Genomic DNA, 144,179 nt, shown 5'->3' with positions numbered 1-144,179 from the left:
ATTTGATATTTTTATCATTAATATTTAACTGCTGAAAGAGATTATTTAGTCCCTCCAATGAGCCATCCCAGAAAAAAAGTACATATCAATATACCTCATCCAATTGTGGACATTGTCCATTTCTTGGATGAGGTCATTCTGAAATATCTCTCTCTCCCATGCACTGAGAAACAAATTCGCATACGAGGGGGCACAAGATGCCCCAATCGCAGTACCCTGTATTTGCAGGTAACATTGGCTATCAAAAATGAATACATTGTGGGTTAACACAAATTCCAATAGGACCATGATAAGCTCAATCAAATTGGCACATATCAAGCTGCTTTTTAAAAAGAATTCTACAGCTTTTAACCCATCTTGATGACGAATAGATGTATATAGGGACTCCACATCAGCTGTGACAATAACCATGTTGTCCTCTATATACAATTGATCAAGTCTTTGCAAAGTCAACGTGGTGTCCCTAATATACGATGGTAACTCCGCCACCAGTGGTTTAAGGAAATAATCAATGATTTTTCCAATAAGCTCACAAAATCCATTGTTACCCGAAACAATAGGACGTCCCGGGGGGTCCAGTGGATTCTTATGTATTTTTGGTATTAGGTATAGGGTCGGAAGTCTGGGTTTATTACCTCGAATTTCATCCAATAATTTTTTAGAGATAATACCTTGTGAAAAGGCTTTATCCAAGATATTTACCAAAACATTTTGAAAAGAGGACAAAGGATTATATGTCAATCTCTGATAACATCTTTTATCATTTAGTTGACTATTGGCTTGTCTTATATACTGTAGTGTTGGCCAAATCATTATATTCCCCCCTTTGTCAGAGGGTTTAAACACTACATCCTTCCAAGACTCCATTTCTTTGATAGCCTCTACCTCACTTATAGTCAAATTAGATCTCCCTCCCTGCTTTTGTAATAGTAACTCAATATCTCTGGTAACCAATTTTGTAAATATTTCAACTGCTGGACATAATCCTATTGCAGGAAAATTTTTTGACTTAATAAATTGATTTATAGGGATCATACTCACCTCGGTTACACCTATATTTTCTTCTTCAAGAGAAGTCAAAGCTTCCATAGCTTCTTTTTCCTTATCCGATTGTTGAAGATCATCATTCTGAAGCTTAGTTGCATGTAGTTTTTTCAATACCAACTTTCTTGCAAACAAATGTGTGTCTTTTATCGATGTGAACGAGTCTAATTTATTGGAAGGAGAAAAGGTTAACCCACGTTGTAAAACAGCTATCTGAGTGGCCGTTAGAACATGACTAGACAAGTTAATTACCTGATATTGATCTCTTATTCTTTGTCCTCTTTGTGCCTTATGAAAAATTTCCGGGAACTTCCTAATTTTGTCATTCTTTTTATGAGGGAAGTCTCGTGATGATTCCATCTCAGTTGTAGAGGTATTACTTTCCACTTCTAATGCACTTGATATATCCGATTGTTTTCTTTTTTTACTACTCCTTTTGCCTGCTTCCCCTCCTTTATTAAATTGCCATTGATAAATTCTATTTGAATCAAAATCTTCCACATCACGTTGATATTTTTTAAGTTTCTCCTGACACACCTTCTCTTCCCATTTAGATACATTCATTTCAAGATCTTTGGACCATTTAACAAACTGATCACTAGCCATATCTTTAGAAATAGATTTAGATGATATCCAATTCCTTATCCATTTCAGTCAAAGATGACTTATTGCTATTAAAATTTGCATAAATTCAAATGAACATTTTGATGCCACTATTGTCCATCTTTTTGTCAATTCTTGTTCACCAAGCTCATATGTAGGGTCAAGCTGGATTCTCAATCCCCTGGGTATTATCCTTTTTCCAAATAGTTCTCCAAAGAGGACCTATTCCACCATAATTTAATTTTTCTCTGTAACATATTTCTATATTTTTGCATAAGGTCCTTAATTTCATAAGAAGTATTATGCGAAACAATGGGGGTATTGCGTGAGAATAAATCAGTGGCCTTAGAACGCCAGGCTTTTAAATCCATACTTAGGACCACCTGTTATGAAAAACAGTATATTAACCAATTATATCCAAAAATGTCCAATAATCACTTAATGGCACTTCCAAACACATTCATAGTACATAGCATGGTCATATATACCAAAACTAATAGAAGAGAACCATTTATAAAATACCTATTTTTTATTTATTTCTTTTAAAAATTGACAATAAAAAATGCCACATTAATATGCTCAATACAATTATACCCCAAAATAAGGGGACACAAACCACAGATGTATAGTATCAAAAATTATTCATGTATGCAAACACAATTCCTATTATATAGATAGCATATCATTAAATATAATTTTATGAGGATAGAGGGTATTTCATATCAATAAATAGTGCCAGAGGCATCTCATAAAATATCATGAATCTTCCCTATATCATCTCATATCATAATTATTTCAATGCACAAAAGCCCAATTATAATGTTTATGCGCCTATAAGATTCCCCACAAAATAATCCATGTGTTTTGCTAATTATATTACTTACAAGTCAATCTCTGACAAGATGTAAACGGTGGCAGTGCTCCCCTGCGCCCCAACGCGCGTTTCGCCAGCTAGCTTCTTCCGGGGGCGTGACTAGAGGGGTCCGAGAGGTGTTTATATATCACCCCAAACCAATAGGATAAGTGCATCGTCATTTCTCTGAAGTGCGCCTGGACTCCATGGCGCATGCGCCGGTAGAGCCCTTCCGGGTTATCAAAAACTACTTCCAGGCATACGCTCTGTTTACTGCAGGAGAGGACGCCTGCCAGTAACCATGGTAGCACTGCCGGAAGTAGACCCAGAGCCGACCATAACGCGCGCTCTACCAGGCACCGCTACAGAGAATGATCATCTATTATTAAAACATGAATAAAGTGAACAAAATGTGTATCCAGGGAAATAATTAAACATAATAATGTGAAAAAAGAATAAGTGCACAGTGCAAAAAAATATATTTTATAAATTATAGTGATATTAGCAAGTTAAAATTATATGATATATAAATTATTATATAAACAGGTGAGAGTGAATTAGCAATGATAAATTAAAAAATCCCATAATAAAAGTGCAAAAATAAATTTTTATTAATATAAATAAGTGCAGGTGCAGATATATTAATAATTATATTTTGCCCATATATGGAGCATAAATATAAGATATAAAATAAAATCTATACATTATCTTAAATGCACATATTCTACATATTTAATACAGCCAATCTAATACGAGGCAATTAACATCAGTATATACAACCTCTAATCACCAACATCCCCGTATCTATCTATGTACCCTATGACCTAATCCGACCACCCCATAAATAACCCAAAACAATGTATAATAAGATACTAAGAAATAGAGATATTCTTCTTCTTTTTTTCTTTCTTTATTTTCTTTTTTTTCTCTTCATCTCTGCACATAATCTTCTCTCAATATTCTTATACATCTTCTTCATGGGTAACCACTCGCTGGGACCTTGACGCCAGTGGTCATCATAGGTCACCTCCTACAAAAGGCTCCGAATTTGTTCCCATCAGATGACAACAATGATTCAGCTCTACATGAATATACATTAAAATAAATTAAAATGAAATAAAAATATTAATTATATTAATGTAAATAACCCAATCCTAAACCCAAACCCCATAAAAGATATCTATTATGTAACTATTATAAAAAGGCTGAAAACCCTAAAGTTTTCTTGCCCAATGTGAAAGCAGGTGGATTTATCGCCTGGGTACTTTAAGTCCAAATGGTTTAAATGAAACTTTAGGGTTTTCAGCCTTTTTATAATAGTTGCATAATAGGTATCTTTTATTGGGTTTGGGTTTAGGATTGGGTTATTTACATTAATAGAATTAATATTTTTATTTCATTTTAATTTATTTTAATGTATATTCATGTAGAGCTGAATCATTGTTGTCATCTGATGGGAACAAATTCGGAGCCTTTTGTAGGAGGTGACCTATGATGACCACAGGCGTCAAGGTCCCAGCGAGTGGTTACCCATGAAGAAGATGTATAGGAATATTGAGAGAAGATTATGTGCAGAGATGAAGAGAAAAAAAAGAAAATAAAGAAAGAAAAAAAAAAAGAAAAAAGAAGAAGAATATGTCTATTTCTTAGTATCTTATTATACATTGTTTTGGGTTATTTATGGGGTGGTCAGATTAGGTCATAGGGTACATAGATTGATACGGGGATATTGGTGATTAGAGGTTGTATATACTGATGTTAATTGCCTCGTATTAGATTGGCTGTATTAAATATGTAGAATATGTGCATTTAAGATAATGTATAGATTTTATTTTATATCTTATATTTATGCTCCATATATGGGCAAAATATAATTATTAATATATCTGCACCTGCACTTATTTATATTAATAAAAATTTATTTTTGCACTTTTATTATGGGCTTTGTTAATTTATCATTGCTAATTCACTCTCACCTGTTTATATAATAATTTATATATCATATAATTTTAACTTGCTAATATCACTATAATTTATAAAATATATTTTTTTGCACTGTGCACTTATTCTTTTTTCACATTATTATGTTTAATTATTTCCCTGGATACACATTTTGTTCACTTTATTCATGTTTTAATAATAGATGATCATTCTCTGTAGCGGTGCCTGGAAGAGCGTGCGTTATGGTCGGCTCTGGGTCTACTTCCGGCAGTGCTACCATGGTTACTGGCAGGCGTCCTCTCCTGCAGTAAACAGAGCGGATGCCTGGAAGTAGTTTTTGATAACCCGGAAGGGCTCTACCGGCGCATGCGCCATGGAGTCCAGGCGCACTTCAGAGAAATGACGATGCACTTATTCTATTGGTTTGGGGTGATATATAAACACCTCTCAGACCCCTCTAGTCATGCCCCCCGGAAGAAGCTAGAGGGCAAAATGCGCGTCGGGGCGCAGGGGAGCACTGCCACCGTTTACATCTAGCCAGAGATTGACTTGTAAGTAATATAATTAGCAAAACACATGGATTTTTTTGTGGGGAATCTTATAGGCACATAAACATTATAATTGGGCTTTTGTGCATTGAAATAATTATGATATGAGATGATATAGGGAAGATTCATGATATTTTATGAGATGCCTCTGGCACTATTTATTGATATGAAATACCCTCTATCCTCATAAAATTATATTTAATTATATGCTATCTATATGATAGAATTGTGTTTGCATACATGAATAATTTTTGATACTATACATCTGTGGTTTGTGTCCCCTTATTTGGGGGTATAATTGTATTGAGCATATTAATGTGGCATTTTTTATTGTCAATTTTTAAAAGAAATAAAAAAAAGATAGGTATTTTATAAATGGTTCTCTTCTATTAGTTTTGGTATATATGACCATGCTATGTACTATGAATGTGTTTGGAAGTGCCATTAAGTGATCATTGGACATTTTTGGATATAATTCTCTAAGGTGTAGGTCTGGAAAAATGGAAAATCTCCTTGTCTTGTTTTTCCAGTGTCACACACAGATAGCTTCTATTTGTCCGTGATACCAGCCGTTACACGGTGTGACATCGGCGGCTATGCCCGCCGATGTCCCTTCTAGAGCGGCGCGCACCGCAGCGATTCCCTACCTGCGCGCTCCCGTCCGGCCTCGCGCCCATCGTCCACACTCCCTCACGGCGGCTCCTGGCTTCCGCTCTCTGTCACGCGCTCGCCCCCTCCCGTCCTCTCTCTCCAGCTGTGGGCGGCGCTGAGGGGCTGGCCTGGCGCACGCACTTCCTGGGGCTGGTATATTTCAGGCGTCCTCGCTGTTAGGAGGACGCCTGATGATTGTGTAGCAATCTGGCCCCTACAGTTCGCCTGTACTTAGTCCTATCTCTGCCTTATCCTTCCTGCCTTCCTCAGTGTCGTTCTCCCCGCTCTCCTCAGTCTGTCCTGGCTCTCCTTTTCTTCCATTCCATGTGCCGTCCCCTGTCTCCAGTTCGCCTTGATTCCTCCTCTTGCCATTTCGTATTGAGTCCTTCCCTGAGCCACCTGTCCCTGCTAGTATATCCGTCCACTGCCTCCCCAGGCCTTTTGTTCGTGGAGCCATCCCTCTTGGTTCCGGCTGTCGCGCCTCCGTCCTCTGTGGTCCTGCCCCAAACGGTCCCTGTATAGGGGTCGGTCTTCACCTGGCGTGCTCGACCCAGGGGCTCCGGATCCGCGATCCAGAGGGTCCACTCTCTGACATAGTTTTTCTCAGCACTACAGTATCATCAGGCCATGGACCCCGCCGGTGCCGCGGCGGCCACTCAAAAAGAACTGCTTTTCCTAAGGGAAAATCAGACCCGTATCATGTCATTCATGAAGTCCATGGACACCCGGCTCTCCGCCTTGCAAACCGCTGACCCAGCGCATGCACCTCTCTTAGTCAGTCTCCAGCAGGAGCTCGCACAGCAGCGCGATGCGCAATCTCACATTTTGGGGTATATGGCGTCCGTGGATGATCGGCTGCTTTCTTTGCAGTCCTCTGCGGCCGCTTCTAACCAAGCCCGGGACGCTGTCTCTTTCCCTCCTCCCCGTCTTGGTAAGCCGCCTAGGTACTGTGGGGACCCAAAGTTGTGTAGGGGATTTTTAAATCAGTGCAGATTGCACTTTGATCTTCTGCCCCAACAATACCCCACGGACCGTGCTAAGGTGGCCTTTATAATCTCCCATCTGGAGGGGGAGGCGCTGGCTTGGGTGAATCCGTTGTGGGAGAGGGATGACCCGGTGGTGACTAACATCCAGAGTTTTTTGGAAACATTCCGTAAGGTTTTCGATGAACCTGGACGCCTTGCTTCCTCTACAGAGGCCCTTTTTAACCTCTGCCAGGGGTCCCTTACTGTAGGGCAATACGCCATCCGTTTCCGGACCTTGTCCTCGGAGCTGGGGTGGAATAACGAAGCCCTGGTTGGTGCTTTTTGGAGAGGCCTTTCTTGTAAAATCAAAGACGAGTTGGCCGGGCGTGACCTTCCTACCACTCTGGAGGATCTCATCTCCCTGGCTACCCGTATTGACCTGCATTTTCAGGAACGCGCTAGAGAGTCAGCCAGGGAGAGGAGGTCCTTTAGGTTATACCAAGCTCCCATTCCGCGCACCGTTGCCCTTCCTAGTAACACTGTCCCCGAGCCTATGCAGGTGGATCGCATCAAGCTGTCCGAACAACGGCGTAAGGAGAGGATGACTAAGGGACTCTGCCTATATTGTGGAGGGGCCAATCACTTCGTGCGCACTTGTCCTGAGAGACCGGGAAACGCATCCGCCTAGGCCAGGTAGGAGAGGGCCCCCTAGGTGATCTTACCCCCTCTCTCCCACTTACTCTTTCAGCTCTACTTATTACAGGTCGGGGGCGTGGCTCTGTGGAGGCGTATTTGGACTCGGGCGCAGCAGGCAACTTCATTCGCCAGGAGGAGGTCGACAAACTCCAGATTCCCGTGGTCGTCTTAAGTAACCCTCGAGCAATCACCTCCGTCAATGGCAAACCTCTTCCTGGGCTCATCACCACGGTTACCATTGAAGTAAAGCTACAAATTGGCGCACTTCATTCTGAGAAGATTGCCTTCTATGTCCTGCCTCAATTATCCCATGCCATTCTCTTAGGACTTCCTTGGCTTAGGCGGCATGAGCCAGTCATCGACTGGCGCTCCGGAGAGATCCTACGCTGGGGGCACACCTGCCATGCTAGCTGTTTACGTACCCTGGTTCGTTCCCATCCTCAGCTTAGGCCAACGGACCTCCCTGGCCTTCCTGCTCCATACCACGCCTACGCTGATGTTTTCTGCAAAAAGGAGGCGGATTCCCTGCCTCCGCACCGGTCCTATGACTGCCCCATCGACCTGATTCCTGGAGCGGTTCCTCCCAGAGGTAGAACTTACCCTCTTTCTCCTGCCGAAACCTCTGCCATGACGGAATATATCCAAGAAAACCTGTCCAAGGGGTTTATCCGGAAATCCTCCTCTCCTGCGGGCGCAGGTTTCTTCTTCGTCCGGAAGAAAGACGGATCACTGCGGCCTTGCATTGATTACCGGGGTCTAAACAATATCACCGTTAAAAATCGTTACCCCCTTCCGTTGATTCCGGAGCTCTTTGACCGTCTGAGAGGAGCCCGGATCTTCACGAAGTTGGATCTGCGGGGAGCTTACAATTTGGTCCGGATCCGTGCAGGGGATGAGTGGAAAACGGCCTTCAATACCCGTGACGGGCATTATGAATACCTGGTTATGCCCTTCGGCCTCTGCAACGCTCCCGCTGTATTTCAAGAATTTATCAACGAGGTATTCCGGGATCTACTCTATTCCTGTGTGGTCATCTATCTTGACGACATTCTCGTTTTCTCGCCCGACTTGTCCTCCCATCGCAAAAGCGTACGCTTGGTCTTGCACCGCCTTCGAGAGAACCAACTCTACGCCAAGATTGAGAAATGCCTTTTTGAGCAGTCGTCACCGATTCCGGCCTAAAGATGGATCCCGAAAAACTCAGTGCGGTACTCAAGTGGCCCCGTCCAGTGGGAATTAAGGCCATCCAGCGGTTTCTTGGGTTCGCAAATTATTACCGTCAGTTTGTGCCTCATTTTTCTACGGTTACCAAACCCATCACGGCCTTGACCCGCAAGGGAATGAAGCCCAACAGCTGGTCCCCTGAAGCTGAAAACGCTTTCCAAGCCCTGAAACGCTCCTTTGCGTCAGCACCCATTTTGCATCGGCCTGTGACCAGCAGGCCCTTCGTCCTGGAAGTGGATGCCTCCTCCACTGGAGCTGGAGCGGTCCTGTCCCAGCAGGCTTCATCCGGACGGTTGGTTCCTTGCGGCTTCTTTTCTAAAGTCTTCTCACCTGCGGAGTGCAACTACTCCATTGGAGACCGAGAATTACTGGCCATTAAGATGGCCTTGGCTGAATGGCGGTATTTACTCGAGGGGGCTGTACATCCCTTTACCATCCTCACTGACCACAAGAACCTGGCTTACCTGCAGTCTGCCCAAAGACTCAATGCCCGGCAGGCCAGGTGGGCCCTGTACTTCTCCCGCTTTGACTTCCAACTTCATTTCCGTCCTGGTAATAGGAACATCAAGGCCGATGCCCTTTCCAGGTCATTACAGTCATCGGAGAAGGATGAAGTCCCATCCCATATTATCGAGCCTACCAAAATGATCACCGTGGCCCCTGTGAATTTTGCTATTCCTCCGCCCGGTAAGACTTTCGTCCCTCAAAACAGACGTACAGAGGTGTTGGGCTGGGGGCATTCCTCCAAAATTGCAGGACACGTTGGGACTAAAAAGACTCTCCTACTGCTGTCTCGGTATTACTGGTGGCCCACGCTTCGCCAGGATGTGATGGACTATGTTGCCTCGTGCACAATCTGTGCCCAGAACAAGGTGGCTAGGACATTGCCCGCCGGTCTTCTTCACCCATTGCCAGTTCCTGTGGCCCCCTGGCAGCAGATCGCCATGGATTTTGTAACTGATTTACCCCGCTCAGCCGGATGTACCACCATCTTAGTCGTAGCAGATCGTTTTTCCAAAATGGCCCACTTCATTCCTTTACCGGGACTACCATCCGCCCCGAAGTTGGCCGAGATCTTCATCCACCAGGTCTTCAGGCTGCATGGTCTTCCTCAGCGGATTCTGTCTGATCGGGGGGTCCAGTTCACCTCCCGCTTCTGGAGGGCTCTCTGCCGGCTTATGGGTACATCTCTCGACTTCTCCTCCGCATACCATCCTCAGACCAACGGGCAAGTGGAGCGAATTAATCAGGTGTTAACCACCTATCTACGTCATTTCGCCAACGCCCATCAGGACAATTGGGTCGCGCTCTTACCTTGGGCTGAATTCTCGCACAACAATCATCCCAGCGAATCTACCACCAAGTCACCTTTTTTTGTGGTAACCGGTCAAAACCCAGGTATTCCGTTACCCTTCTCCACGTCTACAGGAGTACCCGCAGCCGATTCTCTTGCTAAAGAATTCTCGCAGATTTGGAGAGAGACCAGGGACGCGCTCAAGGGTGCCAACAACCGAATCAAGAAGCATGCAGACAAAAGACGGAAGGACGTGCCTCCGTACCATCCAGGTGACAAAGTCTGGCTTTCAACTCGACATATCCGTCTGAGAGTTCCCTCTTATAAGCTGAGCCCTCGGTACATTGGGCCGTTTGAAGTAATTGGACGCATTAATGAAGTGGCTTACAAACTGAGGTTGCCTGCTTCGCTCCGGGTTCCCAACGCTTTCCATGTCTCGCTCTTGAAACCCGTAGTCCTGAATCGGTTCCAACCAGTTTCCATCGTCCCTCCTTCACCTGTTATCTCGGACAACGTCTTCGAGATCAAAGACATCTTGGCAATGAAAAGAGTCTGGGGTAAGACCCTTTTTCTTATCGATTGGGAGGGTTTTGGTCCCGAGGAACGGTCCTGGGAACCCCGGGAGAATGTCAATGCTCCCCGGATTCTGAAAAAGTTTTTTGCCAATCTCAGTAAGGGAGGACGTAAGGAGAGGGGTACTGTGACATCGGCGGCTATGCCCGCCGATGTCCCTTCTAGAGCGGCGCGCACCGCAGCGATTCCCTTCCTGCGCGCTCCCGTCCGGCCTCGCGCCCGTCGTCCACACTCCCTCACGGCGGCTCCTGGCTTCCGCTCTCTGTCACACGCTCGCCCCCTCCCATCCTCTCTCTCCAGCTGTGGGCGGCGCTGAGGGGCTGGCCTGGCGCACGCACTTCCGGGGGCTGGTATATTTCAGGCGTCCTCGCTGTTAGGAGGACGCCTGATGATTGTGTAGCAATCTGGCCCCTACAGTTCGCCTGTACTTAGTCCTATCTCTGCCTTATACTTCCTGCCTTCCTCAGTGTCGTTCTCCCCGCTCTCCTCAGTCTGTCCTGGCTCTCCTTTTCTTCCATTCCATGTGCCGTCCCCTGTCTCCAGTTCGCCTTGATTCCTCCTCTTGCCATTTCGTATTGAGTCCTTCCCTGAGCCACCTGTCCCTGCTAGTATATCTGTCCGCTGCCTCCCCAGGCCTTTTGTTCGTGGAGCCGTCCCTCTTGGTTCTGGCTGTCGCGCCTCCGTCCTCTGTGGTCCTGCCCCAAACGGTCCCTGTATAGGGGTCGGTCTTCACCTGGCGTGCTCGACCCAGGGGCTCCCGATCCGCGATCCAGAGGGTCCACTCTCTGACATAGTTTTTCTCAGCACTACACACGGTAGTGTGTGAGGAGCATACACCGCTATACGGTGTCTGTATGGAAAATTTTATGTCTCCGTCTATTTTTATACAGAGTGACACACGCTATCTCTGTATAGTTTTGACCGTATCAAACAGCATATATACGAAACTGTTTGAAAAGCGGACAGCTCTATACGGTGTAGGTCTGGAAAAATGTAAAATCTTCTTGGTTTGTTTTTCCAGAGTCACACACAGATAGCTTGTATTTGTCCGTGATACCAGCCGGTACACGGTAGTGTGTGAGGAGCGTACTCCGCTATACGTTGTTTGTATGGAAAATTTTAAATCTCCGTCTATTTTTATATGAAGTGACACACGCTGTCTCTGTATAGTTTTGACCGTATCAAACAGCAGATATACAAAACTGTTTGAAAAGCGGACAGATCCATACGGTGTAGGTCTGAAAAAATGGAAAGTCTCCTCTGCTTGCTTTTCCAGAGTCACACACAGATAGCTTGTTTTTGTCCTTGATACCAGCCGGTAAACGGTAGTGTGTGAGGAGCGTACACCGCTATACGGTGTGTGAAAAAATAAACGCTCGTAACTGACCAGAACAAAATAATAAAAGTTGGAGTGTTTTGAAAAAAGCAGTTTGAACAGCAGTGTGCACACAGCAATGCAGCTATCAGGTAGCCTTAAAAGGCAGCCTAATCACTACCAGCACTGCTGCACACAACAAAAATCCTCCCCTTTCACTGTACACTAACTGTACAGTGAAAAGCGAAAGCTATTTTTTTTCTTCTTCCCTGCCTAATGCTCTCCCTACTCAGAATCAGCAGCAGCACCTCTCCCTATTCTAAGATCGGCAGAAGTTAGATGGCGGTCGGCGGTCACGGCCTTTTATAGCCACTGTGACGCCACACAAAGCCAGCCAATCACTTCAATGCCCTTCTCTAAGATGGTGGTGGCCACTGCCCATGTCATCGCATTGCCCACAGTGGGCGTCCTCTATCATTGGCTGAGAAAAGGTGCTGGAAGCTTTATTTGAAATGTAACTTTTGCGCGCGAGTCGGCTACCTCATGGCCGACCTCACGCCATGGTCGGGTTTCGATCGGCAAAACCCGACTTTAGCTAAAGTTGGCGACTTTTGAATTTGACCAACCCGTTTCGCTCAACTCTAGTCGCCACCTGAGGATCGGTAAAGTATCCACTTTTTTCACATTTAATTTGGAGTGCTGCCTATTTTTCTTGATTTATTAACTCGGTTGTTTGGACACTGCTGAATAGGTTTTGCACCAATTTTATAATTTTGGTAGTGCTGCCCTTTTTTTTATATTTTTTATATAGATAGATAGATAGAAAGATAGATAATACGAATCCTGATGTTTATTAACCCATTAACCCCCGGAGCTTTTTTCAGCTTTGCTTTTCAGTTTTTCACCCCCTTCCTTCCCAGAGCCATAACTTTTTTCTTTTTCCATGAATATGGCTATTTGGGGCTTATATTTTGCGGGACAGTTTGTAATTTTCAATGACATCAATTGTTTTACCATGTCATGGACCAGAAAATGGGAAAAAAAATTCCAAGTACGGTGAAATTGCAAAAAAAGTGCAATCCCACACTTGTTTTTTGCTTGGCTTTTTTGCTAGGTTCACTAAATGCTAAAACTGACCTGCCAATAAGATCCTCCAGTAAATTACGAGTTCATAGACACCAAACATGTCTAGGTTCTTTTCTATCTAAGTGGTGAAAAAAAATTCCAATCTTTGCTTAAAAAAAAAAAAAGTTGCACCATTTTCCAATATCCGTAGTGTCATAGCAATTCACTCATAGCATTTCGGCACTGACAACTGTAGAGGTCTCCAGGAGACCTCCAGTTGTCATGCCGACACATCGGTGACCCGCAATCACGTGACGCGGGTCACCGGTGACCGTATTTCCGGCCAAATGGACAGAAGTGCTTGTTAAATGCCACTGTCAGCATTTGACAGTGGCATATTACCCCGTTTTGATGTGGGGTCCGATGGCAATATCCCCGGCTTTGATGTGGGCTCCGTCGGTGAGCCCACCTCAAATCCGGGACATGTCAGCTGTTTTGTACAGCTGACAAGTACCCGCAATAGCCGTGGGCAGAATCGTGATCCACCCATGGCTATTAACTAGGTAAATGCCGCTGTCAAATGTGACAGTGGCATTTAACAAGCACTTCTGGCCATCCGGCCGGAAATATGCTCACTGTTGGCATGACAAACAGAGGTCTCCTTGAGACCTCTATGGTTGTTGATGCCGGATTGCTATGAGCACGACCCAGTGATCGGCGCTCATAGCACATCTGTGATTCTGCTACATAGAGGCAATCTGTGCATCGCCTCTATGTAGCAGAGCCGATTGGCCTATGGCAGCTTCTCGCTATCCATGGAGGCTAATGAAACATGTCAAAAGAAAAAATAGTTTTAAAAATATAAAAAAATTAAAAAATGTAAAAGTTTAAATAACGCGCCTTTCGCCCCATTCAAAATTAAACAATAAAAAATATCAAACATGTACATATTTGGAATAGCAGAGTTCAGAATCACCCGATCTATCAATAAAAAAAGGATTAACCTGATTGCTAAACGACGTAGCGGGAAAAAAACCGAAACTCCATTATGTTTTTGTGGTCGCCACGACATTGCATTAAAATGCAATAACGGGCAATCAAAAGAACATATCTGCACCAAAATGGTATCATTAAAAACATCAGCTTGGCACACAAAAAATAAGCCCTCACCCAATCCGATATCATGAAAAATGGAGACGCTAAGGGTCTCGGAAAATGCGCAATTTTTTTTTTAGCAAAGTTTGGAATTTTTTTCACCACTTAGATAAAAAAGTATCTAGACATGTTTGGTGGGATTGCATTTGTTTTGCAATTTCACCTCACTTAGAATTTTTTTCACAGTTTTCTAGTCCAAGACATGGTAAAACCAATGGTGTCATTCAAAAGTACAACTCGTCTCACAAAAAATAAGGCCTCAATGCCCATATTGACAGAAAAATAAAAAAGATATGACTCTGGGAAGGGGAGTGAAAACTGAAAACGCAAAAGCGAAAAAAGCTCTGGTCATGAAGGGGTTAATAGCCGCGGGTGAATCGCGATTCCACCTGCAGCTATGGCAGGAACATATCAGCTGTTCAAACAGCTGACATGTCCCGGGAAAGATGTGGGCTCAGCGCCGGAGCCCACATCAAAGCGGGGGATACTGACATCGGCATAATAGTACGTCTGATGTTGGTAAGGGGTTGATGAACATAATTAAACTGGTACATAAAGAGTTAAATAAAGACACACACACAAAATATGCATCAAACACAATATCTGTTTAATTTTCAAAAAAAATTTTGTATAAAAAAATTGTGTGGGCGCCCATGTAATTTTCTTAACCAGCAGAAGGAAAGCTGATGACTGGGGACAGATGTTTATAGCCTGGAAAGGGGGTAATACCCATGCATTTTCACATGCTATTAATATCAGCTATCAGCTGTTTACTTAGTCTTTACTGGCTATTAAAATAGGGGAGCCCCCCAAAAAATGAAGTGGGGTCCCCCTAAAATTAATAACCATCAAAGGCTATGCAGACAGCTGCGGGCTGATATTAATAGCCTAGGAAGGGGCCAAGGATACTGGTCCCCCTGGCTAAAAACATCAGTTCTCAGCCACTCCAGAAATGGCACATCTTATAGAAGTGCCAATTCTGGCACTTAGCCTTGCTCTTCCCACTTGCCTTGTAGCTGTGGCAAGTGGGGTAATAGTTGGGGGGTTGATGTTACCTTTGTGACATCAAGCCCCAAGGTTAGTAATGGATAGGCATCAATAAGACGTCCCTATTACTAACCCCATAGTCAAATTGTAAATAAAACACAGGCACCTAGTAAAAAATCCTTTAATTGAAATAAAGACACAGACTCCTTTAATATTCTTAATTAACCATACTTTCTGCAATTCCCCGATGCCCTCGATCTCCTGCAACAAAAATAAAATAATAACCCAACACAAATACTCCCTGGTCCGACGTAGTCCTAAATAACGAGGGTCCCACGATGATCTCATGTGTAGAATAGTCACATCAGATGTGACTGCTTTACAGGGCCCTTTACAGGGCCTCCAGTGATACAGTGACAGGAGTTAATCCTCCAGCAATGTATCACTCCTCTACTGTGAGTTCACCGGCGTTCATGCTATCACTTGCTGCACCGCAGTGTGAGAAAATTCTCGCCCAGCGGTAGTGCCGTAAAGTGAGAGCTTGAACTCCGATGAACTCTTATACACTGCATGAGCGTTTATCTCCTGTCAGTGTATTACTGGAGGCCCTGTAGAGCAGTCACCTCTCCTGATGAGACTGTTCTTCATGGGAGATCGTCATGGGACACTCGTTATTTAGGACTACATCAGACCAGGGCTTATTTCTGTTGGTTTATTATTTTAGTTTTGCTGCAGGAGATCGAGGGCATAAGCTGTTTGTTGAGTTTGAATGTGCTTTTTTTCTAGTATTCAACATAGTCACAGGATGATGGGACTACTATCCCATCATCGGCTCATGCTGTCACTGTATATGTGACAGCAGATATAGCCGGATGGGAGTTGAAGTCCCATCAGACGATGTCTGCCTACACACATACACTCGCACAAAGATCTGCACACACCCTCCGACCCCCGCAGACACACGCAGACACACACAGATACACACAGACACCCTCAGACAGATATTCTCTGCTCACACATAGTCTCCGCCCACACACATAGTCTCCACCCAGACACTCTTCCTCCTGCCCTTCTGCAGCATTTTTCACACCCACATCTGCAGCATATCAACAGACATTTTTACACCTGCTGTTTTTCTGCGGATTTGACTGACTCAATGGAAGTCAATGGGTGCAGAAACGTTGCAGATCCGCAAAAGGAATTAACATGCTGCAGAAAATAAAACACTGCGAATCCACGTGGATTTTTCCGCAACAACATGTGCACACCAATTCTGGATTCCCATTCATTAACATTGGTTGGGCACTATATTGCGAATTTGGTGCAAATCCGTGAGTCAAAAACGCTGTGGATCCACAACAAAATCCGCAGCATGTGCACTTAGCCTAACAGTGCTACTCACTGAGCTACCGTGCTACCCAAATGAATAAAATTAATACATAAAGATAAGACAATAGTTTACAGCGCAGCATTTCATCTCTTATGGTTATGATCTTGCCGTCTATTGAAAAGGTCCATTATCTGTCATTGTGATTGTCACGGCAATTTGTATATTCGGTAGATCCTACAGCACAATAAAACATTCAAAGCAAATGGCTATCATAAAAGTCTTCCTTCTTATCTTTGGAAAACAACTACAGAAACTTCCTCGCAGCAAAGTCTGACATTGCAAAGGGGAATTCTTTTATCAATGAGTATCCACAGTTCTAAAAGTAAAGTACTGGAATTTGTTAGTTTTGTTTCCTAATATAACAGAACCTTTTCCTTTGCTGACATTCATTGGTTGTGTGTCACAAAACTCCAATACTTCATATTATTTTAGATTTTTTTTTGCTTTCATTTACTTTTTACATTAACCAATAATTTGTGATTAGAAAAAAAATGCATTTCTTCAAATCTATATGCATATTGTCACAGTTCCACCCTTCAGTGTGTCTGGGATGCAATTAACGGAAACTCAGTTGTCCAATCTGGTACAGGGGTGTGCTGAGCTGTCAGTGTGTTGATTGACTATCTGAGACTGGGAGGTGTCAGCTCTCTCCAAGTGTTCACTATCCCAGGTGATTACCATGCTACTTAACTGAGTTTCTTCTTCCAGATGTCTGCCAGACATACATTCAGCTAGTGTGATTTATTTCCTCTGTGCCTCAAGTTCTGTATGTTGATCTTTCATTGCCTGACCTTGGACCTCGCTCTGGCCATCTGTTTGTTTAACCCCTTCTGCTCTGATCAGCTATCCTCCCGGTATTCTGAACTAGGAATGTTACCTGACTACGCTTTTGTCTTTTCCTTCTGTTTATGACATATCCTCCTGGCTTCTGACCTTGGAATGCTTGACTATCCTTACTCACAGCTTGACCATGAAAAGAGACTAGCGTCATACATAACCTTGGGTTCAAAACACTGAAATAAAAGGAAATTAACATCAGAAAATTATCTATTATTTATATTGAAGTTTTGCAATTTTCACAATGGCCATGAGTGCTATTTTATACTCAAAAACCATAATTCATCAAAGCAATTTTGCCAGAATTCTTTGAAACGTTACAAAAATTTGGCCTAGTTGAGCAAAAAATGTTGCGACTTTTGTTGTTTTCTGGTTCTCCCAACTCCACCAGGGACTGTAGTAAGATTTTTGATGTGGAACAAGGAGTCACACACAACTTGTCAGATGCTCCTAAATCATAAACATGTGCCTCTCTTAATGAATCGAAATCATCTAACTCCTTAAACACCCTCCATCAAGACTGGTGAGAAAATAGCTTATCTGGAAACCCGAGCAACGAGCATACTCGCTCATCCCTAAGATTCTTCATGAATCAGGGCCATAGTTTTTATTTTATTGGAAGACATTTCAGCAGGGTCATTATCATCAAGGACAGGATTACAATGACAGGTACTATATCTGACAACTGATAACACCGGATCCACAAATCACAATAGTTAATGTAACATCTCACTCTGCTCACAACCTTTTCACAATCACCTTTGCATTTGCTCATTACATGCTTCAATACAAAAGGATAGGGGACAATTGATTATTGCATTTGTGCCTTCTTTTGTCTAGAGTTTGGCGTTTTTCACATATGCCTTATTTTTCTTTTCATTTGCACTTTTTTAGAGTCTGTTTTATATTTGTTTGTCTGCTTTTTTATGTCCATTTTTACAGGTTTGGCTTGGGGTTTCCAGATGTTTTCAGCTGATTTATCAATTGAGACTTTTTAAAAAGTTTCACAATTCTTGCACAAATGTACTACAGTCCCCCCCAGTAGTGATTTTATATACATTTTATTTTTTATCACACACATTTTGCAACATTTTAGTAGAACAAATGACCTCTGTGCTGAAAAGTCACAAACAGGTTTAAAAAAAGTAAAGAACATTCTTTAATTTGTACAAAACTCATAAACAACATGCGCAATTTACAAGAATTTGACTCAAAAAAACATAGATGAATACCACAAGGCAAAAAAAGAAAAGTGACTTCATAAAAACTGAAAATCAATTGGGCTAAGGGTCTGAGTTTGTTAAAAATATCCCCAGTGGCCAGTGGGAAAATTGCAAGCTTCCAAATTAGATTATATTTTTTAAAAACAGATTGTGTTAAGAAAAATAAAATATATATATTTAATGTAAAAACTTGATTTAAAAATTAAGTCATTTATTTTCCCTTTAAGCTATGAGACAACCAAAAAAGGCTATAATTTTGTTTCTATGTGTAATTATGGATATGGGTTGTAAAGCTGTTCATGCATATTAGACGCGTATTAGGGCCCCGTCACACATAGCGACGCACCAGCCATCCCGACAACGATATGACCTTGTCAGGATCGCTGGTGAGCTGCCAAACAGGCAGCTTCACCAGTGATCAGCACCAGCGACACATGGGTAACAAGCAGCGTGCGGCACTTAGAAACCTGATGTGTACCTTGGTTACCAGCTCCCTGCACCAGCGCGCTGATAACTAAGGTACACATCGGGTTTCTAAATGCAGCACGGCGCTTAGAAACCCGATGTTTACCTTGATCACCAGCTCCAGCTCACTGATCGCTGATCTCCCGCCTGCCACACGCAGCGATGCGTGCTGGCCAGCGGGAGACCGGCGATCAAAAAAATGTCCTGGACATTCCAGGACGATCAGCGATTCCCAGTAGGGGGGCCTGTCGCTGGTAAGTGTCACACATAGCAACCTCGCTGGTGAGATCGCTGTTGCGTCACAAAACTTGTGACTCGGGGCTTTAGACTAATTCAGGAAGATCCCTCCCGATGACATTCCAAAGGTTTCTTCAAAGGATTTTCTCCCTCTCTAAATAAAAATACAGCTCTGATAAGTGACCACCTTTATGGGGAGACGCTGACCACTTGAGTGTTCAACCTCCAGCTCTCCTGCTGTGGCTCTGTGTATGACCAGGGAAAGTCTGTGTTCTCCAGATAATAGAGTAGTCAAAGCTATTATCAGGTTATCAGGCGTAAAACAATCCATGCACACATGGCCGATTAGGTATACTTGTCAGCTTGTACATGTCATCCTGTCCTGTGAAAAACACGATATAAAGAAAGTGACATTATGAAGCCTTTTTTTGCGTTATAACTGTGCACAATGCACACCCGCAAACGGAATCTTTGTATCAGACTCATGAATGGATATAGAGAAGCTTGAAAAGATCCAAATCGTTATTGCATTTGTGCCTTTTTTCTACTTTTATTTGGTTTAGCCTGTTTGTGCCAAATTCTTTTTAAGTTAGTTTTCTTGTTTTTTTTCATGTTTTTTTTAAGTTCACCATTGTGGGCACGGATTGGGGTTTCCAGATATTTTCAGGTGATTTATCAATTGTATCTTTTAGCAAGACTCAATATTTTTAATGCAGATTTACTCCATTGCACTTCAGGAGTAATTTTATGTATGCAATTAAATTTTTAGCTCAAATTATCTTACAGTTAAGAGAGCTTGCAACGTTTTATTTTTAAGATAAAAGACAAAAGATAAAAAGCAGCTTCGATTTTGCACACAATTCATGAAACGCATGCGCCAATTGGACGAATTTGGTGCAAAAATTTGAATGAATACCACAATACAAAAAAAAGTAACTTAAAAAATGCAAATGATGAGTCAGGTCCAAAGTTGCTAATTGGAGAGGGATACAGAACTTTTCTGGTTAATGGACTTACAGTGTGCAAGTATTTTCAGCTTTAGGACGCGTTCAGATGAGTGTATGAAAACTTGTCTGATTTTCATCCAGAAAACTCAATTTTCATCTGTATGGTCATCTCTGTGCTAGTCATGATTTTACTTAAAATTGACATTTTGACTTATGCATTTTAAAATGTACAAGATCAAGATCCAAGATAATATAATGGAAATTAATGTAACTTTATAATATGCTTTGTTTTTGTTTCTCACTATTTTTAGGATGTATGTTTGTTGTCAGTGAATGAAAACATTCCTCATTACATCCAGAGGCATTAACCCCTTCATGACCCAGCCTATTTTCACCTTAATGATCTGGCCATTTTTTGCAATTCTGAAAATTTTTTTTGTTAGGAAGTTATAAGGGTTAAAAGTTGACCAGCGATTTCTCATTTTTACAACAAAATTTAAAAACCATTTTTTTAGGGACCATCTCACATTTGAAGTCACTTTGAGCTGTCTATATAGCAGAAAAAAAACAAAAGTGACACCATTCTAAAAACTGCACCCCTCAAGCGACTCAAAACTACATTCAAGAAGATTATTAACCCTTCAGGTGCTTCACAGGGACTAAAGCAACAATTAAGGAAAAAATGGACATTTTAATTTTCCCAACAAAAATTTTCTTTTAGCATCAATTTTTTCATTTTCACATGGGTAACAGGATAAAATGGATCTTAAAATTTGTTGGGCAATTTCTCGTGAGTACACTGATACCTCATACGTGGTCATAAACTACTGTTTGGGCACATGGCATGGCTCAGAAGGGAAGGAGCGCCATTTGACTTTTTGAATGGAAAACATGCTGGAATATTTATTGGACACCATGTCGTGTTTGGAGAGCCCCTGTGTGCCTAAACATTGGAGCTCCCCCACAAGTGACCCCATTTTGGAAACTAGACCCTCCAAGGAACTTACCTAGATGCATAGTGAGCACTTTGAACCCCCAGGTGCTTCACAAATTGATCCGTAAAAAAAAAGTACCTTTTTTTCACAAAATTTTTTTTTTAGCCTCAGGGTAAAATGGATCCTAAAATTTGTTGGGCAATTTCTCCTGAGTACACCGATATCTCATATGTGGTCATAAACCACTATTTGGGCTCACGGCAGGGCTCAGAAGGGAAGGAGCACCATTTGACTTTTTGAATAGAAAATTAGCTCCAATCGCTAGTGGGCACCATGTTGCATTTGGAGAGTCCCTGTATGCTTAAACATTGGAGCTCCCCCACAACTGACCCCATTTTGGAAACTAGACCCCCAAAGGAACTTATCTAGATGTGTGGTTAGCACTTTGAATCCCCAAGTGCTTCACAGAAGATTATAACGCAGAGCAGAGAAAATAAAAAATAATTTTTTTCCTTAAAAATGATTTTTAGCCCGCTATTTTTTATTTTCAAGAGGGTAACAGGAGAAATTGGACCCCAAAAGTTGTTGTCCAGTTTGTCCTGAGTACGCTGGTACCCCATATGTGAGGGGGAACCACTGTTTGGGCGCACGGCAGGGCTCAGAAGGGAAGGTGCGCCATTTGACTTTTTGAATGGAAAATTTGCTCCAATCGTTAGCGGACACCATGTCGTGTTTGGAGAGCCCCTGTGTGCCTAAAATTTGGATCTCCCCTACAAATGACCCCATTTTGGAAACTAGACCCCCTAAGGAACTTATCTAGATGCATAGTGAGCACATTGGACCCCCAGGTGCATCACAGAAGTTTATAATGCAGAGCCGTGAAAATAAAAATAATTTTTTTTCCTCAAAAATGATTTCTTAGCCCGCTAATTTTTATTTTCACAATGGTAACAGGAGAAATTGGACCCCTAAAGTTGTTGTCCAGTTTGTCCTGAGTATGCTGGTACCCCATATGTGGGGGGTAACCACTGTTTGGGCACACGTCGGGGCTCGGAAGGGAAGTAGTGACGTTTTGAAATGCCGACTTGATGGAATGGTCTGCGGGCGTCATGTTACGTTTGCAGAGCACCTGATGCACCTAACAGTGGAAATTCCCCACAAGTGACCCCATTTTGGAAACTAGACCACCCAAGTAACTAATCTAGATGTGTAGTGAGCACTTTGAACCCCCAAGTTCTTCACAGAAGTTTATAACGCAGAGCCGTGAAAATAAAAAATAATTTGTTTTCCTCAAAAAATGATTTTTTACCCCACAATTTTTTATTTTCACAAGGCTAACAGGAGAAATTGGACCCCAAAAGTTGTTGTCCAGTTTGTCCTGAGTACGCTGGTACCCCATATGTGGGGGTAAACCACTGTTTGGGCACACGTTGGGGCTCAGAATGGAGGGACCACTGCTTGACTTTTTGAACGCAAAATTGGCTGAAATAAATGGTGGCGCCATGTCGCGTTTGGAGACCCCCTGATGTGCCTAAACAGTGGAAACCCCTCAATTCTATCTCCAACCCTAACCCCAACACACCCCTAACCCTAATCCCAACCCTAATCATAATCCTAACCACAACCCTAACCCCAACTCACCCCTAACTCTAATCCCAACTCTAACCCTAACCACAAGCCTAACCCTAATTCCAACCCCAACCCACCCCTAACCTTAATTCCAACCCTAACCCTAATTCCAACCATAACCCTAATTCCAACCCTAATCCTAATTCCAACCCTAATTCTAACCCTAACCCTATTTCTAACCCTAACCCTAATTCCAACGCTAACCCTAATTCTAACCCTAATGGAAAAAATAAAATTATTTTCTTTATTTTATTATTTGTCCCTACCTATGGGTGTGATAAATGGGGGGTTTATTTACTTTTTTTTATTTTGATCACTGTGAGAGTTTATCACAGTGATCAAAATAAGTGATTGAATCTGCAGCCGGCAGATTCCAGCGGGCGCACTGCGCATGCGCCCGCCATTTTCCAAGATGGCAGCACCCATGATGCGGGACACCGGGACGGCCAGAGGGACAGGAGGTACCGGGGAGGGTGAGAGGGGGATCGGAAGGCTGGGGGGAGCGGAGGGAAGGGGGAGGGGAGCTGATGATGACTGCGGCGACCGATCGCTGCCGTCAGTCGGTGGCTGCGGCCGATCGGTGCCGTCAGTCAGTGGGGGGTCTCATCGGTGTCTGCAGCCATGGCCGATGCTATTGCAGCATTGGCCATGGCTTGATTGTAATATTTCACCAAATTTCATTGGTGAAATATTACAATCGCACTGCGCATGTGCCCGCCATTTTCCAAGATGGCGGCGCCCATGAGCCAGAACGACAGGACACCAGGAGCCAGAGCGGGACTCGGAGGCACCATGGAGGGTGAGGGAGGGGTTATCGGACTGTGGAGGGGAGGGGACGGAAGGGGAGGGGGAACAGATTGTGACAGCGGCGGCCGATCGTTGCCGTCAGTCCGTGGCGGGGGCCGATCGCCCCCGCCAGCCGGTGTGGGGGGGGCAGATTAGTGTCTCCAGCCATGTCTGATGCTACTGCAGCATTGGCCATGGCTGGATTGTAATATTTCATCAAATTTCGTTGATGAAATATTACTATCGCTCTGATTGACTGTTTCACTTTCAACACCCAATCAGAGCGATCGTAGCCACGTGGGGGCTAAGCAACCCCCCCTGTGGTGAAGTATAAAGGGTAATGTGTGTGCGCATGCAGGTCGGGTGACCTTTCATTGACCCCGGTCACCCGACCCGCAGGAGGCTGATTTATACCATGATGCCTTCGTAGGCGTCATGGGTCGGGAAGGGGTTTAGACATAAAAACGGGAGTTTGCTGTCACCTAAGGTTAAGTTCTCACAATGACTTTTTGATGCTGCGCATTTTTGCAGAGCGAAAAATGCAGCTTTTTAAAATTCTAGCAAAGTGAATGGGATTTATAGAAATCTCAAGCGCACTGTGTTCCTTTTTTCCTCAGTGCTTCACATCGACAGAATGTTAATTTTTCTGGCGCTAAGTTTTCTGTGAAGATTTTCCCCATAAACTTGCATTAGATGCTGAAAATCCTCAGGCAAAAGACATATACTGTATGTGTTTTTAGCGAGTTACAGAAATGCAATGAAGACGCATATATTCTGTATAAGACTATATCAATAAACTTTTGTCAAAGCCAAACACCAGGAAGTATCAAAAACAAGGCAGCTTTATTTCAAACATGATATATCAACTCATGACAAAAAAATGCAGCATCAAAAACGTGATAAAAATGCATATAAAAAACTCCACAAGTAACATAATTTACATATCAGATGCAGAAATGCTGCAGAAAATCTGCAACATGAAAAATTCACCAAATACTCATCGTGGGTACAATCATAGAATCATAGAATCATAGAATCGTAGAGTTGGAAGGGACCTCCTGGGCCATCTGGTCCAACCCCCTGCTCAAAGCAGGATTCGCTAAATCATCCCAGTCAGATGTTTGTCCAGCCTCTGTTTGAATACTTCCATTGAAGGAGAACTCACAACTTCTCGTGGCAGCATGTTCCACTCATTGATCACTCTAACTGTCAAAAAGTTTTTTATAATATCTAATCTGTGTCTCCTCCCATTCAGTTTCATCCCATTGCTTCTAGTCTTTCCTTGTGCAAATGAGAATAACGTTGATCCTTCTACAATGTGACAGCCCTTTAGATATTTGTAGACAGCTATTAAGTCTCCTCTCAGTCTTCTCTTTTGCAAACTAAACAATCCCAAATCCTGCAACCTTTCCTCATATGACAGGGTTTGCAGTCCGGTCACCATTCTGGTTGCTCTTTTCTGAACTTGCTCCAGTTTGTTGATGTCTTTTTTAAAATGTGGTGCCCAAAACTGCACACAATATTCCAGATGAGGTCTGACCAAAGAGGAGTAGAGGGAAATAATGACTTCACGTGATCTAGACTGTATGCTTCTGTTAATACATCCTAGAATTGCATCTGCCTTTTTTGCTGCTGCATCACACTGTTGACTCATATTCAGTCGGTGATCTATTAGTATACCCAAGTCTTTTTCACATGTGCTGTTGCTTAGGCCTATGCCTCCCATTCTGTATATGCTTTTTTCATTTTTATTGCCCAGATGTAGTACTTTGCATTTTTCCCTGTTAAAAACCATTCTGTTAGTTGCTGCACACTTCTCCAGTTTATTTAAATCTTTTTGTATCCTCTCTCTCTCTTCTCTAGTATTAGCTATCCCTCCTAGCTTTGTGTCTTCAGCAAATTTAATCAGTTTACCCTCAATTCCTTCATCTAAATCATTGATAAAGATGTTGAACAATACAGGGCCCAGGACAGAGCCCTGTGGTACCCCACTTGAGACATTCTTCCAACTGGATGTGCAGCCATTTACGACCACTCTTTGGGTCCGATCACTAAGCCAGTTATGAATCCACCTAACAGTTGCCTTGTCCATTCCATACTTAGTCATTTTTTCAATAAGGATTGTATGAGATACTTTGTCAAATGCTTTGCTGAAGTCAAGATATACTATATCTACAGCATTTCCTTGATCCACCCAATCAGTGATTCCATCATAGAAGGAAATTAAGTTAGTCTGACATGACTTATTAGTTACAAACCCATGCTGACTCTGTTTAATCACTTCATTCTTATCCAGGTACTGACATACATGTTGTTTAATAATTTGTTCAAAGATCTTTCCTGGTATAGAAGTCAGACTCACCGGCCTATAGTTGCCTGGGTCCACCTTCTTCCTCTTTTTGAAGATAGGAACAACATTTGCTCTTCTCCAGTCTTCTGGGACTTCTCCTGTTCTCCAAGAATTTTCAAAGATTATGGAGAGGGGTTCAAAAATTTCTTCTGCTATCTCCTTCAGTACTCTGGGGTGTAATTCATCTGGACCTGGAGACTTGAATTCATTTAAGTTAGCTAAGTTTTTCCTTACTATCTTTCTGTTTATAGATATCCTGGATTCTTCTATTTCCTTAATAGGACAGTGAAGAACAGTTGATGTTACATTTCCTTTCTGAGAGAAAACAGATGCAAAATAGGAATTTAAAAGTTCGGCCTTCTCATCATCCTGTCTTACCATTTCATCATTTTCATCCTGTATAAATCCTATAGCATCTTTGACTTTTCTTTTACTTTTGACATATCCCCAAAATCCTTTATTATTGGTTTTGACATCTCTTGCAAGCCTCAATTCATTGTCAGCTTTAGATAATCTGATTTGTGCCCTGCATGTTCTGCAGACAGCATTATATTCTTCTTTAGATATGCCTCCCTCTTTCCATTTTATAAACATTTTTTTCTTCCATTTTAGCATGTGCTTAAGTTCTGTGTTCATCCATCCTGGCTTCCTTAGATGCTTCCTATTCTTCCCTCTTTTCGGAATTGTTAACAATTGCGCTTTGAGAATTTCATTTTTCACGATTTCCCATCCTTCCTGGACATTTTTGTCTTTAAGGATATCCAGCCATTGGATTCCTCCAATTCTCTTTCTGAATCCCCTAAAATCTGCCTTTCTGAAATCTAAACTTGACGTCTGAGTCTTCACAGGTCTTCCTCCTCTAGTTATCCAAAATTCTAAAATAGCATGGTCGCTACCTCCTAGGGTCCCAGCCACTTTTACCTCCTCAACCATTTCCTCCCTGTTTATAAGGATTAGATCCAAGGTAGCAGTTCCCCTTGTTTTCTCCCCTACCTTTTGGAAGATAAAGTTGTCAGCAAGAGAGGATAAGAATTTCCTTGACCTGTTAGTTTTGCCTGAGAGAGATTCCCAACAAATGTCTGGATAGTTGAAATCTCCCATGACAACTATGTCATATTTTTTGGAGAACTTGGCCATTTGATGCATAAAGAGTTCATCCATATCTTCAGCTTGCACAGGCGGCCTGTAGTAAATGCCTACAATGGTGTCCTTTCCATTGTTCTGTCCTTGTATTCTTACCCAAACAGTTTCCACAGAACTCCCAGTCTCTGAAGCTTCAATCTCTGTGCAGATATATGCGTTTCTAACATACAATGCGACACCTCCTCCTCGTTTATCAAGTCTGTTTCTTGCAAATAAGTTGTATCCTTCCAGTCTTGTATTCCAGTCATGTGTATCATCCCACCAAGTTTCAGTGATTCCAATGACATCATATTTATTTTCCTGTGTTAGTAGTTCCAATTCTCCTTGTTTGTTGCCCATGCTTTGTGCATTAGTATAGAAACATTTTAGTTTGTGATTGGTTTCTCTTTCTCCAATATTTGTATTAATTAGATTCTTTTGTCTTTGTTCTTCCTTTCCACTTCTAATAGCAGAGTTCTCAATAGCATTTGTCAGGTGTATGGCTTTTTCTGGTCTTTTGCTTCCCTTCCCATGTTGTTCTAGTTTAAAGCTCTCCTTACAAGTGTAGCAAGGCGACTTCCAAATACATGTTTTCCAGTCTTCGTAAGGTGCACCCCATCTCTAGCAAGTAGTCCATCGTAGAGGTAATTCACTCCGTGATCCATAAATCCAAACCGTTGCTGACGGCACCATCGACGTAGCCAGTTGTTCACCTGGCTACGTGTAGCCAGTTGTTCACCTGGCTGCCTAAAGGCATATGCATATGTTTAATATTTGCAGCATATTTTTTTGCCTCAAAACTAACAATATTGACAGGAAACATATTGCATAAACCATGTGTTTTTCCTGCATTTTTTCCTGCTTCTTTCCCATTCCCTTGAATGAATGAAAACCACTGAAAAAATGTTGAAAAAATTGACATGCTGAAGATTTGAAAAACACTTAGAAGGTTCAAATCTGTAAGAAAAAGATAGCGTCTCCATGAGATTTCAGAAAGCTCAGTCACTTTGCTGATACTGTAAAATAATGATTTTTTCCGTGCAACAAAGACACAAATTGTGAGCAAGCCCTAAGGATTCACATACAACTGGAGCCAGTCCTATGTGCAAACTAGGCTGATACATTATGCAAAGTTTCAACCAAGGATAGGCATGTTGAAAGGCACCAAAAGGGACAAACTAACTGAGCCAGAGCTGATCAAGGAAAGATGGAAAGAGAACATGGAGTACCTCTACAGGAAGATCCTAAAAGATGAAGCCATTGTTGCCAAAAAGCTTGTATCAAACAACAAAGTGCCTGGATGTGACAATATTCCAAAAGAGATAATAAAGTCTGCCGAAGCAGCAGTTGATGTCACCACATGCCTCTGTCAATGGATATGGATAACTGTCAAAATATGTTTATTCCTATTTCGAAGAAGGGAGATGTTATCGACTGTGGTAACTATTGGATTATTGCACTCATACCTCATACCAGCAGCATACTATTGAAGATCCTAAAAAGACAGCTATAGCCTTATTTTGATAAAACACTGCTAGAGGAACAAACAAGATGCACAAAAGGCAGAGGAACAAAAGATGAAATTGCTAACATTAGATTGATAATGGAAAAGGTCAAACAAGACAAATAAATCTATTTTTGCTTCATCGACTACAGCAAAGCCTTGAATTTTATTGATCTCCAGAAACTTTGGAATACCATGAAAGATATGATTGTACCAAACCATCTGATCAGCCTCATTAGGAACATTAAAAATGACCAAGAAGCAACAGTTTAAATGGAACACGGCATTGTTCAAAGTAGAGCGAGGCATCAGATAAGGCTGCGTCCTGTCACCATTTATCTTCAATTTAAAAGTGGATGCTTTTTTCAAGAAAGCTGGACCTACCAAAATAGAAGAAGGAGTCAAAATTGCTGGACGAATCATCAACAATCTTAAATACATAGATGATAAAACATTGATAGGAACAAGCGTAGATATAATGAAGAACTTATGCTGTAGTGTCAAGATGCAAAGTCTGAGCATGGGACTCCTTCTCAATACAAAGGAAGACAAAGATATTGACTACTGCCAGGTACAACCGGGGCACATTTGATAAGGACGGTGACAAACTCGAACTTGTAAAGGAGTTCATCCTACTTGGATCAATGATCACTCATGATGACATTGGAAGTCAGCAGGAGAATAGCTATGGGTAAATAAACAGTGAAGTTACTGGACAAAGTCTCCAAATTGAGGAACAAGTAATTAGTGATGAAGGCATGGCTCATAGGTAGTCTGTTTTTCTGAGGTAACATGAAGATGCAAAACCTGAATGATAAAAAAAAACAAGACAGAAGAAGATTTGACGCCTTCAAGATGTGGTGCTGGAGAAGGATGTTATCACTACCATGGATGGCAAAAAGAATAAAAGAAATCAATTTTGGCACAAATCAAGTCAGGCATGTAATTCGAAACAAGCTTCACCAAGCTATGGCTTGCCTAGTTTAGACACATCATATGAATAGAGAAATCACTGGAGAAGGACTTCATGATCGGAAGAATAAAAGGAACTAGGCGAAGAGGAAGACAAGAAGACCAGATACCCGAAGGCTTGATGCAATCAAAATAATGATGGAGAAGGTAGACCTATCTAGGCTTGCACAAGGTTGATCTTCCTACAGATCCTTCCTCCATCAAGTCGTCATGGCTCGTGAAAGAACCGAAAGCCAGTTTAAAAAAAAACTGTAACAAGCTCCTGTGAACAGCTACATTATCTGCATCACACATCACATCCCACTGCAGAATTGTTTCTAATGACTATTTTCTTTTGTTCCTATGGTGTCTTTATTTGCTGTGACATGTAGAAGATCTTAGTTGTATGTTTTAATATAAATCCTGTAACATTAGCTAAATGAATACCCGTTTTCAGAAACTTAGATGAACATAGACAGTGTGTGCCACAAATCCTCTATGTGAAAGATTTCCAAATCACAGAGGGGGTTAGCGGGACTTAGAAGTATTTTACTAATGGAAGACACCCGCAGTTCATTTCAAATAAATCTCTTTAGCAGTTCCAGCTTTCAGCTTTTTTTCTCTGTTATCTTTCTCATCATTATTTCAGCCTCCATGTGTAAGACTTGTTTTCCGTATATAAGCTATTCAGAAGATGAAATACGGTTTGTAAAAATAATGTTGTTTTGAAATCTGTATTTTTTTTATGAAAAGATGAAAACATTTACGTAAAGAAAGCCACAAACAAGAGGAAGTCATAGAAGTGGCATGATAAATACTGAAAATGAGAAAGACATTGGATCAGCCCAGAATGGTCTATGCTTCTATTGTTCATATTCAACTCTATCTCCCAGCATCCATTGCCCTATAATTACCACATGCTCATAGTGGAAGCCAAATAGGCAGGTGTTGCATATTTTCCCACAATTCCAAGCTTTTTGCACAGTTCTCGTCTCAGGTGGAATGATTTTCTCATTTCTGGCAATCATCCTTTTTGTTCTTTGGACTAATCATCTAAATCTGCATCATGATCTGCAAAAGTCAGAGAGAAGCAGTATTCTGACTAAAAGCTTTTTCTTGTTAAATAGGCCCTGCCAATATCCTTTTTACTTCACTGACTGTATACCTGACAACAGAGTAATCCAGCAAGACACTGGTTAATAGAAAATGGAGCAAAGCTTAAATGGCAAGCGTAGAACAAAAAAACAATTGAATGCAGCTCTGAGGCTCAATGCTGAAGTGGCTCTCTGCATGACAAAGGTTGATTACTACCATTGTGGTAAAGTGTTTTAGGATACAATTCAATGAAAACAGCCATGGAAAATTGCACAGTAGTCAGGATCTGGATCTTGAAAGTCTCAGGCACTGAGCACATCATCTGGTTAAAAGAAAATAATATATTCCTGCTTTATATGAAAAGTAGAAAAGACAATAATTTGTCATACAACATTTGTATAAAGCTTCAGGTTAAAAATTCCTTTCCGCCATATAGCAGATCTTCACATATATTTACTACTCAAAGGAAGAAACAAGTTTTCAGATTAAAATATTTTTCAGTTCACAGATTCATTGCATTATAAGGGTACGCTCTCACCTGAGATTCTCAGTCAGAAAAGTTGGAGTTTTTACTTGAATCTTAATAAATAAGAAAAGAAGATCAGGGAGTATTTTGTTCAAATAAAGAACTTTTCTATGTCTGTGTTTTTTTACTTAAACGTACAGGGTTAAGGGGGTTTTACACATAGCGATATCGCTAGCAATATTGCAAAAGCATCACCGATTTGGTGACGCAGCAGCGATATCGCTACCGATGTCGCTATGTGTGATACTTACCTCCGACCAGCTCCCCCGCTGTCTGTCGTTGATTGCGTGAGATCATGCAGCTCCATTTCTCGTCAGGTGCTTCCTGCTGGCGCCGACGAGCGACGCGTGGATGCGGACAGGAGGACGTCAGGATCGCCGCGTCTGAAAGGTAAGTAATGACCGCTGTATCGCTGCTACATCGCTGTGAGATTTGCCTGTGTGGCAGCTCACTAGCGACAATTTAGCGATGCACCAGCGATCCTGACCGGGTCGTATCGTTGTCGGGATCGCTGGTGAATCACTAAATGTAAAGGGGCCTTTAGTAATGGGGGTGTCTTATAGAGGCCTCTCCATTACTAACTCCTGGGCTTGATATCAGCTGACATTACAAAGCCGACATCAACCCCCAAACCATTTACCACTTGAAGTGGGAAGAGCAGAGGCTAAGCAGCAGAATTGGCACATCTAATGGATACACCATTTCTAGGGTGGCTGAGGGATTATGTTATTAGTGTGGCCCCTTCCTAAGCAATTAATATCAGCCCACAGCTGTCTGCTTTGCCTTTGCTGTTTATTAAAAGTAGGGGAGATCCCCAAGTCATCGTGAGGAAAAACTCGCGGATGAACACTGATTAATTGAATAACATTGAGGAGAATGCAAGGCGATTTTTTTCTCACGCTGCACTTGCCGATTTTATACACAGATGTTAGCAAACTCTAAAGGCCAGATTCACAAGCAGTCAAGTCGACAAGTGCCTCAACTTCTGTTAATTCAGAAAGTGCTGTAATCCAGTACAGTAGTCTTGAATGAAACTTGTGACCATTTAGAATTTAATAGAAACATGTTGCAGAATTATAAACACAGAGTTTAATTCAGCAAAACTTTCAAGCCAGAATTTTGGTGTAAAAGCTTCGAAAAGCTGCAAATTTACAGTTACAGTTGCACCAAAATTTAGTCATTTTTGGTATTTTCACACTTCTCCCAGCTCCAAAAAAATGGGTGGAGCTGAGCTTGGATGTGTGCGGGGTACCACAGCTCATCTGTCTCATGATGAAATGTGGCATTACCTATGCAGAAATCTCACTTCAATCCCTCACTAAAATGAGATTACCATTATGGTACATTGAGGTGAACCCCACTCGTCAGTCACTCCAATTTCATGAAGAGGTGTGTACCCTTTCATGAATCCAGAGCATCAGACTCCCGCACGCCCCCTCATCATGATTGGTGTGAACAACATCACTCTTGATGAATCAGACCCATAAGTCCTGACTTATCAAAACTTCTGCACCAGAAAAATAGCACAAAATTCATTGAAATATCCCAAATATTTTAGGCAAGTTTCGCAAAAATGTCATCAATTAATGATCCAAAAAGTCCATGTGCTAAATACATAAATATTACATTAATCCGTTTCACTAAATTTCCTGAACCACGGGGAAGTGAACAGAAAAAAGCACATTCCACAGAATATCCTTTAAAAACAATGTCACTTTTATTGTAAATATTATTAAAAAGCACTCAACAATTAAAACACAAATCAAGACCTCAGATGTGAGAGACACTTGGCTACAGAATCCTTTAACCCCTTAACGACCAGGGTTATTTTTGGTTTTGCATTTTCATTTTTACCTCTCCTTCTTCCCAGAGCCATAACTTTATTATTTTTCTGTCAATATGGCCGTGTGAGGGCTTGTTTTTTTGCGGGACGAGTTGTACTTTTGAACAACACCAATGGTTTTACCATGTCATGTACTACAAAACGAGAAAAAAATTCCAAGTGCGATGAAATTGCAAAAAAAAGTGCAATCCCACACTTGTTTTTTGCTTGGCTTTTTTGCTAGGTTCACTAAATGCTAAAAATGACCAGCCATTATGATTCTCCAGGTCATTAGGAGTTCATAGACACCAAACATGTCTAGGTTCTCTTTTATCTAAGTGGTGAAAAAATTTCCAAAGTTTGTTAAAAAAAAAATTGCGCCATCTTCCAAGACCCGTAGTGTCTCCATTTTTCATGATCTCGTATTTGGTGAGGGCTTATTTTTTGCGCACCAAGCTGACGTTTTTAATTATACCATATTTGTGCAGATATGTTCTTTTGATCGCCCGTTATTGCATTTTAATGCAATGTCACAGCAACCAAAACACGTAATTCTGACGTCTTAATTTTTTTTCTCGCTACGCCGTTTAGCGATCGGGTTAATCCTTTTTTTGATAGATCGGGCAATTCTGAACACGGTGATACCAAATATGGGTATGTGTGATTTTTTTTATTATTTTATTTTGAATGGGGCGAAAGGGGGGTGATTTAAACATTTAGTTTTTTTATTTTTTTCATATTTTTTAAAACTTTTTTTTAACTTTTGGCATGCTTCAATAGTCTCCATGGGAGGCTAGGCTAGAAGCTGCCATAGCACGATCGGCTCTGCTACATATAGGCGATGCTCAGATCACCTATATGTAGTAGAAATACAGCATTGTTATGAGCGCCGACCACCGGGTGGCGCTCATAGCAATCCGGCATCAGCAACCATAGAGGTCTCCAGGAGACCTCTGGTTGTTATGCCAATGCATCCGCTGACCCAGGATCACGTGACGAGGTCAGCGATGCGTCAATTTCTGGCCGTGCGGCCAGAAGCTCTAATTAAATGCCCACTGTTAGCGTTTGATAGAGGTAGTTAATAGGTGCAGGTGGATCGCGATTCCACCTGCCGCCTAGTGCGGGCACATGTCCGCTGTTCAAAACAACTTACATGTCCCGGCTCACCACCAGAGCCCTCATCAAAGCGGGGGAGATGTTCAAGGATGGCCTGTGTCCATCATTGGATGCTAAGGGGTTAAACACACCTAATTATATATCAATCTGCATACAGCATTCAAATAAATTAGAGAGGACTATAAATTGATATATATATATATATATATATACACACATAGCACGGTGGCTCAGTGGTTAGCATTGCAGCCCTGGAGTCCTGGGTTCAATAACACAAAGGGCAACATCTACAAGGAGTTTGTATGTTCTCCCCGTATTTGTGTGGGTTTCCTCCAGGTACTTCGGGTTTCCTCCCACATTCCAAAGACATACTGATAGGGAATTTAGATTGTGAGCCCCTTTGGGGACAGTGATGATAATGTGTGGAAACTATAAAGCGCTCTGGAATATGTTAGAGCTATATAAAAATAAAGATTATTATTATATACATCAATTATGGGAAAAGCCAGTTCTGCATTAAATGGTCATGCAACAGAGCCCCAATCAGCCTAGCCAGAATGCTTTCAAATCATCACACAGGGAAACAGGATCTTTTGAACCCCAAGGGACTAATGAACCGCTGAATGCAGTGTCACGTGTGCTGTTTAAAATTGTCAAGGAGACGCGGCGCGCCGAATACCTCAGCCACTCCCCCAGAAAGATGACTCGTCACCTCCGGCAGTTGAACCGCAAGCAGGCAGGCTACCATGGAAATGGCCACTGTGCGTGCCAGCAGGCTCCAATATGCCATAGATAGACAGGTCTTGGAGCAGACAGATAAGACTAGTGCACACTATTCTGTACAAGTCCAAACGATGTGATATTAGCATGGTCATTTTAGATTCATGTTCAGCTATTCTAAAAGTGCCTAGTATTAATAAACAAAAATACAATTATTAAAATACTAATGTGCAAAAAATATATTAATGTGCAAAAAAATAAACAATTATATTATTGTCCCTACTTATCATGTTGTGATAATAATAAATATGTGTGTTAGGGTTGCGGATCGCACTAAATATAAAATATAAGAGAGTGCGATCACAACCCGGGGTCCATCGTGCAGAGATAGTATACTGCTGCTAGGTAATGGCGGAGTTCTATCTGAACACCGGCGGGTAACCACTGACCCGATGCGTATAGGAGTGAACTCCGTTACTTCACAGAGCCGCTGGAAATAAAGCCAGAGCCTGTTAACCTCACAGGACTCGGCTAGGGGAGCGCTGCTATACGGTCACAAGACCCTGCCCCAGAGACAAAGGAAAGGGTCCCTCTAGACCAGCAGCGCTTGGCGCTGCAATTGCAGTGAGACAGAGACGTGCAAGTGTTCATGGCGCCTCACTGGCATGCGCCACTAATCGCCCAAGGTTGCGCTAAACAGCGCACACCTTGTGCATGGCGCTGCACTGGCGGGTGCTGACTTAGCACAATACGGTAGTGCCTTATACAGGATGACACCACCAGATGCTAGTGTGTGAAAATGCTAGGAGCATGGTGGCGGAAACATAGCCACCTGTTAGCCCTGACTCAAATACCCTAACACATGCGTATCAAAGAAAGGGATAGTATAATGAGTCATTCACCAGTTTCATGCATCCATCATCACACATACCAATAACATAATGAGTCTGTACTAGCGCATGGCCTCCAATGAGAGGTCGTCCCACGGGCATGATCAGTGGGCTGCAAAAGGGACTTAGACTCTGGAGCTGCTTGCCGTTGACTAGTGCAGGCTGCTATAGCTGAAGCAGGGAAGGCAGCAGCAGCAACCAACTCAACAGCACTAGCTTGAGCAAGACACCAGGATCGATGCCTTTGCTGAGCAGGCTCCACTGCGCCTGGGATTGGATGGGAGATCGCAGAAGGCAAGGCTCGGGATTCCTCCGGTGCAGAGGCAGGAACCCGATGCCTAACAATGTGTGACCAATGAGATCTTACTTAAAATTAATAACTACTCTATAGCATGTAATATATACCTATAAATAAATGAGTGAAACTTATATAATTCATTACATATATTAAAAAGGACACAAAACAAGTGATCAGAATAAATATGGAATGAATAAGTGAATTAGCACCTTTAACATCCACAACACAAATAAAATGATCAGTATAAAATTATCTATAATAATAAATGCCCTAACCAGCTTCCGGTTGTAACAACTTCCATCCAGTTGTAACCGGTGACGTCACCACACACACACGCACATGTTAACCCTCAACACACCACACCGCCTCAACACACACTCCTCTCACCTTTCACCTCCACTCATGTCCACTCACTCTTTCACTCCACATACGTTCCTTTCTCTCACTCCGTTTCTCATACTCACACCGTCATCGTCGCTGCCCCGACATCTTCCTCCGCCGCCGCGATCCAGGATCCAGACGTTCTCCAGGCCGCCGACATGTTCTTGCGGGACGCCATCTTGGATGTCGTGAAGTCCCGCGAGATTCAAGATGGCGTCGCCGCAACAATATGTCGCTGGCGTGGACGACATCGGGATCCAAAAAGATGGCGTCGGCGAAATCTCGCGAGATTACGCCGACGCCATTTTAGATCCCGATGTCGCCCATGCCAGCGACATGTTGTTGCGGCGACGCCATCTTGAATATCGCAGGACTTCACGACATCCAAGATGGCGTCCCGCAAGAATATGTCGCTGGCGTGGGCGACATCGGGATCCAAAATGGCGTCGGCGTAATCGCGCAATCTTTTTCGCCGACACTATCTTGAATATCGCGGGATTTCACGAAATCCAAGATGGCGTCCCGCAAGAACATGTCGGCGGCCTGGAGAACGTCTGGATCCTGGATCGCGGCGGCGGAGGAAGATGTCGGGGCAGCGACGATGACGGTGTGAGTATGAGAAATGGAGTGAGAGAAAGGAACGTATGTGGAGTGAAAGAGTGAGTGGACATGAGTGGAGGTGAAAGGTGAGAGGAGTGTGTGTTGAGGCGGTGTGGTGTGTTGAGGGTTAACATGGCAAGAGGTGTTAACGACGTCGGCGAAATCTCGCGAGATTTCGCCGACGCCATCTTGCATTCGTGAAATTGCATCATTTACCTCACGCCGACTTGCTGTGCGGACGCTTGGCATTGCCTGTACCACCATAGCTACTGCTGCCTTGGTCCTATGCCTGTTTACTGCCGGTGTCTAATTACTGGACCAATTTGCCTGTACCGCCATAACTACTGCTGCCTTGCTCCTCTGCCGGTGTCTAATTACAGGACCAATTTGCCTATACCGCCATAACTACTGCCTTTGTCCTCTGCCGGTGTCTAATTACAGGGCCAATTTGCCTATACTGCCATAACTACTGCTGCCTTGCTCCTCTGCCGGTGTCTAATTACAGGACCAATTTGCCTATACCGCCATAACTACTGCCTTTGTCCTCTGCCGGTGTCTAATTACAGGGCCAATTTGCCTATACTGCCATAACTAATGCTGCCTTTGTCCTCTGCCAGTGTCTAATTACAGGGCCAATTTGCCTCTATCGCCATAACTACTGCTGCTTTGGTCATCTGCCTGTTTACTGCCGGTGTCTAATTACAAGGCCAATTTGCCTCTACCGCCATAACTACTGCTGCCTTGCTCCTCTGCCGGTGTCTAATTACAGGGCTAATTTGCCTCTACCGCCATAACTACTGCTGCCTTGCTCCTCTGCCGGTGTCTAATTACAGGGCTAATTTGCCTCTACCGCCATAACTACTGCTGCCTTGCTCCTCTGCCGGTGTCTAATTACAGGGCCAATTTGCCTATACCGCCATAACTACTGCTGCCTTGCTCCTCTGCCGCTGTCTAATTACAGGATCAATTTGCCTCTACCGCCATAACTACTGCTACCTTGCTCCTCTGCCGGTGTCTAATTACAGGGCCAATTTGCCTCTACCGCCATAACTACTGCTGCCTTGCTCCTCTGCCGGTGTCTAATTACAGGGCCAATTTGCCTCTACCGCCATAACTACTGCTGCATTGCTCCTCTGCTGGTGTCTAATTACAGGGCCAATTTGCCTGTACCGCCATAACTACTGCTGCCTTGCTCCTCTGCCGGTGTCTAATTACAGGGCCAATTTGCCTCTACCGCCATAAGTACTGCTGCCTTGCTCCTCTGACTGTTCACTGCCTGTGTCTAATTACAGGGCCAATTTGCCTCTACCGCCATAACTACTGCTGCCTTGCTCCTCTGCCGGTGTCTAATTACAGGGCCAATTTGCCTCTACCGCCATAACTACTGCTGCCTTGCTCCTCTGCCGGTGTCTAATTACAGGGCCAATTTGCCTCTACCGCCATAACTACTGCTGCCTTGCTCCTCTGCCGGTGTCTAATTACAGGGCCAATTTGCCTCTACCGCCATAACTACTGCTGCCTTGCTCCTCTGCCGGTGTCTAACTACAGGGCCAATTTGCCACTACCACTTCATAACTACTGCTGGGCAATTACAGGTTCAATTAGTATCTGTTTACTCTACAATACTCCAGGACGCCTTCTTCACTGCCAGATAACTGCCAAATAGACTCCTTTACCTGTGCCAACATGAGTCATAACAAAAAGTATGCCAATGCCAGTGAAAGGAAAGCAGCTTTAGCACTATGACAAAAACAACGCCGTGCTAATGAGACTCCTGAGGAAAAACACCATCGCCTTGAGAAGATTAAGGCTTATAAACGCCGTCGCCTCACACACGAATTCCCTAACTCTAAATCCATAAGATTGGCTGAAGAAGCCTCTGCACGCCGTCACCGCCGACAACAGACGGCCTCTTCCTCATCATTATTATTAGACTCACAACAGGATGCTTCCACATCAGCATGTGGAACAATTTACTGCTACACTTCATCCCATATGCCGTTCACTGACATAACTAATCAGCAATCTGTTTCTGCCCTATCAATACCACCATTCAATACCGATGCACAGTATGCCAATGCCAGTGAAAGGAAAGCAGCTTTAGCACTACGACAAAAACAACGCCGTGCTAATGAGACTCCTGAGGAAAAACAGCATCGACTTGACAAGATTAAGGCTTATAAACGCCGTCATCTCACACACGAATCCCCTAACTCTAAATCTATTACATTGGCTGAAGAAGCCTCTACACGCCATCACCGCCAACAACAGACGGCTTCTTCCTCATCATTATTAGTAGACTCACAACAGGATGCTTCCACATCAGCATGTGGAACAAGTTACTACCACACTTCATCCTATATGCCGTTCACTGACATAACTAATCAGCAATCTGTTTCTGCCCTATCAATACCACCATTCAATACCAACGCACAGTTTCTTCACATACAAGCTGCAGTTAGCCCGCAGAAAGTGCAACCAAGACAAATATACGTTGGTCTCAAAACTAGGCGCACCCCATCGGTTGGACATGCACTTCTACTACAACCTCACATTTTCACTAATGATGAAAATAGTATTACCGAACACAGCTGTGGTGACATGACCCATGTATGTGAGCATTGCGAAGCTTTGCATTTTGTAGCAGAGATACCTTCTGATAACAACTTTACACTCTGCTGTCAGAAGGGTAAAGTCCATGTACCCATACTACAATATCCTGATGTCTTTACACGTTTGCTGAAAGGGCAAAGTGAATTTAGCAAAAATTTCATGGATAATATTCGAAGTATTAACAGTTCCTTTGCTTTTGCCTCCATGGGTGCAAATATTTCACCACCTCCTGGATATGGCCCATACTGTTTCCGCATACATGGCCAGATATATCATAGAACTGGAACACTACATCCCTCAGATGACCAGCAACGCGTATTTGCCCAACTTTACATTCTCGATACCACTACCGCAAACGAACAACGCTTACGATGTAAAGAAAATCAAAAATGTCATCCTACATTGATGAACATTATTGCCCTTCAAATCCAAACTATTAATCCTTTTGTGGAAGCTTATCAAATGTTATGTGATGTGGAAGAACAAGAAAAAATTAAATCTCTACAAAACGGAACTGTCATGCCAAACATCACTATGGCTATTAAACAAGATCGTACTCAAGACCCTCGACGCTACAATAATCCCACTGTCAGTGAAGTAGCAGTCGTGTTTCAAAATGACAATGGTGAGCCACCTTTCAATAGAGACATTAATTCATTTAAAACCTGATCCCCATAACCCTTTAGCTCCAAAAACACAACAAATTAGTATTCTCCATAGCAATTTGGATGCCCTCCTCTATCCAATATTTTTCCCTTATGGAGACCAAGGATGTCATGATGGACTCAAACAACAAGGCAAAAGTTCGAGGAGGATCACTCAACTCCAATACTATTGCTATATGTTATCTGTCAGAAATTACTTTAATCCACTCCTCAATGGTGGTAAGCTAACACAGCAATATTTAGTAGATGCTTATGTCAAAATCGAAGCTAATCGCCTACATTACATCCGCAAACACCAAAAAGATTTAAAAGTGGAGGATTACTGCCTCCTTCAAGAACATCTACTCAAAAAATCGGTTCAAAAGGGCATCCCTATTGGGAAAACCGTCATTTTACCATCTTCTTTTGAAGGCAGTCCAAGAAACATGCAGCAGCGCTACCAGGATGCTATGGCTATTGTTACAAAGTATGGTCGACCAGATCTATTTATCACCATGACATGTAATCCTAAGTGGAATGAGATTACTACACATTTAGAACCGTGGCAGCGTGTTGAACACAGACCAGACTTGGTTGCACGTGTCTTTAAAATTAAACTGGAATCCCTCTTAAAAGACATTAGCAGTGGATTATTTGGAAACGTCACTGCAATGGTCCATGTCATTGAATTTCAGAAGTGTGGTCTCCCTCACGCTCATATTTTAATTATTCTTGACAGCCTGTCTAAATTACGGACTGAGGCGGACACAGACAATATAGTCTGGGCTGAAATACCTGATGAAACAATCTAACCTCAGCTCCATAACATTGTTCTTCAACACATGATTCATGGTCCCTGTGGAGAACACAATCCTAATTCTCCCTGTATGGATCTTGGAAAGTGTAGCAAAGGTTTCCCAAAACAAAACCAACCATATACCATCAAAGAAAAGGATGGCTATCCCACTTACCGCAGACCCATTGGCAAAACATATGAACACCATTCTAAGACGATTGACAATTCATGGGTAGTTCCATATAACCCATTTTTACTCACCAAATGCAAGTGCCATATTAATGTTGAAATATGTGCTTCCATTCAAAGTGTAAAATATTTATTTAAATACGTTTACAAAGGACATGACAAAGCCAACCTAGAAATTTCCCAAAATAACATCCAACATGATGAAACACACCAATTTACGGATACCAGATATGTTAGTGCACCTGAGGCTGCATGGCGGATATTTGCTTTTCCTATGCATAAACAATCTCATGCCATCATTCGCCTAGCCGTACATCTGCCTAATTCTCAACCACTCTATTTTCATGAGAATGACTCTGCAGACAACATCCATCAAAAGCTCAATTCGAATTCTACACTTATGGCGTATTTCAACCTTAATAAGATCGACCACAATGCACATAACTATTTCTACCACGAAATTCCAGAACACTACGTTTGAAAACAAGGCACATGGGAACAAAGAAAACGAGGGGGTCTCACAGTTATTGGAAGAATGTATACTGTTAGTGTGAAAGACCAAGAACGCTATTATTTACGTTTGTTGTTACTGCATGTAAAAGCTGCTACCAGTTTTGACAGCATTAAAACCGTCAATGGAGTTATGCATGAAACCTTTAAGGATGCTGCGTTAGCACTTGGATTATTATTCGATGATAGCATCTGGAGACATACTTTAACAGATGCTTGCATTCTTAACATGCCTTCCCAACTTAGAGACATGTTTGCTTATATCTGTATTTTTGGCCCCCCCAGTAATCCACTTGAATTGTGGAATGAATTTAAGGACCATTTTTTACAAGACTATTGTCATACATACCACAGCAACACTGAAGAGTGTATCAATTGTGAAGGATATGCTATGAAAGATGTCCAAGATGTCCTCATAGTCCATGGAAAAACTTTTGCTGATTATAATTTACCACGCCCAGCAAAAAATATTAAACAACTCCTTAAACAATATGATAAGGATTATGAGTTAAAAAAAGCTGCAGAGATGAAAGAAACTCTTAATCAGGAGCAACTTTTTGCCTATGATGTCATTACTGAAGCTTTCCAAAATAGCAGTTTAATACCAAAGTGCTTTTTTCTCGATGGACCTGGTGGCAGTGGAAAGACCTACCTATACCATCTACTTACACATCATTTAAGAGGACAAGGAGAAATTGTGTCACCTCCAGTAACTACAGGAATAGCATCTAACTTGATACAAGGAGGTCGAACAATCCACTCTCTATATGGCATACCTATTCCGATCAACGAAACATCTGTTTCCAGGATTAAAAACGATACAAATGCAGGAAAACATTTAAAGAGTACAAAACTTTTTATTATTGATGAGTGCACTATGGTCCAAAAACATGCATTGAATGTGATAGATAGACTTCTACGTGACATCATGACAACAAATGTTGCTGAAAAAAATAAAACACCATTTGGAGGTAAAGTTATTGTTCTTGGAGGAGACTTCAGACAATGTCTTCCCGTCATCGCTCATGGAACAAGAATAGACATTGTAGATTCCTGCATTAAATATTCAGAACATTGGCAACATTTTACCAGACTACCGCTAATTAACAACATGCGCTCCACTGATCCTGAATACAGCACTTGGTTGCTTAAACTTGGAAATGGTGAGCTGTCTAATGAACATAACCTTGGAGAGGATGTCATTGAAATTCCTCCAGACATCCTTTGCACTGGCTCTATAGTAACCGAGATCTTTGGAGACCATATTTGCATTGATGTTAATGACCAACAAAGCCTCGACACTGCTGCATCACATGCTATACTATGTCCGAAAAATGATGACGTCGATTTTCTGAACTGTAAAGTAATGGATCGCATTAGTGGTGATTATACTGTATATACAAGTGATGATTCTGTCGATGCTGATGAGGCAGAGGAATGTGAAAACTACCCAGTTGAATTTTTAAACTCTCTGACACCATCAGGAATGCCATCACAACTCTTAAACTTAAAATTGGCACCATTGTGATGCTATTAAGAAACCTAAACACCAAGAAAGGTCTCTGCAATGCCACTCGCCTCATTGTCATTGCCTTACTCCGCAACATCATACAGGCTAAAGTGATTACTGGCTCAGCTGAAGGAGACATTGTGTTTATTCCACGCATCGATTTGTGTCCTTCAGAAACTGGGTTACCTTTTAAATTAAAACGTCGACAGTTTCCTCTAAAACCTGCTTTTGCTATGACCATTAACAAATCCCAAGGACAGACCCTCAATCGAGTTGGAATTTTTTTGCCCGAACCTGTATTTGCCCATGGACAATTGTATGTTGCATTCTCCCGAGTAAAGCAACGCAGCAACGTTAGGGTCAAAGTGGTGGATACACCACTTCAAGGACAATTGCTACCTAATAGCCCAAAAATCTTCACTAGAAATGTCATTTACAAAAATGTCTTACTTTAAACTATTTAAGTTGGTCCTGGAATTGATAGATATATAGATATATAAATAATAGTTACATTCTAAATAGATATAGATAATAGACTTCTAAGACTTCTATACATAGCTTGATATATGTTATATATATAAATATTTTAAGCAGATAGATATATCTTACATTAATTATCTCTTTCACATATATGTCATAGACATATTTAAATCCATAAAAATATACATAGGTATAGGTATATATAGATTTAAAAAAAAAAGGCAAAAACAAAAAAAATTTAGGCAAACATACGTAGATTTCAACTACATAGCTAACACATACCTACATAACTTAGGTAATAATAATTATTTTTTTATTTATTAATAGAGTACTATTATTTCAATAGCACTTTACATACATCAGTAATACTGTCCTTCTTGAGGCTCACTATGTAAATATCTTATCCACATAAAAACATAGGTGTGATACATCTATCTACTATAATAAATGCGCTAAGCAGCTTCCGGGTTGTAACAACTTCCGTCCAGTTGTAACTGGTGATGTCACAGCACACCTCTTGCCATGTTAACCCTCAACACACCACTCCTCCTCAACACACACTCCTGTCACCTTTCACTATCTCCACTAACGTCCAGTCGCAGGATTTTAGAATACTCAAGATGGCGTGGCCGCAAGAACATGTCGCCGGCGTGGACAACGTCGGGATTTAGGATGGCGCCGGTGGAAGAAGATGTCGGGGATCGTGGAGCAGCGATGATGACGGTGTGAGTATGAGAGACGGAGTGAGAGAAAGGGTCGTATGTGGAGTGAAAGAGTGAGTGGAGATGGTGAAAGGTGAGAGGAGTGTGTGTTGAGGCGGTGTGGTGTGTTCAGGAGGAGTGTGTGTTGAGGGTTCACATGGCAAGAGATGTGTCACTATCCTCCCGATGCAATAGCATCGGGCCTTAATCTACTATAATAAATGCGCTAAGCAGCTTCCAGGTTGTATCAACTTCCGTCCAGTTGTAACTGGTGACGTCACAGCACACCTCTTGCCATGTTAACCCTCAACACACCACTCCTCAACACACACTCCTCTCACCTTTCACTATCTCCACTAATGTCCACTCGCAGGATTTGAGAATACTCAAGATGGCGTGGCCGCAAGAACATGTCACCGGCGTGGACAACGTCGGGATCAATGATGGCGCCGGTGGAAGAAGATGTCAGGGAACGTGGAGCAGCGATGATGACGGTGTGAGTATGAGAGGCAGAGTGAGAGAAAGGGTCGTATGTGGAGTGAAAGAGTGAGTGGACGTGAGTGGAGATGGTGAAAGGTGAGAGGAGTGTGTGTTGAGGCGGTGTGGTGTGTTCAGGAGGAGTGTGTGTTGAGGGTTCACATGGCAAGAGGTGTGTCACTATCCTCCCGATGCGATAGCATCGGGCCTTAATCTACTATAATAAATGCGCTAATCAGCTTCCAGGTTGTAACAACTTCCATCCAGTTGTAACTGGTGACGTCACAGCACACCTCTTGCCATGTTAACCCTCAACACACCACTCCTCAACACACACTCCTCTCACCTTTCACTATCTCCACTAATGTCCACTCGCAGGATTTCAGAATACTCAAGATGGCATGGCCGCAAGAACATGTCGCCAGCGTGGACAATGTCGGGATCCAGGATGGCGCCGGCGGAAGAAGATGTTGGGGATCGTGGAGCAGCGACGATGACGGTGTGAGTATGAGAGACGGAGTGAGAGAAAGGGTCGTATGTGGAGTGAAAGAGTGAGTGGACGTGAGTGGAGATGGTGAAAGGTGAGAGGAGTGTATGTTGAGGAGGTGTGTTTGTATTGAGGGTTAACATGGCAAGAGGTGTGTCACTATCCTCTCGATGCGATAGCATCGGGCCTTAATCTAGTATATATTAATTTTGCTGTACATTAGAATTCATTGTATTCTATTATTGAATAAATACATATCATCACTAAAGAATACAAATAAGCCGACCAAGATAAATTGTGCTTGTTCATGGAATTTTACAGTCCCATTATTTCTTGTCCGGAGTCCAAGATACAATCATATCAGCTGGTCCAAGAAGCCAGTCATCATCGGCCATACGGGGACAAAAAAACAGTCCAAGTAAGCACAGAGAACTCAAGGTAACTAAAAACAATAAAATAAAAAATTATAAATAGATATCACTGTTAAAAGAACCCCTATGAAACTAACCCTAATCCCCTAAAATGGTAACAAAAAATGAAACCAATTAAAGAAATTCACTGAAACCAAAATTTTCATTTCGCCCAAAAGGGGCTCTAGTCCCCAACCTGCAGATCCATTTACTTTCCAATTTAGCTACATTTTTGGCAAGATCCTCTTCCCTAGATCCCATCTGGACAACATCAATGCCCTTCACCTTGAGAAGGCTAGAAACACTATTATAATATTGGAAGAAGTGTCTGGGTATTGTTTTAAAAATGAAGGGTCTTCAATGGTTTTTCCTTTCTGTATATCTCTTACATGCTCTCTCGTGCGTATACGGAGTTCCCGTGTTGTAAGCCTAATATAAAGTTTGCCGCATGGGCATTCTGCACAATAATAAATCACCCCTTTAGTTGAACACATAAAAAAGTGCCCGATGCATTGGAAAAAACCTTGCTCTATATCATATTGTCACACCCCTTGGAATATCCACATGGATAAAAACCCATTGTTTCCAACCAAGTACTACTTCTTACTGTTGGTGGTTCGTAATGACTATGTACCAAGATGTCCTTAAGGTTTTTAGATCTTCTCGCCGTGATCAGTAGGGAAGTTGACAGGAAATTGCTAAGAGCTGGATCCGATAATAGAATTGGCCAATATTTTTGAATGACTTCTCGAAATTCTGACCACTGACTATTATATGTGGCTATAAGATGGATGTTATTTTCTGAGTTCTCTAGTTTAGATTTATTCTTGTAGAGAAGCTCATTTCTTGCAGTATGTTTAGCCTTATGATAACTGTCTCTGATCATTTTTCTGCTATAACCCCTTATCACTGAATCTTCTTCTGAGTTCATGGGACTGCTGTTCAAATGCCTGTTCATCCGAGCAGATAGAGCAGATACGTTTGATTCTAAGAAATTGACCCTCCAGTATCCCTCTGATAATAGATGGGGCTGTGGCGACGTGGCATGCAGAAAGGTGTTGGTTGCTGTAAACTTTCTATAGACTTCCTGTCATGCCCTTCTGTCTGTATCTGCTTGTCGGCGTAACAATTCATGTGTCTGCTTTAACCCCTTACTCCTTTCCCCCTAATTGAGCTGGGATACTGCTGGCTGTTCCCTGTATGGAGCCTGCTCAGTTCCCTGCTCTGCTGTGTAGCTGCACATGTGGTGTAAGGTCTTTCCTCTGCTGCTTGACCATTCACATGTGCGGTCCCTGGTCACCGCTGTGGAAGCTGTCCGCGGGTTGTGAGGTCATTTGCAGCTGGTGCATGACTTTCCACGTGTGTCTAGGCTTGCAGAAGATGCCAGGTGCTCTAAGCTGCAGTTCCTGCACTGATTGTGCTGCAATGGTTTCTGTGTGTGCTTAGGGTGTGCGCGGCCACACCTCCCCTGCTTTTATCAGGGTTAGTGTGTGTACTTGAAATGCTGTCCCCAGCCAATTGCTGAGGGGCAGTTCCTTTATAAACTTACCCTATGTGCGGGGCCAGAGCTACTCACAACTCACAAAGCTCCTGAACCTTGCCATGTGTGTCTCGTGTCTGTGTCCCTGGACCTCGCCTGTCTCTGTTTTGGTACCAAATTCCCTGCCTTGATTCCTGCTTTGTCCTGTTCCCTCGCCCTGCCCCGTAGGTGGTATATCCGGGTCTGAATCCCTGATCCTGTACCTGTCCATTACCTGACCCTGTCTAAATTTGCCCTGGCCTGGAGGCGGTGTTTCCAGGCTTGAATCTTTGATCCTGTAACTATCCTGTACCTGACCATGTCTAAACTGTCTGCTGTGTTATGTTCCTGGAATCCCTCTGTGATTGGAGCCCTGCACCCAGTGATCTGAGACTCTTGTAACCAGTGTTCCTGCTGAGTATCTACTATGCTGTGCTCTGACTACCATGCAGTGCTAGCTCCATTCAGGCCCAGCAATCCTGAGGTGTTAGCATCATCACGCTTGAGTTCCTTCCTAGGTCTGATGCCCGAAGCCTGTCTACCGCAGTCTGGGACCTGATGACCGCTGCCTGGAGCTGGATGACTGGAGTGGTGCCTGTAGGTCGTGTTGGATGTCCGGAACCAAACAACTCCCGTCTGATGTCTGCCGGTGACTCTGATGTCCTGTGGGTTACCCTGATGTCCTGATGACCTCGTGTACCCTGATGTCCTGATGACCTCATTTGTCCTGATGTTCTGATGACCTCGTGTGTCCTGATGTCCTGATGACCTCGTGTGTCCTGATGTCCTGATGACCTCGTGTGTCCTGATGACCTCGTGTGTGCTGATGGCCTGACTGTGTCCCGATGTCCCGCTTATGAGTGCCTCGGTGATCCGATGGTGCCTTGGGTCCACTGGGTGGTACCCTTCTGGGAGGTGTGGAATCGGGAGCCTGGTTTAGCCCTGTTTTGTCTATGTACTGTGACTTTACTTTAAGTAAACTTTATTTATACCTGAAGTTGTGCGGTGTCGTCAAGTCCTACGTGTCCTTGTCCACATGCTCAGCTGCCACAGAATCCCGGTCGCTGCCCTTCCCTAGTTCAGGTAGGCCAGGGTCCCCCTCTGTGGTATAGAGGGTCCATATTGCGTCCCCGGGGGATGCTTGCCCCTCGCCGTCGGCATGGAGGCGCCTGCTGGGCCGCGTCTGCGGCTGCAGTCATGACACTTCCGTTGTCAAATTACCGCTAGGTGAGGCTTTAATTTGAAGATCAAGAAAGTCCAATTTTCTGCCAACCTTGTATGTCAATTTAATATTTAGGTTATTCCTATTCAAGTTGGTCATCAAGGAGTCCAAATCTTGTCTAGAGCCCTCCCAGATGAACCACACATCATCGAAGTAGCGCATCCAATGACGTATTTACTCTATGTCCGGGAGAGGATCTCTGGCAAAAATCTTCCTCTCCCATGCACCTAAAAATAAGTTGGCATACGAGGGTGCACAGGAGACCCTAGAGCAGTACCCTGTTTTTGAACATAGATTTTTTTAATTAAAAATAAAACTGTTATGGGTCAAAATAAATTCCAGCAGAACCAACAAAAGATCGACCAATCGTGAATCAAGATTACTGGTTTTAAAAAGCCATGAGGCAGCGGCCAACTCATCTTTATGTCTAATGGACGTATATAAAGACTTCACGTCTGCTGTGACCATCACCATATTATCCGACAAATGCATATTGTCTAACCTTTGCCAAGCAGATGTGGTGTCCCTGATATATGATGGCAAGGCAGCTACAAAAGGTTTCAAAAAATAATCCAGGGTATCACAGATAATCTCACAAAAGCCGTCATTGCCTGCCACAATTGGTCTTCCTGGAGGGTTATTGGGATCATTATGAATTTTGGGAATCAAATAAAAGGTGGGGAGTTTCGGTTCCAGTTTTCGTATAGTTTCTAACATTTGTTTAGGGATAATTCCTTCCAAAACTTCTTCCAGAATGGAAATCAATTCTTCCTGATAAGAATGCAGCGGATTGGATGGCAATGTGCGATAGCAATTAATATCATTCAAAAGTTTGTATGCCTGAATTTCACACATTTCGTTAAGCCATATCATAAGATTGCCATCCTTATCCTCCGCTTTAAACACCATGTCTTTCCATTCCCTAATTTCTGTTAAGGCTTGTTGTTGATCATAGGTTAAATTGAATTTTTTTTATGTTTACTAGTAGCTAGTTTTTCAATATCAGTGGAGACTAAGTTTGTAAAAAAAATCCACTGCAGGACACAAGCCTAAAAAGGGGAACTTTTTAGGCTTATCAAAGAGCCTACTCAAAAACCTGCTTACCTCTGGTGAGTCCTCATTGTGCTCTGCTAGAGACTCCAATATCTCCAGAGCTTCCTGCTCTTCCTTGGTGTTAAAACAGTCTATTGGTGTGGTTTTCGCATGTAGCTTTTTTTAAGACAATTTTACAGGCGAACAAATGTACATCCTTAATGGCTAGAAAAGGATCTATAGAATGGGATAAGGAAAAAGTTAACCCTTTCTCCAGGGCTTCATTTTGAGATTTTGACAGAATATGTGTGGATAGATTACCTTATTCTTGTCCATTTCAAAATTTCTCTCTCTCCTTTAATATGTAGATGGTTGGAATGTATTTTTTCTGCTGGCACATCTTGTAGTAGGTCCAGTTCTTGAATTAACATCAATATCATTCCTTGAACCATGAGCTTCTACCAATGAAGAGAGAATTAATTGATTCGCTATGCCTAGGTAGAGATTTGATATTTCTTTCTGGATTCTGCCAGCGGTAGATCTTATTTGATTCTTTATCTAAGAGATCTCTGGAGAATTTTTTTCTTTTTGCCATCACTGATATTGAGTTCGCTTTTTCCAATTCCTTTTCAATATCTTTTAAATGTCGATCCAGTACTTCAACTTCCATCTCTTTCCAAATAGTTGTCAGAATAGTATTAATTTCATCATCAAGTATTTTCAGGGTTTGTTCTTTATGTTCAACAATAATTTGGATAAATGTCAATGAACATATATTTGCTGCCTCTACCCATCTTTTAATGAGCTCATCATTATCAAGATTAAATGTTGGAAAGAGTTGGATACGTAATCCTCTCGGAATTATTTTACATTCCAAATAATTGTCAAGTGATGTCTTTGTCCACCATGTTTTGGTTTTACGAAGAAGCAGATTTTTATATTGCCTAATAAGATCTTTATGGGCAAAGATGGTATCATTCAAGACACCCAAGATACTAGATTTGAAAATATCAGTAGCTTTTGTAAGCCAGAGAGTTTCTCTGGCCTTCATATCCATTTTATTTATCCTGGATTGTCTGTCTTAAACAGAAAAATATACAATGTCATCAATTAATGATCCAAAAAGTCCATGTGCTAAATACAGTACATAAATATTAAATCAATCCGTTTCACTAAATTTCCTCAACCATGGGGAAGTGAACAGAAAAAAGCACATTTCACAGAATATCCTTTAAAAATAATATCACTTAGTATGTTCTCCCCGTGTTTGCGTGGGTTTCCTCTGGGTACTCCAGTTTCCCCCCACATTTCAAAGACATACTGATAGGGAATTTAGACTGTGAGCCCCATCAGCGATGATAATGTGTGCAAACAGTAAAGCGCTGTGGAATATGTTAGCGCTATATAAAAATAAAGATTATTATTATTATAAATATTATTAAAAAGAACTCAACAATTAAAACACAAATCAAGACCTCAGGTGTGAGAGACACTTAGGTACAGACTCCTTTAAATACACCTAATTATATATCAATTTGCATACAGTATTCAAATAAATTAGAGAGGACTAGAAATTGGCCATTATAAACCCTATATACACCAATAATGGACCATGGTTTTTTATGGATTAGCAGAGGAATAAATTTGGTCAAAAACTTGGTGTCTTTATTTCATTAAAAGAATTTTTAATTAATGTCTGTGTGAGTGTTTTTTTAACCCTTTACTAGTCTAGGGTTAATAATGGATAGGTGTTTTATTGACACCTCTCCATTACTAATCCGGCTTAATGTCACCTTCAAATGGCAAGGTGATATTAACCCATTATTATTAACCCATTAGCCACTGCTACAGGGCAATGGGAATAGAGAGGCTAAGTGCCAGAAAAGGCATCTTATAGATGCGCCTTTTCTGGGGTGTCTAGGGGCTGATTTTTGTAGCCAGGGCAGGGCCAAAAACAATGGTCCCTCTCAAGGCTATTAATATCTGTCCTCACTCACTGGCTTTCCTTCTCTGGTTGAGAATTTACCGTGAGAGCCCACACATTTTTTTCACCGAAATAACCCCTTAATTTAACACCTAGATGTCCCAAATTTTACACACATACCCTAATATAATTATTAGTCAAAGACATATAAAAAAATAAAGGAAATGAAATGGTATATTAATAATAATAATAATAATAATAATAATAATTTTATTTCAATAGCACCAACATATTCCGCAGCACTTTACATTATAGAGGGGATTTCTACAGACAATAGACATTACAGCATAGCATAGCAATAGATACATAGATCAAAACAGATACCAATAGGAATGAGGGCCCTGCTCGAAAGCTTACAATCTGTAAGGGAGAAGGGGAGACACGAAAGGTGGGTGGTAACAATTTCTTTTATTGTTTTTATTGTTTGGACCATCCTTAATGTAAGAATCGGGTGTTCCTGTTGCTGCATGAACCGGTTAACAGTCTAAATATGTAACAGTACAGACACATAGGGCTATTAAATGCAAAAAACATGTGAGAACATGATGCGAGGAACCTGGATATGATAAAAAATTTTGAAATGAGCCACACAGGAATATTTAGGTTAGTGCATTGAGGTGATACGCCAGTCTGAACAATTGCGTTTTTAAGGCACGCTTAAAACTGTGGGGATTGGGGATTAATCGTATTAGCCTGGGTAGTGCATTCCAAAGAATCGGTGCGGCACGTGAAAAGTCTTGGAGACGGGAGTGGGAGGTTCTGATTAATGAGGATGTTAACCTCAGGTCATTAGCAGAACGGAGGGCATGGGTAGGGTGGGAGGCTGACACTAGGGAGGAGTTGTAGGGTGGTACTGAGCCATGGAGTGCTTTGTGGGTGAGGGTAATAAGTTTATACTGAATTCTGGAGTGGATGGGTAGCTAGTGTAAGGACTGGCACAAGGTAGAGGCATCGGTATAGCGTTTGGTGAGGAATATGATCCTGGCTGCAGCATTCAGGAAGGATTGGAGAGGGGAGAGTGTTGTGAGTTCATTCTCCCCTTCACCTTTGATGTCTGATGAACTCCCTCTGCTGGTGAAGAGAAGTAGTGAAATTGATTGGGATGGGAAGAACCTGTCATCTGAACAGGCGGAGTGTGATTGGACATCTGGAATTTCTGAGTGGATATAAGGCAGCCGACGCCCTGCAGGGCTGCTGGTGATCCTTTCTGCTCTGAGCTCTTGCATCCAGCTTAGTTCCTGTCTACTAAAAGCTAAGTTTTTGCCCTGCTATTATTCCATGAGATTTTGTCTGGTTTCCTTAGTGTTTGTATTCAGCCAGTCCTGGTTGGGACTGGCTGAATTCCATTTTTGTCTCTGATCAGTTGATCTCTTTGCTCTGTTTTCAGAATATACCTGAGTGCTGATATAGTGATTTTCAGGGCCTTTTTCCCTATCAGACGGTTGGGACATTTTTGGTAGGGTTTTTTTGCGGATTGCAGCCAGCATCTTTTCTGTCCTGTCCTATCTAGTTAGTTGGGCCCCATCGTTTGCTCAGCCTGTCTTTCTGTCTGTGTTTGTGTTTTCATCTGTTTTTCACCGACAATACATGTTGGGGGCTGTCTATTGCTTTGGGGTCTGCTCTGGGGCAGTTTAAATTTCCCCTTTCCTTCTTTAGGCTTATGTAGTTCTCCGGCTGTGACGAGGGGTCTAGGGCACCGTAGGAACCCCCCACAGCTACTGTTAGTTGTAGTGTACAGGATCAGGGGTCTGCAATCCGATAGCTACCAACCTCTCCGGTTTTCTGGACTTAGCTTGTATTTTTGTTTTCTCCTCCTCCGGTGACTCATTCATAACAGAATCACCAGCCATACCGCAGATTCTAGGGTGCTCAATAGCAGGAAGGAATTGTAAAAAAAAAAAAAAAAGTTTCAGAATTTTTTTTTGGTGTATATTTTTTCCTCTATTTCTCTGAGGCCGTAGGGGGAATTTTTTCTCAATGGAGATTAAGCAATTGTCTGATTGTGTGGAGCAGCTTACTGCTGAAGTGCGGGGAATTTCCGCCTATCTTGCTCATTCACATGCTGCTGAACCAAAGATCCCTACTCCTGATGTGTTTTTTGGGGATCGGTCTAAATTTCTGAATTTTAAGAATAATAGTAAATTTTTTTTGCCTTGAAGCCTAACTCATCAGGGAGCTCCACGCCGCAGGTTAAAATTCTCATCTCTTTGCTGCGTGGCGATCCCCAGGATTGGGCGTTTTCTTTGAAACCTGATGATCCTATTCTGACTGATGTGAACGCATTTTTTCAGGCCTTGGGTTTGTTGTATGATGAACCAAATGCTATTGATCAGGCTGAAAAGGCCCTGTTGGCATTGAGCCAGGGTCAGGATTCTGCAGAGTTGTACTGTCAAAAATTCCGAAAGTGGGCGGTCCTTACTACCTGGAATGATGGTGCCTTGGCAGCTCTCTTTCGGAAGGGTTTGTCAGAAACCGTAAAAGATACTATGGTGGGATTTCCTGTTCCCTCTGGTCTTGACGATTCTATGTCATTAGCCATTCAGGTTGATCGGCATTTGCGTGAACGCAAAACTGCACGAGAGGTGTTGCCACCTGTTGAACAAATGTCTGAACCTATGCAATGTGATAGAGTTTAGTCTAGGGCGCAACGTCAGGAGCTCAGAAGGCATGATAAGCTGTGTTTTTTCTGTGGAGATGCCTCTCATATTATTTCTGTCTGCTCTAAACAAGAGAAACATTTTGCACACACATTTGCTGTGGGTGGTGTTCAACCTAAGTTTCTTCTGGCAATTACTCTGATCTGCTCCCTGTCCACATTTTCTGCTAAGGCTTTTGTGGATTCTGGAGCAGGGTCTGAACCTGATGGACTTGGATTTTGCTAAACGTTGTGGGTTTGCTATGACACCTCTGCGGACGCCTATCCCTTTGAGGGGTATTGATGCTACTCCTTTGGCGAAGAATAAACCTCAGTTTTAGACCTAGGTGGTAATGCGGGTCGCCCCAGACCATCAAGAAAATTGCAGATTTTTGGTGTTGCATAATTTGCATGATACCATCGTTCTGGGGTTTCCCTGGTTGCAAATCCATAATCCAGTTTTGGATTGGAAATCTGTGTCTGTGGTGAGTTGGGGTTGTCGGTGTGCCCTTAGTGACGCTCCTATTTTTTCCACCTCTCCCCAGTCGCATGATGTTCCTGACTATTTGGCTGATTTTTATGATGTATTTAGTGAGAATGAGTCTGCGTCTTTGCCTCCTCATAGGCGTTATGACTGTGCAATTGAGCTGAGCCCTGGGTGTAAATTTCCCAAGGGTCGACTTTTCAATTTATCTGTACCCAAGCACGAGGCTATGCGATCCTATATTAAGGAGTCGTTGGAGAAGGGTCATATTAGACTATCCTCTTCACCCTTAGGTGCTGGGTTTTTTTTTGTGGCCAAGAAAGATGGTTCATTAAGGCCTTGTATTGACTATCGTTCCCTCAACAAAATTACTGTTAAATATCATTATCTGTTACCCCTGATTTCTGATCTATTCTCCAGAGTTAAAGGTGCTTGCTGGTTTACCAAGCTTGACCTCAGGGGGGCGTATAATCTTATTCGCATTAAGCAGGGGGATGAATGGAAGACGGCGTTTAATACTCCGGAGGGACATTTTGAGTACCTGGTGATGCCTTTTTGGCTCACTAATGCCCCTTCTGTCTTCCAGTGCTTCATGAATGATATTTTCCGAGACTTTGTGGATAAATTTTTGATCATCTATCTGGATGATATTTTGATCTTTTCCTAGGATTGGGACTCTCATGTGGAACATGTTCAGACTGTGTTCCGGATTTTGAGGGAGAATTCCCTGTATGTCAAGGGATCGAAATGCCTTTTTGGTGTACAGAGGATTTCATTTTTGGGATTTATTTTGTCTCCGTCAACTATTGAAATGGACCCGGCCAAGGTACAGGCCATTTATGATTGGGTTCAGCCCACTTCTTTGAAGGCCCTCCAGAAGTTTTTGGGCTTTGCTAATTTTTATCGTAAATTTATAGCTAATTTTTCTGGTATTGCCAAACCATTGACTGATTTGACTAAGAAGGGGGCTGATGTGCTGAATTGGTCTCCGGAGGCTGTTTCTTCTTTTCAGGAGCTGAAGCGAACGTTCACTTCTGCTCCAATTTTGCGGCAACCTGATGTCTCACTCCCGATTCAGGTAGAGGTGGACGCTTCTGAGATTGGTGCAGGAGCTGTTTTGTCCCAAAAAGATCCTGTAACATCTAAAATGAATCCCTGTGCTTTCTTTTCCCGAAAGTTCTCCCCATCCGAACGTAACTATGATGTTGGGAATCGGGAACTGTTAGCCATGAAATGGGCATTTGAGGAGTGGAGACATTGGTTAGAGGGAGCTAAACATCAAGTCGTGGTCCTTACTGACCACAAGAATTTGATTTACCTGGAGTCGGCCAAACGCTTGAATCCTAGACAGGCTAGGTGGGCCTTGTTTTTCACACGTTTTGATTTTGTGGTCTCTTTTCTTCCGGGCACTAAGAATGTCAAGGCAGACGCCCTCTCTAGGAGTTTCTTTGCTGATTCTCCTATTGTGACCAAGCCTGCTACCATCTTAGGTGAGGGGGTAGTTCTTTCTGCCACCTCGCCCGATTTGAGACGTGTTCTGGAAGAGTTTCAGGAGGACAAACCTGAGCGTTGTCCCATTGGAAAATTGTATGTTCCTGACCAGTGGAGGAAGAGAGTGATGTCTGAGGTTCATCGCTACGCATTGGCTGGTCATCCAGGTATTTTTGGTACTAGAGATTTGGTGAGTCGGTCTTTTTGGTGGCCCGCCTTGTCTCGTGATGTCAGGAATTTTGTGCAGTCCTGTGGGACTTGCTCCCGGTCTAAACCTTGTTCTCGCTCTAGTGGGTTGTTGATGCCTTTGCTGGTGCCCAGGAGGCCATGGACCCATATTTCAATGGATTTTATCTCTGATATGCCTGTCTCTCAGAGAATGACTGTTATTTGGGTGATTTGTGATAGATTCTCTAAGATGGTCCATCTTGTACCACTCCCTAAGTTGCCATCGTCCTCTGAGTTGGTGCCCTTGTTTTTGCAACAGGTGGTTCACTTGCACGGGATTCCTGAGAACATTGCATCTGACAGAGGAGTTCAGTTTGTTTCTAGATTTTGGAGGACTTTCTGTTCCAAGCTGTGAATTCAGTTGTCCTTCTCCTCTGCGTTTCACCCTCAGACCAATGGGCAGACGGAGAGAACAAACCAGTCTTTGGAGTCGTATTTGAGATGTTTTATTTCGGCTGATCAGGATGATTGGGTTTCATTTTTGCCCTTGGCCGAATTTGCTTTAAATAATAGAGCTAGTTCTGCCACTTTGATGTCACCTTTTTTTTGTAACTTTGGGTTTCATCCTCGATTTTCTTCAGGGCAGGTGGAGTCTTCTGCCTGCCCAGGTGTTGACACTGTGGTGGAGACAATGCACCAGATTTGGGACCAAGTGGTGGATAAGTTGTCTCTCTCCCAGGAAAAGGCCCAGTGGTTTTCCAACCGTCATAGGACCATTGGCCCCCGGTTTAAGGTGGGTGATATGGTTTGGTTGTCATCAAAGAATATCTCTATGAAGGTGGCTTCTCCAAAGTTTAAACCTAGATTTATTGGACCTTACAACATTTTGGAGATTCTTAATCCGGTCTCTTTTCGATTGGCTCTTCCTGTTACATTCAAGATCCATAACGTGTTTGATAAGTCTCTGTTAAAGAGGTTTGTTGAGCCAGTAGTTCCTGTGGTGGCATCTCCTGACCCTGTATTGGTTGAAGGTAATGTGGAATATGAGGTTGAGAAGATACTGGATTCTCGTCTGGCTAGACGGAGACTCCAGTATTTGGTTAAATGGAAGGGTTATGGCCAGGAGGATAATTCTTGGGTCCCTGCATCCGATATTCATGCCGAAAGATTGGTTCGTGCTTTTCATCGGGCCCATCCTGATCGCCCTAGTGGCGTGGATGAGGGTTCGGTGACCCCTCCTCAAGGGGGAGGTACTGTTGTGAGTTCATTCTCCCCTTCACCTTTGATGTCTGATGAACTCCCTCTGCTGGTGAAGAGAGGTAGTGAAATTGATTGGGATGGGAAGAACCTGTCATCTGAACAGGCGAAGTGTGATTGGACATCTGGAATTTCTGAGTGGATATAAGGCAGCCGACACCCTGCAGGGCTGCTGGTGATCCTTTCTGCTCTGAGCTCTTGCATCCAGCTTAGTTCCTGTCTACTAAAAGCTAAGTTTTTGCCCTGCTATTATTCCATGAGATTTTGTCTGGTTTCCTTAGTGTTTGTATTCAGCCAGTCCTGGTTGGGACTGGCTGAATTCCATTTTTGTCTCTGATCAGTTGATCTCTTTGCTCTGTTTTCAGAATATACCTGAGTGCTGATATAGTGATTTTCAGGGCCTTTTTCCCTATCAGATGTTTGGGACATTTTTGGTAGGGTTTTTTGCGGATTGCAGCCAGCATCTTTTCTGTCCTGTCCTATCTAGTTAGTTGGGCCCCATCGTTTGCTCAGCCTGTCTTTCTGTCTGTGTTTGTGTTTTCATCTGTTTTTCACTGACAATACATGTTGGGGGCTGTCTATTGCTTTGGGGTCTGCTCTGGGGCAGTTTAGATTTCCCCTTTCCTTCTTTAGGCTTATGTAGTTCTCCGGCTGTGACGAGGGGTCTAGGGCACCGTAGGAACCCCCCACGGCTACTGTTAGTTGTTGTGTACAGGATCAGGGGTCTGCAATCCGATAGCTACCAACCTCTCTGGTTTTCTGGACTTAGCTTGTATTTTTGTTTTCTCCTCCTCCGGTGACTCATTCATAACAGGAGAGTTTGGTAAGAGGGAGACCGATACAGGAGGGCATTTATGTACATATAATCGAAGTACATGTATCAAAGTACGGGCAGTTATAACTGAATCTAACACGCATCTGTGGCACCCCTGAGGCTCAGTCGCTACAGAGGTACTGCACCTTCTCCTAAGGTGTAGTGCCCCACCACCTAGGTAAGTTGGGAGCTCCTTTCCACACTCCAACATTCGCACCCCACACAACAGGGTAGTTCTGCACAACCACATTGCGGCTCAGTGCTTAGAGAGTAGCAGAGCACCTCTGGTGGTTCCCTGCATGGAACACTGGATGTGCTGGGAGGTGGGTGGAGTTGAGATTCATATAAAAGGTTGGGAAGGTTTAGAATTACAGATCAGTCTGAGAGGTCAGCCTAAGATCAGTCTGGACAGTTAGTCAGGAGGGTCTGAGGACGAGTCCGAGAGAAGAAGGAGTGCTGCAGCTGCCTCAGTGATCTGAGCCAGCTGGCACGGGAAAGGAACAGAAGGAGAAAGACGTAGAACTGCAACCTAAGCTTCCATAAGAGAGAGAAGGATGAGTACTGAGCGAAGGAGTAGGAGAACAGAGAGGAGTTGTGGGTTGGAAGAGGAACCCTGCCTATAGGTTCTCAGCGCAAGGCCGGGGACCGGTCCCCGAGGTTGTATGGACACTTATGGTTCTGCAGCAGACACCGGTGGAGTAGTTGGCTGTAAATGCACTACTCCCATCTAAGACTTGTAGCACAACAGCAACTGAATAGAGAGCCAGGACTCCGGAGAAGGGAGTCCCCGAGAGAGGCTACAGCTGTCTGCCATATGAGTAGAGTTGTAAGGAACATCTGACAGGAGGAACTCCAGAGTACCACGGTACTGGAGCTCTTCACACCTTAAGGCGCAATAGAGGAGTCATTCAGGAAAGGTACATGTTGGCGGAGTGTTGAAGAGGAGAATCCTGACTTGCCCGGGAGGTTGATTGAGGCTCTGCCCCGGAGGACACGGCATGGAAGCGGGCACCAGTGTGTACCACGAACTGTGAGTAAAGCCTTGGAACTGCAAGCCCTGGTGTCTTTCATTCATTTGCGCGCTAACACCGTCAGCACCGCTATATCTGGGTACCAACCTTCCTCACACCACCGGCGCCTATTCTCTTCTATTGCAATTACACTGCCCTGGGGTTACAGCTTCACCTGTGGGGAGCTACACCATCTATGCTGCAACTCATCATCAGCCCCAGAGGATCTGCACGCAGCGTTGGCTTAACATCTTGCTTGCCAAACACCACAGGTGGCGTCACTAACTATTCCATTCCATTAACCACAAACCACCATTGATTTGGGCGCCCAGGGCCACGGACCGGGTCACCGCCGCTGTGACACCTTTCCCCCTGACACCGGCCCAGTACCGAGTACCCCACAGCCCTGGGAGGGTGACCCAATTTGGCGTCATGAACAGGATGACGAGACCCGATGCCATCGGGTTCTGTGCACCTGAAATTTGTGAGACTTTGAACTTTTGAAAATGTGCAGAAGACCTGATTTAATAGACTGTAAAATGGACATTAGAAATGGCCGCTGGGGTGGAGAAGAAGGGCGTGAAGAGATGGGAGGTCCTAGGAAAAGACCGCGAAGAGTATTGGGCCTTCCCTGCCTGAATTACTATTTGACAGCGACATGGCCCACCCCCCGAGGGGTTCGTATACTGGCTTGGTATGGAGGCGCTGGAAGAAGACGCCGCCCCCGGAAGGAGGGGCAGAAGAAGCCAGTGGCGGGAAAGGGGCCGAGGCAGGAAGAAGAACGCCAGAATGCCATTTTGGAGAGTGAGGGAAGGAGGCCTGCGGAGCGCGGGGAAACGGATCTCCCTGGCGCCATGGCTGAAGGCTCTGACCCGATCTCAAAGATGAATCACCAACAGCTGGAGGACGAGATTATCCAGCTGACGCACTGCCTGCGACTGAGGCGAGAAGCACTATGGACATTAAACATGCAGTGCGCCCAGGAGGGGCCTACACCTGCGGTACCCGCGACACCGGTACCCGCCACTGCTGCACCGGATCTTTTCCTGGCAGACTCTGCGGAGCTTGGAGCCGCTGCCATGCCACCGGCAGCATACTCTGTCCCCTCTTTGCTGCTGATACCGGAGGAGTTGTACACAGCCCAGGGAGCTGAAGCGGAGGAAGAGAAGCTCCTGCTCAAACCTGACGTGGCTGCGCAGGCCCCGCCAGCGACCCCCGCGGAACCGGAGCTGCTGTTGGCCCCACCGCCATCTCCGGTGTTTCACCGGGCAACACCCATTGCCACCACGCCTGCACCGAAGCAGAGACCGCGCCACCGGGAACTCCCAGGTATATACCCTGGCCCCCCTAATGGGTTGATGGGGAGGTGGAGGAGGTCCCTGCTGCTAGGGGTATGATTGGAGCCTGCACGCCCGATCCGATATCTTCAGGGAAAAGGGGGTCTGGATCGTTTTGGGATGGTGATCTCGGAATCCCTTCACTGCCAAGTCCCCAGGCAGTTGCTTATCAGCGCTGACAAGCTGCAGAAGCCATAGGAGCTAGACCTCGTACCAGGACAGCGGAACCACCTATCAAGGAGGAGCAGTTGATGGGCATTGAGATACATCATGGGTTCCATTTGCCACAGCTTCAAGGCCCTTTAGCTGGAAACCAGAATCAGGATGAGAACAGTTCCAGTTCGGCTTCCAGAACCCCAGGAGGGGACCAGCACTAAAAATTTGTTCCAGTAACTCTCGTTACCCAGGAGGGTTTGTAGCACCATTTGTGCCCTATTTTTGTTGGTTATCATGTTTTTCTGGTAGCACTTTTGTTACCTAATTTTAGCAGTGGCAGCATTTTTCAATTTTGAACTACAGTGATCATGAACTTGGAGTGTATCACAAACTCTCTTGTAAATAGTTTACGCCTCTTTAGGTGCTTTCTCTTGGTTTAACATAAAGACACTTTGCGAAGATGATGTATTGCATGGATACTTTTTGAAGATGATGTCTACCTCAAAGGACACTGCAAGAAATCCCGGCTGGGAGTGGTGTCCAGCACTTACAAGAATAACTGTTGAATGTTTTACTGTAAAGTATTTGATAATGTGTTTTATAAGAGTATTAGTAACTGAGAAATGGCTTTTACAGAGAATTGAGAATGTTTTCATAAAGAATTAAGAATAAAGAATTGAAAGTAGACAGGTGATGGACCAGGTACTTGCGGTCAGCGTCTTGAGTCTAGAAGAGACAGTGAAAGTAGAAAAATAAATGTGTACTAGAGAAGGAAAAGCTGAATAATACTGAAGTGATAGTGAGTCACAGATAATGGCACTTAGAATGAAAAATTTGCACTTTTTGACTTGAAAATTTAAATAGTTAAATAAGAATTGTTTGTAACGTTCAAGAATAAGTACCTCCTATACAAGGAAGTTTAGTATAAGAAAAGTTTGTTCTGCATTACAAAATTTTTGTATGTTTCTTTGCTGTCAACTTTGTTTGCCTTGCAGCCCGCGGACGTGCTGTGTTTAACAGGGGGGTATGTGGCGCCCCTGAGGCTCAGTCGCTACAGAAGTACTGCACCTTCTGCTAAGGTGTAGTGCCCCACCACCTAGGTAAGTTGGGAGCTCCTTTCCACACTCCAACATTCGCACCCCACACAACAGGGTAGTTCTGCACAACCACATTGCGGCTCAGTGCTTAGAGAGTAGCAGAGCACCTCTGGTGGTTCCCTGCATGGAACACTGGATGTGCTGGGAGGTGGGTGGAGTTGAGATTCATATAAAAGGTTGGGAAGGTTTAGAAGTACAGATCAGTCTGAGAGGTCAGCCTGAGATAAGTCTAGACAGTCAGTCAGGAGAGTCTGAGGACTGGTCCGAGAGAAGAAGGAGTGCTGCAGCTGCCTCAGTGATCTGAGCCAGCTGGCACGGGAAAGGAACAGAAGGAGAAAGACGTAGAACTGCAACCTAAGCTTCCATAAGAGAGAGAAGGATCAGTACGGAACGAAAGAGTAGGAGAACAGAGAGGAGTTGTGGGTTGGAAGAAGAACCCTGCCTATAGGTTCTCAGCGCAAGGTCGGGGCCCGGTCCCCGAGGCTGTATGGACACTTATGGTTCTGCAGCAGACACCGGTGGAGTAGTTGGCTGTAAGTACACTACTCCCATCTAAGACTTGTAACACAACAGCAACTGAATAGAGAGTCAGGACTCCGGAGAAGGGAGTCCCTGAGAGAGGCTACAGCGGTCTGCCATACGAGTAGAGTTGTTAGGAACATCTGACAGGAGGAACTCCAGAGTACCACGGTACTGGAGCTCTTCACACCTTAAGGCTCAGTAGAGGAGTCGTTCAGGAAAGGTACATATTGGTGGAGTGTTGGAGAGGAGAATCCTGACTTGCCCGGGAGGTTGATTGAGGCTCTGCCCCGGAGGACACGGCATGGAAGCGGGCACCAGTGTGTACCACGAACTGTGAGTAAAGCCTTGGAACTGCAAGCCCTGGTGTCTTCCATTCATTTGCGCGCTATCACTGTCAGCTCCGCTACATCTGAGTACCAACCTTACTCACACCACCGGCGCCTATTCTCATCTATTGCAATTACACTGCCCTGGGGTTACAGCTTCACCTGTGGGGAGCTACACCATCTATGCTGCAACCCATCATCAGCCCCAGAGGATCTGCACGCAGCGTTGGCTTAACATCTTGCTTGCCAAACACCACAGGTGGTGTCACGAACTATTCCATTCCATTAACCACAAACCACCATTGATTTGGGCGCCCAGGGCCACGGACCGGGTCACCGCGGCTGTGACACCTTTCCCCCTGACACCGGCCCGGTACCGAGTACCCCACAGCCCTGGGAGGGCGACCCACATCTCTATTCTCTTCATACAGGTATTTAACTCATTCAAGCTACTTTACTGAATCCTGCATGTGTTCTACCTATATCATTCATTTTTGCAGCATATGTAATGGTATTTAATTCATTCAAGCTACTTTACTGAATCCTGCATGTGTTCTACCTATATCATTCATCTTTGCAGCATTTATAATGGTATTTAACTCATTAAAGCTACTTCACTGAATCCTGCATGTGTTCTACCTATATCATTCATCTTTGCAGGATATATAATGGTATTTAACTCATTCAAGCTACTTCACTGAATCCTGCATGTGTTCTACCTATATCATTCATCTTTGCAGCATATATAATGGTATTTAACTCATTCAAGCTACTTTAATGAATCTTGCATGTGCTCTACCTATATCATTCATCTTCATTGTAAATATACAATTGCAAATACACACCTGTATTTTGTATCTCCCTCACCTCATGGTAGATTGTAAGCTCTCACGAGCAGGGTCGTCTTATTTCGTCTTATTTCGTCTTATTTTGCTTTAATTATTGTATTGTTAACGTTGGCACTTATGACTTATGTTTTGAAACTGTTAAACTGTAAAGCGCTGCGGAATATGTTGGCGCTATATAAATAAAGATTATTATTATTATTATTTACAGCATTTCTAATGGTATTTAACTCATTCAAGCTACTTCACTGAATCCTGCATGTGTTCTACCTATATCATTCATCTTTACAGCATATATAATGGTATTTAACTCATTCAAGCTACTTTACTGAATCCTGCATGTGTTCTACCTATATAATTCATCTTTGCAGCATACAGTATATAATGTGTGGTGTAGTAACCACTGAGTCTGCTGGGGGGCGCTGTGTGGATGTCCCAGGAGAAAGGATGAATGGCAGAATACTGAATGGCCATTATGTATCTCAAAGTGGGTGGCTTTGGGATGGAGACTTATGTGTTAATCAGCAGTGATACTGCTGAGGTGTTGTTTCAATGTGTAAGGGAGAAGTCTCCAGGTAACTAGAGAGATGGGCTGGCCTGGTTACCTACAAACCCACCCAGGGGGTGTGTTTAAAGCACTATTGTAAAGAGTGTGTAAAGGCTTGAAGGACCTGTGATGAGGTCAGAGTCATTTGACCCGGTGGGCATGGCTATGGACCGTATAATGTTGCCAGGGTAGGTCACATGGGGGTGAATGCTAGGACCTGGTTGGTCCAGTGTGGAAGGTCCCACTGAGGTGGGGCTTCCTGCCTGGCAGCATGTGTGGACGCTGTGTTTAATGGCTGCAAGTGCCTGAGAGTTCCCTGGAGGGAATGAGTGTCTGCAGTATGGAGAAGCAGCCATGAGAGAACCCTGATGGGGTGAGATATAACTGTGAGGCTGAAAAGTCTGCGTATTGGACATTGCTAACAGAGTGAAGCTCTGTCATGGACGTTATGCCGTTTATATATTGCTGGTCATAGTTTATGATGTTTAATAAACCGCATGGACCGTTCTGAGTTTATGGAAAACCTGTGCCGGATCTGATTTTGTGGCTGCCAAGCGAGTGATCCCCTACTTAAATGACAGCGCTACCTTACATTTGGTGGAGAAAGCTATGGGCATTGTTGTAGCCTTGTTGCTGGGAGCAACGGAAGAGGACTGCAAAGTCGGTTGCTAATGGCAACGGTTTCCAAAGGCGTATGTTGCAGTGCTGGCAACGCTGAGCCAGGAAGGCTGACGGTTGGGGAAGCCACTGCCCGGCTGTGGTTCTGGAACCGTGGGGCGGCCTAGTGAGTAAGGCACTGTCCGGATCGGTGAGCCCAGTGCGGCCGTTTTCCCAGGAGAAAGAGACTTATAGGACACCTCTGTGGTAGAGGAGGACCGAGAACCTGCGCAGCCAGCAGATGATGGCCGTGAAAGCCGTGTTGTAATGACCGGGGTCAGTGAACAAGAGACTGGTGATTGCTATAGGGTGTCTCTGTGGAGAAGAGGTACCCGAGGACCTGTGTGGCCGACACAGGTAACAGACAGGTGTTCATGTGGTACTGACCTGGGTCAGTGAGAAAGATGGTGTACCTGGAGGGTTCAGTGAGCAAGGTCCTGGAGGGTCAGTGTTGGGAGATTCTAGGAGAAGAATCGATTCCCTGGAGCATGTGGTATGACCTTGGACCTGGTGAGGCATGATTGTTGGGCAGTCTCAGGCGGAGACGGATGTCCTGAAGAGCACCCGCTGAGCCCCTGGACCTGGTGAGGCCGGTTTGTTGGGAAACCCTGGGAGGAGGGCCACTCCCTGAATAGCACCCGGTGCGCCCTGTGTGTTGGATTGTCTCAGGCGGAGACGGAACGTCCTGAATAGCACACAGACAGGACACGTGAGTTTTTTGTGGGGTGTTTTTTTTTCTTCTTTTCACAACTCAGCCTGCGGTGGCTCAGTGGGAGTCAAGAAGCTGACAAGCGGCTTGCTGTAACTCGGCGGGGTTACGAAGGTGACAAGGTGCTTCCGGTAACTCGGCGGGGTTACGAAGGGGACAAGCGGCTTCCTGTAACTCGGCAGGGTTACGAAGAGGACACCAGCCGCTGTGTGTGAACAGCAGCCGGTGGTGTCGGTGATCTGTGACAGAAGGAGCTGTGGTGGTGCCAACAAGGACTTGTGTGGTATCATAAAAGAGACAAACTGTGTTGTATGAACTGTGGACTAAGGAGACCGGTATAATGGACATGGGGAAATCCCAAAAGGGACGGTGACCCAAATCGGTGTGGTAGCCCAAAAGGGGGTGGAGTCCCAGAAGGGGTGGTAACCCAAAAAGAAGTGAAGTCCCAGAGGGGGGCGGTGACCCAAATTGGGGTGGTAACCAAAAAAGGGGTGGAGTCCTGGGAGGGGGCAGTGACCCAAATTGGGGTGGTTCAGGAAATGGCAGCACTGGTTGCCTCAGTGGGTATGTCTGGGGAACCGCAGTGAGTCTGTATGAGTTTTGACGAGTGCGGCATGTATTTTCCGGATAATGACGGGCCACAGGTGTGTACCGTGATGCTGCACCGGGAAGGAGGAGTCTCTGGTAGACTGGACGCAGAGAATCAGGTGGCTCTGACAGGAACTCCGCTCATTTTATCTTAGACCGAGAAAAACGCCAGGGTTCGCTGTAAATATGGGGTCACGGTGAACTATGCAGTAGACCGAGTAATGTTTGAGGGGACCAAAGGTGGTGTCTGCCAAGGGGGCGGGATACCACGGGACTTAGTCTATGCCTTGGAGAGGGGCCGGGACTTTGTTTTGTTTGATGACGTATGGTCGGACGATGGAGATGTTTCGACTGTGGGGCCAGCGGACCCTGAGACGGTGACGCCTCCTAAAGTGGACAGGTCAGAGGTAGAACAGACTGGAAGAAAAGGTACATCTGCCCAACTTACGGACCTGACGTCTTGTGACAGGACGGATGGTGGGCTGGGAGATGAGACTGACGGGACTGACCCAGTGGTACCCTTTGACAGTATAATTAAAGAGGTAGTGGTGCGACACGTGTTGGCCAAAAGAGAGCAGGACTACACAACAGAGATGCTTAAAGAGACTGTAAAAGAACATGTCGAACAAGAAAGGGTCCTAAGGCAAGCAGCTGAGCACAGAGTGGATGAGCTGGAGAAGGAAGTCTCTTAGCTCAGAGGTCACCTGTCAGCGTGTCAAACTATGAACAAAGCTATAGTGAAGGATATGGAGGTGCTCAGAGAGGCCCAAGAGAAGCATCAACAGGAGATTCTCCGGAGAGGATGAGCGTCGCTACCTGGCAGAGGAGCGGGATAAAGTTCTCAAAGAACTCAGAGGAGTAGTAAAAGGTCTTCTGCGGGAGAAGAGCTGGGACGAAGATATACAGCGACCAGGCCTGAGAGAGGAACAGTGTGATGACAAAAAGAACCTGAAAAGTATGGAAGCAGAGGTGATTCGTTTGCAGATGGAGCTTGCTGCTGCAGAGTATGCTAAAAGACAAGCACAGCAGGAAAAAGATGAACTGGCTGATGTAATTGCCAACAACAGAGGTGAAAGTGCTCTGGCTTTGGAAGAAAAGAGGTGGCTAGAGTCTCACATTGTTCAGCTTGAAGAAGAAGTGGCGGAAGAACAAGGCAACGTTGAATTAGCCAATGAGAAGCTGAGAAAGGCCACACTTCAGGTTGACCAGATGGATGCTGATCTGAAGACAGAACGTAGCAAGGCTCAGAAGAATGAGAATGCCTGTCAGCAATTAGTTCGCCAGAATAAGGACTTAGAAGCAAAGGTTGCACTACTGGAGGAACAGCTTGATGCAGAAATTAAAGTGCGACAATCTGCTAGCAAACAAGTACGTCGTACGGAGAAAAAACTGAAGGTTGTACTAAGGAAAATGGATGATGAAAGGCGTAATACTGAGCAGTACCAAGACCTGGCGGAGGGAAATGATGTGCGTCTGAAACAGTTGAAACGCCAGGTGGAAGCAGAGAAATAGGCTCAACGTGCCAATTCGTTGCACCGTAGATTACAGTGTGAACTGGAGGTAGCTACAGAGACAGCAGAAGCAAAGAACTGTGAGGTTAATGCACTGAAAAGTAAACTTAGAGGTGGTGGGGTACCATTTGTTACAAGACGCTTAGATAGAGAAAGGATGGTGACTAACCAGTGTCTGACGACGCAGACAGACCGTGACTGGAGGGCCAAAGCCAGTGACCGATATTCTGACCGCTGGAGGCGGGGGAGGTCTAACGTAGGAACGAGGCCATATGACAGATGGAGACGGTTCTCTCGACCTGTAGGGCAAGGTGTAGTGAGTGCCCGGTCGCGAGACCCTGGTGTAATGTTGTGTGTTCAACCCCACAAGTTTGAACAGAGGGGGAGGTATGTGGTGTAGTAACCACTGAGTCCGCTAGGGGGCACTGTGTGGATGTCCCAGGAGAAAGGATGAATGGCAGAATACTGAATGGCCATTATGTATCTCAAAGTGGGTGGCTTTGGGATGGACACTTATGTGTTGATCAGCAGTGATACTGCTGAGGTGTTGTTTCAATGTGTAAGGGAGAAGTCTCCAGGTAACTAGAGAGATAGGCAGGCCTGGTTACCTACAAACCCACCCAGGGAGTGTAAAGAGTGTGTAAAGGCTTGAAGGACCTGTGATGAGGTCAGAGTCATGTGACCCGGTGGGTGTGGCTATGGATCATATAATGTGGCCAGGGTAGGTCACATGGGGGTGAATGCTGGGACCTGGTTGGTCCAGTGTGGAAGGTCCCGCTGAGATGGGGCTTCCTGCCTGAGAGCACGTGTGGACGCTGTGTTTAATGGCTGCAAGTGCCTGAGAGTTCCCTGGAGGGAATAAATGTCTGCAGTATGGAGAAGAATATTCAGAATTGAGAGTCCTCAGTGGTTGATACCTTTTAATGGCTAACTGAAAAGATGGTAACACATTGCAAGCTTTCAAGACTACTCAGGTCTCTTCATCAGGCTTAGGCTAATACAAAATCTGAAGAGTCTTTCCTGCAGTATGGAGAAGCAGCCATGAGACGGGGTGAGATATATCTCACCTGACGGGGTGAGATATAACTGTGAGCCTGAAAAGCCTGCGTATTGGACATTGCTAACAGAGTGAAGCTCTGTCATGGACGCTATGCCGTTTATATATCGCTGGTCATGGTTTATGATGTTTAATAAACCGCATGGACTGTTCTGAGTTTATGGAAAACCTGTGCCGGATCTGATTTTGTGGCTGCCAAGCGAGTGATCCCCTACTTAAATGACAGCGCTACCTCACAAATGGTATTTAACTCATTCAAGCTACTTTACTGAATCCTGCATGTGTTCTACCGATATCATTCATCTTTGCAGCATATATAATGGTATTTAACTCATTCAAGCTGCTTCACTGAATTCTGCATGTGTTCTAACTATATCATTCATCTTTGCAGCATATATAATGGTATTTAACTCATTCAAGCTACTTCACTGAATTCTGTATGTGTTCTAACTATATCATTCATCTTAGCAGCATATATAATGGTATTTAACTCATTCAAGCTACTTCACTGAATCCTGCATGTGTTCTACCTATACCATTCATCTTTACAGCATTTATAATGGTATTTAACTCATTCAAGTTACTTCACTGAATTCTTCATGTGTTCTACCTATATCATTCATCTTTGCAGCATCTATAATGGTATATAGTTATTTCAACTTACTTTGCTCGTCCCCTTATGCTATGAGGTCAAGTAACTTTTCAAAGTGTTTTATGATCCATGTAGGCCTGGACATTTGTCTATCTGCTTAATACATTTATTGTGTCCTGCTGTCTTAACTTAGTTTGACTGATAGCTAACGAGTGAGGAGAGAAAAAAAATTAAGATCTTAGACCTGGCCTACTATATATTCAGACCTAGGCTGGGGATGCATTTATGCAGGGGAATATTTAGAATTGAGAGTCCTCAATGGTTGATACCTTTTAATGGCTAACTGAAAAGATGGTAACAAGTTGCAAGCTTTTGAGACTACGCAGGTCTCTTCATCAGGCTAGACTAACACAAAATCTGAAGGATAACATATTTATACAAAAGACTGTTATCCTTCAGATTTTGTATTAGTCTAGCCTGATGAAGTGACCTGCGTAGTCTCGAAAGCTTACAACTTGTTACCATCTTTTCAGTTAGCCAATAAAAGGTATCAACCATTGAGGACTCTCAATTCTAAATATTCTTCTATCTACTGTCTAACACGGTACAAAGATATATATCTTTCCTTTATGCAGGGGGGCATTTATGTACATGTATGAAAGTACGGGCAGTTATAACATGGCAGTTATAAGGAGATATCGCTCCCAGCCCCGGCCCCTCATGTTGTAGTAAGTCAAACCCCTCAACTGCTACACTCAGAAACCCCTCTAATCTCATTAATATTCCCTGCATGCCTTATATTGCTTTTAATTGTGCCCTTTGGAATTCTCGCTCAGTGTGTAATAAACTCTCCTTCAGCTATGACTTCTTCCTTTCTGATTATCTTAACCTTCTGGCCCTTTCGGAAACCTGGATCCAGCAGGCAGACACCACCTGCTGCTGCTCTTTCATATGGTGGACTACACTTCTCTCATACCCCACGATCGGACAGCAGAGCAGGTGAAGGCGTTGGTCTGCTTCTATCACCCACATGTACCTTTCAGGTTATCCCTCAAGTACAGTCACTTGTCTTCCCTTCTTTTGAGGGCCATGCTGTCAGACTCTACATCCCCTTCTCCATGCGAGTAGCGGTGGTGTATCGTCCTATGGGCCACTCCCATCAGTTCCTGGATCACTTTGCCACCTTGCTTCCACACTATCTCTCCTATGACATCCCCACCCTCATCATGGGAGACTTCAACATTCTCATTGCCCTTCCCCTCTCACCATCTGCTTCTCACCTTTTATCTCTAACCTCCTCTTTTGACCTCTAGCAGCATACTGACTCTCCAATGCATGAAGACGGAAACTCCCTCAACTTGGTCTTCTCCCGACTTTGCTTAGTGGATGATTTCACAAACTCCCCTCTCCCATTCTCTTACCACAACCTTCTATCATTCTCTATCAAGAACTGCCATCCCGCCCAGGTCACCCCCACTTTCCACACTTTTAGAAACATACAGGCCATTAACACTCAGAATCTAATGACAAACTTGCAGTCATCGTTGGCCCCCATCTCCTCCCTCTCATGTCCTGCTTCTGCACTGAAGCATTACAATGAAACACTTCAAAGAGCCCTGGATGAAATTGCCCCTTCTATACATAGATCAACAAGGCACAGACGGCGACAACCGTGGCACATGCTGCTAACATATTTCTTACAACGGTGCTCCAGGTGTGCCGAACGTCTGTGGAGAAAATCCAATCTACCCAAAGATTTCATCTATTATAAGTTTATGCTTAAAACACATAACACTGCCCTTCACCTCTCAAATCAAACCTATTTCAACACCCTCATCACCTCACTATCCAATAATCCGAAACGTCTCTTTGACACTTTTCATTCCCTACTTAACCCACGAGTGCAGGCCCCAACCACAGATCTCCATGCTGACAATCTGGCTAATTATTTCAAAGAAAAAATTGACCATATCCGACAGGAAATTATCTCCTAATCCCCTGATACCATGCACTATCCTCCCTCCCCCACTGCATCTAGCTCACTCTCTGATTTTGAACCAGTCACAGAAGAAGAAGTAATCAGGCTCCTTGCATCTTCTTGCCCTACCACTTGCACCAGTGACCCCATTCCATCACATCTCCTCCAGTCCCTTTCCCCTGCTGTCACCACTCACCTAACTAAAATATTTAACCTCTCTCTCTTCCAGTATCTGTCCTTCCTCATTTAAGCATGCCATCATCCTTTCAATACTTAAAAAACCATCCCTCGACCAAAACTGTGCCGCTAACTATAGACCTGCCTCTAATCTTACTTTCATCTCTAAACTCCTGGAACGCCTGGTCCACACCAGTCTCATTCGCTATCTCTCAGATAACTCTCTCCTCGACCCTCTACAATCCAGTTTCCACTCTCTACACTCTACTGAAACTGCCCTCACTAAAGTCTCAAATGATCTTCTAACAGCTAAATCTAATGGTCACTACTCCATGCTAATTCTCTTGGATCTCTCCGCAGCATTCAACACTGTGGATCATCAGCTCCTCCTCACTATGCTCCATTCTATTGGCCTCAAGGACACCGTTCTCTCCTAGTTCTCCTCCTATCTCTCTGATCGCTCCTTTACTGTATCTTTTGCTGGCTCCTCCTCCTCTCATCTTCTCCTTACTGTTGGGGTTCCTCAAGGATAGTTTCTAAGCCCCCTCCTCTTCTCTTTGTATACTGCCCCTGTTGGTCAAGCAAGCAGTAGATTTGGGTTCCAGTACCATCTCTATGCTGATGACACTCAATTATACACTTCTTCTCCTGATATCATGCCTGCCTTTTTGGAAAACACCAGTGGATTGTCTTACCGCTGTCTCTAACATCATGTCCTCCCTCTATCTGAAACTGAACCTGTCTAAAACTGAATTCACTGTGTTTCCTCCCTCTACCAACCTACCTATGCCCGACATTGCCATTTCCGTGTGTGGTTCAACCATTACTCCCCAGCAACATGCCCGCTGTCTTGGGGTCATACTTGATTCATTCACCCCCCACATCCGATCACTGGCTCGCTTTTATTATCTGCACCTCAGAAACATTTCTAGAATTTGACCATTTCTTACTTTTGACTCTGCAAAAACTCTTACTGTTTCTCTTATTCATTCTCATCTGGACTATTGTAACTCTCTACTAATCAATCTGTCTGTAAGCCATGTGTCACTTCATGTTGGGTTTTTTATTGATTTTACAGAAGCCGGCAATTGAATTAGCGGCTATTCTGCAATGTAGAACTCTATGAAATATAAATATATATACATATATATATATGTGTGTCTCAATGACGTGTGTGTGTGTGTATATATATATATTTATATATATACATACACAATGTATTCTATGTCTATATATCTATTCTTTCGTTTCTTTATTAAACATGTCAGTGTGATTTTTACTGTATCGCAAAATGAATTGCCAGCTTTTGTTAAAGGACACCGGTGTGTAATTCTCACAATCACACATCTGGTCCATGTGTAATCCGTATTTTTCTCGCCCCATTGACTTGCATTGGCGTATTTTTGGAGGAATACGCTGACAATCGCAGCATGCTGTAATTTTCTCATCCTGTTAAATACATGGCTGATGGGAGCTGCAACATAGAGAAACATTGGTCTGAGTGCAATGCGTTGTTTTCACGCCTCTCACTCGTCCGTATTTTTCTCTAGTGTGACGCAGGCCAAAAATGAGAAATCGCTGGTCAACTTTTAACTAGAGTTGAGCGAAACTTGTCTAGCCAGATCTTCCTCCAGGGAAGGACCCACTTAATATGGTGGTAATGGTGGTTTCCGAAAGGAGCCACCCCTTGGCTGGGTCCTTCCCTGGAGGAAGATCTGGCTAGTCCCGTGTTTGAGACTCTTAAATGAGGCTCCACGGACTTTATTTGCATATTCGTATTTCCCAGGGAGCAGTGCACCTAGGATTTCACTGTGATTGAGCGCCTTTGCCGGCTGCCACAGTGTTTTCTTTGACTGGTCTCCCTGAGGACAGTGATTGTTTTGTGATGTTGGTCTACTAGGCATTGCTACCACCTAGCCAGAATCCTACTCCACACTGATGAGGGGAAACAACCCAAAGCAGCTGTCTGTGGATTGATACCTGGCCTTGGTATTTCCCTTGTCATATCTGTAAACTCGTAAAGAGCTGGATATTGACTTAAAGGGCCACTTAATATGGTGATAATGGTGGTTTCCGAAAGGAGCCAACCCTTGGCTGGGTCCTTCCCTGGAGGAAGATCTGGCTAGTCCCATGCTGTTTCTCAATAGGGAGAGTGTTAGGCAGGAAAGAAAACAGATAGGCAGGAAAGAAAAAAACATTCTGTGCTTCTGCTTATAGCAATTGTGCTGCACAGTTAAGGCCCCTTTACATTTAGCAATGCACCAGTGATCCCGACCACGATTCGACCTGGTCAGGATCGCTGGTACATCGCTAAATGGTCACTAGTGAGCTGCCACACAGGCAGTTCTCACCAGCGATGTAGCGATGCTAGGCGGTCGTACTTACCTTTTAGATGAAGCGATGAACGCCGTCTTCTGCCCACGTCCACAGCTTGCTCGTTGGCGCCAGCAGGAAGCCGATGACGAGAAATGGACATGGATGATCTCGCGCGATCAGCAATAGCAAGCGGGGGAGCTGGTCGGAGGTAAGTATCACATGTAGCGATATCGCTGCTGCGTCACAAAATCGATGACGCTTTAGCGATATCGCTAGCGATATCACTATGTGTAGAGCCCCCTTTAGTGTGCAGTGACAGGGGAGGATTTTTTGGTGTGCAGCAGCGCTGGTTATTAGGCTGCCTGATAGCTGCATTGCTGTGTACACACTGCTGTGCAGACTGCTTTTTACACAGCACTCATACTTTTATTCTTTTTTTCTGCACAGTTACCGAGCGTTCATTTTTTCTCACACCGTCTAGAGCTGTACTCTCCTCACACACTGCCGTGTACCGGCTGGTATCACGGACAAATACATGCTATCTGTGTGACTCCGGAAATAAATATACGGAGATTTACATTTTTCCATACACCGTATAGAGCTGTCCGCTTCTGATACAGTACCATATATCTGCTGTTTGGATAACGGTCAAATCCATACTGAGACAGTGTGTGTGTGTGTGTGTGTGTGACTTTGGAAATAAATATACGGGGATTTACATTTTTTCATACATCATATAGAGCTGTACGCTCCTCACACACTACTGTGTACCGTGCTGGTATCACGGACAAATACATGCTATTTGTGTGTGACTCCGGAAATAAATATACAGAGATTTACATTTTTACATACACCGTATAGAGCTGTCCACTTCTGATACAGTACCGTATATCTGCTGTTTGGATTGCGGTCAAATCCATACTGAGACAGCGTGTTATGAATGGGTCACCGAGGAGGAAAACAAGACCAAGCTTAGTCACAGAAAACCAGAGAGGTTGGTAATTACGTGGATTGCAGACCCCTGATCCTAACTACACAACTAACAGCAACCGTGGAGCGTACCTACGATGATTCTAGATGCCTCGTCACAGCCGGGGGACTAAGTAAGCCTAAAGTAAGAAAAGGGGAAAGCTAAACTGCCCCAGAGCAGACCCCAAAGGAATAGATAGCCCCCACACATGTATTGACGGTGAGACAAGATGAAAGCACAAACACAGGTAGGAAAATAGACTGAGCAAACGATGGGGCCCACACTAACTAGAAAGGACAGGAAAGGAAAGACTCTGTCTGCAAACACGCCAAAAAAACCTGCAAAAATGTCCAACACTTCTGATACCCTGAATTCACTAGACTTCTCCCACTATATCAGCACTCTGGCATATTCTGAGAACAGAGCAAAAAGAGGCCAATCTAATAAGGGACAAAAGGCAAACTAGCACATACAATGACATAAGAGTGGAAATTCAGCATAGCCCCAGCCGGGGCTGGCTGACCGCACAAAAAACTGAATAGACCAAACCAAATCAAATGAGAACATATGCTGAGAACAACTTAGTTTGAGAAGTCAGAAACTGAGCTGGAAACTAAGACCTCAGGAGGCAGGAAAAAATCACCAGCATGGGAATAGGGAGTCGGCTGTCTTAAATCCATTCTGAGACTCCAGATGTCCAATCCTTTTCCTCATTATCAGGTGGCAGGTCTCTGTTAATTAGATCAGCTTCACCAACTCCTGCCACCACTAAAGAGAGCCCGGAAAGAGAACTCACAACTCCTCTGTCAGCACAACCAGCTCCCTCACCAGAAACCAGAGGCAGACCAGAAAATGAGTTCACAACACAGCGTATGTGTGTGACTCCGGAAATAAATATACGGAGATTTACATTTCCCCCTACACCGTAATCAGCTGTCCGCTTCTGATACAGTACTATATATCTGCTGTTTGGATTATGTTCAAATCCATACTGAGACAGCGTGTGTGTGTGACTCTGGAAATAAATATACGGAGATTTACAATTCCCCCTACACCGTATTCAGCTATCCGCTTCTGATACAGTACCGTATATCTGCTGTTTGGATTATGACCAAATCCATACTGAGACAGCGTGTGTGTGTGACTCCGGAAATAAATATATGGAGATTTACATTTCCCCCTACACCGTATTCAGCTGTCCGCTTCTGATACAGTACCGTATATCTGCTTGTTGGATTATGGTCAAATACATTCTGGGAGAGCGTCTGTGACTAAGGAAAAATATACGAAGATTTAAATTTTTCCTTACACCATATACAGCTGTACGTTTCTGATACAGTACCGTGTATCTGCTGGTTGGATTACGGTCAAATACATACTGGGAGAGCGGCTGTGACTAAGGAAATATATAAGGAGATTCAAATTTTTCCTTACACCGTATACAGCTATACGTTTCTGATACAGTACCGTATATCTGCTGGTTGGATTACAGTCAAATACACACTGGGAGAGCGTCTGTGACTAAGGAAATATATACAGAGATTTAAATTTTTCACTACACCTTATACAGCTGTAAGCTCCTCATATGGTACCATATATCTGCGGGTATTTTTGGTACATTTTCCCAAACATGAGGAAGTATGGTGGAAGAGGCCGCAGACATGGGTGGAGGCAGCTGGTACTGATGGTGGTGGTGGTGCATCTGCTGGTTATGCCAAAAGCACAATAGCAGCTAAGGCAGGAGATGTTGAGCCTGCGTCATCGTCTGGCTCAAGAAGGCCTGTAAGGTTCCCTTTTCTGGGAGTAGGTAAACTGCTTTTAAAGCCGGAGCATCAGGAACAGGTTTTTGCTTACATTGCCGAAACAGCCTCCAGCTCTATCGCCTCATCTTCTGAAGTTTCAAAAACTGCAAGCACGGAGTCGTCAGTGCAGGCTTCTGGTCAGGAACAACACCTTTCCTTGTGTCCTTCACCCCCACCAAAAGTGAAGGATGCGGCAGGCCACACTTAAGATTCCTCCATGGAGCTCTTTTCACATACCATGCCTGGGTTATCAAGTCAAATCCTGAATTCCCCTGTCCAAGATGAATCAGACATGGAGTGCACTGATGCAAACCCACTGCTAGATGATTCTGCTGGTACATTGACCCAGAGCACTACATTGCCCTCACAGTCTACTGAGCCAGAATCTGACCCTGATGAAACTCAGGTGCCCCTTCCCGCATACTATACCACCTCACATGGTGACACAGAGGAAGGTGCAGATGAAATTGAAGAGGAGGTGATGGATGACCAGTTGTTGACCCGGATTTGCATCCCCTGGGGGAAGTGGGTGCCACTGGCAATAGCTCAGAAGAGGAGGAGGATCCGCAGCAGGCATCGTCATCGCAGCAGTGGTTATCTGGCAGGCCCGCAGCTGTCCAAAAACGTGGTAAAAAAACAAAAACAATTGCAGGACAGCTTGCAAGACGGTCATATTAGCACAGCGTGCAAGCCCTGAAAATTTATACCATAGTAGGAAGAGTGCAGTGTGGCACTGTTTTGACCAAAATCCTATTGATGAGGCAAAGGTTATCTGTAAGAAGTGCGGAAGGACCTTTAGCCAAGGTAAAAATCTCCAAAACGAATACCAGTTGCATGCTTAGACATGTAAACACCATGCACTTGCAAGCGTGGATGGACTACAAAACCTCAGGTAGCACATGTGTACCTGCTCTGACTGAATGTAGCCAGCAACGCTCCATCGCTTCCCCCACTGAAAGTCCACCGGTAAGCACCCCATCAGCAAGAAATGTTGAGGTGTCGTCGCAAGGCCAAAGCAGTCAGGGAATCACAATATTTTTGCAATGAAAGACTGAATCTAGGCCATCACCACCACCACCATCACCAACCCCCTGTCAGTCCGTCAGGTCCACCGCTAGTTCCCCCATATGCAGCTCTCAAGTCCAGCTCACCCTACCAGACACTCTGAGTAGGACAAGAAAGTACTCATCCTCTCATCCGCATACACTGGCTTTGAATGCTTACATTGCCAAACTGATCTCATTAGAGGTGATGCCCTTCCGGTTGGTTCAAAGCGAAGCGTTCCGAGAGCTCATGGCCTACGCTGTCCCACGCTATGACCTACCTAGTCGGCACTTCTTTTCTAGAAAAGCCTTCCCTGCCCTCCACCTGCATGTGAAAGACCGCATTGTCTATGCACTCAAACAATCAGTGAGTGGAAAGGTGCCCCTCACAACTGATGCATGGGCCAGTAGGCATGGCCAGGGCCATTACGTGTCCATCACTGCGCACTGGGTTAATGAGGTGGATGCAGGGTCCACAGGGGACAGCGAAGGTGGGACAGTGCTACATAGTCCACGGTATAGGAAACAGTTGGCTGTAGGTGTTCAACCCTCCTCCTCCTCCAGAAGTGAAACACTCGCGGAGGTACTGGTCGACTACTTGCAGCGAGAAACTGAGTCATGGCTGGGCAGTCTACATCTTGAGCCAGGCAAGGTAGTCAGTGATAATGGCCATAATTTTGTGGTGGCCATAGCCATTGCAAAACTCAGACACATACCTTGTCTGGCTCACACCTTGAACCTGGTTGTGGAGTGCTTCCTAAATAATTATCCGGAGTTACCAGCTCTGCTCCATAGGTGCAAAGCCTGTGCTCGCACATCCGTCACTCGCCCGTAGATTCCAGTCGTATGCAGAGGCTGCAGCGATCGCTCCACCTCCCGAAGCACTGCCCAATCATAGACGTTGCAACAAAGTGGAACTCCACCATGCACATGGTTGAGAGGCTGTGCGAACAGAGGCAGGCTGTAATGCTTTTGTGGGAGGATACATGGGCAGGCAGTTTGAGGGCAGACATGGAGTTGTTGGGTGTGCAGCGGTTCAAAGCTGTAAGACCTCTGTAAAGTCCTTCAGTGTTTTGAGGAATGCACACAGCTGGTAAGCGCAGATGATGCCATCATAAGCATGAGCATCCCACTTTTGCGTCTGCTCATGCAAACTTTGATGCACATTAAGGATTAGGCGTCTGCAGCGGAGGAGGAAGAGGAGGAGGAGGGAAGCCTTGATGACAGTAAGCCATTGTCTGCTCAGGGAACTGTCCTGGATGAGGTGGAGGAAGAAGAGGAAGAGGAGGAGGAGGATGACGGGGATGATTATTTTGGGGAGGAGGATGCTTCTCGGGGGGCAAGAGAAAATGTTGGCTTGCCAAGGTCAGGTACAGGGTTTGTGACTGGAGGGATGTGGATTTGGCTGAAAGTGCTCCTCCACCCACCACTGTCAGTGCATCATTGACACCTAGAACATTGGCCCACATGTGTGATTATCTCTTGCGGATCCTAAAAAGGGACCCCCACTTGTCAAAATTATGAAGGATGATGACTACTGGTTGGCCCGCATCCTCGATCCATGCTATAAAGGCAAATTACAGAACATCATGCCACAGGAGAACCTGGAGCTAATAATGGCGAACAAACAAGCAACTCTGGTAAACTGTTTGTTAGAGGCATTCCCAGCACACAGCAGCGGTGCAGGTTCTACCACGAGCCGTACTGGGCTAAATAGAAGAGGTGTTCATGGTGCACACAGCCGAACTGGCATTAGAGACAGGGGTTTCATGACCATGTTGTGGACTGATTTCTCGAGGACTGCTCAAACGACTGTTAATACTGAATCGATTGCAACAGACAGGAGACAGCAGTTGTCAACTGTGGTTCAAAATTACCTCTCCTCCCCTATCGATGTTCTCCCTCACAGTTCATTCCCCTTTGACTACTGGGCCTCTAAACTGGACACCTGGCCTGAATTGGCACAATATGCCTTACAGGAGCTCGCTTGCCTTGCTGGTAGTGTGCTATCAGAAAGAGTCTTCAGTGCTGCTGGATCAATCTTGACAGAAAGGACCCGTCTGTCGACCAAAAATGTTGGTGATCTAACCTTCATTAAAATGAACCATGCCTGGGTTTCAAAGGATTTTGTACCACCTTCCCCTGATGACACATAGGTTGCCAGCAAAATTGCCTTGCTTTGCCCTCCTCTTCCTCCGACTTCTGCAATTCCTCCATTTGCAGCTGCTGAACGCCCAGCCTACACCTCAACATATGCCAGTTTTTCCACCTCCCTAACTGGGCTTTCAGCACCTGGCGCACCCGGGCAAGTGCCGGGGCCCTGAGCAGGTGGATTGGCATCCATTGGGGGAGGAGGGTGGTGCTGGCAATAGTTCAGATAAGGAGAAGGATCCGCAGCAGGCATTGACATCGCAGCAGCGGTTATCTGGCAGGCCCGTAGCTGTCCAAAAACATGGACCAAAAACTAAAAGAGTTGCAGGACAGCTTGGCCAGACGGTCAACTTAGCTCAGCGTGCAAGGCCAGAAAATGTATACCATAGTAGGAAGAGTGCAGTGTGGCACTTCTTTGTTCAAAATCATACTGATGAGGCAAAGGTTACCTGTAAGAAGTGCGGAAGGACCTTTAGCCGAGGTAAACAACTCAGAAATTTGAATACCAGTTGCATGCTTAGACATTTAATCAACATGCACTTGCAAGCGTGGACAGACTACAAAACCTCAGGTAGCACATGTGCACCTGCTCCGACTGAAGGTAGCCAGCAACGCTCCATCGCTTACCCCACTGTAAGACCACCGCCACCGTTAAGCACACCACCAGCACTAAATGTGGAGGTGTCGTCGCAAGGCCAAAGCACTCAGGGAATCACAATGGTTTTGCAACACAACACTGAATCTAGGCCATCACCACCAATACCATCACCAACCCTCTCTCACTCTGTCCGGTCCACCGCTACTTCCCCCATATGCAACTCTCCAGTCCAGCTCACCCTACCAGACACTCTGAGTAGGAGAAGAAAGTACTCATCCTCTCATCCGCGTACAGTGTGTTTGAACGCCTACATTGCCAAACTAATCTCATTAGAGATGATGCCCTACCGTTTGGTTGAAAGCGAAGCTTTCCGTGAGCTTATGGCCTATGCTGTCCCACGCTATGACCTACCCAGTCAGCAATTCTTTTCTCAAAAAGCCATCCCTGCTCTCCACCGGCATGTGAAAGACCGCATTGTGCATGCACTAAAACAGTCAGTGAGTGGAAAGGTGCACCTCACAACAGATGCATGGACCAGTAGGCATGGCCAGGGCTGTTACGTGTCCATCACTGCACACTGGGTTAATGTGGTGGATGCAGGCTCCACAGGGGACAGCGGCAGTGGAACAGTGCTGCCTAGCCCACGGTATAGGAAACAGTTGGCTGTAGGCTTTCGACCCTCCTCCTCCTCCATCAGCGAAAGCTCGTCCACAGAGCGCAGTCGCACCAGCACTCCATCCGCAGCTGGCAGTGTTTCACACGAGGTGTCCCACTATCGAACAGCTAGTGGTAAGCGTCAGCAGGCTGTGTTAAAGATGATGTCTTTGGGCGACAACAGACACACCGCGGAGGTACTGGCCTACTACTTGCAGCGACAAACTGAGTCATGGCTGGGCAGTCTACATCTTGAGACAGGCAAGGTAGTCAGTGATAACGGCCTTAATTTTGTGGCAGCCATAGCCCGTGTAAAGCTCACACACATACCTTGCCTGGCTCACACTTCGAACCTGGCGGTGCAGTGTTTACTTAATAATTATCTGGAGTTAACATCCCTGCTACATAAGGTGCGAAGACTGTGCTCGCGCATCCGTCGCTCAAACGTCCACTCCACTGGGGATATGTCAAAAGTAAAAGAAAAGTCAAAGATGCTATAGGATTTTTACAGGATGAAAATGATGAAGTGGTAAGACAGGATGTTGAGAAGGCTGAACTTTTAAATTCCTATCTTGCATCTGTTTTCTCTCAGAAAGGAAATGCAACATCAACTGTTATTCACTGTCCTATTAAGGGAATAGAAGAATCCAGGATATCTATAAACAGAAAGATAGTGAGGAAACACTTAGCTAACCTAAATGAATTCAAGTCTCCAGGTCCAGATGAATTACACCCCAGAGTACTGAAGGAGATAGCAGAAGAAATTTTTGAACCCCTCTCCATAATCTTTGAAAATTCTTGGAGAACAGGAGAAGTGCCAGAAGACTGGAGAAGAGCAAATGTTGTTCCTATCTTCAAAAAGGGGAAGAAGGTGGACCCAGGCAACTATAGGCCGGTGAGTCTGACTTCTATACCAGGAAAGATCTTTGAACAAATTATTAAACAACATGTATGTCAATACCTGGATAAGAATGAAGTGATTAAACAGAGTCAGCATGGGTTTCTAACTAATAAGTCATGTCAGACTAACTTAATTTCCTTCTATGACGGTATCACTGATTGGGTGGATCAAGGAAATGCTGTAGATATAGTATATCTTGACTTCAGCAAAGCATTTGACAAAGTCTCTCATACAATCCTTATTGAAAAAATGACTAAGTATGGAATGGACAAGGCAACTGTTAGGTGGATTCATAACTGGCTTAGTGATCGGACCCAAAGAGTGGTCGTAAATGGCTGCACATCCAGTTGGAAGAATGTCTCAAGTGGGGTACCACAGGGCTCTGTCCTGGGCCCTGTATTGTTCAACATCTTTATCAACGATTTAGATGAAGGAATTGAGGGTAAACTGATTAAATTTGCTGATGACACAAAGCTAGGAGGGATAGCTAATACTAGAGAAGAGAGAGAGAGGATTCAAAAAGATTTAAATAAACTGGAGAAGTGGGCAGCAACTAACAGAATGGTTTTTAACAGGGAGAAATGCAAAGTACTACATCTGGGCAATAAAAATGAAAAAAGCATATATAGAATGGGAGGAATAGGGCTAAGTGACAGCACATGTGAAAAAGACTTGGGTATACTAATAGATCACAGACTGAATATGAGTCAACAGTGTGATGCAGCAGCAAAAAAGGCAAATGCAATTCTAGGATGTATTAACAGAAGCATACAGTCTAGATCACGTGAAGTCATTATTTCCCTCTACTCCTCTTTGGTCAGACCTCATCTGGAATATTGTGTCCAGTTTTGGGCACCACATTTTAAAAAAGACATCAACAAACTGGAGCAAGTTCAGAAAAGAGCGACCAGAATGGTGACCGGTCTGCAAACCCTGTCTTATGAGGAAAGGTTGCAGGATTTGGGAATGTTTAGTTTGCAAAAGAGAAGACTGAGAGGAGACTTAATAGCTGTCTACAAATATCTAAAGGGCTGTCACATTGTAGAAGGATCAACTTTATTCTCATTTGCACAAGGAAAGACTAGAAGCAATGGGATGAAACTGAATGGGAAGAGACACAGATTAGATATTAGAAAAAACTTTTTGACAGTTAGAGTGATCAATGAGTGGAACAGGCTGCCACGAGAAGTGGTGAGTTCTCCTTCAATGGAAGTCTTCAAACAGAGGCTGGACAGACATCTGACTGGGATGATTTAGCGAATCCTGCTTTGAGCAGGGGGTTGGACCAGATGGCCCAGGAGGTCCCTTCCAACTCTACGATTCTATGATTCTATGATCCACTCGTATGCAGAAGTTGCAGCGATTGCTCCACCTCCCCAATAACCGCCTAATCATAGACATTGCAACAAGGTGGAACTCCACCCTGCACATAGTTGAGAGGCTGTGCGAAAGAGACAGGCTGTAATGCATTTGTGGGAGGATACACGGGCAGGCAGTTTGAGGGAAGACATGGAATTGTCTGGTGTGCAGTGGTCAAAGCTGAAAGACCTCTGTAAAAGTCCTTTAGTGTTTTGAGGAATGCACATGGCTGGTAAGCGTAGAAGATGCCATCATAAGCATGAGCATCCCACTTATGCATCTGCTCATGCAAAGTTTGATGCACATTAAGGATCAGGCATCTGCAGCGGAGGAGGAGAAGGGAAGCATTGATGACAGTCAGCCATTGTCTGGTCAGGGAACTGTCCTGGACGAGGTGGAGAAAGAAGAGGAAGAGGAGGAGGAGGATGAGGGGGTTGATTATTTTGGGCAGGAGTATGCTTCTTAGGGGGCAAGAGAAAATATTGGCGTTCCAAGGTCAGGTACAGTATTTGTGCGTGACTGTAGGGATGTGGATTTGCCAGAAAGTGCTCCTCCACCCAGCAGTGGCAGTGCATCATTGACACCTGGAACATTGGCCCACATGTGCGATTATGCCTTGCAGATCCTAAAAAGGGACCCCCGCATTGCCAAAATGATGAGGGATGATGACTACTGGCTGGCCAGCATCCTCGATCCATGCTACAAAGGCAAATTACACAACCTCATGCCACAGGAGAAGCTAGAGATAATATTGGCTAACAAACAAGCAACTCTGGTAAACCGTTTGTTTGAGGCTTTCCCAGCACACAGCAGAGGTGCTGGTTCTCCCACGAGCTGTAGTGGGCACAATGGAAGAGTTGTTCATGTTGCACACAGCCGAAGTGGCGTTAGAGACAGGGGTTTAATGACCATGTTGTGGAATGATTTCTCTGTACCGCTCACACGACTGCTAACACTGCATCGATTAAAAGTGACAGGAGACAGCAGTTGTCAACTATGGTTGCAAACTACTTCTCCTCCCATGTCGATGTTCTCCCTCACAGGTCATTCCCCTTTGACTATTGGGCCTCTAAACTGGACACCTGGCCTGAAATAGCACAATATGCCTTACAGGAGCTCGCTTGTCCTGCTGCTGGAGTGCTATCTGAACGATTCTTCAGTGCTGCTGGATCAATCCTGACAGAAAAAAAGACCCGTCTGTCAACCCAAAATGTTGATGATCTAACCTTCATTAAAATGAACCATGCATGGGTTTCAAAGGATTTTTTCCCACCTTCCCCTGATGACACATAGGTTGCCAGAAAACTGCCTCGCTTTTGTCCTCCTCTTCCTCCGACATGACCAATTCCGCCCTTTGCAGCAGCTGAATGTCCAGTCAACACATCAACATATGCCATTTTTTAAACCTCCCTAACTGGGCTGCCCACCCCCCCAAGGGCTGGGGTCAACACCTGGCGCACCCGGGCAAGTGCTGTTGCTCTGAATAGGTGGATGGGCCCACTGAAGCGCTTGAGTAGCGCGAAACGGCCGTTGTCAGTCTTTTTGCACTCTAGATGTCACCCTCCCGACTATGACATGTAATATGTGTCAATAAATTTGAAGAATTTATCCCGATGAGTGCGACCTTTCTTCTATAAGGATACCAAGTTGTGATTTCTTCGAGGTCAAGCACCTGGGATCCCTGGTTGTTGAGCTTCTGATTGCCGCACATCACCAACACGTTCACGGTAAAAGCGGTGCCGTCCGCGGTTTCTTCTTGTTGTGGTCAGTAGAGATGATGCCCTACCGTTTGGTTGAAAGTGAAGCTTTCCGCGAGCTCATGGTCTACGCTGTCCCACGCTATGACCTACCCAGTCGGCACTTCTTTTCTCGACAAGCCATCCCTGCCCTCCTCCGGCATGTGAAAGACAGCATTGTCCATGCACTAAAACAGTCAGTGAGTGGAAAGGTGCACCTCACAACACATGCATGGACCAGAAGGCATGGCCAGGGTCGTTACGTGTCCATCACTGCGCACTGGGTTAATGTGACGGATGCAGGCTCCACAGGGGACAGCGGCGGTGGAACAGTGCTGCCTAGCCCATGGTATAGGAAAAAGTTGGCTGTAGGCTTTCGCTCCTCCACCTCGTCTATCAGCGAAAGCTTATCCACAGAGCGCAGTCGCACGAGCACTACATCCGCAGCTGGCAGTGTTGCACACGAGGTGTCCCACTATCGAACAGCTAGTGGTAAACGTCAGCAGGCTGTGTTAAAAATGATGTCTTTGGGCGACAACAGACACACCGCGGAGGTACTGGCCGACCACATGCAGTGACAAACTGAGTCATGGCTGGGCAGTCTACATCTTGAGACAGGCAAGGTAGTCAGTGATAACGTTCATAATTTTGTGGCAGCCATAGCCCGAGAAAAACTCACACACATACCTTGCCTGGCTCACACTTTGAACCTGGTGGTGCAGTGCTTCCTTAATAATTATCTGGAGTTAACATCCCTGCTCCATAAGGTGCGAAGACTGTACTCGCACAACCGTCCCTCGGCCGTACACTCCAGTCGTATGCAGAAGCTGCAGCGATTGCTTCACCTCCCCAAGCACCGCCTAATCATAGTCGTTGCAACAAGTTGGAACTGCACCCTGCACATGGTTGAGGAGCTTTGCGAACAGAGGCAGGCTGTAATGCATTCGTGGGAGGATACACGGGCAGGCAGTTTGAGGGAAGACATGGAATTGTTGGGTGTGCAGTGGTCAAAGCTGAAAGACCTCTGTAAAGTCCTTCAGTGTTTTGAGGAATGCACATGGCTGGTAAGCGCAGACGATGCCATCATAAGCATGAGCATTCCACTTATGCGTCTGCTCATGCAAAGTTTGATGCACAATAAGGATCAGGCGTCTTCAGCGGAGGAGGAGGGAAGCCTTGATGACAGTCAGCCATTGTCTGGTCAGGGAACTGTCCTGGAAGAGGTGGAGGAAGAAGAGGAAGAGGAGGAGGAGGATGAGGGGGTTGATTATTTTGGGCAGGAGTATGCTTCTTAGGGGGCAAGAGAAAATATTGGCGTTCCAAGGTCAGGTACAGTGTTTGTGCGTGACTGTAGGGATGTGGATTTGCCAGAAACTGCTCCTCCACCCACTACGGGCAGTGCATCATTGACACCTGGAACAATGGCCCACATGTGCGATTATGCCTTGCGGATCCTAAAAAGGGACCCCCGCATTGCCAAAATGATGAGGGATGATGACTACTGGCTGGCTAGCATCCTCGATCCACGCTACAAAGGCAAATTACACAACATCATGCCACAGGAGAACCTAGAGATAATATTGGCAAACAAACAAGCAACTCCGGTAAAGCGTTTGTTTGAGGCTTTCCCAGCACACAACAGCGGTGCTGGTTCTCCCACGAGCCATAGTGGGCACAATGGATGAGGTGTTTGTGGTGCACACAGCAGAAGTGGCGTTGGAGACAGGGGTTTAATGACCACGTTGTGGAATGATTTCTCAAATACCGCTCACACGACTGCTAATACTGCATCGATTAAAAGTGACAGGAGGCAGCAGTTGTCAACTATGGTTACAAACTACTTTTCCTCCCATATTGATGTTCTCCCTCACAGGTCATTCCCCTTTGACTATTGGGCCTCTAAACTGGATGCATGGCCTGAATTGGCACAATATGCCTTACAGGAGCTCGCTTTCCCTGCTGCTAGTGTGTTATCTGAAAGAGTCTTCAGTGCTGCTGGATCAATCCTGACAGAATAAAGACCCGTCTGTCGACCCAAAATGTTGATGATCTAACCTTCATTAAAATGAATCATGCATGGGTTTCAAAGGATAACAGAAAAGTGCCTCGGTTTTTTCCTCCTCTTCCTCGGACTTGCCCAATTAAACCCTTTGCAGCAGCTGAATGTCCAGCCAACACATCAACATATGCCAATTTTTAAACCTCCCTAACTGGGCTGCCCACCCCTCCCCCAATGGCTGGGGTCAAGACCTGGCGCACCCAGGCAAGTGCCGCTGCTCTGAACAGGTGGATGTGCCCACTGATGGCCGACGGCAATGGCACAGGGCCCGTCATAGTACAATACAGTGTCTCAGACGGTAGGAGGGCCCACTCGCCGTCTGACAGACCAGCGTACTATGAGGAGCCCTATGCCAGTACCGTCGACCATGATTGTGCCCCCCCTGCTTGGTCATGGCCACAGCACTAGCAAGTTGCAATACTTACCTCTCCCTGCTCCACCGCTGTGTAGACTGGGCAGTTAAATCCTTCACAGGGACGGCCACTAGAAATTTGGTGTATTGATCAATGATGGTTAAGATGTAGCTATGGCCTGTCCTGCTGGCCTCTACCTTCAGATGATCAAAGGCTACCATTTGAAATGGATGTCAACTTACAAGCGGATGCAGTGGTGCTTTATGATCACCTTTCACAGTTGTGATAGTCACAGACGTGTGACATTCCTGCCACCATTTTTCAATGTCTCCTCTCATGCCAATTCAATAGAATCGCCTACGGCCTGTGGCTTCTCTCTTTTGCATTCCAAAATGACCAGACACATCATGATAGGCGGTGAGGACCATAGGTACTGGTGTACGCTATGAATACCTTTCCCTTTCTCTACTTTTTACTTTTTTAATTCTAATGTAATACATAGTGAGCCTGTGAGTGTCTGTGTCTGACTCCGGAAGTATAGACGGAAATTTAACCCTAGACTGGACACACCTGGTATGTGCTGATACAGTACCTTGTTTCAAAAATTTGTATTAAGGTATCATCTGTAGGATAATCAACTGTGGGGGGGTGACCCTCTTCTTGCCGCAGACATACACAAGACTGAGACAGAGTTTGTATTGAACAGGTCCACTTTTAGTGCCCATCCTTCTGTCCACAACAGCAGTTCACCACAGCTGTTTCACATTTCTCTGTACACAGGCCCCGGTACCTTCACTTCCTTTGTAACTATAATCGTGGTGTCCTCTGTGGCTCTTCCACTGTGGCTGGCCTAGGCCCAACCACCACAGCACTGCACCAGTCTGAGCACACCGTCAGTATGATAGCCCCAGGCCATCTTCGTCTGCGGCTACCGTCCTCTGGGCCACCCCCCCATGACCGCCTCAACTGTCAGTCCTCTCTGGAGCCTTTCCATTGTCTCTATTTCCTCAGCAGAACTTCCTCTTTACTGTGCTCCCTTCGCTGACTGACTCTTCCAGAACCTTCCCTCAGCCTTTTATACTTCCAGTTCTGGTAACTCCGCCCACCTTCACCTAACAGTTTCTCTGACCAATGGCAGTTATTCAGTCCCACTCCTACACTCTCCAATGCCCTCAAATGGGCAAGCTAAAACACAGCACCCTTTCGCTTTATCTTAGCGGTTTCACACCTACACTGCGCTACACCTCTGCATCTCACAACAGGCTGGTTTGTCTGTCAGTCCACCTTCCCTACATCATCCATAGTGAGTGAGCATGTGTGGGTTACGCCTTCTATATATACGGTGAACTGGAGAAACAAATTTTTACACTATACTTGATACAGCTTGTATCTTGTAATACAGTACCTTTGTTCGACATTTAGCATTACGGTCAAATCCATACTGTGTAAGCGTCTGAGAGTGACAGCGGGACTATTTATACGGAGATTTCAATTTCTAATGTTCCACTGTAAAATGGACCCCGTAAATGCTGCTGCAGTGTCTGATGTCACTAATCTGGAATGCCCTAGTATATGATGGGCCTCATGGATGATGCTGCAGTGTATGATGGGCCCAAACAATGTTCCATATATATTGGGCCCCATTTCTAATGCTCCAGTGTATAATGTGCCCCATAGATGCTTCTGCAGTGTCTGATCTGCCCCATTTACAATGCTCCAGTATATGATGGGCCTCATGGATGATGCTCCAGTGTATGATGGGCCCTTATAATGCTCCATATATAATGGGCTCCATTTCTATAATCCACTGTATAATGTGCCCCATAGATGCTGCTCCAGTGTCTGATCTGCCCCATTTGTAATGCTCCAGTATATGATGCGCCTCATGGATGATACTCCAGTGTATGATGGGCCCTAATATTGCTCCATATATAATGGGCCCCATTTCTAATGCTCCAGTGTACAGTGGCCCCGTAAATGCTGCTCCAGTGTCTGATGTCCCCCATTTGGAATATTCCAGTATATGATGAGCCCCATTTTTAATTAACCCAGGCATGGTATGTGAAAAGAGCTTCATGGAGTAATCTGAGGTGTGTGCTGCCACATCCTTCACTTTTGATGTGGGTGAAGGACACAAGGAAAGGGGTTGCTCCTGACCAGAAGCCTGCACTGACGACTCAGTGCTTGCATTTTTTGAAACTTCAGAGGAGGAGGCGATAGAGCTGGAGGCTGTTTCAGCAATGTAACCCAAAAACAGTTCCTGATGCTCCGGCTTTAAAAGCAGTCTACCTACTCCCAGAAAACAGAGCCTTACAGGCCTTCCAGCAAGATGCAGGCTCAACAACTCCTGCCTTAGCTGCTATTGTGTTTTTGGCACACTCAGCATATGCACAACCACCACCATCAGTACCAGGTGGCCCCCCACACCCACGTCCGCATCCTCTTCCACCATACTTACTCATGTTTTGGAAAATGGACCCAAAATACCAGCAGATATATGGTACTGTATCAGAAGCGTACAGCTCTGTACAGTCTAGTGATAACAGTAAATCTCCGTATATATTTCATGAGTCGCTCACAGGCTCAGTATGGATTACACAATAAAATAAAAAGTTGAAAAAGGGTACAGTATCACCAGATACAAGGTATATATAGTATAGTGTAAACATTATGAATCTCCGTATATCTTTCAGGAGGCAGACTCAAACGCTCTCAGGCTCAGTATGGATTACACAAGAATATGACAAGCTGTAAATGGGTAATGTAACACAAACGTACAGCAGTATACAGTGTTGAGGTAATCTTAAAGCTCCAAATATATTTCCGGAGTAACAGGCAGACGTTCACAGGCTCATTATGGATTACACCAGAATCTAAATAGCAAAAAAGGTTACTGTATCAGAAGCGTACAGCTGTATACAGTGTTGGCCAAATTTGAAATCTCGGTATATATTTCCGGATTCACCCTCAGATGCTCACTCACTCTGGGTTTGACCATAATAAAAAATGTTGTAAAAAAGGTACTGGAGAACAAGATAGCAAGTATATGTATTATAGGGTACAATTGAAATCTCCATATACATAGTACCGTAGTCACGCTCAGATGCTTACTCAGTATGGATTTGACCGTAATACTAAATGTCAAACAAAGGTACTGTATAACAAGATACAAGCTGTATCAAGTATAGGGTAAAAATTGGTATCTCCGATTCACCGTATATAAGGAAGGCGTAAACCACACAAGCTCACTCACTATGGATGATACCGTACTAAAAAATTTTGAACAAAGGTACTGTATCAGCACATACCAGGTGTATCCAGTCAAGGGGTAATAGTAAATTTCCAACTATACTTCCGGAGTCAGACACAGACACTCACAGGCTCACTATGTATTACACCAGAATTTAAAAAGTAGAAAAAGGGAAAGGTATTCGAAGCGTACAACAGTATACAGTGTTGTGGAACTTTTAAATCTTCGTATATATTTCAATCTCAGTAAGCCAGTCCAGAGTCTCCGCTACTGGAAACTACATGGATATAACTACAGACGGAAAGTCGAGTGTTTGCCGAAATTTAGGAATTACTCATAGCGGGAAAACCTCCACGTAGATGTTGCAGAGGCGATGCAGACCCTAAATTACTCTGTCTGTGGAGACAGCAAAAATGGTTCTTTGTGAAGAAAGGATTGCTTTATCACAGTAGCGTGGATCACATCACCGTTACTCGTCTCCCTGAAATTGTGATCACGGCGAGAGATGTAGACATGGTCCTCACTGTCTATCATGATGTGTCTGGCCATTTTGGAGTGCAAAATACAGAAGCCACAGGCCATAGGCAATTCTATTGGATTGGCATGAGAGTAGACATTGAAAAATGGTGGCAGGAATGTCACACATCTGTGACTATCACAACTGTGGAAGGTGATCATAAAGCACCACTGCATCCACTTGTAAGTTGATGTCCATTACAAATGGTAGCCACTGATCATCTGAAGGTAGAGGCCAGCAGGACAGGCCATAGCTACATCTTAACCATCATCGATCAATACACCAAATTTCTAGTGGCCGTCCCTGTGGAGGATTTAACTGCCCAGACTACACAGCGGTGGAGCAGGGAGAGGTAAGTATTGCAACTTGCAAGTGCTTTGGCCATGACCAAGCAGGGGGGCACACTCGTGGTCGACGGTACTGGAACAGGGCCCCTCATAGTACGCTGGTGTGTCTGACGGCGAGTGGGCCCCTTCCCCGTCAGATACACTGTATTGTACTATGACGGGCCCTGTGCCATTGCCATCGGCCATCAGTGGGCCCATCCACCTGTTCAGAGCAATGGCAGTTGCCTGGGTGCGTCAGGTGTTGACCCCAGCCCTTGGGGGAGGGGTGGGCAGCCCAGTTAGGGAGGTTTAAAAAATGGCATATGATGATGTGTAGGCTGGACATTCAGCTGCTGCAAATGGCGGAATTGGGCAAGTCCGAGCAAGAGGAGGACAAAAGCGAGACAGTTTTCTGGCAACCTATGTGTCATCAGGGGAAGGTGGGACAAAATCCTTTGAAACCAATGCATGGTTCATTTTAATGAAGGTTAGAGCATCAACATTTTGAGTAGACAGACGGGTCCTTTTTTCTGTCAGGATTGATCCAGCAGCACTGAAGACTCTTTCAGATAACACAGTAGCAGCAGGGCAAGCGAGCTCCTGTAAGGCATAGTGTGCCAATTCAGGCCAGGTGTCCAGTCTAGAGGTCCAATAGTCAAAGGGGAATGACCTGTGAGGGAGAACATCGATATGGGAGGAGAAGTAGTTTGCAACCATAGTTAACAACTGCTGTCTCCTGTCACTTGGAATCGATGCAGTATTTGCAGTCGTGTGAGCGGTACTTGAGAAATAATTTCACAACATGGTCATTAAACCTCTATCTCCAACTCCACTTCTGCTGTGTGCACCATGAGCACCTCTTCCATTATGCCCACTACGGCTCGTGGGAGAACCAGCGCCGCTGCTTTGTGCTGGGAAAGCCTCAAACAAACGGTTTACCCGAGTTGCTTGTTTGATAGCCAATATTATCTCTAGGTTCTCCTGTGGCATGATGTTGTGTAATTTGCCTTTGTAGCGTGGATCGAGGATGCTGGCCAACCAGTAGTTGTCATTATTCATCATTTTGGCAATGAGGGGGTCCATTTTTAGGATCCGTAAGGCATAATCGCACAAGTGGGCTAATGTTTCAGGTGTCAATAATGCACTGCCACTGCTGGGTGGAGGAGCAGTTTCTGGCAAATCCACATCCCTACAATCACGCACAAATGCTGTACCTGACCTTGGAACGCCAACATTTTCTCTTGCCCCCTGAGTAGCATCCTCCTGCCCAAAATAATCATCCCCCTCATCCTCCTCCTCCTCCTCCTCTTCCTCCACCTTGTCCAAGACAGTTCCCTGACCAGACAATGGCTGACTGTCATCAAGGCTTCCCTCCTCTTCCTCCTCCAGAGGGATGTTAACTCCGGATAATTATTAAGGAAGCACTGCACCAACAGGTTCAAAGTGTGAGCCAGGCAAGGTATTTTGTGTGAGTTTTGCATGGGCTATGGCTGCCACAAAATTACGGCCATTATCACTGACTACCTTGCCTGTCTCACAACAACGCTCCATCACCTCCTCTTCAAAGTCATCTGCACCTTCCTCTTTACCTTCTTCTGTGTCACTGTGTAAGGTGGTATAGTATGCGGGAAGGGGCACCTGAGTTTCATCAGGGTCAAATTCTGGCTCAGTAGACTGCGAGGGCAATGTAGTCCTCTGGGTCAATGTACCAGCAGAATCATCTAGCAGTGGCTGTGCATCAGTGCACTCCATGTCAGATTAATCTTGGACTGGGGAATTCAGGATTTGACTGGATAACCCAGGCATGGTATGTGAAAAGAGCTCCATAGAGTAATCTGAAGTGTGGGCTGCCGCATCCTTAACGTTTGGTGGGGGTGAAGGACACAAGGAAAGGTGTTTTTCCTGACCAGAACCCTGCACTGACGACTCCGTGCTAGCAGGTTTCGAATGTTCAGAAGAGGAGGCAATAGAGCTGGTGGCTGTTTCGGCAATGTATGCCAAAACCTGTTCCTGATGCTCCGGCTTTAAAAGTGGTTTTCCTACTCCAAGAAAAGGGAACCTTACTGGCCTTCTTGGGCCAGACAATGACGCAGGCTCCACACCTCCTGCCTTACCTGCTATTGTGCTTTTGCCAGAACCAGCCGATGCACCACCACCATCAGCACCAGCTGCGCCCCCCTGCCCACGTTCATGGCCTCTTCCACTATACTTCCTCATGTTTGGGAAACTGTACCAAAAATACCAGCAGAGAGATGGTACTGTATCAGGAGCGTCCAGCTGTGTAAGGTGTATTTAAAAAATTAAATCTACGTATATATTTTTTTAGTCACTGACGCTCTCCCAGAATGTATTTGACCATAATCCAACAAGCAGATATACGGAACTGTATCAGAAGTGTACAGCTGCATATGTATTTTGTGTAACTAACAATCTCCGTATATGTATTTACGGAGTGCCACACACAGACGCTGACTCTGTATAGATGTGACTGTAATGCAAACGGCAGATATAAATAATGTTTGAGAATCTGACAGCTCTATACGGTGTCTGTATGGAAAATTGTCAGTCTCCGTCTATTTTTATACGGAGTGACACATGCTGTCTCTGTATAGTTTTGAGCGTAATCAAACAGCAGATATACAAAACTGTTTGAAAGCGGACAGCTCGAGAAGGTGTAGGTCTGGAAAAATGGAAAACCTGCTCGGTTTGTTTTTCCAGAGTCACACACAGATAGCTTGTATTTGTCCATGATTCCAGTCGGTACACGGTAGTGTGTGAGGAACGTACACCGTTATACGGTGTCTGTATGGAAAATTGTCAATCTCCATCTATTTTTATATGGCGTGACACACGCTGTCTCTGTATAGTTTTGAGCATAATCAAACAGCAGATATACGAAACTGTTTGAAAAGCAGACAGCTCTCTAAGATGTAGGTCTGGAAAAATGGAAAATCTCATCGGTTTGTTTTTCCAGAGTCACACACAGATAGCTTCTATTTGTCCGTGATACCAGCCGGTACATGGTAGTGTGTGAGGAGCGTACACCGCTATACGGTGTCTGTATGGAAAATTGTCAATCTCCATCTATTTTTATACGGACTGACACATACTGTCTCTGTATAGTTCTGAGCGTAATCAAATAGCAGATATACGAAACTGTTTGAAAAGCGAACAGCTCTATAAGGTGTAGGTCTGGAAAAATGGAAATTCTCCTCGGCTTGTTTTTCCAGAGTCACGCACAGATAGCTTGTATTTGTCCGTGATACCAGCCAGTACACGGTAGTGTGTGAGTAGCGTACACCGCTACACGGTGTGTGAAAAAATGAATGCTCGGTAACTGACCTGAGCAAAATAATAAAAGTTGGAGTGCTTTGAAAAAAGCAGTTTGAACAGCAGTTTTCACACAGCAATGCAGCTAGCAGGTAGCCTTAAAAGGCAGCCTAATCACCACCAGCGCTGCTGCACACAACAAAAATCCTCCCCTTTCACTGCACACTAACTGTACAGTGAAAAGCGCTATCAGCAGAAGCAATTTTTTTTTCTTCTTCGCTGCCTAACGCTCTCCCTTATTCAGAATCAGCAGCAGCACCTCTCCCTATTCTAAGATCGGCAGAAGTAAGATGGTGGTCGGCGGTCACGGCCTTTTATAGCCACTGTGACGCCACACAAAGCCAGACAATCACTTCAATGCCCTTCTCTAAGATGGTGGTGGCCGCTGCCCAAGTCATCGCATTGCCCACAATGTGCGCCCTCCATCATTGGCTGAGAAAAGGCGCTGGAATCATTATTTGAAAAGCGACTTTGGCGCTCGGCGACCTCATGGCCGACCTCACGCTAAGGTCGGGTTTCGATCGGCGAAACCTGACTTTAGCTAAAGTCGCCGATTTTTTAATTTGACCGACCCATTTCGCTCAACTCTAATGGCTACTATTTGTAATGGACGTCAACTTACAAGCGGATGCAGTGGTGCTTTTACTGAAATTGAAATATATATGGAGATTTAAAAGTACCACAACACTATACTGGTGTACGCTTCGAATACCTTTCCCTTTTTCTACTTTTTAAATTCTGGTGTAATACATACTGAGCCTGTGAGTGTCTGACTCCGGAAGTATAGACGGAAATTTACAATTACCCCTTAACTGGATACACCTGGTATGTGCTGATACAGTACCTTTGTTCAAAATTTTTTATTACGGTATCATCCATAGTGATTGAGCATGTATGGTTTACACCTTCTATATATACGGTGAATCATAGATACCAATTTTTACCCTATACTCGATACAGCTTGTATCTTGTTATACAGAACCTTTGTTCGACATTTAGTATTACGGTCAAATCCATACTGAGTAAGCATCTGAGAGTGACTACGGTACTATTTATATGGAGATTTCAATTGTACCCTATAATATATATACTTGCTATCTTGTTATCCAGTACTTTTTCTACAACATTTTTTATTATGGTCAAACCCAGACTGGATGAGCGTCTGAGGGTGACTCCGGAAATATATACCGAGATTTCACATTTTGCCAACACTGTATACAGCTGTACGCTTCTGATACAGTAGCCTTTTTTGCTATATAGATTCTGGTGTAATCCATAAATAGCCTGTGAACGTCTGTCTGTTACTCCCGAAATATATTTGGAGATTTAAGATTACCCCAACACTGTATACAGCTGTATGCTTGTGTTACATTACCCATTTACAGGTTTTCATATTCTTGTGTATTCCATACTGGGCCTGAGAGCATTTGTGTCTGCCTCGTGAAATATATACGGAGATTCAGAATGTTTACACTATACTATATATACCTTGTATCTGGTGATACTGTACCCTTCTTCAACTTTTTATTTTATTGTGTAATCCATACTGAGCCTGTGAGCGTCTGTGTATGACTCATGAAATATATACGGAGATTTACTGTTATCCCTAGACTGTATAGAGCTGTACGCTTCAGATATAATACCATATATCTGCTGGTATTTTGGGTCCATTTTCCAAAACATGAGGAAGTATGGTGGAAGAGGACGTGGACGTGGGCATGGGGGGCCACCTGGTACTGATGGTGGTTGTGGTGCATCTGCAGGTAGTGCCAAAAACACAATAGCAGCTAAGGCAGGAGGTGTTGAGCCTGTGCCATGGTCTAGCTCCAGAAGGCCTGTAAGGCTCCCTTTTCTGGAAGTAGGTAGACTGCTTTTAAAGCTGGAGCATCAGGAACTGTTTTTGGCTTACATTGCTGAAACAGCCTCCAGCTCTATCGCCTTCTCTTCTGAAGTTTCAAAAAAGGCAAGCACTGAGTCGTCAGTGCAGGCTTCTGGTCAGGAGCAACCCCTTTCCTTGTGTCCTTCACCCACACCAAAAGTGAAGGATGTTGCAGCACACACTTCAGATTAATCCATGAAGCTCTTTTCACATACCATGCCTGGGTTAATTAAAAATGGGGCCCATCATATACTGGAGCATTCCAAATGGGGGACATCAGACACTGGAGCAGCATTTACGGGGCCCATTATACACTGAAGCATTAGAAATGGAGCCCATTATATATGGAGCATTATTAGGGCCCATCATACACTGGAGCATCATCCATGGGGCCCATCATATACTGGAGCATTCTAAATGGGGCAGATCAGACACTGGAGCAGCATCTATGGGGCACATTATACACTGGAACATTAGAAATGGGGCCCATTATATATGGAGCATTATTTGGGCCCATAACACACTGAAGCATCGTCCATAGGGACCATCATATACTGTAGCATTATATGGAGCTCATCATATACTGTATGGAACATTATATGTGACCAATAATTCTGTATGGAGAAATATATGGGGTTTATTATTCTGTATGGCGCACAATGTGGTGGCCATAATACTGTATGGAGTAATATACTGTCCTTTTTTTGAGCTATTGTACAATTTAAAATAGATCAGTCATATCACGTAAGCAGTGAAGTATTTGTCATTATACTTTACCTATATTTCTGTACCGTATCGGAGCATCATGAGTTGTGGTATGTGTTAAAGGGGCACACTGACACTCTTTGGCCCAGGGCACATGAAAACTTGGAGCCAGCCCTGCCCCCCAACAACTATAACCAAATAACCACCAGTTTTCAATGCGTAACTATTATTATGAAGTAAATTAAGGTGGACAAGCTTAAGTAATAAGAATTGATGTTTTTGGCATTGAAATGGGCACTGTAAGTGTGTTTACTGTCCTCCACTCCCTGACAACTTTGCTTCCCCATTGACTTGCATTGGGTTTCGTGTTTCAGTCGGCCTCTGACTTTTCCCTATAGTTGGCCGATTTCAATTTGCGAAAGTCGGGTTTCATGAAACCCGACTCGACCCTAAAAAAGGCAAAGTTGACCATCTCTAGTGGAGACGTTTCAACGGTGACCTGTGATAAAGACAGGTCACCGTTGAAACATCGCCACCTGAGGATCAGTAAAGTATCCACTTTTTACACATTTAATTTATAGTGCTGCCTACTTTTCTCTATCTATCTATCTATCTATCTATCTATATATATACACATATAGAGCACTGGCAAAAATTAAGGGATCACTGCATAGTTTTATAAAAATCAGCTTCTCTAAATGTCCAACAGCCATTTCATTCCAGTGTCAGTTGAATTCCATCCTGAGTACACCTCATTCTACTTCTGAATCTGATCACATGAACCAAATCTTATTTAATGAAGGAAAGTATAAAAAACCCTGCTGTGGTGTTCACAATGCTCTTGCAATAGGACAAGCTGAATGGCAAAACAAGTGCTAGTAATATCCCAAAAGTAAGAGGAATGAAAAAATTACTTTTAACCATGCCAAAGGAGTTGAAAAGAAAAGTCTTGAGTGAGAAAAAGATGGGCTCAATTCTGGGTTTACTAGCAGAGGGATACAGTGAGCATCATGTTGCCTTCATCCTTAAAATTTCTAAGGCGGCAGTCCATTACAACAAGGTCAAGCAGCAGACATTGGGGACAACAAAGCTACAGACCGGCAGAGGGCGAAAACGACTCTCTACTGACCGGAATGACCGTCATCTTATTGGAATGTCACTCAGCAACCACAAGATGACATCAAGTGACCTACAAAAGGAATGGCAAATGGCAGCTAGGGTGAAGTGCACAACAAGAACAGTTCGTAACAGGCTCCAAGAGGCAGGGCTCAAATCATGTAAAGGTATAAAAAAGCCTTTCATCAATGAGAAGCAAAGGAGAGCCAGACTGAAGTTTGCCAATGGCCATAAGGACCATAGAGGACTGAAGTAAGGTAATCTTCTCTAAAGAGTCTAATTTTCAGCTTTGCCCAACACCTGGTCTTCTAATAGTTAGACAGAGACCTGGAAAGGTGTACAAGCCACAGTTTCTTGCACCCACTGTGAAAACTGGTGAAGGATCGGTGATGATCTGGAGATGCTTCAGCAAGGCTGGAATTGGGTAGGCTAATTTTTGCGAAGGACGTATGAATCAAGCCTTATACAAGGTTATCCTGGTAAAACAGTTGATTCCTTCTGCTCAGGCAATGTTCCCCAACTCTAAGAACTGTTTTTTCCAGCAGGACAATGCGCCAGGCCACACAGCTAGGTCAATCAATGTGTGGATGAAGGACCACCACATCAAATCCCTGTCATGGCCAGCCCAGTCTCCAGACCTGAACCCCATTGAAAACCTCTGGAATGTAATCAAGAGTAAGATGGATAGTCACAAGCCAACAAACAAACAACTGCTTAAATTTTTGTACCAGAAGTGGCATAAGGTCACCCAAAAGCATTGTGTAAGACTGGTGGAAAGCATGCCAAGACACATGAAAGCTGTGATTAAAAAATCATGGTTATTCCACAAAATATTGATTTCTGAACTCTTCCTGAGTTAAAACATTAGTATTTGTGTTGTTTCTAAATGATTATGAACTTGTTTTCTTAGCATTATTTGAGGTCTGCAAGCACTGCATTTTTTGCTATTTTGACAATTTCTCATTTTCTGAAAATAAATACAAAATTTAGTGCTTGGAAATTTGAAGACATTTTGTCAGTAGCTTATAGAATAAAAGAGCAATTTACATTTTATTCAAAAATATACCCATAAAGAGAAAAATCAGGCAAATTGAAAATTTTGCAGAGGTCTCTAAATTTTTTCCAGAGCTGTATATATGCTGCTCAAAAAAATAAAGGGAACACTTTAACATAGGATTCTATATTATAGTGTTCCCTTTATTTTTTTTGAGCATATATATATATATATATATATATATATATATATATTCACTTACATTTGTTTTGTGTGTATAAACATTATATTTGAACATGGTATGTAAAGATATTATGGTCTTCAATGGAGAATGTAAAAGAAGAGGTTGGACAAGGAAATGACATCACAATTCTTTTTTTTTTTGCTAAATAAATATATATCTTTATTTAGCTTACAAATCCACATACAAATCCTCATGAAAAATCAGCATGAAAAATCCACATCTGCACAGATTTTCATCTGCGTTTTCTGGCAAGAGAGGAAGAATCCATGTAGATTTTTACAAAAGCAAATCCGCAATGTGTGCACATACCGTTACTATACAGTGTTGGGGTCCTGGATTCAGATTCCATGAAGAACATCATGTGTAAGGAGTTTTCATGGGTTTCCTGTGAGTTCTCTGGTTTTTCTCCCACACTCCAAACACACACTGTTAGGGAACTTGGATTGTGAGCCCCAATGGGGACAGTGCCGATAATGTCTATACAGAGATGTGGAATATGATGTCGCTATGAAAGCAATGCATAATAATAAATTTATAACTAGAAATCATCAGATATTCTCTAACTTTGAACTAAGAGATTATTCAACATATAGAATACTGACTTATGTCCATGTCAATGACCAGTTCATTTTCGCATGCAACCAATATAAAAGTAACAACTATCATCAGTATAAAGTTAAAAATTAATCCTTGCTAGCTTTCATACAGAGCAGTTGTGGCACCTGACGGCCGCTGAGGAGTTCCATTTGTCCCACTGACACTCCATTTTTTGTTTTGTTTCCAGATGTGTAGCATAAACTAAATAGGTTTGTGTGATATGACATAGGATTACAGGCTGAAAAACACATGAAAATGTGCAAATAAAAGACATAACAAGGTATTAACTGGCATAACAATGGATTTAAATAAAATAAAATACATTTTTTATATCAGATTTTCAGCACCAATTCTTAAATACGTTAAGCATAATATAACAGCTGAGTGATGTTGCTTGTTGTAGGAGGGATTGCATTTGACAACACTTCACTAAAGAATGAACGTTCAGTGGACATTTCATTACCATATGATAGCTGGTGAAATAATTAATCATTTTCTCAGGTATTTATGAATTATGGTATCAAACAAGGTGACCTTTCAACTTGTTTGCCTTCCAGCTTTTTCTGGGTGTTTAGAGTTTGTGGTCGAATTTTCTGACAAATTCCATTTAAAAATTGGTAATGTTTACAATATGCCAGCATATTGCTTCCTGGGCAAGGGCCGAAACCTAATATTTGCTAATGTCTAAAAAGATTGGTTTGTACTCAGAGGATTCTGGAATTTATCTTGATCTTTATTGTTTTTATGCTTGTTTGTCACAAAGTATGCAAATGTCATGGCAGTCATGCCGTGCTCTCTATTTTATAGGCAATAAAAGAGAATGGAATCAATATTACAATAGTTTTTTGCTGCAAATATAATGAAGTCACTTAGCAGCTGAGAAAAAGAAACAACATAAGCAAAACGTTTGCAATTTTGTTGCTCTTTATTTCAATGCAAAGTAGAAAGGTGTCATTTGTGTAGTAATACAAAACAATACAGACACGTAGAATAAAAGCCTCTTTTCTGCTGCTTCAGCGGATCATTTTTTTTTACAGAATTTATATATTTTTATAAACAATACAACATGCAGGATACAAAACAGAAGTACATAGAAAAATCCTAGACAACTTAGGCTTCACAAACGACACGTTCAGCCGTATAATCGGAGCAATTTGGATTTAAACGGTTTTTTTTGCTCTAAGTCCAGAAGAGTAATCAAAAGTAATTCACTAGATTCTTGGAAGACTAATGTGCGCGACGCAGGAGGCAGCACCTTGCCTTTACACCAGAACAATTGGTTGGCAAGCTTTGTCATGTTATGTAATGCCAAGCTGCACCTAAAGTACTAATCTTGGAAGTGAATGTAATCCATGAATAGTTGCTACCTTTTCCGATACTGTATATGGAAAATATTCCGGGCTCTTGACATTGAACAACACTGTGCAGATAAATACTATGAGAAAATTAAGCAAGCAGACATCAACCATCTACCCCACATCCCTAGAATTTTATTACACTATTTTCGTTGGTTCAGACAAAGCATTAAGGAATGGGGAAAGCATATTACGCGTTCTCATTCAGGATTTTGTTTCCTCCCAAAGAAGTGCCAAAAAGTCAATAATTAGACCCCGTATTATACAGATTATACAGTTAAGGCCATGATATGAGTGTAAATCCTAGGGAATCAGTGTGTGGCCTTTAAAGTGCCCACAGAAATGTTTATCCATTAAAAATAGAAGATGGATCTGGTTTCTGTGCCAGTCACGTCTGGAAAGACTTTAGTAGACACAGTATAATATAGATGTAATGGATATTTAACAGTTATAAACAAGCTATTATTCTTAATTTCCAGAAATGTTGTGTGTAAATCTGTAAGGTTGACTTACAAAACTAAACCTCAAGGAACCATACCAACTGAAAGCTGGTTATAGACATGAGACTTTAGTTAGCAGAATCTGATATCTGGGGAAGGGGGTTGGACAATTTTCTGACATCTGCAGTTGGGGGAAACAATTCTCTGATCAGTCCTATAGTTTACTTCGAATTGCACATCACCCTTTCATACGTTCAAGTAAAATAAATGTAATGGGGACGAGGTGCAGCAGGTGACAGCTGCTTGATGAACAATGCTTCAATCTTTGCTGTAATGTGAATGTTAGCTACTAAGTTTTATTGTATTTTATGCCACAGCATCGATTAAAGAAGAAACTTGGGAAATAGGGACGAGCAAATCAATTTAAAGCAAATTGAATTTTCTATGAATTTTTGGCAATTCGATTAGCTCAGTTCCAGCAAAATAAGTGTTAACCAGCTGTCATTTTACTGTAGCCTTTTTAAGGCTGGGAAGAGATTAAAAATGAAAAAAAAAGGCATCCTTATCTTTCCCCTCCCTTATCCCACATATGCAGATTCCTCCTTCCAGCTCTAGAGTTCTTTCCTTGTGCCTTCATTGATCGGAGCCTATGGTGCTGTCTAGTCCTCATGGGACGTCTAATAGTGAAGACTCACAAGAAGTAACCGCAGCTAGATTTATGAAGCCAGTGGAGGACTGAGCTGGGGGATGCACTAATAACACAGTGGTGGGTTGACATGAGCATAATATTTTTTTAATTTTCAATTATCTTTCACAGGCAATTAGAGCACATTCAATTTCAATCAAATTTTCTGACTGCATTTCAGCAGATCTGACAAACTTGAATTTCAGGAGATTTGCTCATCTATCATGGTCAAGATACACAAAGCAACTTTAGATGTATCAATTTTGTCTAAATGATTATCTGTGAAAATGCTTCTTTTATTTCCTTTCAGATAGTTGCAGTGAAGGAAATAATTATTTGATCCCTTGCTGATTTTGTAAGTTTGCCCACTGACAAAGACATGAAAAGTCTACAATTTTAAGGGTCGGTTAATTTTAACATTGAGAGATAGAATATCAAAAATAAAATCCAGAAAATCACATAGTACAGTTGTGGCCAAAAGTATTGACACCCCTGCAATTCTGTCAGATAATACTCAGTTTCTTCCTGAAAATGATTGCAATCACAAATTCTTTGGTATTATTATCTTCATTTAATTTGTCTTAAATGAAAAAACACAAAAGAGAATGAAGCAAAAAGCAAAACATTGATCATTTCACACAAAACTCCAAAAATGGGCCAGACAAAAGTATTGGCACCCTCAGCCTAATACTTGGTTGCACAACCTTTAGCCAAAATAACTGCGACCAACCGCTTCCGGTAACCATCAATGAGTTTCTTACAATGCTCTGCTGGAATTTTAGACCATTCTTCTTTGGCAAACTGCTCCAGGTCCCTGATATTTGAAGGGTGCCTTCTCCAAACTGCCATTTTTAGATCTCTCCACAGGTGTTCTATGGGATTCAGGTCAGGACTCATTGCTGGCCACCTTAGAAATCTCCAGTGCTTTCTCTCAAACCATTTTCTAGTGTTTTTTGAAGTGTGTTTTGGGTCATTGTCCTGCTGGAAGACCCATGACCTCTGAGGGAGACCCAGCTTTCTCACACTGGGCCCTACATTATGCTGCAAAATTTGTTGGTAGTCTTCAGACTTCATAATGCCATGCACACGGTCAAGCAGTCCAGTGCCAGAGGCAGCAAAGCAACCCCAAAACATCAGGGAACCTCTGCCATGTTTTACTGTAGGGACCGTGTTCTTTTCTTTGAATGCCTCTTTTTTTCTCCTGTAAACTCTATGTTGATGCCTTTGCCCAAAAAGCTCTACTTTTGTCTCATCTGACCAGAGAACATTCTTCCAAAATGTTTTAGGCTTTTTCAGGTAAGTTTTGGCAAACTCCAGCCTGGCTTTTTTATGTCTCGGGGTAAGAAGTGGGGTCTTCCTGGGTCTCCTACCATACAGTCCCTTTTCATTCAGATGCCGACGGATAGTACGGGTTGACACTGTTGTACCCTCGGACTGCAGGGCAGCTTGAACTTGTTTGGATGTTAGCCGAGGTTCTTTATCCAACATTCGCACAATTTTGCATTGAAATTTTTCTTTTCCGTCCACATCTAGGGAGGTTAGCCACAGTGCCATGGGCTTTAAACTTCTTGATGACACTGCGCACGGTAGACACAGGAACATTCTGGTCTTTGGAGATGGACTTGTAGCCTTGCGATTGCTCATGCTTCCTCACAATTTGGTTTCTCAAGTCCTCAGACAGTTCTTTGGTCTTGTTTCTTTTCTCCATGCTCAATGTGGTACACACAAGGACACAGGACAGAGGTTGAGTCAACTTTAATCCTTGTCAACTGGCTGCAAGTGCGATTTAGTTATTGCCAACACCTGTTAGGTGCCACAGGTAAGTTACAGGTGCTGTTAATTACACAAATTAGAGAAGCATCATATGATTTTTCGAACAGTGCCAATACTTTTGTCCACCCTCTTTTTTATGTTTGGTGTGGAATTATATCCAATTTGGCTTTAGGACAATTCTTTTTGTGTTTTTTCATTTAAGACAAATTAAATGAAGATAATAATACCAAAGAACTTGTGTTTGCAATCATTTTCAGGAAGAAACTGAGTATTATCTGACAGAATTGCAGGGGTGTCAATACTTTTGGCCACAACTGTATAAATTATATAAATTTATTTGCATTTTGCAGTGAGAAATAAGTATTTTTCATCCCCTACCAACCATTAAGAGTTCTGACTCATGCAGACAAGTTAAATGCTCCTAATCAACTCGTTACCTGCATTAAAGACAGCCGTCTTACATAGTCACCTTTATAAAAGACTCCTGTCCACAGACTCAATTCATCAGTCAGACTCTAACCTCTACAACATGGGCAAAACCAAAGAGCTTTCTAAGGATCTCAGGGACAAGATCATAGACCTGCACAAAGCTAGAATGGGCTACAAAACCATAAGTAAGATGCTGGGTGAGAAAGAGACAACTGTTGGTGCAATAGTAAGAAAATGGAAGAAATACAAAATGACTGCCAATCAACATCGATCTTGGGCACATGCAAAATCTCACCTCATAGGCTAACCTTGATCATGAGGAAGGTAAGCGATCAGCCTAAAACTACACGAGGAGAACTTGTTATTGATCTCATGGCAGCTGGGACCACAGTCACCAAGAAAACCATTGGTAACACATTACGCCATAAAGGTTTAAAATCCTGCAGTGCCCGCAAGGTCCCCCTGCTCAAGAAGGCACATGTGCAGGCCGTCTGATGTTTGCCAATGGACACCTGGATGATTCTGGAGTAATTGTGAGAAGTTTCTGTGGTCAGATGAGACAAAAATGGAGCTCTTTGACATTAACTCAACTCGCTGTGTTTGGAGGAAGAGAAATGCGGCCTATGACCCAAAGAACACAGTCCCCACTGTCATGCATGGAGGTGGAAACATTATGTTTTGGGGGTGTTTATCTGCTAAGGCCAGAGGAATACTTCACTGCATCAATGGGAAAATGGATGGAGCCATGTACCGCAAAATCCTGAGTGACAACCTCCTTCCCTCTGCCAGGACATTAAAAATGGGTCGAGGCTGGGTCTTCCATCAAGACAGTGACCCAAAACATACAGCCAAGGCAACAAAGAAGTGGCTCAAAAAGAAGCACATTAAAGTCATGGAGTGGCCTAGCCAGTCTCCAGACCTTAATCCCATAGAAAACGTATGGAGGGAGTTGAAGCTCCGAGTTGACAAGCGACAGCCTCAAAATCTTAATGATTTGGAGATGATCTGCAAAGAAGAGTGGACCAAAATTCCTCCTGACCTGTGCGCAAACCTTATAATCAACTACAAAAAATGTCTAGGGCAGTGGGGAATACTCGGTACCGGGCCGCTTTCTTAAAGGAGTAGTGTCACAGCGGCAGTGACCCGGTCCATGGCCATGAGCATCCAACAAAAGTGGTTTATCCACAGGGGAATGAGAAACAAAGAGTTTTTGTATTAAGAGTTCGTAACGCCACCTGTGGCATCCGATTAGAAGGGACCAGCGCTGCAGTGCAGATCCTTCGGGACCGATGGTGTGATGCAGCAGCGTCGAAACAGCTCTTCACAGGCAGAGCTGGTGTCCCAGAGCAGTGATGATTGGTTAAAGATGTAATGGTTGCTGATGTTAGCTGTAGCAGTGCTGAGTGAGGGTTGAGGCAAGAATTCAAAGGACACAGTGGGGTGCAGTTCCAAAGCTTTACTCACCATTCTGGTGCACACAGATTCCTGCTTGGTGCCATGTCCTTCAGGTCAGGGGCTCAGTCAACTCCCAGGCAAACGAAGTACACTTTTCCAGCACTCCCTTCAGTATGTGCATTCCCTGGCTGTCTCCACAGTGCTGATTTCTACTCTCCTTCCCCTCCAGCACATCACAGTCAGTGACCCAGGCCAGCTGCCATGAACCCTGTCAGATAACGTGACCCACAATGTTTCCTTGATACTTTCTGGCTGCTTTTCTGGAGTAGATAACTGTGGTAGTTGGCTGTGGTCCCTAAAGTTGCCATAGCTGTCGGCTTTCTAGCTGAGTCCTGATGTCCACATCACTAGGCTAGGGGCCAAGACCCTTCTGTGAACTTTATTTCCCCTACCTGACATCCCCACGGGGAGCACTCTCTCCACCCGTGCCTCTGGGAATCCATTTCCCACTTCAGGGAACCTCCTTCCAAGACTACTCCATCCAGCAGCTCCTCCTGACTAGGAGCTGCTCCAACTATGTCCGTCCACTTCTTCCCCCTAAGGGGAACTGAACTCTAACTACCTTCACTTCTCCCGCTGTCAACCTAAGCTCCACCCACCTCCCAACATCCTTCATGAACCAAGCAGGGGTCATATAGGGTGCCCTGCTATTCTAATGTGTGTTGGTTGTAGGTGTCAGAGTGTGGTCTGGTGCCTCCACCTTACCTGGGAAGTGGGATACCACACCTCTGTGGCGACTGAACCCTCAGGGGTGCCACACTTGCCAACAAGGGTTTTGCCACCAAGTATTAAGTCTTGTTTGCCAGTGGGATCAAATACTTATTTCTCATTGCAAAATGCAAATTAAATTTAGATTTTATTTTTGACATTCTATCTCTCAATGTTAAGATTGACCTACCCTTAAAATTGTAGACTGTTCATGTCTTTGTCAGTGGGCAAACTTACAAAATCAGCAAGGGATTAAATAATTATTTCCTTCACTGTCTATGCCTACTAATTATCTTTTGACATTTTGTGATGTATTATTTGTTACTCTGATGTTGTACAATTAGCACTGATGATCTCCTTTTGACACTTTCATGAGATTTTCTCTATGTTGAATTCATGTTTTCATTGTTTCAGTCATGTTGAAAGATCTGGAGGTGCTGAAACGCTTTCAGGTGCTGATAAAAATAATCAAGTCCTTTAACATACGTGAGTTCCTGTGAGTTCTTTGCTCTTATGCTATTTATTTCCACATGCACCATGATCCATGGTGGAGTGCTGATCACCATTTGGACTTGTTAGGCTATGTGCACACGGTGCGGTTTCTGCTGCGTTTCCGCAGCGATTTTGCCGCTGCAGAAACGCAGCAGTTCCGCTGACCAAGTACAGTACAATGAAACCCTATGGGGTTTCAAAAACGCTGTGCTGACGGTGCGGTTTTTTCCGCGCGGTTTTGCTGCGGTTTACAAACCGCAGCATGTCAATTGTTTGTGCGGTTTCCGCAGCGGTTTCATACCTCTACCATAGTAGAGGTGTGAAACCGCAGGGCAAAACCGCAGACCAAAACGCAGGAAAACCGCAGGTCACTTAACCTGCGGTTTTACCTGCGTTTCCTCGCGGAAAAAACCGCAGCGGAATCCGCAACGTGTGCACATAGCCTAAAGGTTTACACAATCAACCAGACCTAATGAAGCCATAAAGCTGAAAATTACAGTGCAAATCTGCAGTTTAAAAAACATACTAACATCTAAAAAGAGTACATGCTGACTGAAATAATGTACCAATGGCAATGGCTAGTTCTTGGCTTCTGCAGAAAATTACACTATTGATATTTGAGAACATAACCTTATGTAATGTTTGTAAAGTCATCAAGTAAATCTTGTTCTAACTGATCACTGTTCTGTTCTTTCAGTTTTTGGAGGAAAATAAAAGTGGGTTGTTTTGCAGCATAAAAGTCTGTGATGGATTAAATAGGCTGTAATGGATGTCTGAAATTGCTAAAATCTGGACTTGTGCTGGCCACATACTTGGCATGGCAGGCTCTTCCTCATTACTACATGTACGGTGCCAAAAATGAAGCCAATATGTAATTATGATCTTAACAAAGTCACAGATAAATTATTGAATGTGTCAGGCAGAGCATTAGGAGGATGACCATCCTAACCACCTCCACAGTTGTTTGGCCAGATTAGACAATGTTCTCATTATTTACCCATTGGCCAGACAACATAGTGGAACTAACTTTAGGAAATTCATATTGCAAACAGCCCAAGAATTTAATGAAGAATTTTAAGGAAAAATAGGCTTCATTTCCTTAAAGAGAATGTCTCACATTCTGTTTTTTTATTTTAATAATTTACTAATATTTCCTTTAAATAATATATTCACAATATTGGAGTAATATGTGCCATCATATTAAATACAATAAAACTGACCAATTTCTGTAGGTCACTCACACTCAGTGTAGCAGGAGAAATGGACACAAGGTTGGCTGCATCTGTACTCACGCGCAAGAATTTTGTTTTCCTGTCCATCTTTAAATACCAATATTGGTCATTGAGCCTAATACAGGGGACAAACTTCCCAGAGGACCATAATTGACATTATCCCTGATAGCTTAAGGTTCTTTATATTTAAGAAAACAATATAAAAAACAGCAACAGATTAATCAGATATATCAGCATTTTTCGCAAATGTAGATTAAAATATAATTTAAAAGATAAGTGTGCCCACTGTCTATAAATAGAGCTTGTGACATACTGCGCTTGTTCTAGGTCTTGGAATGTTATGTGCCACTGGCTTTAACCAGGGGTAATTGGGTCTTTCCACCAAATGGGAAATTAAAGGGATTGTGTCATGAGATAATTTGATGCCTAAAATTCCAACGGAGGGTGTTAATCTCCACAGATAATGTTTAAAGTAGTAAACTTGAATAAATAATACCTTTCTATGTGATTGCTTCCCAGTATCCTATTAACATCATACTGAACAGGAGGGATTCAAAAGAGGCCAATGTGACAGTATCTGCCGAATCCCTGCCTTCATAGCAGTCTATAACCACTGCTATTTTCAAAGTCATGAAATGAAAAAAAAAGTGTCCTCCCCTTTCCTCCCCCCTTGTCATCATATCTATATAAGTGTGGACAAGTGCATGTGTGTGTATGTATTATGGAGGACACACTGTTATAGGGATGATGCATCATTATGGGAGATCTGTGGATGATTCACTGTTATGGGGGATCTGTGGGTAATGTATTGTTATCGAATGAGGCACTTTTATAATGGGATCTGAGAATGATGCACTGTTATAGGGACATGTGTATGGCTCACTGTTCTGAGGAGCCGTGGATATGGATGACACACAGTTATAGGGAATTTGTCAATGACACCCTGTTGTGAGGGATCTGTGGATGATGCATCGTTAGGGGGATCTGTGGATGATGTATACTTATGGTGGGTAAGTGAATGCAGCACTGTTATGGGGATGATGCAGTTTTATGATGGGATCTGTGGATGATGCACTGTTATGGGTAGTTGTAAATGATGCACTCTTATGGGGATCTACACATGTTGTTGTTACACTGTTCTGGGAATCTATGAATGTGGCTGACATACTGTTATTGGGAGCTGGATTTTTGCACTGTTAAAGGGAATCTGTGGACAATGCAATCGTATAAAGGGCTCTATGCATGATGCAGTGCTATGAGAGATCTGTGGATGATGTAATGTTATGGGGATCTATGGATGTTGATGTCGCACTGTTATGGTAATTTGTGGATAATTCAATGTTAAGTGCAAAACGGACGTCGTCCGTCTTATTCACTTCCGTGCACCCCCTGCCCACTGTATGCCATTCATTTGTCTGGAATGACGAAATAAAGGAATGAGTTTTTAAGAAATGGTGTTAATGATGCACTGTTATGAGGACTCCTCTCTCTCTCTCTCTCGCTGTATATATATAATATATAGTATTAAAATATCTTATGGGGTGTTAATGTTGTGGTAATACGAGTTATAGTGGTGTTTATGATTGAGACACTTTCGCAGTGTCTGTGGTTGACACATTTATAGGGAATATTAGGAACTGACCCACAGATATGTGGGGTTGATTGTACTTTGATGCTGTCAGTATGCTGACTGGGGAGGGAGGATAAGGAAGTTTTAAACAATTGCTGTAGTAAATGTTTCTATGTCAGATCCTGCCTGAATCATCCACCTGCAGCCCCGTCATGTGAGCTCTGGGTCCAGGCTTCGACTGGCCCCCAGGAGAAGAGAAGAATCCTCCGGTGGGCACTTTTGCAACAGTGGGCCACCACCTTCCTATATAAGCAGTACTTGACACAATATGCTTGAGTCACTATGTACACATAAAGGCAGAATTTTAATCATTTAACAACTACATTTGCATGTAGTTGAAAAGAGGGGCCCTGGAGTTGTTTACTGGTGGACACCATCTGGGTCCCTGTTATACCAGGAGCTTGGAGTATACTCACTGGTAGTTGGAGCTCATCTATGGCTCCTGTAGGTAGCTGCTGCTGGAATTGATAAAGAATGACTTGCTACTAGAGTTGAGCGAAACGGGTTGGTCAAATTAAAAAATAGCCGACTTTAGCTAATGTCGGGTTTCGCCGATCGAAACACGACCATAGCGTGAGGTCGGCCATGAGGTCGCCGATCAGAGCACCAAAGTTGCGTTTCAAATAATGCTTCCAGTGCCTTTTCTCAGCCAATGATGGAGGACGCACACTGTGGGCAAGGTGATGACATGGGCAGCGGCCACCACCATCTTAGAGAAGGGCATTGAAGTGATTGGCTGGCTTTGTGTGGCGTCACAGTGGGTATAAAAGGCAGTGACCACCGACCGCCATCTTACTTCTGCCGATCTTAGAATAGGGAGAGGTGCTGCTGCTGCTACTGATTCTGAATAGGGAGAGCGTTAGGCAGGGAAGAAGTAAAACAAAATTGCTCCTGCTGATAGCGCTTTTCACTGTAAAGTTAGTGTGCAGTGAAAGGGGAGGATTTTTGTTGTGTGCAGCAGCGCTGGTGGTGAATAGGTTGCCTTTTAAGGATACCTGCTAGCTGCATTGCTGTGTGCACACTGCTGTTCAAACTGCTTTTTTCAAAGCACTCCAACTTTTATTATTTTGTTCTGGTGAGTTACTGAGCGTTCATTTTTTCACACACCATATAGCGGTGTATGCTCCTCACACACTACCGTGTACCGGCTGGTATCACGGACAAATAGAAGCTATCTGTATGTGACTCTGGAAAAACAAGCTGAGGAGATTTTCCATTTTTCCAGACCTACACCTTAGAGAGCTGTCCACTTTTCAACCAGTTTCGTATATCTGCTGTTTTGATAATGGTCAAAACTAGACAGAGACAGCGTGTGTCAGTCAGTATAAAAATAGACAGAGATTGACAATTTTCCATACAGACACCGTATAGCGGTGTGCGCTCCTCACACACTACCGTGTTCCGCCTTGTATCACGGACAAATAGAAGCTATCTGTGTGTGACTCTGGAAAAACAAGCCGAGGAGATTTTCCATTTTTCCAGACCTACACCTTAGAGAGCTGTCTGCTTTTCAAACAGTTTCGTATATCTGCTGTTTGATAACGATCAAAACTAGACAGAGACAGCGTGTGTCAGTCCGTATAAAAATAGACGGAGATAGACAATTTTCCATACACACACCGTATAGAGCTGTCCGATTCTCAAACAGTATTGTATATCTGCCGTTCGCATTACAGTCACATCTATACAGAGTCAGCGTGTATTTGTGTGACACTCCGTAAATACATATACGGATATTGTTAGTTACACTTCTGATGCAGTTCCGTATATCTGCTTGTTGGATTACGGTTAAATACATACTGTGAGAGCATCTGTGACAAACAAAATATATACGTATATTTAATTTTTTTTAATACACCTTACACAGGTGGACGTTCCTCATACAGTACCATCTCTCTGCTGGTATTTTTGGTACATTTTCCCAAACATGAGGAAGCATGGTGGAAGAGGCCACGGACGTGGGCAGGGGGGGCGCAGCTGGTACTGATGGTGGTGGTGCATCGGCTGGTTCTGGCAAAAACACAATAGCAGCTAAGGCAGGAGGTGTTGAGCCTGCGTTATCGTCTGACCCAAGAAGGCCTGTAAGGTTACCTTTTCTTGGAGTAGGAAAACCACTTTTAAAGCCGGAGCATCAGGAACAGGTTTTGGCGTACATTGCCGAAACAGCCACCAGCTCTATTGCCTCCTCTTCTGAACATTCAAAACTTGCAAGCACGGAGTCATCAGTGCAGGGTTCTGGTCAGGAAAAACACCTTTCCTTGTGTCCTTCACCCTCACCAAAAGTTAGGGATGCGGCAGCCCACACTTCAGATTACTCTATGGAGCTCTTTTCACATACCATGCCTGGGTTATCCAGTCAAATCCTGAATTCCCCTGTCCAAGATTAATCTGACATGGAGTGCACTGATGCACAGCCACTGCTAGATGATTCTGCTGGTACATTGACCCAGAGCACTACATTGCCCTCACAGTCTATTGAGCCAAAATCTTACCCTGATGAAACTCAAGTGCCCCTTCTCGCATACTATACCACCTTACATGGTGATACAGAGGAAGGTAAAGAGGAAGGTGCAGATGACTTTGAAAAGGAGGTGATGGATGACCCAGTACTTGACCCGGATTGGCATCCATTGGGGGAGGAGGGTGGCGCTGGCAATAGTTCAGATAAGGAGAAGGATCCGCAGCAGGCATTGACATCGCAGCAGCGGATATCTGGCAGGCCCGTAGCTGTCCAGAAACGTGGACCAAAAACTAAAAGAGTTGCAGGACAGCTTGGCCAGATGGTCAACTTAGCACAGCGTGCAAGGCCAGAAAATAAATACCATAGTAGGGAGATTGCAGTGTGGCACTTCTTTGCCCAAATCCTACTGATGAGGCAAAGGTTACCTGTAAGAAGTGCGTAAGGACCTTTAGCCGAGGTAAACAACTCAGAAATTTGAATACCAGTTGTATGCTTAGACATTTTATCAACATGCACTTGCAAGCGTGGACGGACTACAAAACCTCAGATAGCACATGTGCACCTGCTCCGACTGAAGGTAGCCAGCAACGCTCCATCTCTTCCCCCACTGTAAGACCACCGCCACTGCTAAGCACACCACCAGCACTAAATGTGCGATCAGAGTCAGGCTGTAATGCATTTGGGCGAGGATACACGGGCAGTCAGTTTGAGGGAAGATATGGAATTGTCGGGTGTGCAGTGGTCAAAGCTGAAAGACCTCTGTAAAGTCCTTCAGTGTTTTGAGGAATGCACACGGCTGGTAAGCGCAGACGACGCCATCATGAGCATGAGCATCCCACTTATGCATCTGCTCATGCAAAGTTTGATGCAGATTAAGGATCAGGCGTCTGCAGCGGAAGAGGAGGAAGGAAGCCTTGATGACAGTCAGCCATTGTCTGGTCAGGGAACTGTCCTGGACGAGGTGGAGGAAGAAGAGGAAGAGGAGGAGGAGGATGAGGGGCATGATTATTTTGGGCAGGAGGATGCTTCTCAGGGGGCAAGAGAAAATGTTGGCGTTCCAAGGTCAGGTACAGTGTTTGTGCGTGACGGTAGGGATGTGGATTTGCCAGAAAGTGCTCCTCCACCCAGCAGTGGCAGTGCAGCATTGACACCTGGAACATTGCCAAAATGATGAGGGATGACGACTACTGGCTGGCCAGCATCCTCGATCCACGCTACAAAGGCAAATTACACAACATCATGCCACAGGAGAACCTAGAGATAATATTGGCTAACAAGCAAGCAACTCTGGTAAACCGTTTGTTTGAGGCTTTCCCAGCACACAGCAGTGGTGCTGGTTCTCCCACGACGACGGTGCATACTGGTGTGCAAGATGTGAGCACGTTGTGCATTTGGAAGCCCAGATACTGGATCTAAATGTGCAGCTGGCAACACTGAGATCCATAAACAATATGGAAAGGAGTCTTCTGCTCACTGAGCAGACGCTCAATGGGATAGATGAGGGGGGGATGCTAGGTTGGAGTTGCAGGACAATGAAGCAGCTAGCTGGGTGACAGTTAGAAGGCGGGGTAGAGGGAAGAGCACCAGGGAGGCTAGTCCTGATCTGGCACACCCCAATAAGTTTGCTAAGTTGGCAGATGAGGGGAGTGTTAGTGCAGGAGTAGCACTGCTGCAGCAAGGCATGTCCTCTGAAAGCCGGAGGAGTGTCTGCTCCAGTAAGGGGGGAAATAGGAGAGCAGGGCAGGCCAGACAGGTTCTGGTAGTGGGAGACTCAATTATTAGGGGAACAGATAGGGGAATCTGTCACAAAGACAGGGATCGTCGAACGGTGTGCTGCCTACCTGGCGCTCGAGTCCGACACATCGCTGATCGGGTTTACAGATTACTGGGAGGGGCTGGTGAGGATCCAGTGGTCATGGTGCACATTGGGACAAATGACAAAGTTAGAGGTAGGTGGAAGGTCCTTAAAGATGATTTCAGGGAATTAGGCTGTAAGCTTAAAGCAAGGACCTCCAAGGTGGTATTTTCGGAAATACTTCCTGTACCACGTGCCACACCAGAGAGGCAACGGGAGATTAGGGAGGTTAATAAGTGGCTCAGGAATTGGTGTAGGAAGGAGGGGTTTGGGTTCCTGCAGAACTGGGTCGACTTCTCAGTTGGCTACAGGTTCTACGCTAGGGACGGGCTGCACCTCAATGGGGAGGGTGCAGCTGTACTGGGGGAGAAAATGGCCAGAAGGTTGGAGGAGTGTTTAAACTAGGGATGGGGGGGAGGGTATTCCTTTTATAGGAGGGGAAGACAGTGCAGATAGAGACCTGGGCACAAATAATGACATTGGGGGTGGCGGTGGCATGGGGGGTGGGGTTAGAACAGTTAATAATTTAAGAAAGAATAGAGGTACAGAGAGATACATAAAGTGCATGTATACTAATGCCAGAAGCCTCGCCAACAAAATGGAGGAATTGGAGTTAATGTTGTTGGAGCATAATTATGACATGGTGGGGATATCTGAGACATGGCTGGACGAGAGCCATGACTGGGTGGTTAATTTACAGGGCTATAGTCTGTTCAGAAATGACCGAACAAATAAGCGAGGGGGAGGTGTGTGTTTATATGTAAAATCATCCTTAAAACCCATCCTTCATGATAATATATATGAATCTAATGAAAATGTAGAGTCCCTGTGGGTAGAGATAAGGGGAGGGGGGAAAAATAATAAATTACTGATAGGGGTTTGTTAGAAGTCTCCAAAAATAATGGAAGCAACAGAGAATATCCTCATAAAGCAAATAGATGAAGCTGCGACTCAAGGAGAAGTTATTATTATGGGGGACTTCAACTACCCTGAAATACATTGGGGAACCGAAACCTGCAGTTCCAGCAAACGTAATAGGTTTTTGACTACTATGAGAGACAATTACCTTTCACAACTGGTTCAGGACCCAACAAGAGGGGGGGCACTGCTAGACCTAATATTAACCAACAGGCCAGACCGCATATCAAATGTAAGGGTTGAGGGTCACTTGGGTAATAGTGATCACAAATTAATAAGTTTTCATGTATCCTTTAATAAGATGTGTAGTAGAGGGGTTACAAGGACACTAAGCTTCAGGAAGGCAAATTTCCAACGGATGAGAGATGATCTTGGTGCAATTAACTGGGACGATATCCTGAGACATAAAAATACACAAAGAAAATGGGAGACGTTTATTAGCATCCTGAATAGGACCTGTGCACAATATATACCATATGGGAATAAACATGCTAGAAATAGGAGGAAACCACTATGGCTAGATAGAGCTGTAAGGGGCGCAATAAGAGATAAAAATAAAGCATTTAGAGAATTAAAGCAAGTAGGTAGTGATGAGGCATTAAATAAATACAGAAAATTAAATAAATTCTGTAAAAAGCAAATCAAGACAGCAAAGATTGAGACAGAGAGACTCATTGCCAGAGAAAGTAAAAATAATCCCAAAAAAATTCTTTAACTACATAAATAGTAAGAAGCTAAAAAATGATAGTGTTGGTCCCCTTAAAAATAGTCTGGGTGAAATGGTGGATGACGATGAGGAAAAAGCCAATATGCTAAATTACTTTTTTTCATCAGTATTTACACAAGAAAATCCCATGACGGATAACGTGATCAGGGATAAAAATTCTCCGTTAAATGTCACCTGCTTAACCCAGCAGGAAGTACGGCGGCGTCTAAAAATCACTAAAATTGACAAATCCCCGGGCCCGGATGGGATACACCCCCGAGTACTGCAGGAATTAAGCACAGTCATAGATAGACCATTATTTTTAATCTTTAAAGATTCCATAATAACAGGGTCTGTACCACAGGACTGGCGTATAGCAAATGTGGTGCCAATATTCAAAAAGGGGACAAAAACTGAACTTGGAAATTATAGGCCAGTAAGTTTAACCTCAACTGTGGGTAAAATCCTGGAGGGTTTTCTAAGAGATACTATACTGGAGTATCTGGAGAAGAATAACCTTATGACCCAATATCAACATGGGTTTACAAGGGACCGTTCCTGTCAGACTAATCTGATAAGCTTTTATGAAGAGGTAAGTTCCAGACTGGACCAAGGGAATGCAGTGGACGTGGTGTACATGGACTTTTCAAAAGCTTTTGATACCGTGCCACACAAAAGGTTGATACATAAAATGACAACAATGGGGATAGGGGAAAATATGTGTAGGTGGGTTAAGAGCTGGCTCAGGGATAGGAAACAAAGGGTGGTTATTAATGGAGCACACTCGGACTGGGTCACGGTTAGCAGTGGGGTACCACAGGGGTCAGTATTGGGCCCACTTCTTTTTAACATATTTATTAATGACCTTGTAGGGGGCATAGAGAGTAGAATTTCAATATTTGCAGATGACACTAAACTCTACAGGGTAATCAATACAGAGGAGGACAATTTTATATTACAGGAGGATTTATGTAAACTAGAAGCTTGGGCTGATAAATGGCAAATGAGCTTTAATGGGGAAAAATGTAAGGTCATGCACTTGGGTAGAATGAACAAGATGTATAATTATGTACTTAATTGTAAAACACTGGGCAAAACAGTCACTGAAAAAGACCTGGGTGTATTGGTGGACGACAAACTCACATTTAGCGGCCAGTGTCAGGCAGCTGCTGCAAAGGCAAATAAAATAATGGGATGCATTAAAAGAGGCATAGATGCTCATGAGGAGAACATAATTTTACCTCTATATAAGTCACTAGTGCGACCACACTTAGAATACTGTGTACAGTTCTGGTCTCCGGTGTATAAGAAAGACATAGCTGAACTGGAGCAGGTGCAGAGAAGAGCGACCAAGGTTATTAGGGAACTAGGGGGTCTGCAATACCAAGACAGGTTATTACACTTGTGGTTATTTAGTTTGGAGAATCGAAGGCTTAGGGGTGATCTTATTACAATGTATAAATATATGCGGGGACAATACCAAGACCTTTCTAATGATCTTTTTACTCTTAGACCTGTGACGGGGACAAGGGGGCATCCTCTACGTCTGGAAGAAAGAAGGTTTAAGCATACTCACAGACGCGGATTCTTTACTGTAAGAGCAGTGAGACTATGGAACTCTCTGCCATATGATGTTATAATGAGTGATTCCCTACTAAAATTTAAGAAGGGACTGGATGCCTTTCTTGGAAAGTATAATATTACAGGGTATATACACTACTTTCCTTAATATTGCGTTGATCCAGGGAGCTAGTCTGATTGCCGTATGTGGAGTCGGGAAGGAATTTTTTTCCCCAATGTGAAGCTTACTGTTGCCACATGGTTTTTTTTTTGCCTTCCTTTGGATCAACATGTTAGGGCAAGTTAGGATAGGATATGGGCTGAACTAGATGGACTTAAAGTCTCCCTTCAACCTTAATAACTATGTTACTATGTTACAATTCCGCCCTTTGCAGAAGCTGAATGTCCAGCCAACACATCAACATATGCCTTTTTTTAAACCTCCCTAAGTGGGCTGCCCACCCACCCCCCAATGGTTGGGATCAACTCCTGGCGCACCCGGGCAAGTTTCTCTGAACAGGTGGATGGGCCCACTGATGGCCGACAGCACTGGCACAGGGCCCCTCATAGTACAATACAGTGTCTCTGACGGTGGGGGACCCACTCGCCGTCAGACACACCAGCGTACTATGAGGGGCCCTGTGCCAGTACCATCGACCACGAGTGTGCCCCCCTGCTTGGTCATGGACACAGCACTTGCAGGTTGCAATACTTACCTCTCCCTGCTCCACCGCTGTGTAGTCTGGGCAGTTAAATCCTTCACAGGGACGGCCACTAGAAATTTGACATATTCATCAATAATGGTTAAGATGTAGCTATAGCCTGTCCTGCTGGCCTCTACCTTCAGATGATCAATGGCTACCATTTGTAATGGACGTCAACTTACAAGCGGATGCAGTGGTGGTTTATGATCACCTTTCACAGTTGTGATAGTCACAGACGTGTGACATTCCTGCCATCATTTTTCAATGTCTCCTCTCATGCCAATCCAATACAATCGCCTATGGCCTGTGGCTTCTGTCTTTTGCACTCCAAAATGACCAGACACATCATGATAGGCAGTGAGGACCATGTCTACATCTCTCCCTGTGATCACAATTTGATGGAGGCGAGTAACGGTGATGTAATCCAAGCTACTGTGATAAAGCAATCCTTTCTTCACAAAGAACCATTTTCGCTGTCTCCACAGACACAGTAGTTGAGGGTCTGCATCACCTTTGCAACTTCTACTGGGAGATTTTCCAAATTTCTGCAAACACTCGACTTTCCGTCTGTACTTGTATTCAAGTAGTTTCCAGTAGCGGAGAGTTTGGACTGGCTTACTGAGATTGAAATATATATGAAGATTTAAAAGTACCACAACACTGTATACTGTTGTACACTTCAACTACCTTTCCCTTTTTCTACTTTTTAAATTCTGGTGTAATACATAGTGAGCCTGTGATTGTCTGTGTCTGACTCCGGAAGTATAGACGGAAATTTACAATTACCCCTAGACTGGATACACCTGGTATGTGCTGATACAGTACCTTTGTTCAAAATTTTGTGTTACGGTATCATCCATAGTGAGTGAGCGTGTGTGGTGCCTTCTATATGCCTTCTATATATAAAGTGAATTCCAGATACTAATTTTTACCCTATACTCGATACAGTTTGTATCTTGCTATACAGTATCTTTGTTCGACATTTAGTATTACGGTCAAATCCATACTGAGTAAGCGTCTGAGAGTGACTACAGGACAATGTATATGGAGATTTCAATTGTACCCTATAATATATATATACTTGCTATCTTGCTATCCAGTACCTTTTTTACATTTTTTATTATGGTCAAACCCAGACTGAGTGAGCGTCTGAGAGTGACTCCGGAAATATATACCGATATCAAATTTGGCCAACACTGTATACAGCTGTACACTTCTGATACAGTAACCTTTTTTTTTATATTTAGATTCTGGTGTGATCCATAAAGAGCCTGTGAACGTCTGTCTGTTACTCCGGCAATATATTAGGAGCTTTAAGATTACCCCAACACTGTATACAGCTGTATGCTTGTGTTACATTACCCATTTACAGCTTTTCATATTCTTGCGTAATCCATACTGGGCCTGAGAGCCTTTGTGTCTGCCTCATGAAATGTATACAGAGATTCAGAATGTTTACGCTATACTATATATACCTTGTATCTGGTGATACCGTACCCTTTTTCAACTTTTTAATTTATTGGGTAATCCATACTGAGCCTGTGAGCATCTGTGTATGACTCACGAAATATATTCGTAGATTTGCTGTTATCCCTAGACTGTATAGAGCTGTACGCTTCTGATACAGTACCATATATCTGCTGGTATTTTGGGTCTATTTTCCAAAACATGAGGAAGTATGGTGGAAAAGGATGCAGACATGGGCATGGGGGGCCACCTGGTACTGATGTTGGTGGTGGTGCATCTGCTGGTAGTGCCAAAAACACAATAGCAGCTAAGGAAGGAGGTGTTGAGCCTGCATCATGGTGTAGCTCTGGAAGGCCTGTAAGGCTCCGTTTTCTGGGAGTAGGTAGACTGCTTTTAAAGCCAGAGCATCAGGAACTGTTTTTGGCTTACATTGCTGAAACAGCCTCCAGCTCTATCGCCTCCTCTTCTGAAGTTTAAAAAAAATGCAGGCACTGAGTCGTCAGTGCAGGCTTCTGGTAAGGAGCAACCCCTTTCCTTGTGTCCTTCACCCACCCCAAAAGTGAAGGATGCGGCAGCACACACTTCAAATTACTCCATGGAGCTCTTTTCACATACCATGCCTGGGTTAATTAAAAATGGGCCCATTATATACTGTAGCATTCCAAATGGGGGACATCAGACACTGGAGCAGCACTTATGGGGCCCATTATACACTGGAGCATTAGAAATGGGGCCCATTATATATGGAGCATTATTAGGGCCCATCATACAATGGAGCATCATCCATGAGGCCCATCATATACTGGAGCATTCCAGATTGGGGACATCAGACACTGGAGCAGCATTTAGGTGGCCCATTATACACTGGAGCATTAGAAATGGAGCCCATTATATATGGAGCATTATTTGGGCCCATAACACACTGAAGCATCTTCCATGGGGACAATCATATGCTCGAGCATTATAAATGGTGCAGATCAGACACTGGAGCAGCATCTATGGGGCACATTATACAGTATAGCATTAGAAATGGGGCCCATTATATATGGATATCCAAAACGAAAATGGAAGAATAAGGCGCATCACAAAACAACTAAATGTAAATAGATTTTATTAATGCCCATATAGCATGAGATACAGGAGAAAAAGACATACAGGTGTGAACACCACCCATAGGTTATGCATAAATCCACATCAAAAGGACTGCATGGTAAAACAGGCATATATACAAAATGCAGCACATCAGTAATGATATAAAAATAAGTGCATGTGCGCCACTACAAAAAAGATGTATGTCTAACAGTGAACACGTCCCAAATAGGGGTAATAAAAAATAGGCACTGATATAAAGCCAATAGTTTATTGATGTACCGCAACTAGAATAAAATAAAGTGCTACGTGCATGTCTAAGTGCAAATGTGCATAATGCCTCCAGTTTACATATATATATATGGCAGCAAGTCAGTTCACGGATTATTCTGTGCCAGTATGAAGCCATTTACTTCTTTATGTATTTATTCTGTGTACCCCAATATTATGTGTGTACTGTGTTTTGCATATTCTTCCCAGAGGAGGTTGCTGTGACTCTTATCACATTATATACCTATCCCTACTATTGGATACCCAGTTATTTATATGATACACAGTTCTCTTTGGCTAGCACTTGCTGCCATATATATATATATATATATATATATATATATATATATATATATATATATGTAAACTGGAGGCATTATACACATTTGCACTTAGACATGCACGTAGCACTTTATTTTATTCTAGTTGCCGTACATCAATAAACTATTGGCTTTATATGAGTGCCTATTTTTTATTACCCCTATTTGGGACGTGTTCACTGTTAGACATACATCTTTTTTGTAGTGGCGCACATGCGCTTATTTTTATATCATTACTGATGTGCTGCATTTTGTATATATGCCTGTTTTACCATGCAGTCCTTTTGATGTGGATTTATGCATAATCTATGGGTGGTGTTCACACCTGTATGTCTTTTTCTCCTGTATCTCATGCTATAGGGGCATTAATAAAATTTATTTACATTTAGTTGTTTTGTGATGCGCCTTATTCTTCCATTTTCTTTTTGGATATTTATGTCATTGGGAAGGGCGGTAAATATTGAGACCTCTTTAGGACTCCATTATATATGGAGCATTATTAGGGCCCATCATACACTGGAGCATCATCCATGAGGCCTATGATATACTGGAGCATTCCAGATTGGGAACATCAGACACTGGAGCAGCATTTATGGGGCCCATTAAACACTGGAGCATTAGAAATGGGGCCCATTATATATGGAGCATTATTAGGGCCCATATGACACTGGAGCATCATCCATGAGGCCCATCATATACTGGAGCGTTATAAATGGGGCAGATCAGACACTGGAGCAGCATCTATGGGGCACATTATACAGTGTAGCATTAGAAATGGGGCCCATTATATATGGAGCATTGTTAGTGCCCATCATGTACTGGAGCATCATCCATGAGGCCCTTCATATACTGGAGCATTATGTGGAGCTCATCATATACTGTATGGAACATTATATGTGAGTGACCAATTATTCTGTATGGAGAAATATATGGGGCTCATTATTCTGTGTGGCGCACAATGTGGTGGCCATAATACTGTATGGAGTAATATACTGTCCTTTTTTGAGCTATTGTACAATTTAAAATAGATCAGTCATGTCATGTAAGCAGTGAAGTATTTTTTCATTGTACTATACCTATATTTCTGTGCCGTATCGGAGCATCATGAGTTGTGGTATGTGTTAAAGGGGCGCACTGACACTCTTTGGCCCAGGGCACACGAAAACCTGGAGCCAGCCCTACCCCTCCACAACTTTAGCCAAATAATCCCCAGTTTTCAATGCGTAACTATTATTATGAAGTAAATTAAGGTTGACAAGCTTCAGTAATAAGAATTGATGTTTTTGGCATTGAAATGGGCACAGTAGGTGTGTTTACTGTCCTCCACTCCCTGCCGACTTTGCTTCCCCATTGACTTGCATTGGGTTTCGTGTTTCAGTCGGCCTCCGACTTTTCCCTATAGTCGGCCGATTTCGTTCGACCCGACTTTTGTGAAAGTCGGGTTTCATGAAACCCGACTCGACCCAAAAAAGGAAAAGTCGCTCATCTCTATTTGCTACTGATCCTCAATTTTCAGCTGGAATACTGATAACACAGGAATGTTAAATTTGGGTTTCAGAACATTTTTTTTTAAATCCAATGACTGATTAAAGGGTTAGGGGTGAAGGGACAGGTATTTCTGGACCATGAGGCACAGGGCGAATTGCTGACGGGAGGTCCGAGTATATAATTTAATTCCTTTTTTAAGGCTGAATCCCTCCACGTTGCACATACAAAAGTAGTAGTCATCACTATGAATTTGCGGCTCCCTCAAGATCATAGGCACGCAAAAATGAAAGCTCTCTTTCTTTCCCTGTCATAGTTCTACACAAACAGAACACACTACATGTGGAGCCCACGACTTATCCTGATCACCTAGTTTTACATCAAAGTACGCATGATACACTTTTCTAATGAAGTCCGTAATGTTCCTTCATTGTTTCTTCTGCTTCTTCACTACAAAACTATTGCAAATATAATGAAAGTTTTTGGATGAATTACGACTCCTCCTTGTAGCCATTTCAATCAAATTGTTAGAAACAGAAGCTTAATCCACAGCAACCACTAAATATTGAAAGGAATCATGGTAAGTGTGGAGTGCCCACCAGGTCAGTGGGGTACTTGGTACCGGGCTGCTTCATAAAGGGGCAGTGTCACAGCGGCGGTGACCCGATCCGTGGCCCTGGGCATCCAATAAAAGGGGTGTACTTACAGGGAATGAAAAATAAAGAGTTTTTGTAATGAGTTTGTGACGCCACCCATGGTATCTGATCAATAGTGACCAGCGCAGCAGTGCAGATTCGCTGGGACTGATGGTGATGCAGCAGAGTTGGTAGAGCTCCCCACAGATAGAGCTTTTGTCCCAGGGCAGGTGAAGGATGTTGAGGCATAGATGGTGATGCAGTGTGGAGCAAGGGATGTAGCAGTGCTGAGAAGTTGACGCAGGAAGAATTCAAGGGACACAACAGAGTGCTGTTTCCTTTAACTTTTATGGAGCTTTGTAGGTACAGTCCAGGGTAGGGCCAGACTGGGACAAAAAAGCAGCCCTGCCACACAAACCCCACCAGCCCATACTATAACACTCCCCCCCAAACCCGATCAGTGGATTTTGCTATACTTTGTTATGCCCTTCAACATTCATCTTAAAGGCGTTATTTGAAGTGCCATGTGTGAATGCTGCCACAGTGCGTATGATCGACCTCTTCTTTAGAGCGCAGATTCTCGGGATCGTGGGGGTCCCAGCGGTCGGACCCCAGCGACTACTACATTGGTCTCGGGATAGGGGATTACTTTGCATAATCCATTTAAATGGGTTTTCCAATATATACACCATATTTTTCGGACTATAAGATGCACCTGAGTTTTAGAGATGGAAATTAGGGGGAAAAAAGCAAAAACTGTGTTCAATTCTGTACTTAATATCCCCTATCCTGGTAAATATGGTCCCGTCATCCCCATCCTGATACACATGGCCCCACATCCCTATTCTGGTATGCATGACCCTCATCCCGATCAAGGTATGCATGCCTCATCCCCATGATGGTATGCATGCCTCCTCATCCCTAGAATGGTATGCATGGCCTCCTCATTCCTATATTGGCAGGAATAATTGCCCTCATCCCTATACTGGTATGCAGGGTCCCCATCTCGTTCTAGTATGCATGGCTCCTTCCCAATCCTGGTATGCATGGCTCCTCATCCCTCTCCTGGTAGGAATGGTCCACCTCATCCTTATCCTGACAGGAATGATCACCCTTATTCCTATACTGGTATGCAGGGTACCCATCTCGTCCAAGCATGCATGACCCCATCCCTATCCTGGTATGCAGGGCCCCATCCCTATCCTGGAATGCAGGGCTCCATCCTTTACCTGTTATGATTGGCCCCCATCCCAGTCCTGGTATGCATGGTCCCATCCTTATCCTGGCATGATTGGTCTCATCCTTTCCTTATCCTGGTATGCATGGCCCCATCAGAAAAGATTAAAAAAAACAAACCAGTACACTTACCTTCCCAGTGCTCCCTCGCAGTATCTTGTTCCGACGCCAGCAGCTGCTTTATGCTTGTAAATAGCGCATGGCAGGGACCAATAATACAACATACAAGGGACAAATACCGTCACACCATGACCAGACCACATATTACCACCACATGGTGACCTATAATACATATAATGCATATAATACATCATCATCTGCAGTCCCCCTTTACCCCCCACATCATCATGTGCAGTCCCCCTTTAACTCCCCACATCATGTGCAGTCCCCCTTTAACCCCAACATCATCATGTGCATTCCCCCTTTAACCCACCAATCATCATGTGCATTCCCCTTTAACCCACTACATCATGTGCCATCCCCCTTTAACCCCCCTCCCCACATCATCATGTGAGTCTCCCTTTACCCCCACATCATCATCTGCAGTCCCCCTTTACCCACCCCACATCATCATCTGCAGTCCCCCTTTACCCCCACATCATCTTCTGCAGTCCCCCGTTAACCCCCAACATCATCATGTGCAGTTCCCCATTAACCCCCCACATCATCATGTGCAGTCCCCCTTTAAGCCCCCTGCATCATCATGTGCAGTCCCCTTTAACCCCCACATCATGTGAAGTCCCCCTTTAACCCCCCACATCATCATGTGCCATCCCTCTTTAACCCCCTCCCCATATCATGCACAGTCCCCCTTTACCCCCCACATCATCATGCGCAGTCCCCCTTTACCCCCACATCATCATCTGCAGTACCCCTTTACCCCCACATCATCATGTGCAGTCCTCCTTTACCCCCATATTATCATCTGCAGTACCCCTTTACCCCCCACATCATCATGTGCAGTCCCCCTTTACCCCCACATCATCATCTGCAGTACCATCATCATGTGCAGTCCCCCTTTAACCCCCCACATCATCATGTGCAGTCCCCCTTTAAGCCCCCCACATCATCATGTGCAGTCCCCTTTAACCCCCACATCATGTGCAGTCCCCCTTTAACCCCCACATCATCATGTACAGTCCCCCTTTAACTCCCCACATCGTCATGCACAGTCCCCCTTTAACCCCCCACATCATCATGTGCAGTCCTCCTTTAAGCCCCCTGCATCATCATGTGCAGTCCCCCTTAACCCCCACATCATGTGAAGTCCCCCTTTAACCCCCCCACATCATCATGTGCCATCCCTCTTTAACCCCGTCCCCATATCATGCACAGTCCCCCTTTACCCCCACATCATCATGCGCAGTCCCCCTTTACCCCCACATCATCATCTGCAGTACCCCTTTACCCCCCACATCATCATGTGCAGTTCCCCTTTACCCCCACATCATCATCTGCAGTACCCCTTTACCGCCACATCATCATCTGCAGTACCCCTTTACCCCCCACATCATCATGTGCAGTCCCCCTTTAACCCCCCACATCATCATGTGCAGTCCCCCTTTAAGCCCCCCACATCATCATGTGCAGTCCCCTTTAACCCCCACATCATGTGCAGTCCCCCTTTAACCCCCACATCATCATGTACAGTCCCCCTTTAACTCCCCACATCATCATGCACAGTCTCCCTTTAACCCCCCACATCATCATGTGCAGTCCCCCTTACTCCTTCCCCCGTCATCATGTACAATTCTTCCTCCCTCCTCACCCATTTAATTCAATTTGTACAGAAAAAAAAAACTCTGTATACTTACCTCACAGTCGCTCCCCAGCAGCGTGGCTCTGCCTCCAGCATCAGGCGTCCTGTGCACGCTACGGCGGCCGGTGGGCTTTTCAGTCTCCTGCACAGGCCCTGGTGCACACTCTGCTGCTTGCTACACTGGCGAGGGCCACGCTCACAAGCTGACATTGGCCACTGCGGCCCTTGTCAGCACGTGCACCGAGAGAGTACATGCGCACCAGGGCCTGTGCAGAAGATTTAAAGGGCCAGCGGCCCATTTTGAAGCTCAGAGCCAACGGCCCAGAGGGCATCTGCCCTCCTGGGCAGATTATCAATCGGGGCCTGGTCCAGGGTTCAAGTTGCAATTGTTACAGGAGTTGGTCAGCCTGGAAGCAATTTGGGAATCTCTCTGTACAGATGGGTTGTGAGGTCTCCTGTCTAGCGCTATTCTGAAGTATTTGCGGTTGTAAACTCCACTCAAGTTCCTCTTTCTGTTAATTACGTAGAACTCCACTCGCATGATAGGCAGCTGTAGCCTCCTTCTGAGACCGCACCACTATGGCGTCTCCGGCTCACACACGTGCTGCTGTGTCGTCGAGTCTTAGTTGGGAGCAGAGGATTTGTAGCCTCTATTCCTCTGGTTTCTGCTGTGGGACCTTTAGCATCCACACAGCCTCGGACTCCGGCATCCGGTTCCTGGAGCTTCAGCTTGGAGATGCTATAGCGCCAAACCCCTCAGCTCATCTCCCATGTCCTCACTCTTCCCTGTCCACACTTCAGCTAAATCACTACTTCCTTCCTCCCCCTGACCAGAGAGCAGCGACCCAGAAGTCGGGTTTAGTGCTGGCCTGGAGAAGGAAATGTGTTGAATGCTGGAACTACCTGATAAAGAGATCCTTTCACTACTTCCAGGCATGACATCACTCTCCATTAGAGGGTGGTAAGGTCACTATGGCAACCGTACTCCTGGGGGCACCACAAGCGCACCACCACACTTCTGTGAACTCTGTCTAAAAGATACTCTGCCTTTGCTCCCCATAGAAACCAATCACTTCACAGCTTTCAGTCATTATGCAGCTGAAGTAAAATGAAAGCTGTAGTCTGATTGGTTGCTATGGACACCACTTCACTGTTATGAACTATGACTAAAAAAAATCTGTCTTTACTGGCATAAGAACCAATCACAGCACAGTTTCCATTTCATATATCGCTGAGGTAAAATGAAAGATAGGCTATGATTGGATGGTATGGACACCACCACACTCTTTCTAAGCTCGGTTAAGGAAATCTTCTATGCCCTCAGCAGCCAATCGCAGCACAGGATCCATTAATTTCTAACCAATCTTTTGGCAACAAAATCATTCACCAAAGGATGCGCAAAGGAGTCAAAGTGTGCTGCAAGAAAAAGCCTATGGAGTCAGTGTTTGTGAAAAAATTGTACGTGATGGAATTTTTTCAATATTTTTGCTGAGTTCAGCGATTAAAAGTATATAAAAATCACCTCTTACTTTTCAAAGAATGTTACCCTTGCAGACCTGTGTAAATCAAAGCAAGAGAGAGGATAGAATTTTCTATGCCATCCAGCGCTGGGCATCATGTCATCCTGCCTGAGCTTCCTTCACCCAGCTAACACAGCAGCAGACAGAGGCAGAGAAAAGAGCACCCTCAGGTGTTCACAGCCACTGCACAACACCATGAAATCCTATCTGCCCTCTGTGTGTAGGCAACTTCACCCTACAATAAGGAAATTGGTCCTGGCGGGGATGAAATCGATATTACATCTCTGTCTAACTCAAAGTGTTGCCCTAGACAGTCTCTGCACATACACAGGTAGATTCAGCCAAAAGTGGAGAGATTTAATTTTAACACAGCACATGTCCTGCGCCTGCTTGGCCACCACAAGGGAGATGGATGATGGATGGAGAAAGCAGCTGGCAGCAGTATCTGCAGGGGACACAACCCTATACATCATAGATAGTTGTCTTTGGAAGGGTGCATCATTTTTAATAGAAGTAATTGGCTTAAATAAATTCTGCAAAAGTAAATGTAATGATGGCACAGCCCCTTTAAAGGGAATCTGTCACCCCTTTTTTGAGATATCATATAATGATATCATTCAATAGTGTGTCACATAAGGATTCTCTTAGTACTTTTGCTTCCCCCTGACCCCGCACCTTTCATGCATAAATACCTTTTTTATATCAGTTCAGATGTATGTAAACTGTCGCTGTCCGGTCCGCTGGGCGGGGCTTATTCACCTGCTCCCCCCCCCGTCTTGCTCTACACAAGAAGAAATGCATAGAGCAAGACAGGGAGGGGGGAGCAGTTGAATAAGCCCCGCCCAGCGGACCGGACAGCGACAGTTTACATACATCTGAACTGATATAAAAAAAGGTATTTATGCATGAAAGGTGCAGGGTCAGGGGGAAGCAAAAGTACTAAGAGAATCCTTATGTGACACACAATTGAATGATATCATTATATGATATCTCAAAAAAGGGATGACAGATTCCCTTTAAGGGTTACCATTTATATTAGAGAAAAGCTGTATATTTCTTCCAATTTCTGCGGCACTGGATGTTTGGGGGCCTCCCAACTTTTCTTTCAAATGAAGTCAGTTAGAGGAGCATCTGACATGTTGAAATTCAGTGCTTAAGCCTTTTGTTTTCCCGGGAGATGAACTGCCGCCAGAGGTGTTTGGCATTGGTCACTCTGCTCTTTCCATTGAAAATACATGTATAGCTGACCCGAGCACTGTTGTCTCAGGTTCTTATAGAAGTTTGGGTTATAAATACAAATTGAGTGTTTCAAGAGCCATGTTCCTTTTCCTACATGTAACTGACCAAACTGGACGCAAAAAAGTAACTTGTGTTGATTGTAATTTAAGACTATCATCATTGCAAGGTAAAAATAATGTTTCCTTAGAGCACATGAGCTGGAGATTCATATCAGTCAGTGCTCTGTGCTTGCCCGTTCTTCATGAGGGCAAATGTCCAAACACAAGTGACTCACGCCAGAACAATGGTCCTGAAGGATGAATACACCGCCTAACAGAACCACTAAAGTTGTTTTTGGATATAAAGTGGAATGTACTAGCTGAATATTTATTTCTGTTGATAGTTTTAGTTAGATCTTAAACTTCTGAAGTGTTTGTTCCTTCAAATCCTGGAGCTCAGTATGTATTTTAGAAAAATATGTTCTTATGTTTGTCAAACCTTCAATGGCAAAATCCATTTTTTTTTTCAGTTGAATTAGTTTTCTTAGGCCTCTTTCACACTTCAGTTTTTTACAATCAGTCACAATCCGCCAGGTTTTGAAAAAAACGGATCCTCAATTTTCTTTTGAGGATCCGTTTTTTTTCTCCATTGACTTTCATTAATGGCGGATTGTGACGGATTGCTGTCCGTTGCATCCGTTTTTTTGGAGGATCCGCCAAAAGTTGCTGTCCGTCACCATCCTCAAAGATTTCAAAACGGAGCTTGCAACGTTTTTTTTTCTGGCGGATCCTCCAGACACTCATTTAACCCGAAATTCTTTCTGGGTGCCGGACACAAAAAAAAAAAATTCTCTCTCTCTCTCTCTCTTTTCCAGGCTGCGATTCCTTTAAAATTCTTCATTTTGCGGATCCGTCAGAAAAACGGATAGGTGGCATCCGTTGTCATCAGTTCTAAAATGGATCCAGCATCCGTCCTTTTGGCGGATTTTGACTGATGCTAAAAACTGAAGTGTGAAAGAGGCCTAAATAGAAGAGGCTTTTTACTGACCTCTTATTTGCTTATTGGAGCTTGTAAGCTCTGAGTGAGATGTGAGCTTGTAATACATGTGTAAATTAAGCTAACATGACAACTGGGTCACTAGAGAAAAAGAAGAAGGTGGCAGCTAATTATCTTAACTTGGGTATCTGTATTAATGTAATATTTCCAAAATTTAAATTAAAAGCTCTATTCATGTTGACTATGCGCCTTGTACAAAAAGTTAATGCATTATGCATACTACATACTGTATAAATTTATATAGTCTAGTACCAGTAAAATATATAGTACCAGATAGAGTTGAGCGAAACGGGTCGAAAAAATTGAAAAGTCACCGACTTTCGCCAAAGTCAGGTTTCATGAAACAAAACCTTAGCGTGAGGTCGGCCACGAGGTCGGCGACTTTAGCGCCAAAGTTGCGTTTCAAAAGGTGCTTGAGCACCCTTTTTGCAGCCAATCAGGAAGAACGGACACTGTGGGCAACGTGATGACATAGGCAGCGGTCACCACCATCTTGGAGAAGGGCATGCAAGTGATTGGCTTGCTTTGTGGGGCGTCACAGGGGGTATAAAAGGGCGGGGACGCCGACCGCTATGTTACTCATGCTGATCTCAGAATAGGAGCTGCTGCTGATTCTGTAGGGAGAGTGTTAGGCAGGGAAGAAGATACCAAAAACTGATTCTGCTGCTACCGATTTTGCCTGTACAATACACCAGTCACTGTGCAGTGCAAGGGGAGGCTATATTTTGGTGCATTAGCTCTGTTGGTTATTAGGCTGCCTTTTAAGGCTACCTGGTAGCTGCATTGCTGTGTGCCCACTTCTGAGCAAACTGCTTTTTTCAAAGCAATCCAGATTTTATTGTTTTGTCCTTGTGAGTTACTGAGCGTTCATTTTTCACACACCGTACAGCGGTGTACGCTCCTCTCTCAGTGCCGTGTAACGGCTGCTATCGCGGCCACAGTGAAGCTATCTGTGTGTAACTCTGTAAGGATAAGTCGAGGAGTTGTTCCGTTCTTACAGACCTCCACCTTATAGTTTTGTCTGTTTTTCAAACAGTTTGGTATATTTGCTGTTGGATTACATTCAAAACTATAAAGAGACAACGTGTGTCAGTCCGTATACTAAAACACGGAGCTTGACAATTTTACATACACTGGACAGCGGTGTACGTGCACGCTCCTCTCTCAGTGCTGTGTAACGGCTGTTATCACGGCCACAGTGAAGCTATCTGTGTGTGACTCTGTAAGGATAAGTCGAGGAGTTGTTCCGTTCTTACAGACCTCCACCTTATAGTTTTGTCTGGTTTTCAAACAGTTTAGTATATTTGCTGTTTGATTACATTCAAAACTATAGAGAGACAGCGTGTGTCAGTCCGTATACTAAAACACGGAGCTTGACAATTTTACATACACTGGACAGCGGTGTACGTGCATGCTCCTCTCTCAGTGCCGTGTAACGGCTGTTATCACGGCCACAGTGAAGCTATCTGTGTGTGACTCTAAGGATAAGTTGAGGCGTTATTCCGTTCTTACAGACCTCCACCTTATAGTTTTGTCTGGTTTTCAAACAGTTTAGTATATTTGCTGTTTGATTACATTCAAAACTATAGAGACAGCGTGTGTCAGTCCGTATACTAAAACACGGAGCTTGACAATTTTACATACACTGGACAGCGATGTACGTGCACGCTCCTCTCTCAGTGCCGTGTAACGGCTGTTATCACGGCCACAATGAAGCTATCTGTGTGTGACTCTGTAAGGATAAGTTGAGGAGTTGTTCTGTTCTTACAGACCTCCACCTTATAGTTTTGTCTGGTTTTCAAACAGTTTGGTATATTTGCTGTTGGATTACATTCAAAACTATAAAGAGACAGCGTGTGTCAGTCCGTATACTAAAACACGGAGCTTGACAATTTTACATACACTGGACAGCGGTGTACGTGCACGCTCCACTCTCAGTGCTGTGTAACGGCTATTATCATGGCCACAGTGAAGCTATCTGTGTGTGACTCTGTAAGGATAAGTCGAGGAGTTGTTCGGTTCTTACTGACCTCCACCTTATAGTTTTGTCTGGTTTTCAAACAGTTTAGTATATTTGTTGTTTGATTACATTCAAAACTATAGAGAGACAGCGTGTGTCAGTCCGTATACTAAAACACGGAGCTTGACAATTTTACATACACTGGACAGCGGTGTACGTGCATGCTCCTCTCTCAGTGCCGTGTAACAGCTGTTATCACGGCCACAGTGAAGCTATCTGTGTGTGACTCTGTAAGGATAAGTCGAGGAGTTGTTCCGTTCTTACAGACCTCCACCTTATAGTTTTGTCTGGTTTTCAAACAGTTTAGTATATTTGCTGTTTGATTACATTCAAAACTATAGAGAGACTGCGTGTGTCAGTCCGTATACTAAAACACGGAGCTTGACAATTTTACATACACTGGACAGCGGTGTACGTGCACGCTCCTCTCTCAGTACCGTGTAACGGCTGTTATCACAGCCACAGTGAAGCTATCTGTGTGTGACTCTGTAAGGATAAGTCAAGGAGTTGTTCCGTTCTTACAGACCTCCACCTTATAGTTTTGTCTGGTTTTCAAACAGTTTAGTATATTTGCTGTTTGATTACATTCAAAACTATAGAGAAACAGCGTGTGTCAGTCCGTATACTAAAACACGGAGCTTGACAATTTTACATACACTGGACAGCGATGTACGTGCATGCTCCTCTCTCAGTACCATGTAACGGCTGTTATCACGGCCACAGTGAAGCTATCTGTGTGTGACTCTGTAAGGATAAGTCGAGGAGTTGTTCCATTCTTACAGACCTCCACCTTATAGTTTTGTCTGGTTTTCAAACAGTTTAGAATATTTCCTGTTTGATTACATTCAAAACTATAGAGAGACAGCGTGTGTCAGTCCGTATACTAAAACACGGAGCTTGACAATTTTACATACACTGGACAGCGGTGTACGTGCACGCTCCTCTCTCAGTACCGTGTAACAGTTGTTATCACAGCCACAGTGAAGCTATCTGTGTGTGACTCTGTAAGGATAAGTCGAGGAGTTGTTTCGTTCTTACAGACCTACACTGTAGGGAGATTCCAGTTCTGCCCAATTCTATATACACCTTGTAGTTTGTCATACACTAGGCAATTTCTGCCAGTCACATTGCGGTGTTAAATAAACAAGGCCTGACTGAATCCCACAGTGTCCTGAAGCGTAGAGAAATTCCAGTTCTACACAATCCTCTATACACCCTTCTAACAGCATAGAGAATCTGCCTGTCATATTGTGGTGTTACATAAACAGGGCCTGACTGAATCCCACAGTCTCCTGAAGTGTAGAGACATTCAATTCTACACAGTCCTCTATACACCCTTCTAACAGCATAGAGAATCTGCCTGTCATATTGTGGTGTTACATAAACAGGGCCTGACTGAATCCCACAGTCTCCTGAAGTGTAGAGACATTCCAATTCTCCACAGTCCTCTATACACCCTTCTAACAGCATAGAGAATCTGCCTGTCATATTGCGGTGTTAAATAAACAGGGCCTGGCGGAATCCAACAGTGTCCTGAAGTGTAGAGACATTCCAATTCTACACAGTCCTCTATACACCCTTCTAACAGCATAGAGAATCTGCCTGTCATATTGCAGTGTTAAATAAACAGGGCCTGACTGAATCCCACAGTGTCCTGAAGTGTAGAGACATTCCAATTCTCCCCAGTACTATATACACCTTGTACCTTGTTTTACAGTACCAGAGACTTGGTGTAAATTTGGGTAAATTTTTCCAAAAAATGAGGAAGTGTCGTGGAAGAGTCCGTGGAAGTGGGCGGGGGTTGGCAGCTGGTAATGATGATGTTGGTGTTGGTGGTGGATTTGCTGGTAGTGGCAAAAGCAAAATAGCACCTAATACTGGAGGTGTTGAGGCTACGTCATTGTCTGGCTCCACAAGGCCTTGAAGACTCCCTTTTCTGGGAGTAGGTAAACCGCTTCTAAAGCCGGAGCTTCAAGAACAAGTTTTGGCTTACATTGCTGACTCAGCCTCCAGCTCTATCGCCTCCTCTTCTGAAATTTTAAAAAATAAAAGCACTGAGTCGTCATTGGAGGCTCAAGGTCATGAACCACACCTTTCCTTGTGTCCTTCACCCCTACCAAAATTGAAGGATGCGGTAGGCCACACTACAAAGTACTCCATGGAGCTGTTTTCACATACCATGCCTGGGTTATCAAGTCAAATCGTGAATTACCCAGGCCAAGATGAATCTGACATGGAGTGCACTGATGCACAGCCACTGCTAGATTTATCTGCTGGTACATTCACTCAGAGCACTACATTGTCCTCTCAGTGTACTGAGCCAGAATCTGACCTTGATGAAACTCAGTTGCCCCCTCCCGCATACTATACCACCATACATGGTGACACAGAGGAAGGTGCACATGACATTGAAGAGGAGGTGATGGATGACCCAGTTGTTGACCCAGATTGACATCCATTGGGGGTAGAGTGTGCCGCTGCAAATAGCTCAGAAGAGGAGGAGGAGCATCCGCAGCGGGCATCGTCATCGCAACAGTTGTTATCTGGCAAGCCCGGAGCAGTCCAAAAACGGGTTACAAAAACCCAAAAAATTGCAGGACAGCTTGGCCAGACGGTCAAAAAAGCACAGCGTGCAAGGCCTCAAACTGTCTTCCCTAGTAGGAAGAGTGCAGTGTGGCACTTTTTTGAACAAAATCCTAATGATCAGGCAAAGGTAATCTGTAAGAAGTGCGCAAAGACCTTTAGCCGAGGGAAAAATCTGAGAAATTTGAATACCAGTTGCATGCTAAGATATTTAACCACCATGCACTTGCAAGCGTGGATGGACTACCAAAACTCATGTACCACATGTGCTACTGCTCCCAAAGAAGGTAGTCAGCGACGCAACATTGTTTACCCCACTGTAAGTCCACCGGTTAGCACACCACCAGCAGCAAATGTGGAGTTGTCGTCGCAAGGGCAAATCATTCAGGGAATCACACTGAATCTAGGCCATCAGAAAGAACACCAACTCCATCACCATCATCAACCCTCTCTCAGTCCGCCATGTCCACCGCTACTTCCACCATATCCAGCTCTCAAGTCCAGCTCACCCTACCAGAGACTATGAGTAGGACAAAAAAGTACTCATCCTCTCATCCGCGTACTGTTGTGAGTTCATTTTTCCCTTCACCAGTGAGGTCTGATGAACTCCCTCTTCTGGCGAAGGAAGGTAGTGAGGCTGATTACCAAACAGCTGAGCAGGTAGATGATGACTGGGTGACAGGAACTGATGACTGGATATAAGGCAGCGAACGCCCTGCTGCCTTGCCGGTGATTTTCCTGCTGGATTCTTGGAGACCAGTCTGATTTCTGCTTCTCAAAGCTAAGTTTTGCTCTGCCTTTTGTACACTTTAGTTCTGGTTTTGTTTGCCTTGTTTTTTGGAGTTCAGCCATCCCCGGCCGGGGGTGAGCTGAATTCCATTTTTGTCTCTGATCTGTTGATTTCTGGCTCTGTCTTCAGTATATACCTGAGTGCTGATATAGTCTTTTTGAAGCCTAGCGACTTCAGGGCCTGTTTTTCCTATCAGTCTGTTGGTTCATTTTTGGATAGGGTTTTTGCGGATTGCAGACAGCAGCTTTTCTATCCTGTCCTATTTAGTTAGCTTGGGCCCCATCATTTGCTCAACCTATCTTTCTATCTGTGTTAGTGTTTTTCATCTTGCTTCACAGTCATTATATGTTGGGGACTGCCTATTGCTTTGGGGTCTGCTCTGGGGCAGTTTAGATTTCCCCTTTCTGTCTTTAGGCTAATTTAGTTCTCCGGCTGTGAACGAGGGGTCTAGGGCACCGTAGGAACCTCCCACGGCTACTGCTAGTTGTTGTGGATAGGTTCAGGGGTCTGCAATACGATAGCTTCCAACTTCTCTGGTTTTCTGGACTTAGCTATTATTTTTGTTTTTTCCTCCTTCGGTGACTCATCCATAACAGCGTACACTGGCTTTGAACACCCACACTGCCAAACTAATCTCGTTAGAGATGATGCGCTATTGGTTGGTTGAAAGCGCAGCTTTCCGCGAACTAATGGCCTATGCAGTTCCACGCTATGAACTACCCAGTCGCCACTTCTTTTCTCACAAAGCCATCCCAGCCCTCCACCTTCATGTTAAAGACCGCATTGTCCATGCACTCAAGCTGTCAGTGAGTGGAAAGGTGCACCTCACAACCGATGCATGGTTCAGGAGGCATGGCCAGGGCCGTTATGTGTCCATCACTGTGCACTGGGTTAATGTGGTGGATGCAGGGTCCACAGGGGACAGCAGTGGTGGCACAGTGCTGCCTAGCCCACGGTATAGGAAACAGTTGGCTGTAGGCGTTCGACCCTCCTCCTCCTCCAGAAGCGAAAGCTGGTCCACAGAGCGCAGTCGCACGAGCACTGCATCCGCAGTTGACAATGTTACAAACGAGGTGTCCCCCTATCGATCATCTAGTGGAAAGCGTCAGCAGGCTGTGTTGCAGATGATGTGTTTGGGTGACAGACACACCGCAGAGGTACTGGCCGACTACTTTCAACGACAAACTGAGTCATGGCTGGGCAGTCTACATCTTGAGGCAGGCAAGGTAGTTAGTGATAACGGCCGGAATTTTGTGGCAGCCATAGCCCTTTCAAAACTCAGACACATACCTTGCTTGGCTCACACATTGAACCTGGTGGTGCAGTGCTTCCTCACTAAATATCCGGATTTAACAGGCCTGCTCCTTAAGGTTCGAAGACTGTGCTCGCACATCCGCCGGTCGCCGGTACAGTCGTATGCAGAAGCTGCAGCGATTGCTCCACCTTCCCAAGCACCGCCTAATTATCGACGCTGCAACAAGGTGGAACTCCACCCTGCACATGGTTGAGCGGCTGTGCGAACAGAGGCAGGCCGTAATGCATTTGTGGGAGGATACACGGGCAGGCACTTTGAGGACAGACATGGAGTTGACAGGTGTGCAGTGGTCGAAGCAGAAAGACCTCTGTAAAGTCCTTCAGTGTTTTGAGGAATGCACACGGCTGGTAAGCGCTGACGACGCCATCATAAGCATGAGCATCCCACTTATGCGTCTGTTCATGCACACTTTGACGCACATTAAGGAGCAGGCGTCTGCAGCCGAGGTTGATGAGGAGGAAGAGGAGAGGGAAGCCTTGATGACAGTCAGCCATTGTCTGGTCAGGGAACTGTTGTGAATGAGGTGGAGGAAGAAGAGGAAGAGGAGGAGGATGATGATGGGGATGATTATTTAGGGGAGGAGGATGCTTCTCGTGGGGCAAGAGAAAATGTTGGCTTTGCAAGGGCTGGTACAGGGTTTGTGCGTGACTGGAGGGATGTGGATTTGCCAGAAAGTGCTCCTCCACCCAGCACTCGCAGTGCATCATTGACACCGGGAACATTGGCCCACATGTCAGATTATGCCTTGCAGATCCTAAAAAGGGACCCCCGCATTGCCAAAATGATGAACGATGATGACTACTGGTTGGCCAGCATCCTGGATCCACGCTATAAAGGCAAATTCCAAAACATCATGCCACAGTAGAACCTTGACCTAATATTGGCTAACAAACAAGCTACTCTGGTAAACCGATTGGTTGAGGCATTCCCAGCACACAGCAGCGGTGATGGTTCTCACACGAGCCGTAGGGGCCGGGGGCAACTTGAAAGCGGTGTTGGTGGTGGACACACCAGAAGTGGCATTGGAGACAGGGGTTTCATGACCATGTTGTGGACTGATTTTTCAAGTCCCGCTCACACGACTGGTAATACTGCATCAATTGAAAGTGACAGGAGACAGCACTTTTCAAGTATGGTTACAAACTACTTTTCCTCCCATATTGATGTTCTCCCTCACAGGTCATTCCCACTTGACTATTGGGCAGCTAAACTGGACACCTGGCCTGAATTGGCACAATATGCCTTACAGGAGCTCGCATGCCCAGCTGCAAGTGTGCTATCGGAAAGAGTCTTCAGTGCTGCTGTATCAATACTGACAGAAAAAAGGACCCGTCTGTCGACCCAAAATGCGGATAATCTAACCTTCATTAAAATGAACCATGCATGGGTTTCCAAGGATTTTGTCCCACCTTACCCTGATGACACATTGGTTGCCAGAAAAATTGTTTTCTTTGGTCCGCCTGTTCCTGGGACTTGACCAACTTCGCCTTTAGCAGCAGGTGAATGTCCCACATCAACATATGCCATTTTGTAAACCTCCCTAACTGGGCAGCCTCCTCCCCCCAATGGCCGGGGTCACCACAGCGCACGCAACCATGAGAGTGCCATTGCCCTGGACAGGTGGGTGGGCTGACTCGTGGGCGTGGGCACTGGCACAGGGTCCCTCATAGTGCAATCAAGTGTCTCTGACGGTGGTGGTGCACACCCGCCGTCAGACACAACGCCGTACTATAAGGGGCCCAGTGCCAGTGCCAACGCCCACGAGTGGCCCCCCCTTGCTTGATCAGGGCCACAGCATTTGCAATGTTTAGCTCTCCCTGCTCCTCCGCTATGTAGTCTGGGCTGTCAAATCCATCACTGGGACTGGCACTTCAAATTTGGTGAACTGATAGAAGATGATGGTTAAGACGTAGCTATGCCCTGTCCCGCTGGCCGGGATCCAGCTTCAGATGATCAATGGCTTCCATTTCTTATGGACGTCGACTCACAATGAGATGCAGTGGTGGTTTCTCATCAGCTTTAACAGTTTTCCTACCCACAGACGTGTGACATTCCAGCGCACATTTTTAAATGTGCCCTCCCTCTCATGCCAATCCAATTGAATCGCCTACGGCCTGTGGCTTCTGTGTTTTGCACTCCAAAGTTACGTGACAGATCATGATAGGCAGTGAGCACCATGTTTACATCTCTCCCTGTGATCAAAATTGGATGCATATGAGTAACGGCGATGGGATCAACGGTACTGCGATACAGCAACACTTTCTTCACAAAGAAAGGTTTTTGCAGTGTCCACACACTAATTAATTGAGGGTCAGCATCGCCTCTGAGAATTGTGACGGAAGTTGTTCCCGTGAATAGTAATTCGTAGATTTCTGCAATCACTAGACTTTAGGTAAATAATTGTATGCATCTAATTTCCTATTGCAGAGAGTCTGGGCTGTCTTACTGAGACAGAAATATAAATGAAGATTTAAAAATACCATCAAAAGTGAATCATGGTGTACGCTTGAAATACATTTCCTTTTTTCTAGTTTTTAGATTGTTGTGTAATCCATGCAGAGAACACGGAGATTTTAAATGTTTAAACTATGCTCTATATACCTGCTATCCAGTGATAATGTACCCTATCTCAACTTTGTACAATCTGGTCTAATCCATACTGGGCCTGAGACCGTCTGAGCCTGCCTCCTGGTCGATACACATAGGTTTTTAATGTGTAAACTATGCAACATATATACGTGTTATCCGGTGAAACTGTACCCTTTATCAATTTTCTCGAATCTTGTAGAATCCATACTGGGCCTGAGAACGGCTGCAGAGCTGTTAAGCAAGCTACAGCACCTGTGGTTTGGACTCGTAATGTTTTGCATTTTTTCTGGAATGGCGGTTATGCCGAATTCAGGAATTGTTGTTGACCTGCACTTACTGGGAAATCATCTTTCACAGCGAATTATTGGAATCCCAGATCCCCATCACTAACGGTGTTCAGCGGGCTATCTGCACCTGTAAGCGACAAAAGATGGTCCTTTCAGTGTAGCGCGCATGTATCCCCGGACATGGAAGGCCATGATAGCCCTGTTATTGCTCGATCGCGCATGCCAGAGCCTCTCGTATCCCTCTAGTAAGCTTTACGCGTACCGCAGGGGCATGCCGGAGTCTCGTTTATTAACAGAATAAAGCTGACAAATCGCTAGCACAACTACAAACGGACATACCACACCACACACATACAATCGACAAAGCTTTCAATGTGTGCATCTTTTTTTGAGGTGGCATGGTTGTGGTTTCCCGGGTGGAGTCCAATTAAGCCGCAGGCTCCACTCCTGGTGGTGCCCTTTTGGACATTCTTTTAAGGTTCAGCTTTGCAATCATACTGCCCCCAGAAAGAAAAACACTTTGGCTTCATGGATGCTGTTTGGAGGTTCATGGGAATAACGCCGCCAGATCGCCAGTTGCCATAATTTATTGGTGGGAAGTAGGACGGTATATGATCGTGTTCGTTTTCAGATTTTGTTTTTTTGGGTTTGGTTTTTACATTTTTAGTCCAGACTTTCTTGACTTCATAAGGGCATGACAAGCCTTGATCTGTGTCTCCTCCACCTCCTCCTTTTACTCCTCCACCTCTTTTGTAAATGTAGTTGCCCTTTTCCATATGTTATTTTTGGCTTCTGAGCAGTTTGTCAGCTTTGGGACACCTTTTAAGGTGTTTTGTAATCGTTTTGTATGTGTTAGTATGTGTTTGTGTTTGCCTGCCATTGTTTTTAGTGTGGTTTGACGAACATTCGACGAACTTGCCTCCTGTGCGACGAACCAAAACACTAGCGGGATGGCTCAACACTACTCATGATATATAGGCGTACATTGTTAATGTTTAAACTATGCTATATATACCTGCTATCTGATGATACTGTACACTTTGTCTACTTTTTATATTCTTGTCTAATCCATACTGAGCCTGGGAGTGTCTCTGTGTGACTGATGGAATATATATGGAGATTGACAATTATCCTTTGACTGAATAGAGCTGTACGCTTCTGATACAGTACCATATATGTGATGTTATTTTGTGTCTATTTTGTGCTAAATTTGGAAGTTTGGTGGAAGAGGCCGCGGACGTGGGCGTGGGGGGCCAGCTGGTGCTGATGGTGGTGCATCTGCTGGTAGTGGCAAAAGCACAATAGCAGCTAAGGCAGGAGGTGCTGAGCCTGCGTCATGGTCTGTCTACGGAACGCCTGGATGGCTACCTTTTCTGGGAGTAGGTTAACCGTTTTTAAAGCCGGAGCATGAGGAACTGGTTTGGGCTTAGATTGCCGAAACAGACTCCAGCAAATATGCCCTCCTCTTCTGAAGTTTCAAAAAATGCAAGGACTGAGTCATCAAGTGCTGGCTCCTGGTCAGGAAGAATCCCTTTCCTTGTCTCTTGCACCCCCACCCAAAGTGAATGATGCAGCAGGCCACACTTCACATTAGTCCATGTAGCTCTTTCTATCATACCATGCATGGGTTATCAAGTCAAATCGTGAATTCCCCAGTCCAGGTTAATCGGTACCGGGACGGTGTCTCCCTGGGATGTGTCACAGTGGTGGTGACCCGTTCCGTGGCCCTGGGCGTCCATGCAAAGGGGTGAATTACGTTTATAGGTGAATGATACGTGACGCCACCTGTGGTTTCTGAGTAGATTGACCAGCGCTGCAGTGGCGCTTCTCTGGGACAGAAGTTGTGGTGCAGCTAAGATGTAGAAGCCCTGCACACGTATGGCCATTGTCGCAGGGCACATGAAAGAGTTGGTAGATGGTGTGCAGTGCAGGATGTAGCAGAGCCGTGTGCCAGGCGCAGGAGAAAGAGGACAGACACAGTCATGCAGTTCCTTTACCTGTACTTGGTAAGTGCAGTCCAGGACCCAGAGTACAGATGGAGAAGGAGTTGGTCAGCCTGGAAGCCAATTTTGAATTCTCTCTCTGCAGATAGGTAGAGTGGCCTCCGTTCTAGCGCTTATCTGAGGTACTCGCAGTGCTGAGTTCAATGAAGTTCCCCCTGTTGACTCTCTCTTGGAACTTTCTCATATGGCAGGCAGCCGTAGCCTTTTCCTTCTGGCTCCCACACGTCGCTGCTGGGGCCTCCGAGCCTTAGTTGGGTATAGAGCATTTACAGCAGCTACTTCCACCGGTTTCTGCTGCAGGAACGTCAGTGTCCCTACAAACTCGGAGACCGGAATCCGGACCATGCGCTCAAGCTAGGAGTGAGCCTTAACTCTGCTCATCCTCCAGCTCCCCTTCTCACGTTCACACACTTCCCCTTCCCTTCACAGACTGCCCTAACTTACCTCCTCCCAACCACAGAGAGAAGCTCCTCAGCAGTCAGGTTCAGAGGTCTCCCTGCTGGCCTGGAGTGGGAAATGTGTTGTGTGTTGGTTTAACTGCTAGAGAGATCCTTTGTTGCTCCCAAGCATGACATCACACTCCCTAGGAGGAAGGTAATGCCACTGTGGCGACCGTACTCCTGGGGGCGCCACAAGTGCACTGAGGCCCAGCCACTGCTAGATGATTCTGCTGGTACATTGACCCAGACCACTACATTCCCCTCGCACTCTACACAGCCTGAATGTGACCCAGATGAAACTCAGGTTACCATTCCCATATACTGTACCACCTTACACGGTGACAAAAAGGAAGGTGCAGCTGAAAGTGCAGGTTCGGCCCACCCGCCGTCAGACACACCGCCGTACTATGAGGGGCCCTGTGCCAGTGCCGTCACCAACGAGTGGGCCCCCCCTGCTTTCTCTGGATCACAGCACTTGCAAAGTTGAAATACTTACCTCTCCCTGCTCCACCGCCATGACGTCTTCCGCATTTCCTGACAGTGATATTCTGATCAGAGAGCGCAATGACATCACGTCTGTACGCCCAGACTAGTACAGGGATTCCCTAGCGAGGAGACTTATTTGAGGATACTTATTTAATTGTTTTTTGTTGGGACAGCAATTATTGGGGAGCACTATACTCTGGAGAATGATATATGGGGCCCACCATACACTGGAGCATTCCAAAGGTGGACATCAGACACTGGAGCACCATTTACAGGGCCCATTATACACTAGAGCATTAAAAATGGGGCCCATTATATATAGAGCATTATTTGGGCCCATAAGACAGTGCAGCTTCATCCATGGGGACCAACATATACTGTAGCATTATGTGGAGCTCATCATATACTGTTTCAAACATTATATGGGACCAATGATTCTGTATGGTGAAATATATGGGCCTCATTACTCTGTATAGCGCTCTATGCGGTGGCCATAATACTGTATGGAGTAAGATACTGTCCGTTTTTGGAGCTATTGGAGAATTTAAAATGGATATCAGTCATGAGATGAAAAAAGTGAAGTATTTTTCATTGTACTATACCGCTATTTCTCTGCCGTATCGGAGCATCATGAGTTGTGGTATGTGTTAAAGGGGCGCTCTTTGGCCCAGGGCACATGAAAACCTGGAGCCAGCCCTACCCCCCCAAAAATGTAGCCAAATAACCCCCATTTTTCAGTGCGTAACTAGTATTATGAAGCAAATTAAGGTTGAAAAGCTTCAGTAATAAGATTTGATGTTTTTGGTATTCAAAAGGGCACTGTAGGTGTGTTTCCTGGCCTCCACTCCCTGCCGACTTTGCTTCCCCATTGACTTGCATTGGGTTTCGTGTTTCAGTTGGCCTTCGACTTTTCACAAAAATCGTCCGATTTCGTTCGACCCAACTTTTGCGAAAGCCGACTCGACCCAAAAAAGGGCAAAGTCGCTCAACTCTAGTACCAGACAAATGTTTGGATACCAAAGATTTTTTTTGCCACAT

The sequence above is a fragment of the Dendrobates tinctorius genome, unplaced genomic scaffold (assembly GCF_039654945.1).
Source record: "Dendrobates tinctorius isolate UK_male_01 unplaced genomic scaffold, ASM3965494v1 ptg000125l, whole genome shotgun sequence".
NCBI classification, from domain to species: Eukaryota; Metazoa; Chordata; class Amphibia; order Anura; family Dendrobatidae; genus Dendrobates; species Dendrobates tinctorius.
The sequence above is the reverse complement of the archived record's forward strand: the minus strand, read 5'-3'. Positions refer to the sequence as shown.